Below are 143787 nucleotides of genomic sequence, written 5' to 3'. Positions count from 1 at the left end.
ATGGAACTTTGGGTATCATTGTTTCAGAGTCTGGGTGAGTAACTGAATGATTGAGGTTATTCTATTTAACACCCACTTCCTTTTATAAGGGACCGATCGTTTATTACGTCCCGGGGGGGGATACAATTTTTGAAAAGGGTTAATTTTGGGGGGTCAGTTTTGAAATGTACAAAGTGTGAGGGGGGTCGAAATTTTGAGACACAGGATTGACATTACATGTTGTAGTTGTTAAAACATATCATAATTGAAACGAAAAAAACACTTTTCCTTCATAACTAAACAAAAAAGTCGCGCTGATGACTCTTTGGAGACAGGCAAACCTTGATGAGGATCAAGCAATTTATTCCTAAAGGCTTGTTTATTTGAACAGGAAAATTCACTGAATGAAGAATATAGATTGTAGGCTTCTTCCAAATGTAAGGTATCCATATCCATGCATCAGATGTTCTTGCACTGCTCTCAGACCTCAAACTGTACAATTCGTCTGCGTCCCTTGCTTTGACCTCTGCCGAATAGACTCTAGCAATAACAAAATTTCATTATTATCAGGACACTGGAGTGAAGATCTAAAATACTTTCCCTTCGTTGACTTTTCTCGGACTTCACACCGTTTCTCATGCCAGCTGAGCCCCACCTGACGTGCATCTTTACTTGATTTGGTAGCAGCCATTTTGAATGCTATGTAACCAAGCTTGTCCCAGGACCCTATCAACTATTTTTACCTAACCAGACTACCAGAACCCCATCCAGCCTTAATATGAAGTCAAGTCCAAAGAAAGAGAGAAAATCGAGTCATCTTAAAACTTGGTCTAGGAAAGGTAGGAGTGAGGGGGGGGGGGGGGGGGGGGCACATTTTAAAAATTCTTGTTGCCAAGGGGGGGTACAATTTTCATATGAAATTATTTTAGGGGGGGTACAGTTTTCATACACCACCCTTTTCTGAAAACCCCTGCCCCCCCTGGGATGTAATAAACGATCGGTCCCTAAATGAGATTCTCTGAGGGGGGCTTCAAAAGTGAGTTCTGAGGGTGGTGGCCAGTGTGTGGGTTTGATCTTTGGAGATTCGCTGATCATGAGGGCTATGAGCAAAACTGGGCTATTTCTAAGGGGGGTACTGGGTCGATATATTTTATCCTTTTTTACTTTAGAGGCCATGTCAACTGTCAATTTACCTCATCCACAGAAGGGCGGGAGGGGGCGGGAGAGTGTGACTATTATTTAAGCAATAGAAAACGTTTTCCGTGTTTGCATAGCCTCATATAAACACGAGTGTGGTTGGGAGAATTCAAGACAGTTATGTAAACCGGAGACGAAGTTGAGGGTTTGCATATTAAACTGTTGAGAATTCTCCCAACCCCTCGAGTGTTTATATCAGGCTATGCAAACACAGGAAAAAAGTTTTCTATTGCTTTTATAAAATAACTTTGCAGAGAAAAAAACGTAAAACTCTTTATTATGGCACTAATTAAAAGAGAAATTCTCACCAGTCACAAAGTCTTGTACACGAAGTCTTGCACACGTAATCAGTTCTTGTTTTGCAAAAAGATGCTATTCAAAATACGGATTTTTCTCGCTGAAACTGTCAGCTTAAGCGAAAAAAAATTGACACACCTTCTTTGTAACGATTTTCCAAGTTGCAGCCGACAGAGGAATGGGTAAAACATTTTGACACCACAACCATGTTTACATACTCTCATGCAAACACTCCTCTCGGCCAATCAGAGCGCGCGTACTATCTTAGTTATTTTATAAAGAAGTTTATAGAATACCTGTTCACTTACATTTAACCTCAGAAAGCTGGCACAGCAGTCCCACAGTAGTCTATAATTTACATACGACTTTTATCAATTTGTTTTTGCCTATCATAATCTGCAAAAAGCGTACCCTGCTAACAGATTGCCTTTCCCTCTTGAATGGCTTTTAGCATTTTATGAAGGCATTTACATTGCTTGTCTCTCATGGGGGCATATACCACAAACCAACTGCATAACTGACAACCTACTCAAACGACTTTGAATATATGCCAAAGTTATGCAAGAGAAGAAACCTCTGCTTGCAGGCTACAAAAAGCCCTATAAGTTAGTGCTCATCTACAAATAATTTTGTTTCTCTTACACTGTATTTGACTTAGGAAAAAAACACGGTATACCTTGTCAGGCCTTAATAGATTTGATTGGGGAGTTACTACTTTCAATTGAGATCAAACATTTGGGGTAAGGGAGTGTTAAAATGAGAAAACCTTTGTCACAGATGACCACTGTATTGGGAACACTGCACTGCTTGATTTATGATCATATTTTCGATGATTTAAATACATGTTTCTCCTTATCCCATGTCCAACATGATAACATCATTGTGGATTTAAATTATGAAAATTAGCTTGCACTGGCCACCTGATCTAATCCACCAGAAGACAGATTTCATACCAAAACAAGTGATTCTTCCTTTACATGATATTGTTAACCATTTCAAGATTTTGTATTGGGATGAATTAATGTTACTCTAGCCACTGCAGCAATTACAGGGGTAACTTCTTTCTTGGCAGTTTAACTTATATTTATGTGTGACATGTTCTCATAGTATCTTGTTACACCTACGATGTTTTTATTGACATTTTTGTTTTGAGCATTTAATTTCTATTTTGTTGACAGTTTTTGTTGTGCTGCATATTAAGCATCTCAAGGACTAAAATATTTTCCCTTCTCCGCCTAAAATTGGTGCTATATCAAATCCCTGCAGCGTCCACTCATCTCTGTCTCTGTCCTTAAGGAAGCCCATTGTAGAGAGGGACAGATATGCTACGCTAGAGTTGTGACCTTTGTTACAATTACTTTTGTGAATCAGGGTCGACCAGGCGGGGTAGTGGAATACCAAAATACCTGAATTAAACCTTCCAATATACCAAAAATTATACTAAAACTAGTGTAATATAAAACTCTGGCCGACCCTGGTGAATCATCAACATAATAGTGATATTAAACTCAGCACTAAATGTGATTTATTATTCATTCAAAGTATTTCTCAGTTTCTGATTGGCTAAAAAGCACACGCATATTTCACCATAACCAGCTTAGTACTGTTGACCAAATTTGGAAGAATTTTGCGATTAATCAGCCGATAACGTCAAAAGTGCAGCACAGTTACAGGTTAATGCACTGTTAACTGAGAACACCTGGGGACGAGGTTGAGCTGTTGTGGTTGTGAAAAGAAAAATGGCCGAAAACAGTCGGCGGAACATTTTACTCATTTCACGATGAACTATATATTGTTTTATCGTTCGTATGTCTAAAAACATAGCAAGAAGACAACTCAACAGACAACATCAGTTTTGAATGAATAATAAAGCAATAATATAATGAATTTGGCTTTCGTAGGCTATAAAGAATTACACATATCTTGGAGGGTATTATCCAGCTCGGCCTTCATCCTCGGTGGATAATGCCCTCCTCAATCTGCATAATTCTTCATATCCTACTCAGCCTCATTCATTAATTGCTAAAAATACTTTGCATTAGTTGATGGTAAAAATAAACAGGATTTCAAACATTCTTTTGTTATCAGAATTTAAGTGTATTGCCAAAATTGATATTTTTTTAATAATTACAGGTTCAGCAAGGATGCTTATGGTGTTTTCAAGGGCTCTTTGTACCCAATTGCCTTTAGCATTTTAAAAGGCTTCAGTGATGACCTGCTACGATGGTATTCTGATGAACAGAGTGATGAAACATTCATTGGGGATAAAAGTCAAATTTCGACAAGGGGAGAATCCTTCCAACAAGTACAATATAAAAAAGCTGACATTCATTTGCCAGGAGAATCTGAATGTACTGATGATCTTAAAATAAATATTGTGGGAAAGCATGATGAAAAAGTGCTGTTGAGTGTAGATAGCTCACTTTCTGGGTGCAGTAAAAGAGTATTCAGTTGGAAACACACGCATACAAACTTGGACCAACAAGATACCTTGAACAATGACAGAAATTCTGTTGGAGGCAATGTGATTAATGTACATTCACATGCAAGTAATTTTGCTGACAACAGTGATGATTTTAAACAGCTGAGAAGTTCTAATATTTCTGAAATGGGAACAGGTGTATTCACCATGTTTGAGCTGAATCCGTCTGCTCAGAAACTCTTGCCACATGTTGTGGTGGGTTTGAAGTACAGAAGGCACAATTTCAATGCTCCTGAACTCTTTATTAAAGAAGAAGATTAAACTAAACTATTTTTACTAATTTATCAACTGCTTTCACTAGAACTGTGGGTTAACTATTTGGAAGTTAAATTAGTATTTTCTAGATTTCTTTTAGCATCCTGTCACGATAGAATTTGTTAATGCATTTTACAGTGCCGTAGCATGGTTAGATTTATTGGAGGGGGGGGGGGGGGGCAATCACGAGCACCGAAGGTGCAAGCTGCTAGGGGGGTCCGGGAGGTCTCTGAAATAGCATTTTCAGCCTTCCGAGAACATTAATTTCCCATTTAAGAAGTGTACTTTGTTTAATGCCTGCCTAATTTTTCTTTTGGGACTGGAAAAAAATAGTTTAAATTTGATATAATATCCCTCTGGGGTAACAGAACTGCAGTTTGGGGCAAAATTTATGGTCAGAATCCCCAGAGAGGGACAAAGGAAGTGTTCAAATGCAACACCTATCTATGCCCTATCTGGTTAAAGATTGATACCTGGTGCATCACTCATGATAGCATATTTTTGCACTTTCGTTCCAATGCCCTCAATGGGTAGTGACCTTCTCAACCATGTGCAAATATATAGTTAATTAGTAAATTCCAACTAGTGGTCTATTATCAATGCTGCATTCTCATTGGTTGAGCTACTACTAGGCTACATGTTATATAGCCCACTAGTAGTGAAAAGCACTGGCTTTGAAAACCAAAACAGTGGCGGCTGAATCTTGTTTTGCTAGTTAAATTTGTTTTGTCTCGATATTTTTGACCAACTAGTTGGATTTTACTAAAACATGGCCTTTCAGTCAATAGCCCGTTCAGCCGTAGGAATCATGGGCTATTGACTCAGAGCCCAACTGGGCTCGAGGAATAATTGTTAAACAGTTTCATAAACAGTTGGTAGCAAATACACCATTTCGACAATTTTGAAAGAAGTGAGCGGTTAAGCAATAATTGACCTGCTCAAGTTGTTGAACTATTGAGTGGAAGGTCACTAGTTCAAATAAAATGATCACCACCTGATATTGGCATTGCTTGGTGCACGTCTGGCAATACAGTAACTATATTTGCTTTTATGGAAAATTAAAGAATCTTCATTCTTCCAGATTAATGTGTAATTATTTGTTTACTGTCTCTGTTCATCCAAGGCCATTTATAGTTAAGCAGCTGGAGGTTAAATGACATGCTCATCTATTTCTGAGAGGGGTATTTTGGATTGTAACTTGATTTAAGCCTTGTTTTATTTTGGGAGTGCTTATCAGACTTATTTTGAAAATTCAATAAAACAAGGAAGTTAAATGATCCCCTAACAGGAATTTTAATGCTTAACTAATAATTATTGAAGGGGTCAACAGAAAATGCTATGAGCGCATATCCTTGACCAAAGATTTGTCTACGTGAAAGAAATAGATCTCTTTCATCCCATGGCATTCTTAGACCTTAAACAGTACCACACACAAGTTCAAAAAAAAAAAGAATTCAATGAATAGCTAGGGGGCGGGATTAAACTCGCTAGTCCTCTATGGACATATTTTAAGGGTTTTGGGTCTAAAAAGGGAAATACTGTGAAGAGAAATAAATAACAATCCTTCTAATAGGAACCACCCACACAGAGTGTGAAGCATATATTATTTTCGTATCAATAACATTTAAATTCCAAACAGCTCAAAACAGCATTTTCCTGAGAAAGAAACAATATTTGAATGTTTTAAAATCGACAAAAAAATGAACACAGTAGTGTCAGTGGTTCACTTGTTTAAATGGAAATCTGCCACACAGGACAGACATTTCTCTTGTTAATAATAACTGCATTCAAAATAGCTCAAAACCCTTTTGTAATTCATACATCCTCTTTTGATTTATATGAGTCAGTTTGATACCGAAATCATGAAGACTGATACAAATTTTCAACTGCTATAAGCTTACTGAAAGTTTATTTTTAACAACATAGCTTGTAGAAGTATCGAAAACGAAACGCATGTTCTACAGTTTTCAGGATGAAAAAATATTTTCGGAGATTTTCAAGAAAGTGATAAAATATGAGATTAAACTTGCTGGTTTCCGGTGTCTCCCCCGCCTCCCCCGCTAAATCTTTTGTTCTTGGACAGTTCCTGCGGTCAGCGGCTGTCATAAGCAAAAACAAAAAGATTACGTGGAACAAGACGGTGGTAAGCAGCTGTTGAGAGAGAAATTTACGCAAAAATACCGCTTCTTCTTTACCTTTGGGTCCCACAGCTTGTAAAAAAAACTAAGTTATCATTCAGGACTGGCGTGTTGTTGTTATGAGGCATTTTCATCGCCCCAGACGCGTCGAAACGTCATCCGTTTGAAAGCCGCTTGTACCAAGGTCTACGGGGTCATCTTGGCGACTATAAGAAGAGAAAATAGATTGATTTGACGATTGGCTTCGAATCGACTGTATACAGAACAGTGTTTTCTATGTTGTAATGTCGGCAGAGCTGAAGAAAATGCCCTCGCAAGAAGTAACAGAGGGAAGCAAAATCGAACTCAGAACGTCTTCTGGGACGGTCATTTGCCTAAACTTTTCAGAGAAGGACCAAGTCTTACCGAAAATTGTTCGCCTTGTCGACCCAGATACCGATCACTCTGTAGTTTTTCGCTCGGAAGACGGGGTCTACCAGGAGCTGGATTCAGACTGTGCTTCAAATTTACAAGAACTTCAACATTGGTACCATTGCCACCATTGTAACTGTGGTGATTCAGCGAATGAACATCCTCAACTCAACGGTTCCGACGTTCGCAAAGGAGATGAACGACTTGAAAAACAGCGCGAAAAACTTCAGAAGAAATTAAGGGAGAGAAAAGCAAGTAGTAAAGACGACGAAAACTGTAATGGCCATTGCCATCAGATCATCCAATTACCAATTCACGGGCTTAAACAGTATGTGCGGGTTAATTCAGCCAGTATGAATGGAGAAAACAAGACTGACTCTTCTAAAAGCGGTAATTTATTTTAATACGACGTTTGAATGTTGTTTCTTTAATAATTGTTGGATTAAGTGTACAGGAACATTCTTTTGGAACCGCTAATTGAAAGAAGTAAACCAAGTTTCATTTTTTACTTTATTTTTGTTTTGGTCGTGTAGTGATACTGCGGGAAAAAAGTAAGCTTCACTTGATGTCGTGAAAATCTAAAAAAAAATTCCTGTCATTTCAAGTTTAATATTATTCATTGTTCAATACGGGAAATTTCTCTTCTTTTTATATTCCTTGCTTTGTCTGCTTCCGATCGTCACCTTTTTATAGTTTGGTCACACTTTAATATTAATATTGAAACCCCCAAAACTAGGAGAAATAAAAAATGCTTGATAAATCAAAAATAAATTCTTTATTCCTCCTCAGACACGACGTTGGAGACGAAGCCTGCAACAAATGGTACGTATAATTTACTCCAGTAAAGTCTGTTTTTAGTTTCAAGTTTTAACAAGCAGTTTTTGTTGTTAAATTTTTGTTAAAAACAAACACGATCATAAGTTATAGATGAACATGGTTTTACTTGTACTAGCTAGTCTACATTAGTACCTGTCCTTTCTGTGAAAGAAAATAGACAAAGATTCTTTCGAAACAATTAAGTTAGTAAATGAATAATTTTTAATATTTTCTCAAAAGGAAATTATTCCTTTTTAAAATAGTATATTATTTCATTAATAGTATGTTGTTCATATTTTATAATACTCTTTTTTTTCTCACAGGAAACAAAAATGTTAAAAAATGTTAAGTGATGTTTCCTTTATTTAAATAACATCTGGAAGGAACTCGTAAGATGTGTTATCTTCTCGAAAGGGGTTAAAGTTATCCTACGGGCCTTTTATGCTTGTATATGTGTTGTAGGTAAATTTGTTTCTTAGGTCGATCTGTTTTTAACCTAGGTCAGTTTGTTTCAACCTAGGTCAGTTTGTTCCAGACCAGGTTAAAGAAAGGGAATTTGTTATGGAGATTTTCCTAAATTCCTCATACATTTGAGACTACTTAACATTTGTTCCTACATCAAAGTAAATTTTATAAGACAAAATTCCATTGCTCCCTATGTCAGACCTTCTGTTTTTGTGTTTTTACATCTAGCAAAAATGCAATAAGTATACTTGGTAATGTGACACTGTTTCATTATACAGGTGTTCTGAGTAAAACTACTCCAGCTATTAGAGCAACAAGAAATTGTGCATAATTTATTACTTTTACATACAGTGGCAATATGTAATTTATTAGTCTCAGACATGATATTGTATCATTATAAATATTGTTGTTGCAGTGAAATTTTTATTTTCCTTTAGTTTTGGGGATGCTTTTGTATGATAATAAAGATCGAACAAAAGGAAATAAATTTAAACCATGAGAAGTATCGGTGTATAAACCATCCTCCTGTTAAAACTGAATTTTCCCTCATGTCTCATATCAATAATACATGTAATATTGCCTGCACCATAGATGAAACTAAACTCTTGTTAAGTCCGTTTGCCAGACAGCGCCAAAATCCTTGTTCTGGTCCCTCAAGTGTGTACCAGGATTTGAGTACACACCATGATGGGCCTGTTAAAAAAGCCATTGTGGATTTGCCAATCCAGATGAAAGGAAATTCAAAACGCTCTTCTGGCAATAATTTATTGAGTCTGTTGAGGGCCCACAACAAGGTTATCAGCACTGCTTGGCAGACGTTTACCAAGCAAGGTTGAATTATGTCTGCAAGGCAGGCTATAATATTAGGGCTATTGAAAAAGGAAATTCTGAATCAAACTAGGTTATTCAACAAATTATTATTTCTCGAGCCTGAATGAGCTCTGAGTCAATAGCCCGGCCTTATGGGCTATTGACTCAGAGGCCATGAGGACAAGAGGAATAATTGTTTTAGTAAAATCCAACTAGTTGGTTAAAAATGTCGAGACAGAACAACTTTAGCTAGCAAAGCACGATTCAGCTGTCATTGTTTTGGTTTTCAAAGCTGGAGCTTTTCACTACGAGCGGGCTATATTTAAACATATAGCCTAGTAGTAGCTCAACCAATCAAAAGGCAGCATTGATAGAAGACCACTAGTTGGATTTTACTATATGGGGTTACCCAACCTCTGCTTTTTAGCCATGGTATGACTTTTTGCAAACATGATGAAAACAGATGGAAATTATGCATCCCTGTTTTGTATGCTTGATGAGAGACAAGATGGTCAAAAACACATGCAGTCACTTATTAACCAGTGCATTTTTGTGGACCCATAAGCAACGGAAACTCTTGCACGGTGATGTGTCATGTTGCGTACCATATCTTAGCCCTCGTATTACAACCTGTATCATGTGCGAATGTAATAATGGCCAGGTCCTGGTTGTTCAAATGACGGATTCCTCCAAATTTGGTCGACAGTAGCTGGTTATGATGAATTATGCGTGGATAGAGATTTATCTGATGGATAGCGTTATCCTCCTTTCGAACAACTGGGCCTTGGCCACGGTGCACCAATTGCTTGCATAGGGATATCATATCATTAACAATGAAACTTTTATTTGCATTGAAAACAGAAAAAATGTTGAAAGGAAATTTGAGGGGTTATACTCCATATTCAAAATTCACATCATTTAGAACAATAATAACAACAACCACAGGATGATGACTTTTGACCTTGTGCCTAATTATTATACCTTATAAACTTCACAGACAAAATACAAGCATCATTCATCTGCATGCATAGATGGATTTTTGTGCATTTTCAATTGAAATATTTCTCATTCTAGTTACAGTCAGTAAAACAAACATCCAAAGAAACTTTGAACTTGGTGTGTAATTTTATCATAACTTGTATAGAATGGTGTTGTTTTTGAAAATGATACTGGTATAACTGCCTTACAAGCCTGAACACTCTGGGTATTAATAATAATAATAATATTGGGATCTTCAGAGGCTGATATACATAGCGGGCTAAAATTAAGTCTTGAAGCAGCTGTAGCAAAAGAAGATTCACACGTAACATCTCACAAACATTTATAGTGCCACCTTTAGAGTTTTCCACTCAGATCACCTGTGACATCAAGTATGCTCAGCCATAACAGGTTTTACAGGTTACAGCCCTTAATGACAGCTCTGCATACTGTTTAATTATGCAAATGTTTGTTTTGTATTAACAGTCATACAACAGTAAAATCAGGCAAGGTTCCTTGATTCCCATGTAATTATAATTACTTTTGTTTCCTTGGCTTTATTATAGGTAAAGATATGTCTGAAGAGTTAAAAATACACAAGGCTCCCGAGGTAACATATGAACATCAGTGGCCTTTTATTTCCTCAGTTACAGCTGTATCTTGTAGTTAAGAATACTGATTAGACCCAGTGATGTGAAACCTCTGTGAATTGGTTCATTATGCTTCTCTGATGTATGTTCAGAAATTATATGTATGTCAAAATTATATTTATTTGAAAATTTTAAACTAGCTGAGCACCAAGATTCACGCAAAGTCACAATATTTGGGGTCAGGCAGTTTCTTACAATTCTTTATACTAACAATACAAGCAATATCAATCACTTCATCTAGACTAGAAGGATAGAGACTTAAACCCAAGGTAATGGAAAATAGTGGAAGGTGTAGGGGAGGGTTAGATGTTGAGTAAAAGAATGAGTGTTGAGTAAAATAGAGTGTTAGATGTGAGTATATACAATTCTATTGGCTGTATTTAGTCTTATGACTTATGTGTTCTTAGCTATAGATACATAACCTGTGATTTCTGCCCGATCCCGAACAGTACCCCTAGCTAGCTAGAATCCCTTCTTGCCTAGATTCATATTAAGAAGGATTAATTGCCAACCTAAGCACCAAGATTCAATTGGCCTCTTGGATTTTTTACAGATTGATGTGTTAAACTGTACCACAGTGAAAGTGTCATGGAGTGGACAAGTTAATAACAACAGTCATCTCACAGGATGCAACTTTGATCTGCAAATGTTCTCCAAAACATCACCTTATCATTCAATTTATAGGTTGGTGTATGTTGGTGTATGTATCTTTGTTGACTGAGGGTTTTCTTAACTCTCCCTCTCTCTCTATGTCTCTGTCTCTAGCCTACCCAAAGGCAAAGTGACTCTCGGTCTCGTGCCAAATTCTGTTCTTGTTCCGTAATGTTTTATGGAGAATTATGGCTGCCGTTGATCAGAGATCTCTTAAGGCTTTTTCCCTTAATGACCCTTAAAAGAAAAAGTTTAATCCAATAAAAAGCACAGACTTAATTTTTCTCAATGCATTGGCAGTTCAACATACATAAACTTCAATGAACATGTAGCTTTAGTATGTAAAAAAGTCAACAATCAACTTACACTGTAATGTCATGATAAGATTTCATAACCTTAATAATTTGTATTGCCACCAAGGTAAAGTTGTATAATGCTTTCATTTTGCCCCAATTTCAATACTGCTCTACGGTCTGGCATTTTTTTAGTACTAGAAACTGTGATAAATTAGAATCTCTTACTAAGCGCACCCTACGAATTACTTATGCTACTACATAAATCATTAGGAACTACTCCATGCAACCAAAGGATACAAAATATATTAATCACTATCTACAAATGTTTGAGCTATGAAAGTTTTCCAAAATATCTTAAAGACATGCTCACTTTGCATCAGCCTGAATACTCTTTTAGAAGTACTAATACTTTAGCACTTTGTAAAACCTGTTACTACTACTTATGGCCTCAACTCTTTTCTTTACCCTGGATCTAAGTCCTGGAACTCCCTACCTGATAGTGTAAGATCTGAGCCTACTTTAACTCGTTTTAGAAGACTCCTAAAATTAATCTCTTTATGTTATTTTTAACATTTTTCATGTATGTAACAAATCAAATGTAATGAGATTTTCCTTTTCAATTATTTAAGTTTTTTTTTCTTTTTTGTGCCATTTATGTTCTCAAAGATATTAGCCTTTCAGGCTCCTCTGAAATTCGTGTTTAACTATTTAAAGTTAATGTATGTATCTATGTGCATATGCTTGTGCTGCTAACTTCAAGCATTCTGTCAAAATCCCTTGCTAATGAAAGAGCTTGATTTTAAATCCTTCAATTCAGTTTCATACTCAATCCATTGCATCTGTGTTCCATATCAACTTTTTGAAATGTGATGATTGATTCATTGGACTGAATAGGCCAATTGTCAAGTTCGTAAAACCCTCACTTTCAAAATTAGGCTAAGTACCAAATGGTGAAAATGAGTTTTATTTGCATGAGAATAAAAAATCATTTTCATGTCGATGGCTTTGCACTTAGCCTCGCTTTGAAACAGAGGCTTGATAACCTATTTGGTGATTATGTTCTCTACAGAAGGTGTCAATCAAGTTACAGCACTCACTCAGCTATTTTGCAATTTTCAACAACCATGACATTTTCATTAATTTTGTTTTGTCTGTTTTAGTGGCACAGATAAAGAGTTTACCATTAAAGACCTCAAACCAGGGACACAGTATAAGTTTAGGTAAGGTAGTTCTATATCTGTTTTATAAAATAACTAATATACCTTAAAATTCCGAAAATAAGCCCCTCCATGTATAAGCCACTCCAAATAATATTATAAGTCCCCCCAAACTTGTAACGCAAAAAACCCTTCCTTAAGTCCCCTCTCCAAATATAAGGCCCCTCCCGAGGGCTTGTACTTAGAAATTGCCCTCAAATACAAAGTAAAACAAAGCAAAAATGGTAAATTTTCTTCCAACTGTAAGGCCAGCCCAATCGATTTTGAAACGCAAATTTCCCTCCGTAGATAAGCCCCTCCAAAAATAAGCCCCTCAAAAAGGGCCTTTGATAAATATAAGCCCAGGGGCTTATTTTCAGAATTTTAAGGTAGTATAAAAAATGCACGTTCTGATCAGTTAAAAGCGACAAGAATCATGTAGCACATAATGAGATTCTCATCACGCAGGAAACGAGATGCAACTGGTACATGTAACTTTCTTTTGAGCAGTTCTGTATAAAAGAAGGAAAACCAAAGATTCCACAGAAAAGCTTTTTAATCATTGGTTGTTCGCACCTCTGGACTTCATTTACAGACTCATACTTCAGAGCCACTGTGATTAACATTCACCATGTACAGCAACAGAGATAGCAGGAAACTGCCAGTCCTGTGACCACAAGACAACATCTGAATGATGACTCTTTTATGAGTGATTTCCAAGCATTATGTAATTTTACATTATTTTTTAAAGAGTCCAAGCTGAGAAAGATGATGAAAAAGGGGAGTTTTCACCGGAGGTCACTTGTGATATGCCCTGCTCTGTGCCATCAACACCTGCACAGCCTTACCTTGGGAATAAAACAAAAACCAGTTTCACTATTAAGTGGACAGTAAGTTATCATTTTTTCTGTTAGAGTTACACTTGCTGTACCTTTAATTTTTTCTCCCAAGAAAACACGATGCCTCTGCCACAACCACTGAAGAAGCGAAGGGCTTATATTATTGAGTCAGACGACGAGGATTAAACTTTGAAGAAGGCTATTAATTTTTTACAGTAACAAGATTTTAGAACTCATGCTTGAACGTTTTGCATGAATGAAGTTGACTCTGGTTTACTTTGCACTCCAATGAGTTTTTGTAAAGTGACATCTGTCATTCTGTTTTGTTCACATGTACATGTAAACGTGTTTCTGGTTCAGCTTTTTACAAACCAGCCTTGTGGACCAATACAGATTCAAAAAAATGAGTGATTTCAAAATGGATGTAATAAAGTGGTAATTGAACTTCGTCTAGTGCAATTTTGGTCTGAAATCATACTTGTGATTTTGAAATCACACGTATGATTTCAGACCAAATTGCACTCCTCCTCTCAGTTTAATTACCACTATTAATATTATAGCATAAAAGGTTACAATATATGGATTGTTCAAAATCCACAAGGACTCTATTACAAAAATTGTAATGGTCTCTAACAGTGGCTGATTGTTCTTCATCAGACCCCATCAGATAATGGATCACCAATCACACTCTACAGGCTGGAGTGGAACAAAGGTGAAAAGGGAGGTGCTTACACAGAAGTGTATTGTGGACCCCAGCGACAGTTTAAACTTTCTCACAAGCTTCCCCCGGCAACACCATGCTCATTCAGATTACAAGCTGTGAATGGCATTGGAGCAAGGTTTGTACTTATAACAATAACTTTTAACAGTGTTTGCTATTACAGCTTTTTGACTCCTCTTTTGTTGTAATTTCTGCCTTAAACAAGTAAATACAGTAAAAATGTAAGTGATCTGGCAAGGATGTCACAACTATCATGGTGGCTTCTTTCAATGCTTCACAACACAGCAGCAACTCAAGATGTACGTTTCAATAACTTCCTTAAAAAAAGCAATCAGGTCAGGTTAACGTTATTCCTTCTCAGACCCTTTCAAACAACCAATTACAAAAATGCTGAGCAACGGAAAAAAATAAAACTATTCTAAGGAGAGGAAGCTTGCTAGTGGAGACTTGTCTTGTAGAACATACATAGCATTCAATGACACATTATTGCAAGCAGTTAACAAATTCTGTGATACACAAATAAACCATGATGACTAATAATAATGTTATATTGATTTCAAAACGAATCATTCTTTTTATGCACGTTTTCATGGCTGTTGATGAGACTGTAGACCAAACATTTTGAAACTTTTGCTTGTTGTTTCAAAGATTATTACCTTGCTAGATGTTTTGGGAGTGAAATGTTTTATATGTAACTTAGATGTATTTTTGTTTCTCAGTAAGTTCAGCAAGGAGTTAAAGTGTGTATCCAGTGCAGGGGTGCCATCGGCACCTGAGCCTCCTAAGATGGACAAAGCAGGTGTTAACTCCATTAACTTGTCATGGAGTAAGCCAGAATCAAAAGGAGGTTAGAATTATACAATATCCTGTTGAAATTGATTCAGTATAACTACATGCATTGTAGTTGTGTCATTCAAATTTTGTATGATTTGTGACAAGTGTGTAAAATTTCCTCTTTATCCTAATTGTCTTTGTAGTTCTCAAATTAATAAATATTATAATAAAATTCATTATTTTCAAAGCATATTTATAACTTTAATTATTTTTATTTAATGTAGCTGAGATAACTGAGTATTTGGTGGAAATGGAAGATGACTCTACGGTAAGTGCACGATGCTGATACCTGCAACCTTATTTGAACTGAAATAAAATCTTTACTTTTTAGAAGTCTACAAATGTACTACTGTAAGATCGCAATTATAGTCAAACCTTCACTAACGGCCACCCACTCTCCATAACGGCCACCTCTCTACAACAGTTACTTATCTTTGTCCCGGTGGACAGTCCATAAATTGCTTCTTGTTTAAACCAATCTCTATAACCGCCACTTCTCTACAACGGCAGCGACCACTAAAGCGTGTCCCCAACTGCCAAAATAACCTCTCTAGAACAGACAGTTTTATCAGCAACTGATGAAAAAGTCAAGAATGTCAATGAAATTTGATCCGTATGGCGTTTTGATGATTAATTGCAGCAATCATTATTGATCACTCCATTTATACTGCTGCATTAAGCATAAATAATTGTATACAATACTTATTACGAATCCTGCGAACCTTGCTTGCTTTAATTTGTATGTATGATTCAAAACATTGCTAAGTTTTTTGTTTATTTTCTCCACAAATAATTATTACATATGACTGGATTGCCATTATGAGATACAGTGAACACAAAATAAGCACCAATAAACATATTGTACTCCCTAGGAAAAACTTCTCATGCATTACGCCCCCTACCTCCTCATAACGTCCACCTCTCCATAATGGCCACTTTCTTCTGTCCCCAAGGTGACCGTTTTGGAGAGGTTCCATGGTGACTGTATTATATTGATTACTTGCTAGGTGTATATGTTGATAACATATTGATATAATTTTTTTATATCAGGGTTATGGTTTCCGTGTAGTATATCGAGGAATAGAAAATTACTGTGTCATAGAAAAGCTGCAGAGAAATACTTTTTACAAATTTAGGGTAAGTGCAGTTAAATAATAATAAATCACTGTCGATGTTAAAAGTTCCACTACATGTACTTGTCAATATAAAGAGCCAAAGTGGCTTATGCCTGCTAATGAACAGTCAAATCTGGCAGGCTTTAAAATTTGGCAACTTTTTTGTTGCCTAACATGTGCCTGACTCATTAACATGTAGCTGTTTTATTACCTGCTTTAAATTGTGATTAAATAATGTATTTAACACAATAAAAAGCTATGTTGTTTTGTTATCTGTCTGAGGAGGACAGGCTGCCATATTGATACTACTGTTACCCAACCCTGTAGCATGATTAACATCCTTTCCTAGTGGAATAAAGAAAACACATCAGTTCTTTGTTGTTACTTTGGGACACTGCTAACCCATTCCTCTGATTTATTTGTAATACCAGTAAAGTAATAATGTAGTTCAACACTAGGGATATTGTAAGTATTAAAGGCTTGTAGGTAAATTAAGCTTTATAGTGTTAATGTAATTTAATAGACTTAACCTTTTTTGATTTGTTGTACTACAGCTTCTGGCTTCTAACTCGCAAGGAAAAAGCAAGTGGAGTGATACTGCTATATTTGGTACACATCCTGAAAAGCCAGGTACTGCTTGGGTAATGCGAACTCTGACTTCCTTGTACCTTGTGGTTTGACATTAAGAACAAAATAAAGCCATGGTTAATATCATTCCAAGCAATGTGGATACCATGTCCCTTATTGGAAGTAATTTTTAGACTATTTACATGTGTACACAAATGTAAGCAGAATAAACAGATCCATTCAGTGAATATATTTATTAATGCTTATAATTTCACTTCTTCCCTTCAGGTCCACCATCTGATCTTGTTCTTGTAGGCAAAGTCCGAACGTCAGGGTTCACTGTCTCATGGGGTAAGTGGCGCAGTCATGTGTCATATGGTTATAATAACTATTAAATGTACAATGTATAATGCAACATTTAATATTATGCCCATGTTTTGTCTAAACAATCATGCAATATTACTACTGACAACAATTGAAATTATTTAACTTATCCCTAGACCCGCCATCAGACACAGGAGGTTCTGATATCACCACTCATGTGTTACAAGCAGATGTTGGAAAAGGTAGTAATACACTTAGTTCTTTTTAAGTGTGCAGTAACAAAAGTAGCTGTTGTTGGTAATGATCCCACCAATGGAATTAGATTTTCTTACATGTACTTTGTTAATGTGAAAAAAAGCTATAGCAGAACTATGTGCCAGTAATATCTTGAACAGTGTCTTGTCCAAAAATTAGGACTCGAGTAATTGTCTTGTTTTTACTTGCAGGAGGAGAGTTTAAAGAGGTGTACAGAGGGCTAGAATGTGAACATACCTTTAGTGGATTGTCCCCTGGACACCTGTATAGGATTCGTGCTGCAGCAGTTAGTGATGGGGGCACAAGTGAGGTTAGGGCATGCAAGAAATATAAATATTTTTAAACACAGCAATTCATAATTGAAAGCTACAGTCTGTGTGAAAAGTTGAAATACATGTAATCAGTTGATCTGTTTTTGCTGAAATATTATTGGCAGTGGAGTGGAAATAAGAATAGAAAGCTTTTATCCCAATAATTATTTAGGAGATCATTAGTTGCATTTCTATACAATTTCAGTGGTGTAAGGTTATGAAAGTGAGAACATTACCAGTGATTCCTGGACAAGCAAACCCACCAGTGCTCTCCAAAGCTCACAAGCCTCAACCTAACACTCTGGATCTCCGCTGGGGTAAGTTTACTGAATAAGGCACCTTAATAAAAGTAAATAGTTGCTGTGGTTCTATGCTATTCCAACTCAATCTATAATGGTAGAAAAAGAACCGCATTGTATGTGCTACTGGTAATGCTACATTGTATGTGGCAAGGTTAGCTCAAAAGGTAGAGCACTTTACTGCAGTGCAGGAGTTGGCGGCTTTGATACCAGGAGTTGAACCAATACCAAGGGCCTTAAGATAACTGAGAACTGGAGGTACTGCCTTTGCCCTGCAAACGACTAGACCTTCATGTGGCTCGGATGACCAAATAAAATGGCGGTCCCATCGTTATGAGGAGACATTGAACTCATCGCCAATAGATGAGCTTGGGAACTGGTGCCTTCAAGGTTGGACAGGAGCCTGAGCACCTCAGGCATAGCAATGAGGTATCCATGGCAACCCTGCGAGCAGGAACCACCCGTGCATGCAACCACCAACTGGCATTGTCACACTGAAGGAATTCACCCGACCCCATATTTACTCATTGCACAACCCCAAAAAGGGAGGGAAGGGCTTGGAGCCAGAATCTGCAAAGATTCTCTTTAACACCAGATCCACAAAGATCAGCTCAAAATGCTAGCATGAAATGCATTGCAAGTCACAAAGCAAGCAAAGGCCCCTGCGGTCACCCCATGGATCTCATACACTTGAGGGGGAGAATGCAGACTACATTAGTTTGCAATTTAAAGTTGCTGAAATTACATTTAGCCACATTTAAACTCATCGCCAATAGATGAGCTTGGGAAGTGGTTCCTTAAAGGTTAGACAGGATCAAGCACCTACCTATGCCATGCCACAAGTACGCCCGCTAAGCACTGAAGGAAATTTTGCTGCTGTGCAGGTAACCAATGATCCACTAACATTGAATTCTTCCACGCTGAGAGGGCGACGTACCAGTTAAGTCAGTTTCTCAGAAAGGGATGCCAGGGCCCCAGCCAGCTTCCTTATATATAACTGATAGGCATTACTTGACTGCCGCCCTAGCACTTGAATTTAATAGGTGGTCTGCCTGGAACACCATTACGACTGGCAAATTCGTGCTAAATACATTGAAACTTAAATGAAGTGCCTTTTTTTTCTTTTCACCGAATAATTCACGGTGTTAAAATCTCTCGTGGCAGATCCACCTGACTATGATGGAGGTGCTGCAATATCTGGCTATGTCCTTGAAATGGAGAATCCAGGAACAAAAGGTAAAAGAACTTACAGATGTCTTCATTTACACTCATCTGTAAGATACATGTAACTGCAACCAACAATTTTCAATCATGATAAATTTTATTCTCGCTGTTATGGAGGTAAGAAAACGCATTCAGTGATAAGGAAAGTTGTGGATAACAGGGATGTAGGGTTCCTTTTTCTTTTTTATACTGCCAAGTGAACAACTTTTTTATTTAATCCAATGCATTTACTTTAGAAGCCAGACTTGTACAGTGTCAGTGTAAGATCTCTGGTTATTCTGTTAAAATTTTAGTGACTTAAAACAACTACATGTATTGTTTGTTTGTTTGTTTTTTTGCATATACAGAGTTTAGAGAAATTCACCATCTTATGGACAATGTTTGTACAGTGCGTGGTCTTCTTCCTGGCAAAACATACTCATTTAGAGTAAAAGCATTAAATGACGCTGGGGTAAGAGTTAATACAAGACTTAGTAAATCATTCTGTATCATTCTGATGTAGTTTTACCTTTAGGTCACGTACTCATTTAGTCCTATCAGCTATCTATTTTCTGGCTAGTGCAATGTAGTTTTACCTAAGTCGAGTCCAGAAGCAGGGTTCATTCAAAGTCTTGGATTCTTGAAAAAGTCTTGAAATTCACCCAGCAATTTTGCAGACCTGGAAAAAGTCTTGAAAATAGAGATAAAGTGTGGAGTTTTTTTTGTCAAAGCTACAACAAGTTAAGTGATTAATGAGTGAAAAATATGTTTTTCCCCGTGGTCAAATCCCATTTAGTCTCGCCGGTAGCCAAGACATTTAATCACAGAATGAGAAGTTTCTCTCATGTCTGTGTTGTGGTTCAACTTTATCCTTGGTTTAAATTTTATTTTCTTTTGTTTCAAAGTCATTATCATACATTACCATACCCAAAAACAAAAGAAAATAAAATTTAAGCCAAGGATAAAATTGAACCACAACATCTGCATTGCACCGTGGTTACGGTATGCTTGCAGTTCACCATGAAAAAATCTTGGTTCCTGCATTTTTCTAGGTCTCTATTGATCACCTATTTGTTAACCTTGAGTCCGGAAAAATATAGTATTGTTTTGGAAAGGTCTGGAAAAAGTCTTGAATTTTGGATCCAAAAATCTGTACGAACCCTGTAAAGGAGTACATCGTAGTGATTTGACGTGATTTGTACTATTAAGGTATCATTACAGCAGAGAAACCTTAGTACTGATATTCTTATGTGGATTTGTTATCAGGTGGGCAAAGTATCAGTTGTGTCCCACATCACTACTGCCCCAGGCCCCCCTGATTCACCAAGAGAGCCTGATACAGTCTGCCGCTCAGCTGCTGCAATCAATGTTTCTTGGGAGGTGAGTGAGGTGCTTTGTTTCCAACTATTGAACTTACAGTCATGTAAAATGAGACAGATTCTTTGTGTCAAGAAATTGTCGCAGACATTGCAATCTGCAGCAATGACTTTTTTGTCCTTTCTTCTTAAGTCTGCAAGTATTTTTCATCTTATTTACTTAATTACATGTATTTTTGACAGTTTTTGTCTTAATGTTTACAATGTAGGTATAGGTTAAATAGGTGTAGGGAATTATCCAATAATACTGTAAATAGGAACCATTCATCTTGAAATCAGCTTTAGTAAGGGCTTCTTTCCTTAGCCATCTGTAGCTTTCTGAACATCTGATTATTATTTTTCTTATTAACTTTCTCTTTGCTATTCACAGTCCCCAGCAGAAAATGGCACGCCTGTAACAGGCTATAGTTTAGAGTGGATGGAGGATGAAACCTTTGTTGAGGTACTATATACTTCACTAGTGTTTTTTCTGGGCTCTGATGTTGTGGTACGTTACAGAGATCAGTTGAACAGAGCAGCTTACAGTGAGTTTACTGTCCTGCATTTCTTTTGTAGCTCTATAGCGGACCAGACAAAAGCTGTGAAGTTCGTAAAGGAGTTAGCCCAGCCAGCTTTTATTACTTCAGAGTTAAGGTTTGTATTGATATTACTAAGTAACTGCAAAGATGTGTATCAAGAATTGCAGTGACATGAATGTTTCTCCTGTAAGGTGTTTAATGCGTCTTGCTTGTGATTCTTCCCAGGCCCTCAGTGCAGCTGGCCCTAGTCCCTGGAGTGCAGTCAGTACTTGTCAAACACCACCTGCCTCTCCTTCTGTTGTAACATCTATCAAAATTGTAAGTACTTATCTATTTTCATAAGAGCGACAGCAAAGTATCTGCATGATGGCAGCATACCTTTGGTATTATTTTTGCTTTGTCATATTATGCCATTGCAAAGCATAGCTTAGCATGGTGTAGTTAATGTAGTATATAAACAAATCACCATAAAATAGACTTTGAAGTTCTGTATGTTGATAAAGTCGCTAAAATCAGATTTTCATATTGCAGGTACAACAGTCTTCCTCTCATGTGCGCCTGTGCTGGAGACATCCTGGGAACAATGGTGCTGTTATTACGTCATACAATATAGAGGTGGCAGGTTGTAAGAATATCAGCTTTGATGTGGTGGCAGGTTCAGAAGAAGAGACTCCTGCTGTTCAGGAGTATGACATCACTGATCTTCAGCCCAACACTTTGTACAGGTATGAGTATACGGCTGTGTAAGAAGGTGTGCACACAATAGTGTGGAGATTATTTTTCTGGTTCTCTTTATCAATCATGCAACGCTAGGTCATTGACAGAGAGGATGTAGGGACATTATTGCCGCTTCAGCTATAGAAAGTCCCATCTGTTGAGACTGGTCCAAATGAGGTTTTGAGGAGCCTCCTTTTTTTATTGATAAACTTTATTGTTTTCTGTTTCTTTTTCCAGAATTCGTGTCCAAGCAGTAAACAAAATTGGCTGTGGTCCATTCAGGTGAGTCCCCTCTTCCATGGCTTGTAGCTGAAGAACAACGTGAATGCGCCTGCCTTATCCATTTATTTATTTATTTACTCAGATTAAGCAATTGATCATTTGGTATAGTGGTATGCGCCAAGAACAAACGTCACGGTGGTTTCCAAATGAAGCGCGAAGCACAACTGGGAAAGCCTACTCACTTGTATATTTTTTGTGATTACTGGGTTAACTGAAGCAACCTCTGAGGTTTGCTCTTCTATTTTCTCAGCTCTACCGTGTTTGCTTCAACTGGTGACCTCCCTCCACCAGCTCCGCTGTTAGAACTCGCCACTGCTTCTTATCAGAGTCTGAAATTGAGGTGGACGTCACGCAATACGGGCAGCAAGACGGGTGTAGCTGGCGTGACATACACTCTGCAGATGTTGGACAAAAATGGCAGGTCAGAATTGTAATAAAGTTTTAGCTCCTTTTTTGGGGATGAAACCTAGTCATATATTTTACATCGATTGGATTCAAAATGAATGCAGTTGCCTGGTTGGTGTGGTTTACCTTTGATGTATTGTTGTTTCAGGGGTTGTGTTTTGAAAAATGCCCACATTAAGTGGTGAATAAGGTTTTTGGTATTCTTGCAAAATGAAGTGTGGTAATGCTGACTTTGTGATTAGCTACCGTTCGGTTCAGGGATAAGGAATGAAATATCAGTTCCCGTGGAAATTGGAGATGATTGCTTCTCAAAGTCGTTAATGATTTATAAATAAAATACAAAGGAAATAAACGTCAACTGAGTGCGTGTTTTCGTTGTTTTTTTCATTTTGATGGAAAAGTAATATCAAACTCTCGACACAGTGTTTAATCACAAGATCAAACACCTTGTTGCACGTCAAAAATACTCCGCTGTAAGTCATCCCTTCAACTCTCTTCTCAGCGGTCGGATCAGTGTTTGATCTTGTGATAAAACAGTGTCTCTCCTGTTAAATTTAGTAATTGATTGACACCTTAATTTGTTCATTCCACAAATTGAGATCGCGTGTTCATTCTCTCTTTAACAAACTAACAAGTTCCTGTTATGTTTTGACAGTTTCTCTACTGTGTTTAACGGTGCAACGACGTCACACAAAGTTGGAAAACTACAGGAGAGGACTGAGTACCAGTTCCGTATCCAAGCGAGTAACGAGGCGGGACCTGGGTCCTTTTCTGATACCGTGTCCTTTGTAACTACTGCGCAGCCTCCAAATACTGTGAAAAGTGAGTAATGAAAGAGGAATATTGAAACAGCATTCTGAGTGAGCGAAGAAGTGGCCCTTATTGCTATTGATGATGACGTTAATGCTGGTAGTTTGATCTCTTGACGTTTCTATGTTGTTGTGTGTCTCATAATGTAGATCGCTTCGTTTCGACTGCTGCTGGTTGTTTTTTAGCGATTTCGTTGAATGGTTGGTCGATTTTGATTCTCGCTGTTGTTGTGAGACGTAGGAGTTGTTTCTTTTGGGGATCTGCTAATGCAGCATTTCTACTCGTGATTATCCACGCCTCCTTGCTGATGTTATGGGTGAAGCGTCATTGACCCAGAAGGCCGCATTACCAGTGCGAGTCTCGATTCATGAACCGAACCTCGTCCGAAAGCGGATCTGTTATGGCCGATCTGTTCGGCGTGTTCAGATTACTGTAGTAAAAATCTAGCTTTGGTGTTCATAGAAGAAAGTCATAGTTATTGATAAATGTTTGTTAGTGTATATTGTATTAAACGCAAGGAATTTAATTGTAAACGTTATCTTACAGCGCTTGTGGCAGATGCTTCGACACCTTCCTCGATTTCGCTTCGCTGGGATCCTGTACAAGTTGTCAAAAGAGGAGAAAGCGTTGAATATTTATTACAAAGTCAGTGCGGTGGAAAAGATCAAGATTTTGTTCAGGTTAGGAAAACTCTCGTTTTTATTCGCATTGTCAATCAGGTGAAGAACATATTCTTGTAGTTGGCTATTCGTAAAGTGTCCCAAGTCTCATGGCTGTTGATTTATCCAAATATAGTCCACCATTTGGTAAAGATCACCGTATTCCTGTAGCAGTGATGTTAACCGTTTTCTCTTCTTTTTTAGATTTATCAAGGACCGAACACAAAATTCGAGTACAACTCGATCCCAGCCTCCTCTGAAGTTCGCTTCCGAGTTTGCGCAGTACGAATGATGAATGGTGGAGACCAATCCCCTATCCCCGTCAAGGGTGTCTTCTCATCTGTGACGTCAGCAAGGAGCTTTACTGTCCGAAAAAAGAAAATTTCGGAGAGCAGCGCAGCCGACAGTGACCAAGAACCGGAAGTAAAGGAGACCATCAGAATATCCTTAACAGACAAACAGTGGGCAGTAATCTTCTTTAGTGGTTTCTCTCTGTTGGCAATCGCTGTAGTCCTGTTACTACCTTCTTTGTTTGGAGTCTCAGACTAGTCAGTCATATCACACTCACTGTAGAATACATTTCGTTAGTATTAGGTATAATTATGGTAAGAGCTCTTAATACAAACGCTTAATGGAGCTGTGTCACGAGAACTGGGAACTGCCACAAAAATAACCGCCGCTCAAAACGTTAATATATAAATAACACCAAAATACGAATATTGGCAGGGGAAGACAGACTTGAAGAAGATTGAAACAGATTGCAATTATGGTTTTGAAAACCTGTTTTTCGGTCCTCATTTTTGTTGTTCATAACATTTGATATAATGCTTGGGAGACATATTTGTTTGTGATCGCGTTCCAAAGCGAGTAAAGACTCGTAATTGGCTGATTATAAACAAATTGAACAATGTAACCCAGCCGTGACATAGCCCCTTGAAGCAAAAACACGGCGGTGTCAGCTATATCGCATTCTCTTTTTGAGGCACTTTCTACGCAAGATCCCAATAAATGTCCGCGGGAAATATTCAACCAATCGCAATCCGGTATTTTTAGATAACACCAGTTTGTAATGTAAAGACGTCTCTAAAGAGACGCTTGGATTGCGATTACAAAAAGTAAGTGAATCTTTCTACAGATGTCCTGTTTTTATGTCTCTTTTAGTCAAATGTTTATTATAAGAGGTTTTAATTGTCCTTATTTTTGGGAAAAAGAAGTTTATTTGTGTCGAGAAAAGTGCCTCGAAAAATCGGTGTGCGATGCGCTAATGTGTCCTCTGGGTCAAAAGCACCAAGTGCCCCATTTGAACCTTGTTTATTTATTCTGCATGTCAAAGATGTGTGTGTTAACAGAGGAAGCTGCGCTGGAAAATCAAGATGTTTTTAAATTTGTTTGCATCTTATGACTACCAACTCAACAGCTTCCACCCCCCTCACCCCCACACCGACAAAAATGGTCAAAAGTTATGTACGAACATACATGGGTAGGACTTAATCCGACAGCTTCTTTCATGTTGCGCCTTTAAACTGAAATTGAGGCCATAGTATCTGTTATAATATTGTTACCGTAAAATTCCGAAAATAAGCCCCAGGACTTATATTTTTCAAAGGCCCTTTTTGAGGGGCCTATATTCGGAGGGGCTTATGTACGGAGGGACTTTTGCGTTTCAAAATCGATTGGGCTAGCCTTATAGTTGAAGGTGAATTTACCGTTTTTGCTTTGTTTTACTTTGTATTTGAGTCGCAATTTTCCAAGTACAAGCCCTCGGGGGCTTGTATTTGGAGGGGCGATTTAACGGAGGGTTTTTGCGTTACCAGTTTGGGGAGCTTATATTTGGAGGGGCCTATTTTCAGAATTTTACGGTATGTTAGGTTAGCAAACAAGTGGGTTTGTGTACTCTGCGGGAGTTAGGTTTAAAACCAGTTCAATTTATTCTTTAGATTGATAGATTAGTTATTATTAAGAAAATTCCGCTCTCCTCTGGAATTTATCTTTGAGATTTTAAAAAAGAAAGTATCCTATGATGGGTTAGACAGTGAACAAATATACGCGACCTTTCTCTTGGTCACAAATTTTCCTTTTCATGTAATAATTGAGTGACGCTGGGTTCATTCCTGTATATCTTTGAGATAGATAAGCGAAACAGTGGCTCGAATGGAGGCCGTATAAGCAAAGATCAAGATGTTAGCTTCAAGCTGTTCTTGGTCTTTCAACAGACGAGGGTTAAAGAATCCCTTTTGACTCGTTAAATTTCTCGCAAGTCTGCAGATAGATTGCTGAATTGAGTGGGAGCTTATTTTATCTTTCGACTTGTTGAGCTCTTTCTGCAATGTAAAAGGATGAACGGAGATCATTAATTATTGCATGGAAAGAACTTTGGATGCTTACTCAAAAGGCGGGCATCTTTGTAACATCCCCAACATTTCAGATTGCCATTCGGACCAACACTTTATCTTCCAATTCATAAGTAAAAGCATTGACTAAATCATCGTACAGAGTGACAACTCGACTAAAATGTGTAAAACTTGAGTTGGTTTAAAACATCGGCGAGCAAAGAATTGTAAATCAATGCTGGAATAGGGTTTGTATTGGTCGGCATCTGCCTTTTTCGTGCGTTTTAATTTGAAAAACATTAATACAGGAGGTACAGATGTAACATAGGAGATGAGCATAACATTTGGACGGCAGCTGTAGCAAGCTTATAGCTGAAACTATGATAGCAGTTTCTCTTGTAATCAAGAAACAAAAGTATTCGATATTCGACAGTGTTACCGGTTGACCTAATCCCTCGTGACACTTACAATATATAGACTTGTCCTTTTTTCACCTGATTATTATTTCTCTGAGTATAGCGTGTAAGATAAAGTCAGTTGAGTTCCTTCATCAGAGACTCTGAACAAATGACAACAGTATAGTTGGCCCTTTCATTTCCAGCTTTTCAAAATAAAGAAAAGCGCACAGTACTATTCTAGAATACTGATCAATGGCTGTTACTTTTGTGGAGGTCTTTTAGAGTTGTCCACAAACTAAAGTTATAACCACCACCTTCTGCGGGATAATGAACAGTGACAGAAGACGTTACTTCTCTGTGGTTTTTATTTAATCGGTGACTTCTTCTTAGGCCCTAAAAATCAGCTTCACCTTGTGCAGCATACTAAACATAACCACCAGAAAGCACTGCTACAGAGCTTTCATATGAATGAATGCTAATAAATTCCATCCACAGACTAAAACGTTAGCACCCGGCACTTGCGCAGTAACATGACTATTACAACAGAAAGGGATTGTTCAGTTCCTTTCATTGAAAAAAATGATCCACACTGGCAAAACCGTTAGCACCACCTTGTAAAGCCATGATCAGTATTTCATTCAGTCAGCTTCAGGCGCAAAAACCCTCACCACAAGGCAGTCTTGGAAATAAAAGGGTATCAGGGTATCTTTGTTGCAAAATTATAATAATGTAGAGGTAAACACGTTTCTTTTTAATTTCAACGTTTGTTAAACCTGACTTAAGATGGTTTAGTTTAGTTTTAAATTCACATAAAAATTGAGTTGATTTAATCATAACCTATCAAAAGTTAAAAAAGGGAGAGTGGAAAAGTCACCTTACATAGTGAGATATAAATCCATATCCTACAGAGTGATCGCAAGTAATAAAAGATGTTTGGGTTCAGGAATTGAAGAATGTGTAATTCGTAAAGCGTTGACGTTAATTGAAGATGTAAGAAGAGATATATTATTTATTTTTAGAGATTAAATCCCTGTAAAATAATCACAAGTTAAATTGTACAGAAAATATCAGGCCTATTTAACGATATATACCCTGCACTTTGATCTGTGAAACCCATCTCACAATAGTAGTAATAAAAAAGAAGTTATGTTCAAATGAATATTGTTGATTGTATCCCTGTTTGCTAACCGAGGTGGAAGAAGATGATGTGATTTTAGTGACCTTTAGATTGGACGAGTGTAGTTCGAGTTACAAAATTAATTCCAAAGTCAAACTCGCAATCGATTTCGTGCTCGTAGTCAAATCGAAGGGTCGCAGATCTCGGTGGGATCTTCAGCCAGTGTCTTGATCATGATTGATGGGAATAGAGGTTTAATTGGCTGCGTCGATGGCTGCAGTGCTTTAGGGTAGATTTCCACTGTCGCGTAATTTTTACGCACTTATTCACGGTACGCACATCTTTCTTTAGCTCCGTCATGATGATATCATAGCAGTTTAGGCCTTTTTTTCTATGATCGAATAGCATTAGTGTAAGGTCAATAAAATCCGGAGGAGTCTCGTTTAGAAGAAACTTTTCAACGTGCGTGGAATTACATAAGTGTAGTTGCAGCCATTAGTTTTAACCTTTCAACATTGGCTGCCGTTGTAAATTACAATTGTAGGGTCACAGCATATTTAGTTTATGAGGGTATACCTAGCCATGTGTGTTTTCACCATGACGTCATCCAATTCTGAAATCAAAATAGCGGGGTCCTCTGAATTCTTATGTACACCAGGTTGAAGTTGACCGAAGAATAAATATTTGTAGAAGCTTCAAGCCCGGTAGCGTCTTTCATTTTGAAAACGCAGCTTTTTGAATTTCCGAATTTTCACAGTGAGTGACACCACAGTGGTAGCCTAAGCAGAGATTTCTGGGTGCAGGAAAGCTCTCTCCTTATGATTTTCAGTGGTTCATAAATTTAAAGCGGTACGAAATGTGTTTATGCGCATGTTAATTATAGCTTAAAAGCAAAAAAGGAAGCATTTTAATTCCAAAAGTGAAAACCTGGTGTCTTCGTCGTTTTTCGGCCGCCATATTGGTGTCCCATGTCGGTACAGGTCAGCCTGCCGTCCCCACACAAAGCTCTATAGACTTGCGTGAAATTTTTCGGTAAATGAATGAAAAAAATGGTCTTCTGTAACATTTTCATTTCCTTGGGTTCTTTCGTTCAACGGTATGCGCATGTTAATTAGCGAAAACACGCTATATCTTCTCGTATTTTTAGCGAAGATACTGTGTCGTTTACAATGAGCAGTTAGAGATCTTCCGAGAAGATGAATAAAGTACAGTGAGTCAAAACAATTATTCTTGCTACGTAAGGTTTATAACATACGCTTTATTACGGTACATGCTTGCACTGAGGATTTCATAAGCTAAACTACAAGGTATGAACAAGAGAGCGCCACCAAGTTTATGCGTTTTTTTTCAGACGACACTCCGTAGTTCCTTCATAAGCTTCGACTTAAGGATTCTGGCGAGAATAAGAAAAAAACGCAAATTAGGCCTTTTGTTATTGAGTAAGTTACAAATATTTATCAATAACGTAGAATAGGAGCATGAGTACTTGATATTTGTCTTTCCTTCCGTCCTTACCTTCTCAGTTAGGAACGGACCCTCCCTACCAAATGAATAAAAGATATTTAGCTACAAGTTAGATGCCTTCTATTGCAATGTGTGTAGTATTCACCTTATTATCATCAACAAACGCGTAGACAAAATTAGCGGTTGAGCCGCCCACGCCTTTCCAGCAGTTCGGTGAGGTACCGTATTCACTGTAAGTCTTGTCTCCTTCATCTCCTGACCAACACTCGCCGTAGAACTGGATTCCGAATACCTAACAATATCAAGCAGTGACAGGTGAATAAAATTAAGCCCTTTTCCTACGTCAATTACCTTTAATAACGACCCCCAACAATTAGTCTTCACCGAGGCATAAGATTTTCTTTTTGTCCCAAGCGTAGTAAGCTGTGGTCACGATTACAGGGGCGGATCTAGGGGGAGAGGTGCAGGGGGTGGGCACCCCCTCCCCCCTGAGATGACCTGCGGCTTACTAATACAACTGGTATTCTGTATGAAAATTTGTTTTCGTCACCAGTCAGTTACGCTGTACCTTAGTGGTGCCCACACCCCCTCCTAAGAAAAATCCTGAATCCGCCCCCGGATTAACTGATGCTTAGGAGAATTACCAGTTTGAAACCTCCATCAGACGTTCCGACCTTAATAATTTGCAGTTAGTGGAGTATATTAATGTTCATGAAGTCACAAAGTCATGGACAAAGAGTGCACCAATAGGTATGTCACTGTTGATGTGCAGACACATTTCTCTTTTATTTACCTTAAAACTCCCCTTTTGTCTAAGGTCATCGACGATAGCTTATTGCATCGTGAGTATAGGAGATTTCATCGCAATAAGAGACGCAAAACATTACTATTTTATCAAAAGATATATTGCTTCAAAAGTAAGCCCAAAACGTTTCTAGATTAGTACGTCCAACCTTGTCTAAAAGGGGTCCAAAGTAACCCCTCCCTACTACTAATGTCTCATTTCAAACGAGCCTTAAATAACTCTAGTTATAAAAAAAATGATCATTATTTTAGCTCATTTCAATGATCATTTAGCGGTGATCTAGCAACTATACATAAAGAAAGAAAGAATAAAGTTCTTCGCCTTTTCCGCAAATCACCTTATCCGGGCCCCTTGGAACCGATCCTCAGTTTAGGAAACCAACTAGGTAATTCACCTTGTATGTAGAGTTCTTTAGCACCACTTTGTGTGCGCAGTCCTCAACAGTTTTTTCCATTTTCCTCCAGTCTATTTTCTTACGTAAATTTGCCACCAACTCGGGCAAGGCACGGAAGTGTGAACTGTCCCTGTAGCAGCCCAGGGCGACGAAATGTTTCCCATCGGAGCCTACTATCGAGTCTATAAGATAAATTAGGTTTATTAGAATTGTCTTGTCCAGTTTCCATAGCTATTTCTGGCTGCCTTCCTACTCCTGGGTTGAATAGATCATTAGGAAAACTGAAAAACTTACAGACCCACACGGCAACAATTTAAGGGATCAATGCTTCGATTAAGAAAAAGGGGAGGGTAGCAGAATTTTTTACTAAATATGTTCCATTGTTTTCAATTACGACGTCAGATGCCATCGATTGTGTAGTGTAGATATTGTGTTGGGCGCAAGTAGGAGACCTAATGCCTCCTTAAGCAATTGAACGAGAAGTAACGAGACTCGATGGCTTTATTCTTCCTGTTTACTCTTCTTTACTGTGGCTTCTTCTACTTCTTCTGTCTTTTAAGTTCTAACTAACAAGCCAATCACCAGCGAATGAAATAGTCAAATTGAAGACATGTTTGGGTCAGCTGACCGTGAGAATTTTCCATTGTATATACTGTGCCAATTGTAGCTGAACTTGCAGGGGATAGCTTCACTGTTGTCAGTAACAAGTACCAAAGAGGTGTTATCAGTTAAATAGAGACTTCCTCATCAAGGCAACAGTACGCCTTTATACCTTTTTTACCTTAAATCGGTGCAATGTAAAACCGGAAATGAAATCTGTTGTGAACACTTACGGGGACAGAGAACGTCTGTATTGCATTCCTCAATTGTGTTTGGCTTGACTGCGTGCTCACATTGGATATCGGACACAGATACCAGCATTCCATTGGCATTTAGCTTCATACATTTCAAACTGCGAGTCCTGGTACCTCCTTCACATGACCGAGAGCACTGAGATCAAGGTAAAACGCAGAATAAAAATGAAAGCAAGTGTACCATACATATAACTACACAGAAAGCACAAGGAGGGCTGAGTCTTGTAGCTCAAAAAGTCGATTCTTCGATCTTTGGGCGGCTATCGCGGGGCAGTTAACAGTTGATCTTGCTCTACATTGGGTTGACCCTTATCCAGGCAAAGGATTGTTGATGTGAAAGACATCTCATAAAATATCAAGTTCCAATTAATCTCACGCGCGCAGCTGGGCAATTTTGTTCAGACTGGCAAATTGCCGTACACCTACCTCACTCCAAGACATATGTTTCCACTCAGCCGGGCAAGGCACTTTATTGCATTCTTGTTGTAGAATTCCTGTTGGTTTTTCCTCAACGCACAATGAATCTTTGACCGTTTCATGGAGATTCTGAGTAACCTTTCGCCTACAAACAATCTTTCTCAGCTGAATTCCTCTACCACATGTCTTTGAACAGGGTCTCCAGCCAGATTTGTACCACCTTCGTGGTTTTGATATAATCAACACAAAAAACAAACAGTTACTATGGTGGTTACTATGGAAAACCGAGATAATAATGATATGGAATAACTATGTTCGTTGTACTCTTTGTATTGCTGTATACTGACAATGCAATAGACCATTTCTGAGTGACCTTAAGCCTCTGTTTCAAAGCGAGGCTAAGTGATATGAAATGATTATTAATTCTCAGGCAAATGAAACTCTTTGACAGGAAACACTTTGCACTTTGCCTCGTTTTGAAAGGGAGGGTTTTTGGAACTCGGAAATGGCCAATTAAAGGCAACAAAATAGGTAGTAAGAATGTTTTGAGGACAAAATTAACTCAAGTGTTGATAGTAAATAACACTTGATTGTGTTGTCAGGGTTTGGAAAAAAATGCGTCACTGATGCGACCAACACAGCCGCAAGTGTGGCTTGAACATTCCGCTGCGATGCCTCCCCAAAACTGACTTTTAACTATTGCATCCAGAAATAACCCTGTTGGACCAGTGTGAGTACTATATACCAGCCGAAACATTACTAGAAATGGTACACGTGCACTTTGTATACAGTAAGTGGCCAGGACCGGGCACACATCATGTCCAATAAGTTATACATTTTTTTCTTGTGGGTGACGCGTACGTTCACATGATTTTCAAAAAACGTTTTCAAACATAAATAATTCAAGATTGAGAATCAGTCATGAGGAAAGTTTGAGAACGGGCCACATCCTCAGTCCGCAAGAGTGACTCACGAAGGATGAGTTAAAGAGGTTCCTAGAATAGACTGAGGCTTTAGTGGCCACGACCGCTAACAGTTTTGATTTGCTAATTAAGGAAATGCCCATACTTACTCAGCTGCACAAGGTTGTGTATTGCAGGCTCTTGTCTTCAGCGGTTTAGTTTTTGTCTTCAGGCACATTTTGTCGTTTACGTAACTTTCGTCGTCTTTGCGCACACACTCCACCAGTCTCTGCTGGTAACCTGCAACATGTCGCCGAAGAAGGCCATTATTAAAATCACTTTTAAGGTGGCTTGAACCTATTTACATGCGTGTTGGTTATGTTTTTGAATCGCGTTTTTCAGCAGGAATGATCTAACGATATCTATGATTTTTGGCATCCTTAACAAAAATGGTGGAACTTTAAGGAAATATTGTTAATTTTCTTTTAGGTATAAAAACGTTTGAGATATTGGCATAAATTTAAAACCGCATTTTTAGGAAAAAATGTAAATAACTTCAAAATCCTACGACAGATTTTCCCTTACTTCAGCAGATAGGCCTCAGAGCTCTCTAGTTTTATATCTACAAGTTCGAAGTCAATCGTGACCATACAACTCGCTCCACAATATCTTGGTCAATTTAACCTTAAAATGCTACGCTAACACATTTGTGAAAGTTGACGCACAAATAGAGAAAAGATTACCGACGGACTACCTCCAGCTAACTGAAAGGATATTCCTACCCAAAGTTTAATTGCAAGAAACTGAGTATTCAAAAACCTACGGCGCATACACTTAGCACTACAAGAAGAACAACTTTATGCTGAATACGGGCTGAGATTAAAGAACTTCTGTTCATCAAACTTACTTTGTTTGTCCCTATTTTAAATCGTTTAAATCGTTCCTTCTTGAAAACGCGATTCAAAAACTTAACTAATACGCATATAAATAGGTTCGGACCACGTTCCTCGCTTTATAAATCGACTTTTGGCAATTTTTTTTCTAGCAGTAAGTTATGATAATTTGGCATTTCCTTGCTTCCCTCAGCATGAACATGTGATAATTCTCCAGGGAAGTACAACTATTTTATTATCGTACCTCCAGCGCAGTCTTCAGAACAGTCTCCCCAGTCTTCCACCTTCCATTTGACCTGGTCAGGAGATACTATACTTTTCTGCGGTGACATGAAGTGAAAGTCTACTCCAGGGTTACTGCCACCGATATGAACAAACTACATTAGAAAGGAGCAAAAAAAAGGTTCCCTGTAAGGTCGTAACACGCATAATGTTTTTGTAGCTCTTTTAAGACCAAATAACACTTTAAAGTGTTATTTGACAGAAACCACGCTTAATGAATATTAATATCAATAACCTGAAAAAATGTGTCTTGAAAGAACGAAGTGAGCGCATTGGATACAGTAATCTACCTGTCAAAAGCATGTTTTCACAGGCTTCCGAGCACTTGCGATATGTGACCATTAAAACGTAGCCTCTAATACAATCCAGAGTCTCCTTTAACTAAAGGAAAGACAAGGCTTGCACTCACCATGAGTTTTAGAACTTTTTTGGTGGGTCCAGGAATTTCCACCTTATCTTTCCACACGTAGTACTCGTGATCGTAAGCCACTTGTGTTCCCGCGGCTTTCACTGTAGTACTCCATGTATATCCCACCTTGTATACCCATCGATCGCTGTAGTCTTCAACTCCTAGAAAAATGCAATACATCTATAAACTTCAATAAAGTGATGAGGTTTTGTAAAGATTTCAAGATGTCGAGCAATCGTTTTGTTTGAAAATGTTTACCTCCCTTTTCGCGAGAATTCTTTTGCTTGGTCTCCGCCGATTAGTGGGCGAACAAACTCTTTTGCTGGCCCAGAGCGAACAGCGTCGCCACAAGAGGCGAAGCCGACAGCAGTGAACACGTCGCTTACCTGTGACTCGTTCCTTATATTTTTTTTGTGTCTAAAGATAGATTTTTTCAACAGTAGTTTACAGCTGAACAAAAGTAAAAACAAGAGTGGAAAACATCGTTCATGAAGTTGTTTCGATTTGTGTTGATATTGCTTCAAACATCTTTGTTAAAAAAAGTTCCATTTTACATGAACCTTACACTAAAGCATTCGGTTGAATTGATATTTGGATAGCGAGTCTTCGTCATGATAGTTTTTAATAGCGATAACAGTGTTTTAGATAATTTTGTTATTTCATATTTTTTATTTCGCTGTAAAGTAGGTTAGTCTAAGGTTAATGGACAAGTGAAGAGTCGTCATGTACATATATTGTCCAAAAAACCGTTATTACACTCACTAGTCAGTCAGAATACTTACCTAACATGTTTCTAGTATTATGCCTCATCTGGGCAAAAACATTTGTTGAACCGATTGGGACGGTGACAATTTTATCTGGATCGTTTGGTCCTTAGAAATAAAAATCAGCCAAATGATCATTAATAATACAATTTACGGGGCACAGTGGAACCCCGTTAATACGACCACCGTTGGGCCATAAAATCCTGGTCGTAATATGTACTTTCTTTTGAAAACTTTCTGTTTTGCATTCCGCCCAATTAATTATCAACTTAACTCCCCCGAGAACATTTTTTAAGTGTATAAGCGACTGCGCGGCATTGAAGAAAAATTAACAACCATCAAGATAGAGCGGAATAAGTTACCATTTTTTTTTTACTCTGTCGCAGTCTCGGAGTCCACAGTGTTTAAAAGTATACAGAGAGCAGTTTACAGTGTACGGAATAAACCTGTATGTGAGTTCAAAAACTGGTGCGTGACTACTCTTCTAAAAGGATACGTCATATACAATTCAGTCAAAAAAAACCTGTCAGTGGGTTCAAAAACTTCTGCGTAAGTACTCTCTTATCAGAAAATGTCATATAATAATTATTATCCAATTCACTTTTAAAGATAAAATACTTCCCTTTCGGCCTCCGTTTTCAACGTGGTAAGGTACCTTAGTTACTTCCTCTCCTCTCGGGTGCACATCAGAAAGGTTTGAATGATCTCAGCCCTATTCAGGCAGACTAATGAAAAGTGTTGCAATTCTATTCGGCATGTGACAGTTATAACAAGACGTTTTGCATAGTAACATTTTATAGCGTCTCATTCCAGAGAGAAGATAAAACAAACCGTATATTTTCTCAGTAACCAGGTAACTAATGCTCTACCAATTCTTACCCCATCTGAACCAGTTCTTAGTGTAGTTAGAGCTGACATAGGTACAAGTAGAACTGTCTCCTCCACAAACTGCACAACGGTCATATTTGACTCCTGAATCTAGCTTATGATCACAGCCAACAGGCTAAATTGAAAGAAAATTATGTAAAGTATTCATAATGCTTGTAGAAATAAATCTGGAATCGATTTATAAAGTGACCATGGTTTGGTTTTGAGAAAGTATTTTCGATTCGACACGCGACTTTGGTTGCCTCAATAAATAAATAAAAATAAATAAGGAAGAAAGAGACCCCCATTTGCGACGAGTGCTCGCTTACGGAAGGTTCAACTTAACTTAGTCCTCTCTAATACGCTTAACATATCTGGAATGAAGTGTACACATCTTACATTATAAGACACGTATATTTAACATTTCCTTACTAACAACATAACCAATAATATTAGAATAAACTAATAAATGAATTGAAAATATTCTGAGAAAGCTTTTAGAAAATACACTTAATTGACTGCCCTTTAAAATACTAGTTTTGTTCACTACCAATTCCTGGTTTTCAGTTCTCTTGTTTTAATTCTGCAGGTACAATATGACATCATAGTGAAAAGAATATTTCCGATGAGTTTGATATATAACTTGCTTCCTAAAAAAGCGGAGGTTTCTGCCAAAGTGTACTATCGATTTGTAATGACCTGACTAAAGGATGAATACTAACCTTGCAAATCCCTTCGATGCAGACATCGTGGACTTTTGAGTTGCTGCCACAAGCTGTACCGTCCTTAACTCTGCCCCATATTCTGACTTTACTTCCACGTCGACACGACAATATGCATGGATCTAAGGAGGAAAATTTACACCGAATTCTCTAAATTTAAAGGCTCCCTTCACAGCTTGTCACTGCTTTATTACTAATAACAAAACCTCATACTCGCACCAAAGCCGCGCGTACAGTGATACAAACCTAGAGTTAGCACAAATTAAAGTAGTATAGTAAGGACGTTTTAGGCCTTTAGGATGTGTTTTATTCGGATATTTTCATAGTCTTATGAGCCTATCTCATGAATAAAATGCGGAAGAATCTCATACTATACTGCAAAAAGCATATATATTATGTGTGTGAATAAGTCGACACGACAAAAACATAATCTATTTTTTCAGTACTCCACGTTTTACTCTTTGTAACTCAATCTCAGAGTTTATTTGACTACTTTGCCGTTTTGGGGTCGGGATATCCTTAGCCTCATCTTTTGTCATTAGTTTAATGGATAGACCGTACACAACTTTCCCTACATTATCCTACTGCACAATGTACAGTCGACTCTCGCCTTGCGGAAACCTCGCTATTACGGACACCCCGCTAATGCGGACAAGAGCCAGCCCCCCTCCCCGGCGAAACGCATAAAGAAATGACTGAAACAAACTCCCACTATTACGGAAATGTGGACACTTTCCTGCCCCCCCAAGCGCGATATTTCACTTGTTTTTTCTCTCGCTATAGCGGACACTTATGAGTACTTCGTCAAAAACCCTGACTCGCATAATATAAAGAATAAAGCGATATTACAATAAAGGAAAAATGACACTAAGTACTATCGAGCGCTTCTTTGTAAAAAGGTAAAAAAATGACTGCTGAACAGTATTTTAGGGAGAAAAGAGATTGCCATTAGAGCTTACAAACATTTTGCGTTACTTTAACACTCTACTGCAAAAGTCGTTAGACAGGTTTCTGTTATGAGTATACTGTGCAGCATTTCTGCGATAAAAGAGCTGCCAAGAACAATAAAAACATGATTATATTTGGCAGCAAGTTAACATTTTAGCCATTCACGTTACTGGAGGTGTTTTCGTTTAGTTTTTTAAGCCCTTTCTTATGTATCCCTTGTCATTGCAGGAGCTTGGAAGTGATTATACAGCATATTTAGATCTTTTTACAATCTTATTATCTTTAATCTTTTATGGTCCATAGTTAAAAGAGGTAAAGAATTGTCGAAACTACAAAGGAATGCTCGTTGTCTCGCTATTAAGGGTGTCCGCAATAACGGGAGTCGACTGTATAATAGAACGACACCAATAATTTTGTTTCGTGTTAGAGGTGGAAAAATAAGTTAAAAATAACCGCAACGCAGTTGTTATTCTCAAAGAATGAGAAAAAGCCCGTGTACTTTACCAGCCCCCCACTGCACGGCAGTCGTCGGTTGAAGAGCTCGGCATTGAAGAAGGCGATAGTCGGTGGATCCTGGAGGGCACGGCTGGGAAAAACATGAGATTTGTTTCACTAACCACAGGAAGAATGTTAAACAGGAAGTAAATCAATGAATAGAAGGTACTTGTGGTTGAAGTAAATTGTAAGTTTTCAGATTTATTCTACGACTCATCAAATTAATCACTTGTATCTTTCGGCTCTTTCCTGTTAATTCAGGGTGAGCTGGGATCCACGTTAATTGGAGGAGAGGGCCGAGGGCGAATCCATCGGTACCATGATGAATAAACTCATTTTCAGTTATCATCATCGCTAAGGTCCCACGTACAACCCGTATCAAAGTGTATGAAGAAACACTTGAATTATGTCGTGTTGCTTTTAATCAAACATAATAATTTTACCTGAGTATTGCACATTGTCCACATTCCCTTGGCTGATCCTTCGCATTTTTCCCCTCCATTCTGTGGGCTGTGTGACAAGATCAAGCACAGCAGTAATGTTAACTATTAAAATAAACATTGGAATGCTGCAAATGGTTTATGTTTCTGATGATCAGAATGACCATCGTTTATGCTCTCTGGCGTAAAACTCAGAAATATATTAAATGAGATTTCCAAGATGTTTTTGTCGCCATTTGGTTAAGTCGTTTTTACTGGAGGAATTGTGCTCTTGCGCTTTTTGAGGGTCCGTACCCCTATAACAAAAATAAAAATCGGAAAATGTTCCTTACACTGGGTTGGAACACGTTCTTGTTTTCCATCGTACACCACCGCCACATGACCGTGTGCACGAGTGAGTATCCTGCCAATCACTCCATCCTCCATCAATCATCGGAGACCCATCATCCACACATTCGCCTTTGATGCACCACTAAAATTACTCAACGTTGTCAGTAAAACCTGCGCTCAGACAGAAAGTGGATGGGTTGATTTTGAAAGAAATACTATTTCGTTATTCTAAAATTGCCGAATTTTGGAAAGGTCACTAATCTCCAAAAAAGAACTACTGAATGGGTAAGGGTTGTGTTAAGGGATAATGGCCAAATCTTTGGGTAAGGAATACAAAGGCAATCTTCTACACAGTTTAAACAGCGAGGTTTACAGGTCAACAGAAAGTGAACGTAAAGCGCTTAAAGTCGAGCTGACAAATTTAATTGAAAGCACGACATGATTTTAACAGACTTGATGAATTTTCCACAAATTAAGTAAATTCTCTAGATTCATTAACCCATGTCACTAAAAAGGCGTGATTTTTTGAGACAAATTCAGAGCTTTTGAAAGCACACGTTTATTGTGCGCCTTTTATTGCTTTCTTTCTGCGGTCATTTTACCTTCTCCCAGTTATTTTAACTTACAAAGAGGTCTCACTCTACCTACCCTGGCAAAAACATGGCGGCTGAATTCTTATCATACTATACCACACTACTTTCATTGTGTCAAAAAGTGGCTTTATTGGCGTTCATGAATATGTCACTCACATGTCGATCTCCACAGCGTGTACCGTCAACAGGAGGTGCTTGGAAACTTACACATGTGTAGCCGTCTTTGGTGCAGTATAAGGCTCCACAGTCTGCCTAAGAAACGAATATAACCCAGCGATAAACTCGTATAGTTGGTTATAAACGTATTGACTGAGCCGGAATGAGGTGTGGATGTGGGGGTGGTAACTCCCTCAAAATCCCAACTATATTGCATAGCCTTACGTGTCGACACGTTTTGCTCCACCTGTGTTCACACTATATTGCATAGCTTTTCATGCCGACACGTTTTGCTCCACTTGTGTTCACACTATATTGCATAGCTTTTCAAGCCGACACGTTTTGCTCCACCTGTGTTCACACTATATTGCATAGCTTTTCATGCCGACACGTTTTGCTCCACTTGTGTTCACACTATATTGCATAGCTTTTCATGCCGACAAGTTTTGTTCCACCTGTGTTCACACTATATTGCATAGCTTTTCATGCCGACAAGTTTTGTTCCACCTGTGTTCACACTATATTGCATAGCTTTTCATGCCGACACGTTTTGCTCCACTTGTGTTCACACTATATTGCATAGCTTTTCATGCCGACACGTTTTGCTCCACTTGTGTTCACACTATATTGCATAGTTTTTCAAGCCGACACGTTTTGCTCCACCTGTGTTCACACTATATTGCATAGCTTTTCATGCCGACACGTTTTGCTCCACTTGTGTTCACACTATATTGCATAAACGTGAATAGGATCTCTATCCGTTTAGGTTTTCGTGTCGGCACAAGAGCTATCTCGCGGGATCCAGCGGCATAGTATGAACATAGCCTAAATACTTTCTTTGAAGTTGGATTGGTTTTAGTAGATTGGAACAAGCAATGATACAATGCAATTGGTACGGTCTTACTACACTCAAATATATCGTTTGTAATTTCCACTTGTACTGTATACATAAGATAAAAGAACTAAGTATGGCCATACTATTCTCTGTGGACACTGGTAGTGATCTGCACCATATTGTAGCTGGCATTGCAGACTTCCATTCATTATCTGCCCTGGTAATTTGTTATGAAATATGCTTGGCTCGTGCATGAAGTCACTTGGGTTATCATCCAAACACGACGACCCAGATCCCCTGGAAAAATAACATTGGACAAAATTTGACATTTTAAATATATATATTTTCTTTTAGTGAATACCCTGTGTAACTGGGTGGAAAGCAAAATTCTCCTTTGGTGCGACATTTGCAAAACAGGAATAATGATTTTGGAATAATGTTGAAGCCCGGCTCGTTTTGACTAACAACGGAGTTTTCCTAGGTTTTGAAGACATTAGAAGTACGTATTCAGACTTTGCAAAGACTTTTCACGGTTGTTCACGTTTCAGCCATAACAAATTTTCGTTCATATAGCAGAGTAATTTATACTAAATTGAATCGAGAAAATTCTGCGCTCTCCCCTTCTTCGCCTCTCAATCTTCCTAACATCTTCCTACGCCCCACTCCACATTAAGGGAGCTTTCCTAGTGAGAAAGGTGAAGTCCTTTCTGAATTTTATTCACCCGCACTTCCTCCTCTTTCTTCTCTATTCCATCAACATCCTCAAAGCTTACTTGTCTTGCCGCACCTAAATGAGATTCTTCCGCTGATAGGACCTAAAACTTCCCTACTATACTACTCAGAGTAACGACAATACTAACGTGAGAAATTCCTGAATACGGTCACGGCTGCATGTTGACCATTTGAAAGCGTTTTCTCCGTCACTAACAGCACTAGCCATGATATACTCTCCATTATTACACTGACCACCATCATGTCCAACTCCAAACCTACATACAGAAGTTACACAATATTAGTCACCCAAATCACTTTTTACTACCAAGTAGCAGAGTTCACACTCATGACTACAACCTCAGGATAAGGACGACTAGTAGTACCAAGGCATGTAACAACAGGGACATGTGCCGTGCGAAGCGTTCTGGCTCATTTATTGGCTTCAATCAAGCGTACAGTATGTAAGTGCTAGTGTGTAGAGGTATATGATGTATAGTATTGTTAAATAGCGTAAATTTTTGAAGCTTGTATTTTATCCCTGTAATTCAATATTTTTAACTGCAATGGTGATTAATAAACTGTTTATTATTATTATTATTATTCGATTTTTGATAGATTTTAGATTTTTGATAGTTTTTTTTTCTTACTAATGCTTAATTTTCTTTTTCCCACTTTTAAATTATTCACAATTGTAAATAGTTTTTCTATCGTGGACATATTTAGTTTTTAATTTGTAAACAATATTATTATTTTTATTATTATTAATATTATTATTTTTATTAATGTTATTATTATTATTATATTAACCTACATTTGAGAAAAGTTTATTATTTTGTCCACATCAGAACACAGCAACAATAAAAATTATAATGTTTTCCGCTGTACTCCTGACTCCTGTTCAAGCATGCGGTAGCGGAGGTTTATTTTTACCTCAATGAAATACTGGAATGCTGCCATTGAATCTCTAAAAGCTTCAAAACAGCGCCGTCATTTGATATTGATTTTTTTAAGGCAATGAAAGTGTTTTCAAAATAAGTTTGCCATGTTAACTCACGTGTGTGCTACTTCGTGTGCTATGATGATTGCAGACGCGAGTCCTATGTCATTGTTAACAGTCCTGCCGAACTGTGTTGCACATGTAGAACCCAATGCTGCCAAACCTGAAGAAAAAATTGACTAGTTTTTAACCAAATTGAAATTTTTTTCTTCATTATTTATCCAAGGTGGGTCCGATTTTCAGGACTTGCAGGTACTGCACAAACTATTGGACTAACAAAAACAGTATCCCGGGAGGGCCAACTTAACAACGCTTGTAGTGGAGAGAGGAGGTGGGGGGCGCTTCGCCCTCGAGTAGCCTTTGATAGATTGTGCTAGCATCCATCTTGCCATGATTCTATATAACGAGCATAATTCTAATTTTCATCTATTTTCTGAGAAAAGCACTGCTATTTGCTCTTTTGGCTAGTTTTGCTGATTGAGTATTTGCTGATTATGGAACCATTTTTTGGGCCCAATCAATGTTATGGGCAAATTTGAATAACAAAACATTTTTTTGTTCTGCCTATTGTTACATTCATGGGGCTTTGATCCTACCGGAACAGACCCAAACCTCTTTCCACAGGAGTCAAGCATGTGCATAAGTAACTCGGAAACCCAAGACGGCGTTTTCGTTCTTCGTTTTCACTCTTAAAGTTTCTAGATGTAAATCGGGTAAATGTGTTTACCGTGTACTTTTTTTTTGCATAGTTATTGAGGTGTTTTTACCAAATTTAATGTAATTTAATTTAGCATAATTTCTGAATTTTTTGCGAAAATGAGTATAAACTTGCACAATCAATGTCATAATTATAGAAATATACGAGCACTACTAGTAGCATATTATGCTACTTTTGTGAGTACAATCTATTAAAGCGGCCTACCCCGAGTTCCCCTTACCCTTTTTTATTATATGGAGGAGAGTGTTTTACTGGGAACTAAACCACTCGTAGATTTCATACGCCACTTCATCCGGGACCCGAGTGGCGTATTTTCCGTATGTCACCTTTGTGAGTGTCGTATCGTTCAATGACGTCACGATTCCCGCCTTTTGCTTTTGTTGAATTGGTTTCTCCATATAATAAAAAGAACATTACACGTTGGCTCGAAGATATGAATTTTATGTTCTCGTGGCAAAAACAATATCTCACTCGTTCGCTTCGCTCACTCGTGAGATATTGTTCTTGCCACTCGAACATAAAATTCATATCTTCTCGCCACCGTGTAATATCCTCTATATACACCACTTTTTCAATAAAAGGCCGTGCCTCTTTTCTTACTCTCCATTGAAAAAAAAATATTCTCCCCACATACCTAATAACAGTAAGACTTCTTCTCATTGTAAGTAGCGTCAATCATTATAATAACCAGAGCAAATCAAAAATAAATTCGGCTCACGAATTAGCCGAGCGTAACCCGGGACCGACTACCGAAACAAAAAAAAAGTGTACCCGCTGTCTGCCAGGGAATTTCATCATTACTGCGCTTTTCACAGACATACGAACTCTAAAGTTCAAAGTCACCTTCACAATTGCGTTTTTCGCTGCCGTCAATCATAATTACGTTATACGATCACAAGTAACGAACCTTGAAACACAGAAACACAATCACAAATCACAAACCATGACCTTTGAACCCGTTAAAGTAAAGTTTTGTTTCCTAAGAGGTCCGTTAAGATGATTGACGGCAGCGAAAAACGCAATCGTCAGTTGGCTTTTGAACTTCAGAGTTCGCATGTTTATGAAAAGCGCAGTAAATGTCTCTTTAGGCCCCATTGAAAATATTTCACCAAGCGGGTTCAATAAACGTTTAAACATATAAGAAAGTAGACTGCTGGATATTTACTACTCACGAAATTTTCCTAAAAAAACGTAAATAGTGAATTTCGCGTTTCGTGACCAAAGTGTACTATGTCAAGTGGTTCTAAATACCGGGTATGTCTCTTAAAGGACATGTGAGAAAGACACAAATAATCATAATATCTGTTCATTTTATTTCATTCATTTTCTTGAATCGGGAATTCGATAAAAGGTTTTAATCCCGTAAATAAGATAGAGTTATATACGCACGCACGTAAAAATTACGCGACAGTGGAAATCCACCCTAAATCACACACCTCTCCAATGTAATCTGCCTGTCCGGTATCCCATTTAGCTTACTACACACGTGCATTTTTATACCTACTTGCAATAACATTGTTTTAAAAAATGAAATTACTAGAAGAAAACTTTTAAAAACGGGAAAATTCACAGGAAGCTAATAAACCATTATTAGAGTGCTTTTATTTACAGTATAAAATGCAACTTTCATGCAAAAAAATTAACTACAAGTAAGTTAAACCAATTTTTTTTTACCATAATTGTTCTTGTTCGCAGAGTTGCTCTTCAAATCTGTTTACATTAAAGCATCTTATTGTGAATTTTCATTTTGTCAAAGTTTTAAGCGTCCACTGTGGATTAAATGCCGGACCTGCATTTTGGTCTTGAGAGATAGCGAAAATTGTTTCGTTTGCAGGAGTGGACCTGAACGAGAGGCACCGTCAGACGATCTCATTGTGCGACAATTAATACCAGAAATTAACCCGGAGGATAACGAAACAAGGATTCAAGATGCAAATACAACACTGAGTAGACTCTGTGCTTCTTTTACTTCCAAAATTTCGCTTCTCTTGTCCAACTGTAAAGCAGGGTATTTGCGTTGTACCTTTGCTATTCATGTTGGCCGATATAGAACAATTGACGGATATATATCACTTGAGGAAACTTCGCCCGACTTTCCAACAGCTCGCTTAACGCAACACCGTGAATTCCAGGAGGTGTTTTTACAATGTATCCAGCGAATGCTCAAGAACTGGTCTGGTCTACCGCTGAATCCGCGTGAATTCGGGGAAAATTCTATAACGTATTTTCCCTTAATAAAATAACTGAAGTTGTTGCTCTCGTTTTCCACCTTACGCATTCATACTTGTAGTTTCGTCTACAGCTTGGTCGCTATCTCGTCAGAATAGCACATCTCGGTAATGCAATAATGTATTCTAAGACAGTAAATATGAGCAAATTGTTTACAACATCTCGTTAGTAGAAGTTTGTTGCGAGTAGATTCTGGATCCATACAAATAACGCATAAGTCTTTTGACCAGGCCAACTCTGAAATTTCCTCGTCAATTAAAACTAAATCGGGAACTGGCACGGTTTTTCGATGCTCATTGCATGATACACATTTAGATTGTAAGTATTCTGGCCTCACACAATTATGATGAAATGATGTCCCACAACAATCTCTTTTATACGCACGGCGTCCTTCGAGACTTGCAAGGAAAGGTAGGTCTAAGCATGCATAACAGCGTTCTTGTTCCATTGCACTCAGTGACTTTCAATAGACACAGAACTGAATGTTGTTAGAGGTTGTTTTTTTATACTTATACGCCTCTCACTGTGTCGTCAGTGATGTCAAGTGCTTTTACAACTACGCTCCTAAGTGTTCCTTGTTGCCTTAAGACGCTTAGTAATCATGCAAACTTATTCTTTTGTTTTTTTTTCATTAAGCTTAAGTCCTTAAAACCGAGGCAAATTTAATCTTTTGTCTGCAACTAACAAAAGTCTTGCCTGTGCAATATCCACAAGACAGCTGCGTGCGAAATAGCACAACACTCTTTCAGTGTGCGTAAAACAGCTGCACTGTTTACTCAGTGATGATTTTCAGTCAGTGACGATCAACTTCAATAAAGCAAATCTAAGTGTCTTTTTATACAGCTATATCTCGGTTTTTTAGTAACAAAACCGGGTTTATTCAAGTTACCTTTTATCGACTAGTTATCAGTTGCGATTCATTTCGTTGACCACGTAAGCCATTTAACTTTTGTCATCCTCTGCTGTTGTAATCTAGTGTGCTTAGCGAGTCCAATACTCAAATTGCACGCCGCTAAGTGTGCTAAACCGAACGCTCGCTTACCGTGTAACATATAGCACACTGCAGGAAACAAAGCTTTGGTGTGCTAAGCTTACCTAGTAAACAAATTAAACTTGTCGAATGCAAAAAAGTTGGCCTGATTTATTTTCCAAGAATTTGTTTTGCGGGCCTAATCTACTGTGATCAAGAGTATTATGGCTCAATTGAATGTGATCGAAGGTGATTAATATTTTTTGGATGTACACTAGTGATATAAGGCTATCACTCGATGTAAGATGTTTCACTCTAAAAACACTTTTAATAGCCTTTCCCTCAAAAGTCACATGAATGTACCCTTAACTCTTTAAACCCTAACATCAAAATTAAAATTCTCATTTGTTATCCCTATACGTTTTCAATAGAAGTAGTGAGGAGAATTTGTTGAAGTATCAATTAGATTCATCTTGTGTGATCACGTCCGTAATTCTCATGACCGCTCTGTTTTATAAAGTAGTGATATTACAAGGAGAAATTTGACACTGATCACTCTTAGGGCTTAAAGGGTTAAGTTAACTGATTTGTGGATTACAAGTTCATTGTTTGATTTAAATTATAAATTTGGTAGTGGGAGCTTCGCTTTTAGCCCTGGCTAAATCTATATATTAAACCAAAGAAATAAAATTACTTTACCTCCAAGGCTATTCCTGTGAGAAAAGGAAAGGGAAATCAAAATTAGTAGTAGTTTTGGAGGTTATTTACGCCATCTTTGCACGAGCAATATTAACAAACTAATAATTTGACAGGAATGTGGAGAAAAGTATAACAAAAATTCAGCATTTTTGTTATAATTATTTGTTTGTTAATATTCAGTCACACCTTTCTGGCTAACTCTCTATATCAAGTTCAGCGCTTTTCCATCTTGCATTTCACGTTTGATAATGGTCTTGAAATAAGAATCGAAATATTAGGTTTGTTTATTTTTTGCCAATTCTTGCTTGTACTTATATTTTAAGTTTAGCATGATGTTTTTCGCAGTTGTTTTGTATAAAACTTCTATTAAGTCACAAAAAGTTTATACTCAAACTCTACCTGTTCTATTAGGATTGAAAATAGCCAAACAAAACCTCTTCATTACACTAGAGGTTTCATTACACTAGAGGTGTGCGTCAAGGCTGCATTTTAAGTCCTATTCTCTTTCATTTATACGTTAATGATCTGGCTTTTTCATTCAACAATATTTTATCTGATCCGTTTGTGCTACCAAAGGCCACCAAACTCAATTCTCTTCTTTATGCTGACCACCTTATTACATTATCACGATCGAAATTAGGATTGCAAAATTGCCTTAACAAATTATCTTCATATTGCAACTCCTGGATGCTTAAAATCAACCACAAGAAAACCAAGATAATGGTTTTCCAAAAAGTCAAAAACAAGAGTCATGATGTTTTTCACATAGCCTTGAATGAAATGATAGACATTATACAAGACTATACTTAAGTAGGGACTCGCATCTCATCTTCCAGAAATTTTACACTTTCACTTGAACATCCTCGACAAAAAGCCCTTCATCCCTCTTTTTAGTCTAAGACGGAACAATGCACTGAAACCTTCCCTTGCAAGTAAAATTTTTGACACAATCATCTCACTGATTTTAATCTACAATAGTGAAGTTTTGGGTGCCTTTGTGAAATCAGATTTTAAGTCATGGGATAGCTCCGGAATCGAAAAAACTCATTTACACTTTTGTAAACGATATTTAGAAGTCCATAACAAGTCATCCAATGTTGCATGCAGGTCTGAACTTGGCAGATTCCCTTTTATCATTGATATAAATAAAAATATACTTTTAAAATTGCCTAAACTATCTCCAGGAAGAAGATGAAAATTGTATAGTTAAACAATCTTTAAAAATATCTGTTGACCTTCATCATAATGGTCAAAATAGTTTTTACTCCAGTCTTAAGAAGATGACTGACTACTATGATTCTAAGGCTTTAATTGTTACTTACTAAATGAATGTAAAATTAAGCAATATTAGATCTTATGCATAAGAAATATATCTCTTACTACAATCATACCCTTCAACATTCCCAAAAACGAAACTTTTATTACAAAATCAAAACGATTTAGCCCCCCTGCCTACCTAGATCTAACAATGAAGAAAGAACCCTTCTAGGAAAACATTAGTGAAACCGAGAATAAGCAGTCACAAACTTAGGATTGAGGCAGGTAGATACGATATTACATCACGTGATGAAAAGTTATGAAGTCTCTGCAACTGTAACAGAATTGAAGGTGAAACTCACTTTGTATTAGATTGTCCAAGTTTCTCTTCGATAAGAAGTAATACTTTGTTATAGTAATGAGGCAAATAAAGCTTATTGTTGATGTAGTTATGGAAAAAGTGCAATTCGAGTTTCGACAAGATTACGTCTCTATTGTTTGCTATTAGGACATCCACGGTCGCTATTGCATCCTAAAAAAGTAACAACGATCACTAGCTTTAAGATGAACAGCAGGGTGAAAAGTTATTCATTTTCTTTTGTCTAGAATAAACAAATTCAAACGCGATTTCTTGCATCGGCAAAATTTTTCACTTGTTTGCCCCCTTACAACCACGTGACATTAATATTATCCCATCAGTCCTTCAGCGCGTGCAAAGATGGCGGGCAAGGAGAATAAGGTTTGTTGTGATAGAAAATCGATCGTATTTGAAGTCCCCTCGTTCTCGGATAACTGAGACAGCTACTGAGTGTCCTGATATTACCTAGGCTTTATCTTCTAATTTTTACCACAGTTCTATGCAGGGACTAGCCTTTTTGTGTATACAGAAGTGGCTGGCACGAAATACGTTGGATAAATTCTTGAACTTTCTTCACGACTCTAGAGATTTGGTATTTATTTCTTGAATTAGGTGCAGATTCGGTCACTACTTACCCGGTTAATAGAACGACAAGATCAGCATGAGCAGGACCTTTCTCTGATAGTGACATGTTCAAGCCCCAATCCGTAAGCTTATCTAGCCGATCTCGATTTTTAGCAGACGAATCATAACCAAGCTAAAGAGGAAAAAATGAATGAGTCAATCAGTTAACCACAGGGGCGGATCTAGGGGGAGGGTACAGGGGGTGCGCACCCTCCCCTGAGATGACCTACGGTTTTCTAATACAACTGGTATTCTGCAGAAAAAAAAAACTATGTGGTTTATTAGTGTTGAAGTAGAGCAAGAGACGAGTGCACCCCCTCCTAAAAAAAATCCTGGATCCGCCCCTGAACCAAAGACCCGCTATAATAGCTATAACAAAAATTCACTTTTAATATTGTCAATTTTATACACTCACCCCATCCTTCTTGATATAAATTTTCACTACGACAAATGCTAGCTTCTTTTCCCCAATACTTTCGTCATGAAACATGTTGTTGACCTAAAAGCAAAAAAATGATGATTTACGTTCATTGAATACTTTTTTATGCTTAAGAAAACATCAAATTCCAAAATTAAGAACAGAACGAACTTTATCAGCGATTTAATTTATACGAGATTCGAACTTTGCCTTCCTTAAATCTTTTGCTCTGAGTTTAGATTTTATTGTTTCTCTTAGGTCTTCGCAACAGCAAAAGAGCAATCTTTCGGTAACCGTGTTGCGATATCTTTATGCCTGTTACAAACGTTCTCTAATAGTCCTCAATTTTTTCCACAGTGAATGACAGTAACTTGTTCAGCAATGACTGGACATTTATTTGGCATTCTTAGCATAGTAAAAACTGATTAAGAGTGTTAAGAACCAAAAACGAAAGAGAGATGTTTGAAACAGGATGAGTCTGTTGGGAACCACCAAAAAATGGAACATCAATTTAAAAGGGATAATATTCTCTATACTACTACTACTACTCATAATAATAATAATAATAATAATAATAATAATAATACTAATAATAATAATAATAACAAAAATAATAAAAATGGAAACTTTATTTGGGTTTTTGAATGTACAATTGTAAATCTCGCTACGTATAGGCAAATGCTGCTTGAGATTGGATTATTCAAAAAAAACAAAACTAAACAAAAGCAAAAAAAAGAAAAGAAAAGAAAAGATATCAAAATTGCATTAAGTCTGGGCTATCCCAATTCCTATTTCTCCAACAAAAGATGTAATATGTTGCTCTAATGGCTATATTTATCATTTTCTTGATTATATAATAATAATAATAATAATAATAATAACAATAATAATAATGATAATAATTATAATAATAATAATCTTTAAACAGGGTGCGTTCTCACAAAAGTGGTTTTCAGAACGGCCCTTTACAAAATGAATAAATAAAAGGAAAATAAATAAACAGATATTTTGAAAAAATTGTAAGATAAAAGGATAAAAATTGCTACATTACTATATTAAGGATTGTTATGTAAAAAGGTAAAAAAAATTCTCTGTTTTATATTCATTTTTAATCAATAAATAACAATTCTTTGGCTTTCCCTACCAAGTGAGCTAACATAAGTATATGCATGTCCAGATCTTTCTCTCCATGGTTCTTAACAAGCAAGTCATCTGCCACCATAGCAACTTCCAAATGTTTGTGTGATGTCGAGCGTTTGTTACGTGATTGTTTACTTCTGATAGATTTAGAACTTCTTTTGATCCTCTTCTCAAGGTCTAAAAGAAAAATAATCACAACGAAAACAAATTAAAATGCGATAACAAAGAAAAGTTTGCAATCCCGTTTATTTTTACCATTAACCAATGCAAAGTATCTTAAACGTAATGCTATTATGTTGATGATTTACGAAAGTGATTCTAAAGAGTTTAAGTCCTTTCTATGGGAAAAAACGCTGGAACAAGGTTGGAGCTAGAGAAGCTGACGTTTGGAATGCTGGTGCTCACTCTAAAAAAGGGCTATTGCTAGAAACGCCGCCTTCTCGATTTTACTGCCGGACCAACACAAAACAACCGTTTTTTTAGAAAGGGGACGGATGTGTGGTGTCTTAAGAATGTTTCCCCTAAGAGGGAATGACCATATTGCATTACTTCTGAGAATAAAGTAAGCCTGTTGCTTTACACGACATCAGATTATTTACCTTTGACATCACATTGCTGTCCAATGATATCTTGTAGTGATCTTTTATAAATCAGATGAGGTTGGGCTCCACTGGCTCTATCAAAATCTTTTGCCATGTGACTGGGTAATGGATGGATAAAAAACGCCTGATTCATGATATTAATCATACCACTCTGAAGAGAGAAATTACAACACTAGTGTCAAGTGATTTGTAAGCCAAAAAAGGGACAGAGGATAAGACACTAAAAAAGAAAACCTTCTCAAGCTCAGTTTATTACATTATAAACAGCAAAATGAAAAATAAATGAATGAATAAGTAAGTAAACGGAACGAAATTATTTAAGAATGATTTATAAGTGATTAATGGAAGCAGGTTGTGTATGAATTTACTATTAAACATCAGGATATTAGGTAAGAGGGAGCCGACTTAGACAAGAATGCATCTGTGTACTGCTGCATAACCCTTGGTGTAACGGTGTTTCATGATGATCTGTTTGCTCAGTGGGTTGGGTATTGTGTAGTTTCATTATGTAAATCCACGTGTATTCACTTTTAGCAATAATAAAGAGTGAAGAATTAAGTTGTGTGCTGCGTTTTTTACAAAGGGAATTGAAAGGAAGGCCCTTATTAATGTAGTTGCAACCAAATTAACTTATTTCGCTGTTTTATACTCGAGAATATTTGCGATATTCATACCAATCCATTTAAGTTGTTAATGGCAACCGCAGAACCCGGATGTGACACCACGTGACCCCTGTAAAACGTAGTCTTTGGTGGAGTTGAGTATGATATACTGCCGTTTTCATGAGTGGTCTCCACAATGGATCCTGGTGACAGAATGTTCTTTGCTTTGGTGACGTTTAAATGAAGTGACGAACCGAATGCATTCACGCTGTAAAACCAGAACTGTTGTTGGCCTGTGGATCGTTTTCTACGACTTCGTCTGTGAAGCGCATGCGTGATAAATTGACCTGCCTCATCAGCTTGGAAAGGTGAAATGACTTCGTACTCCGGCACTGAAATTATACGATAACAATAACAACACAGAGGAACAAACTGAACAAACAAATAGTACTTTTACAAAAAAAGAGATAGGTATTTGCAGGAGCCTGGTATTTGCTCTTACCAGTGCTGCTATTTTTTGTTGGTTTCCGTGTTATTACTAAAGTAAAAGGACAACAGCTGTGAATTTTGAAACCTACAGGAAACTGCTAAACGATAGAAAACAATATCTGGTGCAGTCCCCTAACATAAAGGACCAGTATTCGCTTTGTTTGCTTCATTCTAAGATTACAGTCTTGTTTGTTGTATTTTGCTATTCCCAAGCAAGATAAGAGCCAACCACCACTAATAAGGAGTAGAATGCGGCCATGTTCTGCACAAACTGTGCAACACCTTTACAATAAAATACATTTCTTATCAGAAAAAAAGCCGCAACTTAAACCCTATCTTTAGTTTAATTTTGCACATTGGGGCTTGAGAGATGGACCAGGAATACCGCTGACCTTCATCGTGCGAGTTTACTCCAAAATATTTTCTTATTTCCCGCTTGGTCATCCGATGATGTAGAGCAGTCTCCTAAGCAAGAACAAAGACACCTAGGGTCAATTGTTTCATCTTATATCGCCGCGCACATCATCCCTTTTTAGTATTTCTTTGACTGAAAATTGGATCCTCTCAAAAGAGTATGAAAACTCACCTTCTTGATTGTGCCATCGGAAAGCGCAAGTAGCCCTAATAAGGCAGAACAAACAAAGCTCCCTTTTTAATGATACTAACTTCATTGCGGCAGTTTAAGCAAGCTTCGTTCTACCCAAAATTACCCACCTGCTGTTACGAAGCTAAGGACAAGACCAAACAGACACAGTGAAGTGGAGGGAAACATACTTTCATTCTAGAAGCTGAAATCAAAGGATAACAAATTGAGGTTAAAACTCCTATGTTTTCCTTAATACCAAGAAATTTGGTGAAATCTCTCCATATATTCAAGGAAGTGTTCCTCGCGCTTCAATTATTCGAAGAATGTTCCTAAACATCAAACTTTAGTGGTACATGCAAAAGCACTATCGACTTCATTCGGACGGATACTAAGACGTTGGACAGAAACTAACAAAAACAGGTACAATTGACTTTTTTTGATAAAGTGATTATCATTCAGATTTGAAAGCAACTACTAGAAATCGACATAAAAACACTTCTAATTGTTGGGTTGTTAAGGCGCCAAAGCGTTGCTAATGGCTCTACAGTATGCTCGATTTTACACTTGCTTCCATCACTGACAGGTGATAGTTGGTAAAGGATGATTCCGTGAAGACCAAAAATTTGCATTCATATTTTCCCTCTAAACTTTGCATACAGAGTAACCAAATTTTCCGTTATTACTTGTCCCACAACTTGCTGTCCTAACATAGGAATTTTCAAATGTTACCTTAGTAAATGTAGCAAATATGCACGTTAACCAATGGACAATGACGGTTCAGTACAATCAGCGCAGTAAAACCTTTCTACATTTTGTTTAGAGTGGCCAGGTAGATATTATTTATGTTTGACAACCGGAAAAGGGTATCAGACAGGTCTAACAGGACGTGAGGCTTTTTTGTACACAGACGTGAAATATTTGTCAATTTTCAAGTACTAAATCAATCTTCGTCAATGCAAAGAAAATACTGAAACTAAAATCCTTTCCGTTTTACCTTACTTCTCACACTGGGCCTTCAGATGCCTCTTCCAACGGAATAAGCTTTTATATGACCGATCCTGTTTTTTATGATTTTTCGATTTCTGCCCTTATCGTTGTTTGGGTTTAGACTGAATTTCACACAGCACATGTCAGTTATTTGTTGACAATAACTAACCCAATAAATCGAAACAATATTTTATTTGAAGTATATCTACTGGAAGACATTTTTTTTTTCACAGAAATTACAAAGCCCACCCAACTTAATTTGGCGACCTTTACTGACTATATTTGTCTGTCAAGATGAGCAAAATATTTCGATTACTTTATTCAACTTATTTTCACATGGGTGTAATATATATAAAAAAATAGAAGAGAAAAATAGACGTGGACTGAAGGTTAAAAGGGTTTAATCTTTTTCTGGGATTTAAAAATTACAGACATTATCGCATTCAGTATTGATCTGGGTTGGCCAAACTCTAGACATATAGATTCGTTCTTTGCGACAGTTGATGATCGAACAATTTCTTTATTAGCTAAACTCGGGTAATCGTAACAGAAAAAGAGTCAATAAGTACGGCAAGACGTTTGTTTGATCTTGACGCTTTAAAGGTGTTTCATCTTTCAGCGGAAGCTTCGGTGTGGATATATTGTACACTTTACGTGTAAAAGATCTTTTCTACAAACATATCATTTTTAGCTCCTTTCGTACTCTGAGAAGTTACTTCTGCCGGTCAAACTTATCATGTTTTTATTTTATGGACGGACCCTTTGGGATATTAAGCAACTAAGAACCAGTTCATGAATTTCTATATTGTCTACGCAAGAACGAAACACAACAGAAAAGTAACAGGAAAAAAAAGTTAAAAAATAACTCATTTCTCCTTTTTGAACTGATTCATTGTGTGGAAAGTTTGTAGACGTTGTGAACTTGATAACATAAGACTATGTAATACACTTAGATTTCAGATAAGGGAACATTGAACTTTGAATAGATATGAAAAGCAAGCTATTTTTATGTGATAATGACAATCGCTAGTCTTATCAAAGCTTTTTCTTGGAAAAAGGGCACTTTAGTACTAAGTAGAAATTACGTTTTGTTGCATAAATTTGTTTATAGTGTTATTAAATCCTTTACTTACCTCGGTGCATACATAGAATTAAAACAGAAATAAAGAGCAGATGGAGACAGACAACGGGTTAACATGCAGTATTTGTATTTTTGCAGAATATTATTTGGGTATCTTGATTGACGGTAAATCTACGGTATTTACAAGCCGGGGCAGCTGTTAATATACAATGACTTGACAAGAATTATAAGGGGATTCACAAACCAGGATATGACTAGTAAAACAACCCAAAACCTTGAAGCTTTCTTAGGAAAAATGTGATAGCAGTTCAAAGTACTCAGCCTTTTTTTAGTATCTATCAAACAAATCAGCTACGAGGGGGAACATAAATGTCCGTTCCAACCAAACTGAAATAGCAGTTTTCGCGTCTTGGATATTTTTTAACAATGCAGTTCGGGCCATGACCATGATTTTGGAATCAAGGGATTATGCCATGCCTACATAATTATCGCTTGGAATCTGACACGAGTGCCAGGTAACTTGGCAAATAGGGACTCGCGAGTCATTCGAGTGTAGTTGATATGAAAACATTTTACATTTCCATCCCTAGCACCTTAAAAGCCTACGATGCAGCTTATTTATTTCTGTGAAAGGTTTGAACCCAGGAGTCATTTCAAAAGTAGGTTGAGTTTGATCGTCCGGGGGAACGTAGTCCTGAATCATGCTGTAGTTGTTGACAGTGACTGACGTTTCGACAACCTGTGCGGTAGTCTTCTTCAGAGTCAAAGTGAGTTGTAGCAAGTCAGTTGATGGTAGTTTACTCTGGTTATCGACCTGATTGGCCAATTACGTCGCGATGTTATTGGTGTCGTCTGTCAGTGCAGACGACCAATTAGGTCAATAACCAGAGTATAATACCATCAGCTGACGTGAAACAACTCACTTTGAGTCTGAAGATGACTACCGAACAGGTTGTCGAAACGTCAGTCACTGTTAGGTAAAAACCTGTATATCATTACAATTGCAGTTGGAGTAATAAGGCAGCTCTGTCTCCAAAGTGGATTTGGATGTTGACCTATCTTATTTGCCCAAGTGTACATATTTTTTTATAAGATTTTAGAAAATAAGTACCTGTTTCAAATTTTAGGCTAAGCAAGTTCTTGTATAGAGGGGGCTGAACGGGAAAATTTTAGCCTAACAGGTTCTTAAAAACCACGACGTTCTTGCTCGCGGGTTTTTACTGTATAGCCAATTTTTTAGTCTGTTCGATAGCCAATCAGAGCAGGGTTTTCCCTCATCTTTCCAGCTCGAGAAGCCAGTAACCTGACAGAATTTTTTGTTAGTGTGAACCCGCCAAACAAACAGCACCTGCATCATACTGGGCCCAGTTATTCGAAGGTCGATTAGCGCTTAACCCGGGTTTCTTTTTCTTGTGTTCAAAAGCATTTTCTCGGATGATTTTCTCTGTAGACATAAAGAATTCAAACTGAAATGCTTTTTAGCTTTCAAATCTGAATTCAAATCTCGCACTAACCCTAAGTTATTTCAACCCAGCTTTGAACAATTCGGCCCAGGGAAATAAGTCAGGCACTAGCTTATAAGTGATAGTAACACCAGGAATCAAACAACCTCTGTTGGATTAGAAATTTTTATTTTCCTCTTTGCTCAAGTTTCTACATTTTGACCGGAGCTACTGATCAACCTAGTATTGATCGATAATTTTCACTTGTTTTACATTCTTGTGTTAGTGAAAGTGCACTGTTTCATTCCATGCTGATTGCTAACTAAATCCTTTTATGAGTAACAGGTAACTTATGTTCCATTGACTGAGCATGTTCCTTCAGCGGTCCAACAGCGTTCCTGATGATTACACGAAGTCAGTTTATTATTCAATACAAAAGAATATGGCTACGAAGTAAAAAAAAAAAATAACAACAACAATTGATGGCATCTGTTTTGATTATGGTACTGTAAACAAAATTTTGTTTTTTGTAAACAAAATTTTTATTCAGGGGCACCCAAAGACTGTTTTCTGTAAAATAGCTGTTCGGAGAAGCAAATTTTGTGTAGAATTTTCTTTACTTGAGGACGGCTAAAAATGTCTAGATGACTGTTCCATACGTGTACAATTTTCGAAGCTCATGTAATAAATTCCCTACGATCTTCTGAACTTTAATTTTTCACGTTTTGCTCCTAAGGTTAGGCTTTTTTTCGAAGAAAAAAAGAAACCTAAAATTTTCGGATTCAAAAATGTGATGGAAAGAGGAATCAGAAAAATTATCTCCATCGTAAAATTGGTTGCATCTAAAATTTTAGGGAACAGTAAAACAGTAAAAGAGTTTGCTTAATACCAATTGCATTTAGGAGAAAACCGTCTTTGCGTGTCCCTGTTTACTGAAATTCTTCTCGACATATTGGTTCAATTTTAAGCAGCGCAGAGACGTAATTCGAGGTTCAGAATTTTTCTTAGCCCTAACGTGGAAGTAGAAGGAATACACAGTGGCACAGTTGATTATATACATTGCTTTCAGTTTCAAATTATCGGTATTTAAAAAGTACTACAGTCTAAAACGTTATTAAGTTCAGTATATAACTTACCCAGGGGTGTTATGATAAGTAAGCTTACTAACCATTCTAATTTGTAAACTTGTATACAAAGTTGATTCCTGGACCTCCAACGCCTGCCCAACAGTATTGAGTTATCTTGTCGCTATACGGGAGCGCACCATGTTTGTCATAAGTTTTCAGACCATCATAACCAGAGAAACACTCCCCGTAGAACTGTAGCGAAAACACTTGAAATTTGAGGTTACGTGCGGTTGTTAGGTCTGCGCACTTGTCTATAGTCAAGGACATGTCTGTCCAGTTAATAGCTTTCCTTAAATTATTGATTAGGATTGGAAGTGTTCGGTCATCTGTTTTGTCCCTGTAACATCCCAGAGGTACATACTTTCGATCACCTGTCAGAAAAGACGTTCTCAAACTCGTCAATAATTCAAAAGAGAAACAAGGGAAGCCACAACCATAATGAAGGTAAAGTTGCACTGTCCTAGAGCCCGAGTGGCCCTTGTGCACAGAGATTAGAACCCAGGAGTAAGACTACTCCACCCTGAATAACATCGCAGGGATTCACCCGAATAAACGCCGAACTCAATTACACACGGGAGCATAAAATACTGATATCTGCCGCACTTAAATAAACACCGTACTGATGCAGTAGGATACGATGTTTATTCGAGGATTATACGAAAAAATGAACAAGTACAGTGCAACTTGGTAACCTATTGTTAACTAGCCAGTCACTTGTGATTTTATATCAGCAAAAAAGCGAGACATGGAGCTTTAAACATGTTTTGTTTTTACGTAATATATATTTAACGTAAATGGTGTCAGTAATTTAAGAAATGTGATTGTTCAACAGACGCCACCTTCAAATAAACGCCACATCGAAAAACACTGAAAGTCAGTCTAAAGAGGGAGTGGTGCGGCCGGTTCACGGGTAGTGCTGTAATGAGGCCTGGTAACGAATTAAGGCCTTTTGGCTGTAATCTTTCTTAAACTCCATCAAAGGGAGAATAATTTTCATTCGCCAATAGCTCAAATGAAGTAGGGAATATTTCTTAAAAGAGTTAGCGATTTTTTTTATAACCCTTGTTAATTAAAATTATTATTCATTCAAAATATTTCTCCGATTCTGATTGGCTAAAAGCACCCCCATAACTCACCATAACCAGTTACTGATGACCAAATTTGGAAGAATTTTGTGTTTCACGAGGAAATGACGTCTAAAATGCAGCGTTCTTGCAGATTAATGCACCGTTAACCGAGAACACCTGGGGACGAGGTTGAGTTGTTTTGATTGTGAAAACAAAAAATGGCGGACATTTCACTCGTTTCAAGAGTAAGAACTGGGCGAAGTTATAGCTAAAAACATGGCAAGAACAGCAAGAACACAACTCGAAGGGCGACAACTGCTATTTGGAACTGAACAACCCTAAACGTGCACTATCGAAGGTGAACTTAACATCGATGGAGGTAAGCATGTTTTAGCTTTGTTTTTAAACTAGGAATTATTTTGAATGAATAATAAAACAATTATTGAATTCGGCTTTCGTATCATGTGAAGAATTATGGAGATCTCGGAGGGTGTTATCCGCCTCGGCCATAACACCCTCCCCAATCTCCATGGTTCTTCATAAGAGTACTCAGCCTTATTCATTAATTGTTAATTATTGTGTTTCCAAAAATTGAGAAAACGCGAGGCACATGTTTCTTAAAGAGGTCTTGATCATGAATTTAATTGTTTATTATTATTATTGTGGTATATGATTTATGAAATACCTGGACATGGTACGTCTTGATTGCAGTCTTCCTGAAGGACTGGCGTAATAGCAGCAGAACACATGACTTCCGGTACAGATTCATACGCACCATTTTCTTTCAGTCTCCTGCATGAAGTTGAACGCGTTTTTACCCCGGCTCGACACGAAGTGGAACACTAAGAAGAAACAGAGAGATCGCTAGAAACTGAATCCATTCAGGGATGTATTTAGGATTTTTTCAGGGTACTCACCAGAATGTCATGTCAACATATATTCTGTATTTTACTAAAAGTGGCGCTTTTACGGTTGAGAAGAGCGCGTGAGAGAAGGGACCCCCCCCCTATAAACGTAGCTGCATCAACGGACGTACCATGAAGTACCAAGTATGTTGCCCATCAATATATCTGATTTCCTTTTTTCGCGCAGAAGTTTTTCTCTTCCTTTTCTAAATATCTTTAGAGGTCTTCTTACCGATGACCACTCTCCCGGGAATTTTTCCGCTGGACAGTCAATTTTGTTACAGTCCCGTGTCTTGGGGCCCTCTGGTTTTGCAGCAGCACAGTTTGAATCGGGTAATGTGTTATATTGCCCTCTGGATACTTGCTGTCGACACAAAATCTTGCGTGTTTGAACTCCTTTACCGCATGTTCTAGAACAGGGTCGCCAACCTGATACGTACCAGCTGAAACAAGCGAGTAAATGTTATCATTGGGTTATCAGATCCAGATGAAAGAATGATAATCACACAATTTTTCAGTTAACGCTAAACTACTTTGTAGTAAGAAACGTTGAAGTATCGGGAGAGTAAATGGAGACATGTTTGCGAAATCTCAAAGTTCAAGCTCCAGCTTGGAATTATTCTATTTTCCGGAGTCCGCTGGTACTAATTTACTTCCCCATGTTGCTTAAAATGGACCAACGCAAAGTTTTCTGACAGTAAATGCAATTTACTTACAACGGGTTGCATTTTTGGGTATTACATTGATGTTCCGTAGCTGGCTTTCGGGAGTCTCGAGTACAAACAGCGTCACTCAGGTACGACTTATCTTCCTTTACAACACATTCCACACTTCGCGTCTGAACACCTTGAGAAAAATAACGTAGAGAAACAACAGAAATGAGAATTCACTGCTCAGATAAATTTTTAAGCAATGACGAGATGTGCTAAGATACCTAGGGCGTGGTTTAGTGGGGCGTGCGTGTCGGCGTCTCTTTCCTCTTCATGATCATCTGAAATAAGCTAAAAAACAGCTGTCTGATTCCTTCTTACCTCCTGCGCATGAGTGAGAGCACGTGCTCCATTCAGAGACCTCCCATATGGCTTCTATCACTGGCGGAGCTTCATTAGCACTGACAGGCTCTGTAATAGCGAAGTCAACTGGTGCTCTTTGGACAAATTGCCAGTACTGCAGGTTTAATTTATAGAAACAACAAAGATTAACCGATGACAATCAAAAACAAACGACGTTTCGACAATCCAACGATCAATTTCATATAAAAATAACAGAACCCAAGCACCATAACGGAGCGTTCGGATAAGTGGCCTTTATATCATTACCTAGGCTACAAGAATCATGTTCAGCATTGATGCACAGTTTAAAACTGGTTAAACTTACGTAGACGTACAGATGGGCGTTGGTCGGTCCAGGGATGTAAATTTTATCAGCATCCTCATTCTTTTCATGAGTGTAATAAACTTTAGTTCCGGCAGCCTCTGCAGTTGTACTCCAAGTATATCCCACATTATACACATTCTGATTTGCCTCATTCTTCACCCCTTAAATAATGTATACATAGGAAAGAAAAATGGGTGTTCTTCACAGTTGGTAAGAAGAATCAGAGAAGAAAAAAATAACTTATAGTATTGCACCAAATTAAACAACTCGCAATATGTATATATCTTTTCAATTCCAGTAACTCAAAACGATCGATACATCTCACTGACATACAATCAACTTGTTAACACTCTGCTGTGGGGGGCAAACTCAAAAGTGAACTCGTGATTCTAAGTTTTATTTGTTACTTGTTTATAAAGCGCTAACGGACGGACCATCAGGAAGTTATGGGGGTGGGAAATTTTCGAGCCGCATGAATTTTTTTCGTCAACATTTCCCTTGTATGATTTTCTTAGGCCAATGCATGAATAATTTGTAGAGTTCCTTGGTGTGTATGATTTTTGCAATTTAATTTTTCCTTGCGCGAGTATTTTTTTTTTGGACTTCGCCCCCCTCCCCCACCCCCGCCATAAGTTTTCTGATGGTCCATCTCTCCAGGCTAATATCTATATACATATTCACTGGGTATTCATAACGTAATGTGCTAAAAATTATAGCCAACTATTGCAGCGAGGAAGTTAAATTAACAAATGCACAATCAACACTGCCAGGTTTAACATTAAATCTCACCGAGGAAATTCCAGTCTTCCACTTCCTCGCTAACTCGAACTTCTGTTGATCCAGGTGGAACGTCAAGAACTGTGCAAGTTCCTGGGTAATCAATCAATCAATCAATCAGACAATTTAGCCCTCTTTATCACTGGATAGGAAAATGTTTTTTTTCTGAAAGGCAAATACATGGCTGTATTCTTGTCTAGTCCCTGTATGGCCTTTTGTCAGTTCCTCTCGGTCAATTCACTTCGGTAGGTAGGCAACGTGTATTCCATTTTGTCAAAAGAATTTCCTACTCTATTGATCTCAGCATTTTTATAATGAAGCCAATTCATGCCTGCTGAATTTTGGTTCGTACAAACAAAACGGCCATAAATGGTACGGACGGTTTCTCTGTGAAACTACGAGGGTGTAATCAGTTATAATTTTGACAGATTTTGCTTCATTCTAATTTATACTTTGCATAGGCGCAAATTTAAAGTAAAATACTCCTGGTTTTGCTTTCAGACCTTGGCAGGGGTTTGTGACTTTCCCGCCTATAGTTTTGCAAGATGTTGCGTCTCCGTCACACACTCTACAGCGGTCTTCTTTAACACCGGATTCCAGTATATTATCACAACCAACAGCCTAAATAAAGAGATACAAGCCATAGACATGTCAATCAATTTGACAGAAACGGTTTATTTATTGACCACCAAATACCAGGGTTTAAAGTAATGAATTATCTTTCCAATAGCATCGTAGGGAATTTATTAGATAAGCTTCGAAAATTGTACATTAATGGAACGGTCATTCAGAAATTTTTAGCCTTCCTCAAGCGATGGAAAATTCTAGCCAGTTTTTGCTTCCCCGAACAGATATTTTACAGAAAACTGTCGTTGGGTGCCCCCGTTTTTCTAAAAGGCATATTAGATAGAAAACCATGCGGTTCACGACATTGTAACACTAGTGCTGACACCTAAAGTCCGCACTGATATAGGTGTACGCATTTCACATCCATTTTTTGTTCATTTCAGAATTATTCAAAAGTACTGTTATCCTTAAAGTTACTAGCAAACGAAGCCCACAAGATAAAGATATTGTTGCGCCTTTCGATGATTTTCGTCATTAAGGTTTTACTAACATTGTTAATGCTTTATTAATTTTCCCATTTCCCCGACCACACCTCCGAAAAATGATTTAACAGGTTTGATTAGTTTTTCTACTATCACTCCCTGTTAGATAGACTGAAGGACTTGATGAATCTGCCCATCCATTAACACGGTAGCATTCATTACAGCTCAAAGTGCTGATAGTTTGATTATTGGAAGTTTGAAATAGGTTGCCTGTAATTATAGTTTTCGTTTTTAACGAGAAAGGTTTTGCGATGTTGAACAAACATTAACACCACAAAGATTATTAGAGGTCATGTATTGGATTTTTTTTAATTTCTTGATGCTTGCAGTTAATTAATGGTGTTACTTAGGTCTTTGGACATGACCTATCTTTGTGTATCAAATAATAAATACTTTTTAAATCCAGTCAAAGTGTGACCCCAAATTTTATGTCATTAGAGCATCAAGAAGAATGCAAACGAGTAAAGATTATTAGTAACGCTTTTAGTAATTAATGTCGTGCATTTCGTTCGATCCGTAATCCTGGGATACCATTCCATTCTAAAAATTAATTGGAGACCATTTCGGGAGTTGTACAGATCAATCACTTTTTTAGTAAATGAGCTGTGTTAGAAAAAAAAAAAGATGAAAACAGAAAATGAGTTTATGCGGTAAAAAAACATAAATGGCGGACTAAGAAACACAATGTAAAAACGTATTGAGCATATTTTTATAAATCTGAAATGTAATTGTCTTTATTCCTCGAAAACAGAAATAAGCGGACATAAGCCTACTATACGATTTATGGACAGTTTCTCAACACCTTTTAGTTAAGAAAGAAATTACAAATTGTTGTGATATCCAGGATTTGGCTCAGTTTGAAAGCTGGGAGAGGAAGCCTTCAAAGGACCGGTGTGCGCATGGGTGAGGACTGTTCCGGTCAACCTCGTCCCCAGGGCTTTTCCCTTAAAAAATGGGTGGGGCGGGAAAAGGCCCTGGCATCGGCTGGTCACGTGTCCCCTCGTACACCCTAAAATCCTGGGTGTAATAAATTAGCGCTATGTGAAAAGCTGAAATTATGCGTAACCTCACAGCGCGCGATCTTGGGCGGCCTTTTATATCTCTTGACGAGTAACGAAAAGTTTTACAAGATTTCTTTCTTGTCACAGATACTGGCTATGGTAAATTTTTGCTTTCCTCCGATTTCTATGAAGGAGACAGCGAGCGGTAACATTTGTAAAACGTCCTTCATAGAGCGATATAAATGACAAACAAGCTATCGTACATGCATAAAGTTTGTTCTGGCATGGAAAAGTCCGGTTTTGCGACTCCTTTGATATTTTATTTATTTCTTGCGAAGTGGACCGCCGTACACAACCTAGTTCTATTCACCTTGACTCTCAGCCATAACATAGCGACACGCGTTGGTTTAGACTTAGCCTGTATGACCTGTATTTTTAAAAAATTCATTGACCTCTGCGAGACTTGACCGAAACCGGAAACCGCGCATGAAAAGTTTCTGGTACCCAGGGTATCAAACGACTGGTAACAAAGGAAGACTTGGGTCCATTTAAAATTGACAGAGCTGTGGTTGATGCCAATCGATCGGTCAATCTTCCCTTTGATATAAGGAAAATCCTTTGTACTTATCCTCAGAAGAGAAAAGATATAAGAGATCTTAAAGTGTTTGATATCGAAGACCTGTCATCATTCCTGGCTGGAGGACCGACTTGCATCCGGCGCGGACATTTGTTTGTTTCATGGTCGGGTTGTAGGGAAGACCAGACTCCATAAAGCATTTTGATGAACAATCTATTTCAATTAAGTTCAATTTGTTTAAATTCACTGTAGATCCTAGAGGCAAAGGCCCGCATTTTTGATTGACATTGAACAAAATCACTTTCTGCTTGATCGTACAGTAATTCCACAGTCACGATGAATTTCAGTCGAAGCACGCCTCGATAACAACTTGTCTCAACTCTAAAGCATTTGACATATTTTGTACGTGACAACGTAGAGCCGGTACACCCTTTCATAAACTTGTAGCATTTGAATAATACGCATGCAATTAAATGGATCTTAAGCTTTTGAATCGCACAGACGCGAAAATATTGACATACAGTTCGCGATATTATCCATTGTTGCTCCGTTCGACTTCTGTCAGCGCAAAACCAGCGGGTTGCATATAAATTAGCTTCTCAGGAATATTTAGGCTGTGCACGTGACCAGCCGATGCCAGGGCCTTTTCCCGCCCCACTCATTTTTTAAGGGAAAAGCCCTGGGGACGAGGTTGTGTTCCGGTCTATTTCAAGCGTTTGAGCCGTACGCGAAAAAAAAACATAGGCCCCATCTGAAATTACACCAGTGTCTTTCCTTCATAAGCCTTAGGCAGGGAAAGGAGCTCGCATAGGGCCAATGAGTCCACTCCTATCCCTTCCCATTCCAGCACATCGGATATGCGCGAGCAGCAGTGGTAGAACTAAACCTCACTAGAACTTTACTTACTCTGCACTTTCCTTTGATGCAGACGTCTTTGTTTTTCGGGTCCAGTCTACACCGAGTTCCATCCTCCACTTTTCCCTTTGGATACACCACGCTTCCTTTTTTACAGTATAAGTCGCATGGATTTTTATCTACAAACGAAGGAGAGTGATTGTACTTCTTATTTCAGAGAATGCGCAACCTCAGTTGCCTTATCTTGTTTAAAAATGAACATACATTTAGTTATTTTAATTGTATCTAAACAAACGGATGGTATGCCTTAGAAGTCCACAATTTATGTTCAAGATATATGGCACATTCCTTTGGCCAAACCATTTTATGTTAGTTCCTACCCATCCCTGACCAAAGTCCTGGAATCCTTGTTCGAAAAGTAGACAGACCAATGTTTCATTAACTTTGAGAAAATTTCAATACAATGTTACCATATTGCCTTTCAGTGACAACGCACATTAAAACGAGGTTGACGATTGCGTTGGCAGTTTCATACAAAAAAGGCACTGTAGGTTGTAAACACAAGCCTTGCGCAAGTTCACTGTTTCTTTTACAGGCGTAGATCCATAGCGACGTTTTCCCTGTATATCTCGAGAGACACCAAGGACAATACCGAAACGAAAAAAATTCTAACAAAAAGGGCTTTTTTTTGTCAGAAATTCAAACCGATGAACAAGATCACCTTGCAAATTTCCGTGACATGGCCCTTGCAAAGGCAACCCGAAAAATCACATTAAGGGATACTCATTGTTGTACCTGCCATCATATACGGTACTGATCCTACAACCTTGGATTCGCATTGTTCCTGCCTATGAGTTCGAGTTCCTTCAGAACATGCCTGTAAACATAGATCCAAAGAAAACTGCAAAATTGCTAACCTCAAGAGTAGAGAAAAAACAAATTTGTACGTAAAATTTTTTAAATTTAAATTTACCTGTGAGTTGCATATTTTCCAGTGACCAATGCTCTCTCCTTCACAATCCATACCTCCATTTTGTGGTCTAGAATGGACAATGATGGTAAACTCACGGGTAAGATCAATTGCTCGTAGATTTGTACATACCTATTTGTTTTTAATACATAGTTCGTCTTAAAAGATATGTCAAAATAAATGAAATAACGAAAACAAAGTTGAACTTACCGGGGGTTTGTGCACGTCCTTGATCTGTACTGCACTCCACCCCCACACGGGTATGAACAAGTTGAATAGTCTGACCACTCACTCCAACCCCCGTCAGTCATTGATGATCCATCATCGACGCATTCCCCTTTAATGCACCACTAAATTGAAAGAAGGCTGTGATTTAATGATATCGTCGTAATAAAGAGGCCAAGATGTGTCGTTCTTATTCATCCTTTTTAACGATCTGTCAGTTTTATAAGGGAATATCATGCGCGATTCAAATCGTTGATAGAAAGACAACTCACAGCTAGCATCTACATTGATACTTTGCTTCATGTTACACGATCTTAGGTAGATTGGCTTTAAATAGGCTTTACGTTCCTGATAAAAGGACAAGTCTTGCTTTAGTAGAATGTCAATGTTCAGTTAGGGTACAAGAATTTGACCAATTGAATACTTACTCTTCGTTCTCCACACTTTGTTCCATCCGCAGGAGGAGCGAATTTGCTAACGCAGGACGAGCCATCTTTGGTACAGTACAAAGAACCACAGTTTGACTAGGAAAATTAAAAGCATTAATGATCAGGGAAAGTGCTTATCTTTTGTTAATGCTTTCTAATAAAATAGAATAATAGTTTCACATATACAGAGGAAATGGCTAGAATGTTATGGTTGACTTTCTAGAGTGATCTAGCTCCTGTCTAGTTCTGATTTTATATCCAAAAACCACGCTAGCTGGTGAGAGTTTTTGTTTTTATTTTTGTCTTTATTTTGCCATAAAATACTGTCCTGAGGTAATTCTTCTATTGTCTGGTATGCTTCATAATAACTGTTTGGGAAAAGGGTATAGTTTTATCGCTCATGAATATAGCAAGATTATCAATGTTCGAAACCCTTTTTTCCCTAACATCGCTACGAAAGGAAGCCTACAACCAGATAGCAATAGACCTCCTTTTGTCCAGTTTAGTGCTTCCTAACATTAAATATGGTCTTTTTGATGTATGGTGCTTTTAAAGCCGAGATACTGCGGGAGAGTACGTTTTCTAAGAGACGTCATAAGCGCACATTATAATATATGTGTTTACCATGTAAATGGATTCATTTCCAACATAAACGTATAACCGTCGTATTTGCCTCTTCAGGATTTTTTATTGTTTCTGACTAAGCTTAAAACCAAAAACTTTTAACGGGACAAATGTGACGGCTTTACGTTTATGCCACGTTTATGCTACGTATCCACCATGTCCGTTGATAGACATGAACGTTTAGAAAAACTGCACAGAAAAAGTTTCAATGAGGTACCACAGATAGTTTTGCACATCTCTCCCCCCACCCCACCCCCTAGGAAATTAGTCCCTAAGGGGAAGGACAATCGTGCGTAATGTTTCCTTCAACACTATTATAATATTACCTGCATTTGGCTGCAGAACTTATAACCAGCTCCATATTGAAGAACACATTGAGCGTCACCATCGATCAGTTGACCTGGAAGTTTGTGGTGGTAATTGCTTGAGAGAGCTTGGACATTATTAGGCGTGTCGTCAAGACACAAGGAGGTTGGTCCACTAAAGACAAAACAAAGTAAGGTCTTCTATAATCTATTGCAACTAAATTACCTTCATTAACCCCTCCCCCGACAAAATGCCTTCAATCGCATGTAGCATATCTCCGCTTTTAAGTTATGCGTTATAAATCAATTTTCAGCTAGGGTTGATTTTCTTTCGCGTAGTTAGACGGGGTCTAAATCTTAACCTTGGCGTTAAAACCAGATATTTGACCATTCAAATGACACTTGTTGTGCAATTCCTTCTTGTAGAATTTGCAGAGAAAACTCAGACTATCGAGCAATCTTTAATGTGCTTTACATTGCAAATGTCAAAACTGAACCTTTGATGGACTTGGAACGTGGCCGCCCTTGCATCCTGACTGAGATACCGCCAGTCATGCCCAATAACCAACAAGCACAGTGGCTTTTAATGCCCAAAGAATAGTTTTACCTCAAGATTGTCTGTAGTTGCTGGCGGCTGCAGGGAGACCATTTGCCGGCATTATTTCCTCCAATTGTAGTTGTAGTCATGATGAATTTTCCATTAGGACATTCTGCTAAATTGCTTTCGATATCATGGCGAACACCAAGCCTGTCAGCAAGAACAATTAAAAAGAGTTAGAACTAGAGACTCCAGTAAAACAAAGCCGCTCTTCACTCTTGTCAATTAATATTTGATTCCACGAAAATGCTTATCGCTCAACTGAAGCAAATAGGCCTTGGCACCCGAGCTTGTTAACTAAAACGTAAAAACATTGTATTTAGCCAACAGTCTTTTAGCTATTGTTATTTCGTATCATAAATTAGAGTTGGCTCTCTCTTTCCTTTTCCCATTTCCATCGATAACATCAAAAATCATTTATAAGCACTCACTGTGGCGAGTTCACTAATGCTAAGTTTTTCTAATGTTTTTCGGTGGAAGACATATTTTACTTACGAGTGTGCAGTTTCATGAGCTATCTGAAATGCTGTGCCCAGCCCCATGTCTCCGTTGCTTATACTCGGTCCATACGTTGATGAACAAGTAGACGATGCTTGTGCCAGGCCTAGGAAATGTACAGTTAGGGTTAGTTAGGGTTAGGAGGCAGAATGTATTTGCATCCAGAAAATTACAAACAATTTTTCGTGCTTTTGCTATCATGGCAGCTGTACGCGTGGACTAGCGTACTTGTAAAAAACAGTTACCGCTAAGATAATGATAAGATAAGACAATCATGAGACAGAAATTATGGCAATAATATTTGAAAAGGAGTGCGTACTATTTCTTTTGCAAAAGATAAGTCAAATGTATTGTAATAAAAGGAGCTGAAAGTTAGCGATGTTAAATCAATGTATGTCGTTCATGGAGAACACACTAACCTCCAAATCCAGCCCTAAACAGGGAGAGAAAGAAAAAAAGCACCATGTAATATATTTGGTATTTATTTAATGCAAAGTGAAGACAAAGTTGCTGCCAAGCGCCAAACGAAAGAAAAGCTAAAGTTATGAATTTACTTTTGAACAAAATGTCCCGTGACATCAAGTTAACACAAGACCTTAGAATTAATAACATTCCATAGTTACATACCCTGTGACAAGTATTACTTGGTCAGCATGTTTTGGATCTGCATCTGACATAGGCATATTGTCACCGTTTACCCACACCTCCAGAGCATTCAGTCTTGCCATGTTGCCGTCACTGCTTGAATAGCTAAACTAAAGGCGAACAAGTTTATTAACCCTAATTGGCTGGGCTAACTGTTGAGTTAGTCAAAACTTCACCCATGCTGTTGTTTGACTACCGTGAGAACAGTGTTATTATTTATTTCGCAGACAGGCCAAAACGCCTTCTTTTGATTTTTGTTGTGGTTATCGGTCACTTTATAATGCCTTTGCATGATTACAGAGCTAAAAAATAATCCAACATCTCCATAACAGCTACCTTAAACAAGGGACAGTGTCTCAGTATTTTTTGTAGGGAGGTTACAACTAGAGTTTATACACCCTTCGGGAAGAACAAAACTGGCTGCCTGTCATGGAGAAGACGCTGTTGGTATAGTCGAGTTACACTGGTACTCTGTGTATTATGGGTTGATAGGTGTATTTGAATGCATTCATTTAATCAGCACTTACGTCTTTATGAATGACCAGCCTCACAACGGAAAGGGTGAGCTTAATAGCTCCAACACTATTATCGTGGTACATCGCGTTCACCTAAACAGCGCCAGTTAAAAGACATTTGTTATAAGAAGAAAGAGACCTTATAGCAAAGGGTAAACACAATGTTAGTGAGTAAGGACAATTACAATTTAAAAAATAAAAATATCTCTTCTTCGTCTAACCATGTGAGCCAGCAATAAGAGTATTCCAGCTGCTTCGTCTTCGCTGCCAAATCTCTGTAGGAATAAGTGATCACCAACCATCATCACCTCCAAGTGTTTGTTTGACACAGATCTTGTTTCACGATAATTGTTTTGGCTTGTCTCCTTAGCTACGCTTACGCTTCGTTTTGACCGCCGTTTTTCTGTCAAAAAATAAGTGAGTTCAAAGTATTTTGGATTATGGGTGGCGATGAGAAATACTTCATCTTTTTTTATAACAAGTGAATATTTGTGTTCTTATCAGGAGTTAAACATTTAGCCAGTCTCGAAATACTTTAAATTTGAAATACAAGCGCCCGCACGACTGTTGCCTGACCAAGATACAGTATGGACGCTAATATTGCGCGCTAATAGGCTATGAGTGGTAACCGTTTTACATTATCCAAAACCTAAAATACATGACTTGATTTGCGGTTTTAGCTGTGGGTAAATGTTTAAATTCACTGAGACATCTAAGTTAAAAGCGATTTAAAATTTCTGCTGCGGTATACACAAACATTATGGAGCTTTAGCATCGACGACGGCAACGGCAGTGAAAACGTCACTTTTAAAATGAATTCCCGTTTTTCAAACACTGCCGCGTTTATTCCAGTTTGCTGAAAATGGCAAATGTAGGCGAATTTCCCTGGAGTTGATTTATTGAGGAGCGCACTCAACTTTAGAGAGGGAAAAAGAAATTCGTCGTCGCTCGTTTACGTCCTCCATAAAACTTGCAATTAGGCATTTTCACGTCGTAGTCATGCAAGGACAGTAAAGAAATGTACAAAAAAGAGTGATGTACGTGCAAACTTGTTGTTTTGCGTAATAAACCTATTGCTTTTTTGACGTCCTCGTTGCCGTCGCGGCCGTCGTTGCTAAAGCTCCCTTTTTATACAGGTAGCCGCTGTCCAGATTTTACTTACACCGTCTTGGCCAGGTCGTGGGTTGGTGCATGTGTGCCCCTTGAATTAATTCACCCCTTTCCTAAATTGAGCATGAAGGGATGTGCAGAAAACGTCTTACCTTTTACTTGACAGTATTCTTTGTAAGGACTAACAGAACGGCGGTAAATAAGGTGAGGTCGTGAACCACCATGTAGTCCAGAATGCTTTGCGAGATGATCAGGTAGCGGATGAACGAAAAAAGCGCTCTCCATGAAGTTTATTATTCCTTTCTAAAAAGTAACATTAGATATGATGGGGAAAAATAATATATCTCATCGATTCAAAAAGTCAAATACAAGCTGTACGTAAAATAATTATATTATGATCCCATCACGGTCAGTTACAGAAATGAACATTTCAGTTTTGAATTGTTCGAGTATTTCTTGTTGATTTAGCCCAGGTGTTTTCACTAAAATGCTCCAGTGAAAAATGCTGAGGAGGCCTTATGTGTTAAGAGAACTGTTGGTCGACCGTTCAGGTACGGTCGCCAGCTCCCGCGGCACCAAATCAACTCAATGCATCTAATTCTCTATCTCTATAATTTTGTTCACCGTGATGTGCGATAGTCTCTTAATATGTCGATATTTGGTATTATCATAATAATTATTATATGTTACTTTTTTACGTTATTATTACTTTGACTTTTTATTATCACTATTATTACCATTATTAATTTTTGCTTTTTAGCCCGCCTCAATTAGCTAGTGCTCTGCGTTCTAAGCTCTCTTTATAATCATGCCTCACGTAAACAAAATTTTCGTTGTTGTTGACCCTTTTTTTTTCTGTGGTCTTCTTACGATTATTGCGCACAAATTTTTTGCGCATTCCACAACTTAATTAAACCTCCCGCAACTGGAATCCACCTATGTAAATGTCTTTATGAAGAGAACAGCAACATAAACAAGCTTTATTTTGAGGACCATACGAGTACATACAGTATTACAAAAGCTATTTACAATTATTAAATTAAACTACTTTGCTAATAATTCGTCGCGAAAGTCAAAGCAAGCTGAAATATATTTCATGATTGTAAATTAATATAGTAATTAGATGTGCTCATCAGTCCATTGATCAAAACGTTCACAGGTAACTGGGTAATATTTGGAATCATAATCTAAACTTTATTGTAAAAATTATTCCTAATCAAAGAGTATTTAGAACAATTAAAAAGAAAGTGAATTTGATTGGATCCACAAAAAGGCAATTCCTATTATGACTGATTTCGATTGTATCTACCAAGTTCTATCATTAGTTTGTGGTTACTTATTCGTAGTTTTACTAATTTATTTCTCCAAGCTGGTCCTCTCGTTAAGTCTCGGTAATTAAAAGTGGTATGATCGCTTTTTAAAGATCTAAAAAATCATGGTTTTTGAGAGTGGTGAAAGATGTTTTGCCAAGATGATATATGTTCTTGTTTCATTAAACCTACGAAAGTTTTTTACTATAGCGGTATCTAACAGATCAGTGTTGAAGTCAGGTAGGTTGAAATATTCTGACATCTCCATCAAGTGAGAGTGAAAGCTACTCTTGCCATTGCAGTATAAATCAAATGACATTAAAAAGGATTGCTTAACGAAAGATTCTTCATCTTTAGACTTAATATATGAAATGGATGTTTAAGGTAATCGACCAAGTCTTCAGCTCCACAGGCAACATTAGAAGCCTTGTTGTTTACTTCTAAAAAACGTTTGCAACATTGGAGGTGTGTCTTTTGGATCTACAGTGAGAATAACGACGTAAACAGACTCACCAATCCATTATGGTTGCTGATAGCAACAATTGAATTGGGATCAGACTTCACGTGTCCTTCGTAAAAGGCCGTGTGAGGCGTCTCACTGTACTCTTTACTTCCATTTTTGTGTATCTTCTCCACCACCAGACCAGGCCTAAATAGGTTGGGAGATTTGCTGAGGCTTAAATGAAGTGACATTCCAAACGCCTCCATTTTGTAATACCAGACTTTCGGTTCCTCAGTGCCTCTTTTGAACCGCGCATGCTCATGTAGTTTGTAGCTGAGAAATTCACCTGATTCATCCGCTTGGAATGGAATTGTGACGTGATATTCTGGAACTGAATTCAAAAACTTTGTTAATGCGAAATATACCGGTTATGGAGGATTTTGACTCCACTTATCTTATTACTAAATTATTTCTCCTAAAGAGCAAATGCTCTAATACGTTCTGAACAATTAACTCTCAACTCTCTAGTGGGGCACTCTTGGGGAATGTTAACATGCAGCCCTTCCTCAATATTGGCTCCTAAAGGCTTAATTGAATGCAAAAAAGAGTTTTTGTACAGCGAAGTGTATCCTAGATCTGAGATCTCAAAAAACCCAAGGAGGAGAAGGAAGGGGAGGAGGAGGAGCTGTATCTTGATGTCAACAAGTTCTTTATTACTGATTGAGTGTAGCTTGGTTTTTAAAGAGAGCTCAAAGGATAACTTGAATGTATGACAAATGTACACACTGAGCGGAGAAAGTTTATTGTTTGTTACCTTCATCGTGGGTTTCAACACCAAAGAACTGTTTTACTTCCCTTTTCGTCATGAGATGGTGTAATTTTATGGCCTGGGGCGAAGAAAAAATTCACTCTTTTTAGGGATTCGTCTTACAGTCTTAAATTTGGACCTTATATCACATCATGTAATTTACAACAAAAAAGACAAGAAATATTAAAAACACTTAAGGAGGGGGGCGTAAGGGGGGTACGAATACCGCAATACCGCACATGGTAGCGCGAGAATCCCGCAATACCGCATAAAAATGTAGCCAAATACCGAATCCGCAATTACAAATGGGAAAAAGTTGACGTTGTCAATACTACAAATCCCTCTTTCAAATAGAAATAATACTTTTATGTCAGTGTTTCCAAATCAAGGTGCGTCGAAGTCAAGCTTGCGATAAACATAAGATCATCGCACTCGTTTAATTTTGTTCATAACATGTATACGTTTACATAAATGATACAACGGGGGTACTTGGGTTAATTTTTGCTGGGTATGTGCCGCTGGCTTCTCAGAGCCCCTAACCCATTATAATCTATTCAGTGGTCAATTGTAGACCCCATCTTAGTCACTTTTGGGCAAATATTTAATTTTCGCAATCCCAGTTTAGTCGCTTTCTATTTTTATGAATTGACCATTTTTTAGATTGAATGAAGAACACTTAACTTTTTATCTACAGTACGAACATTCTGGTACGTTTGCTAACCGTAAATATGAAGAACTGTCTTACCCCTTAAAAATCAGAAAATGCTCGACCCCATTCTAGTAACTCTCTGGAAAATGCGACCCCATTATAGTCACTTCACTAGTGAAAATGCGGCGCCATCCAGCGGCACATCCCCATTAGCCTCTTATAAGGAAGTAGCCCCCCGCCTCCTGGGTTGCCATGCTACGTAGGCTAAGCACACACGAATACTTGTACATTCTATATTCCTGCATGCACAACGAGAAGGACGAGTAGTAATCTTTAGACCACAGCATCTTCATAGATTATCTTTCGACACTACGAAATTTATAACGACCTCACTGACCTCACTATTTGCTGGAATATCTGACTGATCACTTAGTTGACCCTCTGGATCGCTCGCCATTGTTTCGCGACTGACACGAAAGAGGCGGTAAGATTGGTAAGGAGGTTAACCAAGCTGACTATTCCCACAAGTTCCATCAGGTTATAAATAATGCGACATGTTTACGTATCATTAGATAATAAAGTTAATGACGTTAATCATATCAAGTATTAACTGAAATTACAAGCCATACGATTTGTCTGGACTGTTTGCGCAATACACGATCCCCGACTGTGTAGCTATTAGTCTCCTTCGCAGCCGTTATTAGGGTCGTCACTCGTCACGCAACGCTCCTCCCCACTAGCGGGGAGGAGTGTTGCGTGACGAGTGACGACCCTAATAACGGCTGCGAAGGAGACTATGCAGCTATAGGAAGACACGCGGGTCACGCAGGCTAGCTAGGGAGACCTTTTAGGATTTGTATCCTCTTGTCATGAAAAAGAAGCAGATCACCGTGACATAACGATTTTTTCACCGACTACCGCGACATAAAATTTAAACTCACCGCACACCGCTTGGGCTCTGAAAACCGCAATACCGTACTTTGAAATAAAAATTACCGCAACACCGCACCAAAAAAAACCCAATACCGCAATACCGCAAACCCTTACGCCCCCCTCCTTAAGTTGGTAGCCGTAAGCTTGGTGTCATATCTCTGCGTGAGTTTCGCAATCGACTTTTAACACCGTAGCAATACACCAAGTCAAATAACCGTGTTTATTTTTAAAGCACCTTCACAGTCACAGACGACTGATAGCACAAACGCTATTTATTAATGAATAACCAGAACAGTATTTATCTTAATAATAATAATAATAATAATAATTCATTTATATAGCGCCTTTTTTACAAGATTCAAAGGCGCTGTTTACAAAAAATTAGATAGAACTAAAAAGTAAAAATAATCACAAGAAATTGACATTAAAACTAGACGCTAACTACAAAATAGATAAATGTACACAATAGATAAAAAATCAGATAACAAATAAAAACATCACGATTCATAAGCTCGCATAAAAAGAAATGTTTTAAGTTTGCGTTTAAAATCATCAATTGAGTTTGCAGATTTAATATCCTCAGGTAAGTTATTGCAAAGTTCCGGAGCAGCAACAGAAAAAGCTCGTTTACCATACGAATTGAGATTAAAATAGGGTTTAACTAATAAATTTCTATTAGAGGATCTAAGATTGCGGCTGGGTGTATACAATTGAAGGAGTTCCTGTATATAGGTTGGAGCTCGATCATGTAGTACTTTGTAAGTAATTAACATAATTTTAAACTGGTTGACAAGGCGAGCGGCAGAATTTTGAACATGTTGAAGCTTCCGAATAAGATAGAATGGTAGGCCGTACAATAAAGAATTACAATAATCAAGTTTAGAAACTACGAAGGCATGAATAATAATTTTTGCAGCATCATAAGTAAGATATTTGCGTATGAAACCAATGTAACGAAGATGGAAAAAGGACGATTGACAGACTGTATTGACATGAGGTACCATACAAAGGGACTGATCAAAGATGACTCCAATATTGCGTGCACTGGGGGAGTAGGATACAGTCTCATTACATATATCAACAGAAGATAGTAGTGGCCGAGGTCGATAGGAGGAGGATATTACGAGAACTTCGGACTTGTCTTTATTCAATTGCGCTAGATCTTGCGCTAGATACATTTCAACATTCCAAAAAATATGCTGTATTCTAAACTGAAAATCAGCACGATTAGGTTAGTTCAATGACGCTAATTATTGCAGTTTTTAAATGTTAAAAAAATACTGTTTCAAAACTGTACTCATTGTGTGATAAAATGCCATGTAAACACATGGCCGTTTTCCGTAGACAGACGTCCTATCTAAGGTTTGTTATTTAACTGTAAATGTCTTTGAAGCTAGAATGACTACATTTTTTGAATGACGATCTTAGCTTAGCTTACCTCATTTTCTTTTGATGGTGCTAATCTAAATGCATCTGAAAGAAAATGAAATAAAGTTATCGTTAGCGGCAATCTTTAGAATAGAAATGTCAATAAGCCAGCCTCAAGGTCTACAATGATCATTCGTGTGTAACTGACCGGTTTAGTTAAATTTTACTGGTGTTATACAAGGAATACTCAAGCTTTGAGATCTATTTCGGTAAAACGTCGGATACACCTATACTTGTTAATTCTGTATCTTAAAGTTAGTGCACACAATATATTTACCACTATAAACAGTCCAAGTTGTCAACGCGATCAACAGTTTGAATGTAGAGCACTCTGTATGCATCTTGGCAAACGTATTGCGTTTAGAAAAACTGTGCCTTTTTCTTAGAGCATTTTGTGCGTGTTTGGTGACAAATGTTGAGCGTCAGTCATAGTCGGATGTTGAGATTAGGCCATGACCTTAAAATTATCATTCTCCTCTTGCAGGGACAGAAAATGACATCTCAAAACAAAAACAAAATACTACTTCCAAATATCAAAAGTATAAAACTGCTGCTGAGTTTCCGCTCGCTTAGTATTTAACAGTGTATATTTAAACTGCTAAATAAGACATGGATTTTGAATCAGCAAATGGACACTCAAACTCCTCGTATAAAGGTGTGGCTCTAGGTTAATTTAAACTTAAATGACCAAAAGGTTATTGTTTCTTTGAACATGATAATTTTATTACATTATTTAAATTCAATGACTCTAGTCATTAATAACAGTTTTTATTAGAACTTTCGTTACGTACTATTGCAAGGTTTTGTTTTATAACACTTCAGCGGCGTAAAAGAAACCAAGGCAACACTTTTGACCTGTTAATGATGTTTTTCGAAGCTGGCCTTGAAATAGCATTTCAGGTTATATACATTTGAAGGTGTTTCGATATAGTTTTTCAGAGGCCATACCGATATTTTTCAATCGCTTTAAAAGTGATTTTATCCTTGTCTGATCGCTATAAAATTTTCACCAATGATTGACTATAGATTGAAATTTGTCAAATGTAGGTTTTAATAAAATCGATATTACTATGACAACAATCAACAAAAAACTTTGAAACTGATAAATGCTTAATTTTGCACGATCTAGACCAGCTACTGAAAATCCAACAGTAGAAACTTAAAGTTTGGTGTTTAGCATATAACCTCCGTAAGAAGTAAAAAATTCTGTAAGTTTGAATTCGACTAAAACGAAAATATATTTCAAACCTTAAATTTAAATGACTCTAATTATTCTTAAGTAGCGTCAGAATGCTGCTTAGTACCATATTTTGATGCTAGGAAATTTTGGTGTATTTCCGTTCTTGCGATCTTGAAAACTAACCCGTTTTCTCACCACCTGTCCAAGTGCAACTTCATTCAAAATTTGGACTTTTTTGTATATCTCTGAAACGACTCGAACGAATTTTTTTAAAAATCTTTTCTCATAATCTTCATAATGTATATAATAATGTCTGAAACTTTCATTGAGATTTATTCAAAACGAACACCTTGAAATTTCTAGACAAACCTATCCTACGAACCGGTCAAAAATCCGCGCTATAACATTCACTGTTTTGACGTTATGCTAATTTTTCCAAATTAATGCGGACAATACATATATCCATGACTAGTACATTTCAGTGTGACTATTGTCAATGTTTTAAATTCAAAAGATGCGATAAATGTACTAGTCATGGAGGTATGTATAGTGCGCATTATTTTGGAAAAAGTAGCATAACGTCAAAATAGTGAATGTTGTAACGCAGATTTTTCATCGTTTAGTAGGATAGGTTTGTCTTGAAATTTCAAGGTGTTGCAGTGAATCAATCTTAATGAAAGTTTCAGACATTATTGTATAAATTATGAAGATTATGTGAAGAGATTTTTTAAAAATTCGTTCGAGTCGTTTCAGAGATATACAAAAAAGCGCTAAAAGACCAAATTTTGAATTAAGTTGCACTTATACAGGTGGTGGGAAAACGGGTTAGTTTTCAAGATCGCAAGAACGAAAATACCCCAAAATTTCCTAGCATCAAAATATGATACTAAGCAGCATTCTGACGCTACTTAAGAATAATTTGAGTGATTTATAACGTTTTTATTCAATAATCTATCACGGCTATTGAAAATTTAAGGTTTGAAATATATTTTAGCTTCAGTCGAATTCAAACATACAGAATTTTTTAACTTCTTACGGAGATTGTTTGCTAAACACCAAACTTTAACTTCCTTGTGTTGGATTTTTAGTAACTGGTCTAGATCACACAAAATTCGGCTTTTATCAATTTCATTTTTTTCGTTTATTCTTGTCATAGTAATGCCAATTTTACTTAAAACTACGTTTTCACAAATTTCAATCCATAGCCAATTACTGGTGAAAATTTTATAGCAATCGGACAGGGAAAAAACCATTTTTAAGGCGATTGAAAAATATCGGTATGGCCTCTGAAAAACTGTATCGAAACACCTTAAATCAGAAATATATAGAGCCTTTGCTATTTCATGTCTTTTCATCTCAGACATACCATGTCGAAGGCATTCTATAATTGCGAGCCAGCTCCTTTGGATGTCTTCCCACAAGTCAATCTTTCGCCTACACATTTTTTTCTCTAAAGGCCTGGTAAAAATGAGGTGAGCCCAGGCTGGCCCGACTAACTGGCTAACTGGATACATTCCTTTTCCTTCATCTTAGCTTTGAAAATTGAAACATTGTCACAGTAAAACCAAAAAAAATGTCACAATAAGCTGTTGGCAAGCCTACTTCATTTTAGATCATCCTGTTATAACGTCACATTGATGCGTCACTTATCCCGCTCCCGTATTTCCGTTTTAAGTGGTGGTTAGCCAGCCAAGAGAAGCAGTGCGTCAGCCATCAACGATTCAGTGTTCTTTACCAGCGATTTAATCCATGGAATAGCGGAATAAATTTGTTAAACCACATGTTACGTCGCTACATGAGCTAAGAGGTTCAAAGTAAATGACGCTGACAGCAAAGAATTGTCCTCTGATAACAGCTGCTTTATTTTGTGTTGCGGAGCAGAGGAGTTTCGATTATCAATTCTTTTCCTTATTTTCTAATCAAGCCTATTTTATCCAGTCACGTTGCACCCAGATAAAAGAATGGATAACGAAATGTAAATAGCATATGAGGGAACTAAGTTATAGGTTTTTGTTGCTACAGTTTTTTCCCAGTACTTCGCAGATTAATCTTTCAGTTAAAGATTGTGTTTTGAACAGTTTAGGGACACCAAAAGTGTAATTGTTTAGAAATTTGTAAAAAATTAAGACTAGAAGCTAATACAAAGACTTTGCATATTTTTTTACTGATAACAATTATCTCAATATAACATTATTCTCTCAACAAAAATGAGTCCCGATCCTTTATTGTCATAAATATATGCTAATTATCCGTCCGAGAAAATGAAGGATTTTTTTTTTACAATTTCTCTGTTGAGTGTCCTAACTTCATCTGAATTTGAAACTTGTGAAATAAAGTGAACGGCAGCGAACACGTATTTAACACGTATTTAACGTATTTAATACTTATCCAGCTAAGTACTCTGACGACTCTGAAAAAAACTACAAAAATAAACCCTTTGTTTCACTAATTGTAATATTCATAATTTTGGCGGTGGGTCGTAATAAGAACTACTGCTGTAATAAGATAATTATCACCGAAGTAAAAGAAAAACAAAACAGTCAGGAGGTTGATAATTCTCTGCTGCTGCTGTTGTTGTTCATAGTTTTGTTGAAGTTTTTTCAAATCCCTCTTTAGTTGTCATGCACACTATTCATATTGATCAGTATACTTTTCCCTCGTATTTATGAAAGTTCGTTACAAACGTACGGTTAGTTAAGTGAAAAAAGCGAGCATATCACATAATCCAAGAAAGATTAGGAATCGAAACGACTTACCTGTAATATCAAGACTCAGAAGGCAAAACCAGGTTATTTGTTTCGTAAGAATCCAAAATATGGACATTTCAGCAACTGCAAAAAATGAAAATACTGTAAAGGTAATACAGTGCTGTAACTGTTGTTGCTTTCACATCCCAACTAACACTCCCAGAAATATTGTTTCCCTTGCAGAAAATTTCCCTGACAACCATTTAAAAGCTATTGAGGGGTTATCATGTAGTGCTTGTAACGGTTCTGACAGTGTCTTATCTAGTGATTGACGGACGAAACACAAGGCATTTGGAGTTGCAAACAGCATTCTCAGTACAGCGACATTGCTATCATTAAGGCAAATCGATGACCGTACAAGCATATTTCCTAACTACCATTGACAAAATTTTAGTAAGGTTTTAAGCTTACCTTTAATTTATACTTAAGACTGCTGTTGGTCGAGACTTTGCAGCCTAACTGGTGCAATAAAGAGGAGTGGTTTGACTGTGTTTTCAGCTTCTATTTTAATACTTATTGTCAATTGAGGAAAAAAGAACAAAAGGGAATTGAACAAAAAAGGCATTTTATAGCTTTAAAGAAAAATTTCACCGTTTGGTAATGCCAAAAATGGCGGGAAGATTTTTGGGTCCTTATAGAAAAATCTATATTAAATTTTTATTGAACAAGACGCCAAAATGTTACGGGAAAACTACTTGTTGTGCTCAATAACGCGTCCCAGATTGAAATGAGCATGAAGACTCAAAACACGGACGAGTAAAGACTGATAATAAACAGTCCCCAATTCTTTGCTTAAATTTATACATTTAATTTGCTCAGAACCGTCAAACAGTTGCGACTACCTCATTCAACCTTTATCAATAATAAAGAAGATACAATAACAAACTCTTCAATTAAGCTTAGTTAACTATCTTCACAAAATGTATTTAACACTGCAAAGCCGTCCATACAGCGAGAGCTCTACAGGTGGGAACTCGGCCTTTTTTTTTTTAATGTTCTTTCAACTTCTTGGCAAACTTCTTCATAATACACGAACTGTACCCTAATGTTTTTGTTATCTCAGATAAACTTAGTTTTTTCTGCCAGCCTCCTTGTCGTTTTATATCATGATTACCATGTTAACGAAATGCGGATAAGAATGGAATAGTGTGACTGAATTCCACTCTACGTGGCTAAGGCAACGAACTTCTTCCAGCTCAATAAATCAACTAGAGCTATGAACTAGGTTCACTGACTTTCCTTCCTGTTTAATTCCCTCTTGAGAGGAAAAAACAACAATAATGAAAGGCCAGGCAGGCAGCACACGTTTCAAATGTTCTTACGCCACCTGGATCCACTATTAGTAAACGTTACCAGGGGTCATTTGTTACAAGTATAGATAAAGTTTAAAGGGCCTTTTTTTTTTAAAAAAATTACAACAAAACATGAACAACCTTATGACACGAACATTGAAATTCAAAAGAAAATCTTTTCTCAGCCGTCTGTGTTTGTTTAACATCAAAACTCAAGGGTTCGACCGTTAAATGATACGTTAACCGGGGTAAATTTATAAATAGAGGGCTATTTATAAGATTGAGCTTCATGAGGCTCGCAAAAATTAGATTGACTTTGATAAATAACTAACTTACTATCAGACACACAGACGAAGATGGAAGGACATACATGGCAGTCAATTTCCTTTGTTTTGATTTCAGAATCGCATCAAAATAAAATAACAAACTACTGGTTATTTTTTCCCTTTGTGGAGAGCCCTACAAATACTGTAGCGCCTTTTAAAACACCCTCTTGACGGAGGAATACTTTCTTGGTCAGTAGCACACTTTGAAATTCCGCCCCAAGACTTCCGACAAAGTTTAAGGTCCTAATAAACTTTAAGTACAGACGTTGACATAGTGGTCGTGCATCAGTTCATGCCTTGGAGACAATGTAGCTTTTTTGTGCCGAGCTTATACGTCAGATATAAAGAGTCATGGACAAAAATGAGGGGACAAAAATTTATGGCTTACCTTCAGCGGAGAAACGTTTCGTGTTCAAAAAAGCAAAGATGACGAGCGTCTTTCGTTTGTGACTGAGTTTAGAGTGGCTGTTTTATCTGAAAATACTGTCTTTTGTGTCATTGTAGCACATGGTGTCATTACGTATTGAATGAAAATGAGAAACGGATGTTTGACTTGTTAAGCCTTAAAATACCAGCTTTTAGAAAGTGAATTTCTGGTGAAAGATCCAACCATTTAGCTTCGATAAAACCAAAGGGATTAAACTCTTGATCTCAACTTAGAAACAAAGAGCGTCAACGTTAATTCATCTCCAAAATCCTTTTTTATTAACTTAAAATGTTCAAGATTATTGCAGCAATATATTTCAATAGAAGTGCTAATGAGTTTTTAAGAGATGAATTGTTTACGTTATTCACCCAGTTTTTCCGCTATTTCTTTCAATTCTATATTAAAAGTAACACTCTCTCTCGTCTAACATAAATGTTATGGCCGAAGTTGGTTTGTGTCCACGAAATTTTAGTAAAGAAAATCAAGTGGTCCTCATTGATATCAAATATGCCTGAGAATTTTTAGAGCGCATTATTTTGGTTTGAGTATTTATGGTTGTTAATATAAGTTTCCCGGTTTCCGTCATTGCACAAACCATCTTTATTTTTAATATTTTATCTTTACTTTAGCGTAACTTCCATTTAATACATTTGATCAAAAGATGGTAATTGCGCTTTAGAATCAGTGAGTCTTTTTTTCAAGCAACATTTCGAGCCCTCAGGAACCTCTGTTCAGGGTTTTTTATTGCCCGTTCGATTCGAGTTCGCCGGTTTTATTTTGTCTTGGTTTTTGTTTTATCATCAGGTCCTTAATTTGTCAGATATCTTATTTTTTAAAACAAACTTTGAGGCTTGAAATAGGGCGCTTTTTGGTTCTGACATATTTAACGGCTTATCTTAGCTATGTGTTTGATAAGGCAAGGTTGTAAAGAAAGAAAAGAGTACACAAGAAAATGCGACACCAAGCACGATATTTTTATGTTACATTCATCGCGAAAAAAGACCTCTAATGGAAACTTAAATTAAGAAAGTTAACATAGATTTCCGAATTTTAGATTTTGAATTAGGCAAACATTTCAAGCAGTTTGACAGAAGTGAATGGCAAGCAAGTAGTCACTTGTAATGATATCGGTTGATTGAAGTACATGTAACAACCAAACTCGTGGGTGCGAGTCGCATTGTAATAGCAGAACTTTTAAACAAAACAACAGAAAGATAATCAGACAAGTTTTTTGACCCATAATTTAATTTTGTTTAATGAAGTATTTTCTATAGAATGCTTAACTCTTTTAGTCTAAAAGATTTTACATTATTCGTACATTAAATTACGTGGCTCGAAAGTAGAATTTGACTATTCGAAAAACTGCCCGATGAATTCTGAGCAGGAACGGAAGATTTCCTTGCGGGTGAAACTCCTTTAAGCTTATTCCTGCAAAAAAGAACAGAAGACCAGGTAAAATATTAGCCTGGAGAGTTCTGGGTATCTCGCCTGGAGAGTTCTGGGTATCTCTTGCATCTCCATAGAAGCGTGAGCAAAACATAAGCCGAAAACGGATGCGATAACTTATCGAACGATTTGACTCGAACATTCTCCCTATTACAAGTGTTTCTACTTTACAGTATACTTACTCAAGAAAAGCGGTAAACGTAGTTAGTCATGGGTCCTCCAACGTTGGCCCAACAATATTTAGAGTTGTTTCGTTTACCATATTTGTCATAGTACTTGGAAGCCTCCCAGGAAGACCAGCATTCTCCGTAAAATTGAATAGCGAAGTACTTGTAACCTATGTCACGTGCTACCAACGCACATCGACGTATGGTAGCGTCCATGTTGTGCCAGTCTTTCAACGGTCGGAAATTTGCGTACATAGTATCAAGAGCGCGGTTGCGCTTGTCTTTATAACAACCAACTGCTTCAAATTTAGGTAGTGGATCTGCAACAGAAGAATTTATACTGAAAAATAAACCAAGGGAACATATAGAGTATACTCATCTCCACAGGCCAGGAAAGAAAGTAGAACAGTTCCAAAATAGCAATCGTTAATTTATGCAAATGCAAAAGCATCAGTTACTTCGTGAGACTTGGCGATACCACCGGGGTCTAGCTAGGTCCCCTACTCTTTTCGAACAGTAATGTGGCTTCTTTTACGTTCAAAAAGAGCAAAATAAATGAAAGTACTTTGAGGTGGGACTTAGCGTTTTTAGTCCTCATCCGAGAAGACTAGAAAGTCTAACGGTTTGCAGATGTCATTACAAGGGCAGCACTTTCTTCTCGGTTAATTAAGACCCTGAGTGTTGGTCCGGCCGAGGTTTGAGCCCGCGACCTACCCTTCAGCACTGACGTGCGCTCTCCCAACTGAGCAAACTTAAGAAAAAGGAAACTTTCGTAAATAGCTGCTCTGTAACAATTTTCTTAAAGATAATAACAGTAAGAGGGTCAGCTTGAGGTACAAATGGCGGGCTCATTCAGGCTGCAATTATGCCCTAATAAACTCGGCCATGCCATTTGCACTGACGTGGTCTCCAGTCATTGCAACTACAACAAATTTGTTATGCTAGAAGAACCTCGTTCATTAAAATAACCAAAAAAAATTAATGGCAATATCGGTGGCAGGTTTAGAATATAATAGTGTCATTGGCGGTTACCGTTAACGTTGTGTTTGCACTTTGCATTTTTTTCAGGTCCCTTTTTCTATAAGCTAAAAACAATCGCAAACAAAAAATCCTTATAGTCCTTATAGTCAATACCAAATGTGTAAACAACACTGTGATATCCAATTCCAATTCCATTTGAACACTTGTTTTTGCTCGAAGCCGGCCTGTGCTTGTAGTAGTTGTCCTGTGCATTGGGTCCTGACATGCACAGGCCACCATGTCCAAGAGCAAACACATTGTAACCCTTTTCTTTTGTAACCTCCTTGCACTTCATCAAAGTCTCGCTGGTGTTAGATGCATCGGTGAAATCACCAAGTGTCTCTGAGAACAGACCTTGAGGTGTGTTAAAACACCCGATCTCATACTCTGTTGAGGTAAAATAGAGAGGTACGTAACTTTAATTTGTGTTTTAGATTCAGTACTGAAAGAGTATGGAAAGAGAAATGGGTTGGCTTTGTGCACTCACTAAGGCAACTGGACAGCAGGCCAGGCAATATGAGATCATTAGCTTGATTAATTCAATGGATAGACCGTTGCGTCTGGTCATCGCAAAGGTCGCTGAAAGGTCAGAGTTCGATTTCCTGCCTGAATTTTTTCAGGTCTTTTTTTAACCGTTTAGGTTGATTATTCAACTGGAGGAGCATGTTTATTCTCATTTTTTTAAATTATTGCTAAAAGAATTTTCTTTAAAGTTAGCGATAGGATTTTCAGCCAACGAGCTTTTCATGTGCGACCATAAGAAGAGAAAACAGAAGGCGTCCATAGTTCCAAAAAAGATAAAATAACTAATTTTAGTAAAATCCAACTGGTGGTCTATTATCAATGCTGCGTTCTGATTGGTTGAGCTACTACTAGGCTATATGTTATAGCCCACTAGTAGCGAAAAGCGCCGGCTTTTTGGCGGCAAAAAAGGATTAAAGTCTAGCTTTAACCAGCTAAATTTTTTTTTATTCTCGATATTTTTTACCAACTAGTTGGATTTTACTTAAACAATTATTCCTCTCGCCCTTATGGCCTCCGAGTCAATAGCCCATTCGGCCTTCGGTCTCTTGGGCTATTGACTCAGAGCCCATTCGGGCTCGAGGAATAATTGTTAAAAATTAAATAAGAGTAACTCACGTCTGCAAGGATGATCCTCATTGCAGTTAGCTTTTGAAAAAGGTTTATCCAGGTACCGACAAAATACATCAGATATGACATTCAAATTCCCAGCTTCATCGACTCGAGAGCAAGACACACTTCTCTGTATCGTCGCAACTCTGCATTTCAGAGGACACTGCAAATAGGAACAACTTGAGCAGCGAACACCATGTATTACATTGTATATAAACTTTAACTGGACTCGAAAAATAGACCTGTTTTTTTCTATGTACTTTTCTTTTGTCTAGCGTGCATCTCTTGGATATCTACGTACAGTCAAGCGCTGTCTATGTCCAGGTCGGACCTGGTCCAACCCATTTAATGGAGTTCCACCCTGGTGGCATTAATCTTTATTCACAAAACAGCCCAAAATTCTAGTATTTAGGGGTAAACACGGGGACATTTTAATCATTAATCGTAAAAACCCTAACCGTCCAAAAATGTTTCATGCCGTAATTTGCTATGTAGACGCTGCCAAAGTCGCGTGGCTGATGACCCTATTTCAGTTTTTTTTTTACTACCGGAAAGTCGTTAGATGCTTAAGACGATGGAGAATTTTGAACTTTTTTAAAACATTTGCTTTTTCTTCTTAGTTAAAAATGTCTGTTAACCGTGACGGAGAGAAATTAATCGTTAGCCATAGAAAAGCCAAAATATTAACCGCAAACAACTCCACCCCATTGAAGCTATCAACGAACAAATTTAGAATCAGAATGAACGCAACGACAGGAACTGCACAGAGTTAATAGCCGATTAGTGGAACTCCTTATTGGAGTTTCTAGGCGTTTAAATGAAAAAAACAACCAAAAGTTTACCTTTGACCAGTTTCCCACAATCCATTGCGGAGGGCATGGGTATTCATTGCAGAACCGAACAAGGACGGAGGGTGGGTTGGGTTTAGGATCTTTACATGTGTCACTCTCTCTGAATGAAGTGTCGTTAACTCGTTGAAGGCACTTTGTGCTATGCACTTGCTTGCCTTTGCCACAGGTTTTTGAACACGGTGTCCACTTCATCACCCACCTACCAAATACGAAAATGATTAATAGACGAATGTGTAACGTATTAAAATTTGTCACGTGATATATCCCATGACTTTGTGAAAAAACTTACTTTGCTTCACATGGTTGAGTATTGCATGGTTCCGTTTCTTCAGGGGGTCCCCCACATGCGGACGCATCAACGGGACTTCGGTCATCTTTAACAACGCACCATCGGGTTCGTGTTCTGATTCCTAGAAAAAAAAACTTCAATATGGTAAATGTGGCAATATGATATAGTATAGCCTGAGTCCTGTCATGGCGCTTACTCAAATCCTGGTACACAAGTGGGGACCTAGAACAAGGATTTGGGCGATGTTTCGTAGACGGAATTAACCAGAAGTTAATTTTCGTTTGTGGCGCAGGCCAGGTACAGGACTATATAAAAGTACAGTATGGTTAACATAAAAGTTGGGTTAATTTGGATAATTACCTGATGCACAAGATTTGGAGCAGCCTGACCAATTCTCATTAATCCAATCAAACTCAACAGGCAACCCAGGTATACCAACTGCATGCTGAGTGGGTATGATAAGGGTGAATTTCACTCTTGGATTAATGGACTGATCACCTTTTCTTATGTACTGAAAAAAAATCACATAGTTTATTGCTTAAATTTAAATTGAACATTGAAAATCGCTCAAAAACTTTTCAACACACTTTAGGTTACTTTTGTTCTCTGAAAAAGTAACTTATATTTTACTCCGTTATTCTCCCCGATGGAAAAATAATCCCGCCTGTTATTTCTTCCTTCAAGTTTAAAAGCAGCGGTGTCTATGTGAAGATAGGTGCTAACTTTTAGATTAAGCACAAATCATACTAGAGACACATCAGCTTAAGAAAGAACGTCGGTAATCATGCTAATGCCTGAAAAATGTGGAACAGTTAAAACGAAAATTTCCTTTATACTTTGTGTGTAGTTAGGTCTTCAGATGAAACTACTCACTGTGACATTTACTTGACATGTAAAAAATACCTGCATTTTTAAATTCTTGGTTGCAGTTATTCTTGTCTTACTTACCATTACCCTTAAAGTGGCGTTTGTTGGTTCCTTTATTAGAATGATGTCTTTGCCTCTCGTTTGGTGGGAGTAGTGTATCAGTGAGCCAGCGGCCTCTTTGACCTGATTATTGCCTAAATGACCGCCAACCAAATGATTTCCAAAAGCATCCTGTACGCCTGGAAACAGCAACAACGACAACTATAAGTAACTTTCGGATCCGTAATTATAGGTTATCGAAAAATGTAGGTTCCTTAGATCCACGCTGTCATTGCAGAACGTTGCAGGGAGACATATAAAGTTTTCTCAACTCAAGCAAACAGTTTAGGCTGCGTGCAAACGGACGCAACATTGTTGACCAACAACTCCCAACATTATTAGATGTTACTTGTTGCTTCCGTTTGCACACCCTGTTGCATGTTGTTAGATGTGGTTGCGTGTTGTTGCGCAAAGTTTGAAACCGGTCAAACTTTTCAGCCAGCAACTCCCAACATTTCGTTTGTTCCGTGATCGCCGAAGAGTAGCCCAACAATGTTGGATCCGTTTGCACAGCTCTTCCAACATTGTTGGGGCCACGCACGCTCATTATGCATGGTTTACAAAGACTTAAGGGTTGTATCCTTCCCACGATGCACTACAGGTCCCAAAATTGTTGGGAGTTGTTGCATCCGTTTGCAGACCACTGCCAACACGCACGCAACAACTCCCAACATCGTTGGCGCAACAATGTTGGGAGTTGTTGTGTCCGTTTGCACGCAGCCTTGCTTCTACAGTTCCCCTTTTAACGACTTATAATACCTAAAAGCTCACTAAACTTAACAAGAGAATCTGTCCAACTTGCTGCATGAACCATGAAAAAGTAGAACATACAGAGTTTTACGGAGTCATCGAAGTTGAAGGAAACTTTACCTCAAGCTAATGAAATTCCACCACAGCAAAAATAGTAATAATAATAATAATAATAATAATAATAATAATAATGAAAATGTTAATAGTTTATAATTTCTTCTTTTAATAATAACAAAGCTAACTATACTGAATCCTATTACTATTAATTTCACTTAAAAAAAACTATTCAGTCAAAGCACTATTTACAATTCCTTTCGATTACAAAAAAGCTCTTAGTTTCGAGTAAAAAAAAATTCTTTCCAATTAAAAACATTGTTCTTATTAAAAACATTTCATTTAAGATTTTTTTGAAAAAACATTTCGATTTAAAAATAACTTTTTTGGTAAACGTAAACGTATTCTAGCTAAAAAAAAAGGGAAATAAAATATCGCCTAAATCTGTGTCCGACAGTTCTAAATGGACTCTTCTGAACACTCGCGAGCCTCTTAAACAAAGCAAAGCTGATGTTGGCAAGGCAAATGACAGTTAAGCCCGGGTCCATGACGTGGTAGTCGCATAGCTTTGGCTTTTCTTTGAGCAACTAGCTCGACGAGTCCAATAATTATAATCCTAAGATAAATTTACAGATAATTAATATGTAAATACGTGTACCAGAGATAAAAATTACAAGTTTCTTTAAAAAGATAATTCTGAGAGGCAAGTTATTCCATTTAGCCTTGGCGCAGTAGTGCTAAACTCCCGGTCTCCATGAGTCTTAAGTTTAGCAAGTGGTACTGTGAGCAGTTCAGGGTCACTGGAACGTAGTCACCGAGAGAACTTTCGATGACTTAGGAGACTAGAAATATAAGAAGGTGCTTTGCCGTTAAGTGCTTTATAGACTATTATAAAATAACTGAGATAGTACGCGTGATCTGATTGGTCAAAAACCTATGGTTTATTATACCGGTAAACCCATAGAAAAAGGCATCCGGACCACGAGCCATAAACAAAACCGGCTATTGATCTGCAAACAATGATTTTAGAAAGGCTAAAAAAAAGAACAAGTTACTTACCCAGCCCTTCTTAATATCAAAAGCGTTGGTTTCACATTTTATTACTGCCATAGCTTTAGAAGTAATAAAGTACAAAGCTGGAAAGCAGTTTACATTTCATGACGATGCCAAATCGCTGAGAAAGACAACAACTGTGTGAATTTCTGGTGTAGAAAGTCTCTAGGAAAACTTGACCATGTGCTAACCAGCAACAAAACGCATAGTTTTAGCAGTCTTGATTTATTTTATGTCAAAATTAAATTCCTTAATGAAAGAACTTGTTCAAAAAAGACATCCCTGATCAAGATATGGTACAAAATCGGCCGCTGTAGGTTGTAAACAAGCTGCCACGGATGATGAAAGATGTCAGAGTTTCGGGCTGGTTTTTTCCATCATTTGCACAAATTTTGCGGTGATATCGATGCCATAACCTACCTCATGAACCACCTGACTTCACGAATCGACAAATATTAACGTCAATATGTGGCTACGGCAAAGAAACCTTTCTCTACCACTGACATATTTCCATCGGTCGCTGTACGTGCATACAAAGTTACATGCGACAACTTCGCAAATGCAGCCACGTCGTTACCGCAGCATTTCTTGATCATAATAAAGTCCAGAAAACAGATCTTAAACCACTGCTTTTTACTTTGTAAAAAGTGAATGAAGTCCTCCGTTACAATAGCTGTCAGTTCCATCTGTAATAACGAAATTCTTACGGATCGACTCAACAAAATACGGCTGCGTACAGTCTGATGTTCAATTAATTTCTACTTCTGTAGTAAACAAACCATGAACGTATTCTTTCATTGTACGTTCGCATTAATATGTGTTGACTTTTCCTGTAAAACAGCTTTCATAAGTTATCGTGTAATGAGTGCAAAAACTCGTTTTTTTGAAGTGCTGCTGTTTGTTGTTTGACTGAACTGAGTTTTGAGAAAGTTCAACGCTGTTAAATCGTGAGTCATGATTGGCTTACGATGACTTTAGAGAGAAGACGTGACTTGATCACGGTACTAAGACCATATTTTTTACCTAAAAGACTCCATTCTACTAAAAGTTATTTTATAAAAGCAATAGACCACACTTTCTATGAGTTTACCGGCGTGATAACCCACTTGGGATGTTGGGAGAACACTCGAAAAGCTTGTAAATCACTCGCCTTCGGCTCGTGATTTACAAGCTTTTCTCGTGTTCTCCCAACATCCCGCGTGGGTTATCACGCCGGTAAACCCATAGAAAGTGTGGTCTATTGCTTAAATAACAATAGCTTAAAAATAATACTGGATTGTACAGGTAGCCATTGTAGCTTGAACTATATTGGGGTAATTGAATCATATTTCCTTGTTAACGTGACAAAAAAGGGATAATTCGGTCCCTACTTTACTACTTACTTACAAATAAACTGCAATGCACTTACCAAGATAATTAGTGGTATCTTCTTTCATTTCAAATTTAGCAAATCGAGTTCCTGGGGGTAGTGTAACAATCAGTGAAGCGTTACCGGGACCTAACGTCAACGAGTTAAAAAAGAGTATCTTCAATTGATGCTGATATTTTCCTCTTTTATTGTTTGCCAGCTAAGGACGAACCAGATTTCCCGAGCGGGTCTTGGAACAATTTATTGCAAATAGATTGCATAATGTATCAAATTTAATCATTCAATATAGCCTTTGATTTAAACCTGTTGGCATTTTCTTCCAGTTTTAGATGTCAGCTAAACTGCAATGGTTTTTACTAAAGGCAAGGTAAAGGCACACCCGAGCCAAAGGCCTAAACGGACGGAGGCATGCCTAGGAATATTGCTACTCCCCCTCTGGACGGGATGCTTGTTCATCGCAGGGTTACCCCCCAGCAGTATGTCGGCGGTACCCCTCTATACACCTGGGCTGAAGACAAAGTGGGGTAAAGAATCTTGTCTAATGAAATCTGGACCTCCAGATTCGGAGTTTGAGGCGTTAACCGGTCCGCCACACACGCCTTCACATAGACAAATGAAACCTTATGATCAACATACTCAGGCATTTGTACTAACGTCTTCCCATCCCTCCCTAGATCCTCCCCCCTGGAGGGAGTATGTATAGCAGCTCCATTAACAATCTTTTATAATTCTACAAATTCTAGGGTTTAATGCTGCTTTGTTTACTTTTAAATGTAGTACAGAAGTTAAGCAGGTTATTTAACGCTTTTTTTCCTTTCTTTGACCAGAAATCTGGAGAGCTTGAAAGACAGGGTTTGGAAGAGGACGACTACTCTGTGACCAGCTTCTTATACTGTCGCTTGAAATATCATACTGCAAGTCATACAACGACCGAATTATATACTTACCGCTTATTGCCGGGTTATCAACGTATTCGGTGGATACCTTTTTGCAGGTGCTCGCAACACCTCCACATACACCGCAACGATCAAAACGTCTTTTACTTTCCACTTGGTTATCACAACCAACAATCTGCAGATGGTCGAAGGTCGGTTAATAAATCGCGTGTGTATACGCATAGTATAACAATGCCGAAGACTTTGCCCTTCTTCAGTTCCTTTCAGCAGTCCGGAATATCCCGAAATTTAAGGACAGGGCTGACTGGTCACGCGACACTTTTCAACCAATGAGAAGGCGCGCTTGTTTTTATCAAAACACAAATCAAAACATCGCCCCAGTGATCAAAAATTTTCACAACAGTAGACGTAGTCGGACGGAATTAAAGATGAGCTTACAGTACTCGTCTAGGTTTCAGATTTAATATTTCAAAGAAAACATTTCATGTAAGAGAATAAGAGCACTATTCATTGCAAGGAACATTGGGGTGTTCGAACTGATTCCGGACCGATCGCAGAGGTCGTGGCTTCACTGGCATGCCTTGCAAGATTTTTGATAGAAGCAAACTGGTCCCGTGTAAAAATAGCCTTAGAGAGAGTGTAAAAATTTGTTGAGATCCTTCAAAACAGGATTGGATCTACCTATTAACTTCTACAGGACAAGAATCAAAGAACCAGTCATCATAACAAGGATAAAAAGTAGTTAATTTATTAATTTTTCTTTTTTTGTGTGTGTGTGTTGTTTCGTGTTAACTTCACGCATCTGGTGCTTTCTGTGCTTGCTGTAGTAACTGCTATGTTTTAATTTTATCCCAGATAATCAGTGCATGTTCAATGAGTAGCGAAATACATCATTTACAGTTGAAATTTGCCTTCTTTCTCTGATTGTTTTTTTTTTTAACTGTGGAGGAACATTTGGAGAATCCAACAACAATAAATCTTTCCAGATTTGGTGAATTTCAGAAATAAAGCGGTTAGTATCTACCTTGCGCTTATGATCTTCAATTTCATCCCCGCAAATTCGGCAAAGTGAGGCGATATGTTAGACGTGAATATCCATAAGACTAATAAAGTTGTTTTAGCCTTGAAAAGAAAAAAGGCAAAGGCTCGTACTAATGAGACAAAACGTAATAATACGGCTCTGTGAGAAACCCGGGAGTGGAAAACGTACGTGTTTTGGACCTCGGAATTCAAAAATTGTCTACCAAAATTCTAGGTTGTCTACCATCCCCACATTCAACATGATGAAAGTTAATCGACATGACAATCGAGGAAAAATACCTAGAACTTTGTAAAAAATCTGTGAATCGAAAAAATAATAGATACTTGTTCACCTACCTTGAAAACCGACCAAAATCTATACATCGCGTTGTTTCAAAGAGGAAATAAGCCACAAAATGTGCTGAATATTTCACGAGACACTTCCAAAATGGCTTCCGATACGCTGTCCACTAAAACAAATTGTGTATGTCTCATGAAAAGTCTTAAAAATATGCCTGAGAGCCTCGAAACGATGACTGATTTTGTCCGACTCCGTCCGCTGTTGTGAAAATCTTTGATTACTGAGGTGATGTTTTGATTTGTGTTTTGATAAACACATTTAGCGCGCCTTGTCATTGGTTGAAAAGTGTCGCGTGACCAGTTGGCCCTGTCCTTAAATTTAGGGATATTCCGGGCTGTTCAATTTGTTTTTTAATTTCCCTTTGACTCATCGATAAATGTTCAGTTACGCTGGATGCATTTGAATTATAAAGGAAGGAAAAGTTACTGTTTTAAATTAAAAAGAACTCTAAAAATAAATAATCGAATATTTCTTCGTTCTTGAGGAAAGTCACTTACATCAGGTGACAAATCCAATCTGACACGGAAAAGGCGGGTTAAAAATGCAGAGCTCACTTTTTCCTTTACGACTTAATTAAGTCTATTTTATAATAATAATAATAATAATTAAAACTGTTTATTAATTACCATTGCAGTTAAAAAAACGGGGATAAAATACAAGCTTAAAAAAATTTACACCATTTAAAAATGCTTGTCTTACTACTGATATTCATTTATTTCCTGTAATTTGTTGATTCTTAGCAAAATTTTAAATTTACGTTACCTGGTTTTCTTGGTACGTTATGCCTGGCAGAAAAATTGCTATTATATCATCAATAATTCTAAATAATGTACAACTTGATTTTAAACTGTCTATGAATTGTAACTACGTTCACAGCGACATCACTATAAAAAATTGCAAGTGAAGATAGTCGAAATTAATCGAAACGTGGGTTGTGGCGAAGCAAAAGTTGCTGTTAATTTACTTTGCTTGTTTTGTATTAATTATTGTTTTGCTGAAATAAGACTGTGGGAAACCCAATAATATTGCATATAAATGGCGATTGAAGGGAAAAAAATAATGATCAGAACTCACTCTGCAAGATCCTTGTACACAGATAGCGGAATAAGTCTCAGTTTGTCGACAAATGGTTCCATCTGGCATTTGACCAATCCACTTAGCAAGAGACCAACCCTTTCGGCACCACATTTGGCAAGCTAAAAAAGAAGATAATGCAAACAGAAGTGAGTATCGGGACTTTCTGTTTATAACGGAGATACAATTTTAGGCGCGTGAAACTTACAAAGACATACAATGGAGGAATCAAGTAAAAAATCATTCACGTATACAAAAAATGTGAATCTGTTTACAAGTATACTAGTTACAAGTTAGTTACAAGTTAGAATCTAAATAGTAATTACGTTAGTAGATTATTATACACCTGAGTTAGACGGCTTAAAGCCTGCAAGCTGGAACACGAATGCTTGTTATTTTAAAATACCCACTACAGATTGTGAATGTTTCAAACTTTAGTTTTGAAAAATATTGAAAGAAGACAAAATGGTTTGCAAAAAAACTTGACTGTCTGATACAAATGTAGTTCTGAAAATGACTATTTATGTTAAACATCATACACTTACGGCTACGCAGGTAGTAATTGTCAAAACCATCTGTTCGTTTGCTACAAGCATTCTGCCTAAACTTGTGGACTGTAACATAACCTGGACATACCTACAAACCATTAAAAAAAAATCTTTTCAATTTGCAGACTGATAATTGACTGCAGCAAATAAGTGTTTGTTAACGAACTAGCCTCATTTTTACTATCTCGCTGCCCTTATAGCTTCAATCCTTTTTCCCGCTGCTTCACCCTAGAATGTGAAATACAAATTATCTACGACAGGACTGAATATCTACTAAGTAGGGTTTGCATTTCATGCAAAACAACTGCATTCTCTTGGAGGGGAAATCTAACACCGTAGATCAACTGCTATCAAATAAACAAGTCGAATATGCTCTTTCCATTTGCTCATGCAGTACTCTCCCTTGTTTAATGACTACATCTTTTATACGAAGACCTGTCGCCGTCTTCCCCATTCCGAGAGACACTTCATATCTTATCACCTGCAGTGTCACAGTTCACCAACAAACGGTTCCCACTTTAAAATAAACAAAACCAAACTTCCAAAAATCTTTTTAACGGTGGCAGCTGCTAAATCACTGGACAGAGGGGCGAATGATCGTGTGTGTAATTCCTGCTATAAATACACATACAGGGCTAGCCGTAATCATAAATATCTACTATTTGGGCAACTAAAAAAAAAAACACAACCCAGTACAGTAGTAGTAGTATGGTGCAGGTATCATCGTAAAAACCTTCATTTGACAGGTTCTGTATTCCTTGCTTGGTCCTTCACACCTGGCCTCAGCCACCGGTCTGCAACAACAACAACAACAACTTTTATTTAAATCTAATCTTCTAATTATAGAAGACAATTCTTTATGCCCGTAATTAGCTCCTGATCTCGTCAAAACGGGTACAAGAGAAGATCAAAATGTTACAAAAATGCAGTTAATAAAAGAATAGAAAACTGGATGCAAACACACACACTCAACCGATAGCTAACTGTAAGTCCGGCACTATGCAGTAGTTTTAGTTTCTTCGCCCGTCGCTAGTACCACATTTCACATCATTGTCTTTTTTAGCGTTGTGCTCAAATCGGCACATATTCTGCTCTTAGGAGTAGCATTAAGGGTAGTTCCTATTTATAGTGTCCATTAAGAACCCAGTGAGACAGAGATCGTAAAAAGTCGACTCCCGGTAACTCGATCGAACCCTCTATAACTCGAACCTCCCGCTAACTCGAAGCAATTTTCATTTCCCTTCAGATCATTTTCTATATAGTTTTACCCTCGATATCTCGAACTCCCAAGAACTCGAACTTTTCTCTATTTCCCTTGAAGGTTCGAATTAACGGGAGTCGGCTGTATTTAAGTTCAAAATGTTTAATCAGACAACTTATATTAAACAAATTTTGTAGCTAAAAGTACCGGACTGAACACATAAATAGAATAGAGCAATATTCCATGCTCCACAGTGAATAAAGATTTCATATGTTGTTATTACCCCAAAAAAATTTGTTTGAAAAAGAAGATACATACATATTTCAGCGCCGTTTGTGATGATTGTATTTTGAAATGTTGAATCAAAAAGATTTGTAAAGTTAAAGAAGCTAAAGAATAAATAGTCTTACTTGATGCACTGTCTGCTTCTATGCTGAACCTGTTGAAATCCATTCCCGCACACACCACCACAATCAGAATAGTTTCCCCAGTTGGACCATTTACCAGGTCCCTTCGGGGGCATTGTTGGAAAACCTATTCCATGGTCGCCACATCTTCCTTTTATACACCACTGCCAAAAGATATTTCCGGAAGAAAGAATGGGAATGCCATTTAACTTGATTTATTCTGTGGTTACTCAAAAAAGTAAATAATGCGAGTGCTAAGACACATAAGAACTATTTATTTACTTTTTAAAAAGGACCGTAAGTAATTCAACGTAAATAATTTGTTAAAAAAACAATAGGACATTTGCACGATGACGTTTTTTCACTACTAGGACCAGAATCCTTCAGGGTTATGATTTCTTGTGCAAATAATCAAATGATAGTAATAAATAACGATTTGGAGGCAGTACATCCACTTTTGTTTCTTAAACCTCGCTGGGATTACAAAAATTAAATATAAAGGAAAAACGAAAGGGATTCTGGTTCCGTCAAGTAAAATGATGTCATTGTACCAGTGGCCTATTACGGTACTTAACGTTTGAGTGTGGAAATAAAAGTGACTGAATAACGTACGAAAATTGGATACAGAATGCAAATGAAAACTATTTAAAACATGGGTCGGCCTACCTCGTTAGGTCCACATTTCGTCCCATCAGCGACTACGACTAATTTGCTTAGTATGGTAGAACCTTTGATGCATTTTAAATGCGCGCACTGATGCTGTAACATATAAATAAAAGAACATAAAATTAACATACTTGCCATCTGTGGAGACAGAGATAATATTACATTAATGCATGATTAACAAGTCTTACAAAATAAGGCTGCCAAAGTTATCCTTGATTTGCCCAACTATGCTTCATCTACCGACGCTCTCAAAACACTCGGATGGCCTACCTAATCTTAAGAGCGCCATTTAAATAGATACATTACCACTTTTAAGTACATCCACGGACTTGCGCATCACAATTTTAATATTTTGAGATTCCTCTCGTTTAAAGGAAATACGGAAAGCAGAGACATTTTTATCAATGCGCTAAGGAATGGAACTTTTTAGACGCATACTTTTAAAAAAATTAACTCTCTTCTCAGTTTTAATCAGAGCATAAAAAAACGCTGTATATTTAAGATATATTATATAGCTTTTAATATTTTAATCTATACAACATTTTAACATTTTTAACCCGTAGCTTACATTAGTTAAGTTTTTAGTTCTTAACGTTTTACTTATTATTACTAATACATATTCATTTATCCAAGATCATTTATTTTTCTATTGTTTTACAGCGCCTCACTGAATATAGCTCCTTGTGAAGTGAGCTCCCTGTATAGAGATTGTTATTATTATTATATTATTATTACAGCGCCTCACTGAATATAGCTCCTTGTGAAGTGAGCTCCCTGTATAGAGATTGTTATTATTATTATTATTATTATGTTTGTGTAATATTTCTTCCAACGAGGACAGCCGCATCAAAACCGAGTAAAATTCGTCACACAACGCTCACCCTAGTCAGAATTAAATTACATTGAACTATTGTGCTGAATTCCAAAAAGTTTGGGGAATTAGGATTATCCAAGGAAGCAGGAAAGGAGATGTGGCAAGAGAAGAGATTTTCTTCTACTCTCTCCTCCCTGTGATCGTCAGCTAGGAAGGTGGTGATTGTCAGCTTGGGAGGTGGTGATTGTCAACTAGGGAGGCAGTGATCGTCAGCTAGGGAGGCGGTGTTTGTCAGCTAGGGTGACTGTGATCGTCAGGTAGGGAGAGTGTGATCGTCAGCTAGGGGGGCAGTGATTATCGGCTAGGGAGGCAATGATCGTCAGCTATAGAGGCAGTGATTTTCGGCGAGGGAGGCAGCGATCGTCAGCTAGGGAGGCAGTGATTGTCAGGGAGGCAGTTATTATCAGCTAGGAAGGCAGGGATCGTAAGCTAGGGAGGCAGTGATTTTCGGCTAATAAGGAAGGTGGTGATTGTCAGATAGGGGGATAGTGATCGTCAGCTTGGGAGGCAGTGATTAGCAGCGAGTGAAGCAGTGATTATAGCTACGGAGGCAGTGATCGTCAGCTAGGGAGACTGTGATCGTCAGCTGGAGAGGCAATGATTTTCAGCTGATAAGGAAGGTGGTGATTATCAACCGGGAAGGCAGTGATCGTAAGCTAGGGAGGCATTGATTATCAGAGAGGGAGGCAGTGATCGTCAGCTAGGGAAGAAACTTGGACACGCAGTTAAAGCCTATCCTTATCGTCTAGATAATGAATTTACGGATAATTCAACCGCATTTAGCCTATTAATAACGCCCTCTTCTTTCCCTCGATTCGATTTACCACAACCTCGTTCACAGGCCTTCCTTTCGTCCACTGTAGAAACTAGGGCTTAATTATGCGAAACTCTATATACAGCTGCCTTAATTGATATTACAAATTGATTTATTTTAAGTCTATGATGAGTGTACCGTTGTCAAATTGATGTAATACAGATTAATACAGCGAAATATTTCAAGATAGAATTCATGAGAACATGAGTTTCTGCATGATTGAAGACATGAAGAATCAAACCATAGTTAATTGAGTGGAATGGTTATGAAACCCGTCAGACTCCTTTGTTATATGTTTTTGTGGACCTGAAAGTGCACAACGTTCAAAAGAATTCCTATCATTTTGATTGTATTGACCAATAAAAACGTTGCATTAATTTATTCCGTAACAATTTGCCAACAGAAAACAAAGGATTGTGCACTTACAGGGTGCTTCCAACATAAACTGCAGCACTGTTGTTTTTATCATTGATGTTTGCCGCTTTTCATAACCAGTCTCCTCTAATAACTATGATCAAACTAGTCAGTTTTACCGTTGAAAATCTTTTCCAGCCTTTCCCATAATGTGCTTCACACTGTCTATCACCATCAACTATTTGACCAGGAAGTTTATCGCGAAACTCAAGAGGAAGGGACGGACCATCCACAGTGGGTCCATCATCGAGACAATGTGACCTTTTGCTGAGGAAATAATATGTAGTTTTCTTATGAATCAAAGGTAAAACAAAACAGAGTCGGGTAGCTTGGTTGACTTATAGAGAGAAAAATGAGCAAACTTTATAACGGATTGATAAGGGGAGGAGTTGCTAGGTTGAGTGATGGGCAGGTGATTAAATACTGGCTGCTTGGGTGTTGTAACTTGGTGCGCGAATGGATGTCTAGAAGATGGACGTGCTCTACCATATTGACATATATATTGATGTCCATTGAGGTATCAATGAAATATTCTACTGGAAAGTAAACGAGATAAGTTGCAGTTGCTAAACATACCTGTTAGAGAGGAATGGTTGAATAACCTTCCTAGAGCATTCGGACCACTCTGATGCGTGTTCTCCTCCAGGAATAACAGCGCTCATGATGTGTCCTCCACAGTAACCACCATCATGACCAAGCCCCAAGCTGATTTAAAAAATATGTCATTATTAACAATAATTTATCAAAGGTAGAGGTGTTCAATCTAGCAAATGGAAGTTTGAGTCGCTCTATATACACGACTCCACGAAAATATAACATGAAACAAAAGGTGGTTAATTACACAAAACGTAAAATAATGATGGGGAATTTTATATGATTAACATTTGAATCTCACGGCAGTTCTTTGTTACCCTGACCTAAACAGCCTACGAGTCAATGGGTAAATAATCAGTAAATGTGTGGACACCAGAAATTTCATAATTTAACCGCTTTTAACTTTAGGTTACGGTTATCTGATATAGAAAAAATGGATCTTATATAGACACGAGGTGACGCTAGATCACAGTTTCAGTAGGTTAAACTATCGGTAACTAACCATAATAATAATAATAATAAACTTTATTTATATTTTGGGAATATTATTTATATTATGGGAAAGTCTAGGGGCGCGGCTACTAAGGCCCCATTTATATGGAGAAGGTAGAGGAAGAAGTGGGTCACTCGCCTGCCCTAGCCACCCTGGGTAAACCAACTTTTATCTTTTTTTAACTCATATAAAAGCTCGCGTAAACTAACTCTGCTGGGAGGGTGACCCTTCTACTAGAGGAAAGATTTCTCCATAGCAACGGGGCCTAAATAACACAGATCAAAAGACTTATTTATATTCCCTTCTTCGCTCAACAGACTTCCACACAATCCAATAGATAGATAGATAAAAAGATAGTTTATTAATAATCACATTGCAACTGGAAGTTAAATTTGGTGACTATTTGCAAATGAATATAATTACTTAAAAAATATAACTATATAGAAATATGCAAGAACCTAATACTAGAAAGTCTAAAAAACGCTGTATGAATGCAAAAAGAATATTGCGATTTGTTAAAAAAATAGAAATATAGAAATGTAATAAAAAGTAATTCGAAAAATTGTAAAACAACACTAAGTAACCTAATTAAGCCTTGAGGGCATTGAAGGTAACAAAGCTACTACAACATCTAACAATATATCTTCCAGAAAGCTGCTACGTGCTTCTTACCTTCAAGAATCTTTAACCAATTAAACTCGTCAGTTGATGTTGCATGCATGCTCTAGCCTACAACGCATGAGAGATGGATACCTCTCCAAGCGATGGGTCTCAAATGGGCAGATTTACTTACTTGTGTCCTGTTTCATGGGCAATGTGGAGTGCCGTTTGAAGACCCTTGTCATGATTTAGATTTCCAGTAGGCCCTCTACAGATCCGATTAAAAACGGCGAGACCTAAATGGAAATAAATGGTCGGCAAAAACTGATCGCTTTAACAAGGTTCGGCTACCAGCTCGTATACAAAAACGTGTTGCGACTCTTTCCACTAAGACAGGTTTCTTCCGAGCATATAAACATCTATTATGGCAACCGTATCCGCATTTCCCAACCTCAATGTATTAATTTTTCCGCAAGATATTCACACTGCAGCCCTTTTCCAGCACTATAGGCGTTGAAAGAAGGCCCTGCTTTAGGTATAAACCAAGTGCTATTGAAATGAAGTTTGGACCTGACTTTTTAATATTGGAGAGTAGCGTTGCTGACTCTTACCATTCGGCTTTTGTCCACGTTAGTTATAGCGGGGCTCCCACGCGCGCAAAGCGCGCGTGGGACAGAGCCCTATACCGATAGATTATGGTCAACCTCTTTTCCTTTGGTTGTCACGTGATTGACCGAGCGTACGCGTATACAGATTGTACGGGTGGGGTAGGGGAGACTATCAAAAGGAAGGGAAGGGAGTCTCAGGCGTGTCTTGCCAAGTCCACATCTTTTACATTGGACATTCACAATATGGCCAATTGACAGCTGTCAAAACAGGATAGCCACTGACCATTATCCCATAACCATATCGCGGGCTCATGTGTCAACTCATTGAGGTGACATGATTTATTTGGATCTATTTATCTCCACCAATCATTTTCCGCCGGGCTCCTTCCGCTGTGGACAGAATTGTGCCACTTGTCCATACATTACTAGCTCGAAGACTCAGGATTTTTAGAGACACTTTAATACTTGTCTTCCTGAATGAAAATTGTCGTCTCTGTATATGTTTCACCGAATTATATTTCTTTTATTGATTGTTGGTACTCTCTCTTGTAATTTTAATCGTTGTGCCAATAGTTTTCAGTCGTTCAGTAAACAACGCTTCCCGGAGTACTCAAAATGCCGCGCGTTAAACCGTTTTTTTAAAAAAAACATAAACATAATAAATTCTTTATTATGTTGGAGCGTAACTCTGTTAATGTTCATTCAAACACTCGCCACTGCTAGCACTGTAAAAGTCAGAACCGGCTGGCCGTTTAGATGATTTTGAAATTTTTTTTAACGGTTTACGGCTAAAGCCCACGCGTGCTTCGATCGTCCTGAATAGCAATTTGTATCGCAATATTGTGAAATACTGCATTCTGTTGTCCGAGGTCTGTATGATAAAAACAGTGCCTCATAGTGCTGTTTCACCTCAGATGTGATGTATAAATGATTTACACGCACCGAGATTTGTTGGCAAGATTTTGTAAAATAAACTTGTCGAACGCAAAAAATTCGGCCGGAATTTTTTTCCAGGCCTAATTAATCTACGGTGATCAAGAGCCATTATGGCTCTTAATAAATTTGATCGAAGATGACTGCCAGTTTTTGGGTGTACTTGTGAGGCTATCAACTCGATGTGAGATTTGGTTCACTCTTGGGCTGTTTGCAAAATTATTTTTTGTAAAATCACTTAGCCTTTCCCTGAAACTCACACGAATGTGCTCTAAAGTTAACTGAATTGTGGAATACAAGTTTATGGTTTGATTTAAATTATAAATTTATTAAATGGGAGCCTCGCTTTTAGCCCTTGCTAAATCTATATATTACTTGATATTGGCCAGAGGCAAAGCAATGAAGAAGCATGGATGACTGTTTTCTATGTACGTCTAAAAGAGAATGTATCAAACATGCTGACCAGATCAAAAACTATAGTGTTGTATTGTAAAAACTGTCTTCCAAGCAATTTTTTTTATTTTTAAAGAAAATATTTTGCCTTAACATTAACTGAAACTGGCGTTACTTCAAGGGTATAGAGAATATAACATCACGAGAGAGTTTCGGTGACCCTCAGAAAACTAAAAAAATTTCTAGGACTTACCTATACCCTCCTTAATAGCACTGGAAGTAAAGAGACGTTGAAATGTAATTAGATATAAATGTTAACAATCCAAAACAAATAAACTTGCATAAATCAACAAACCGTCAGAATTCTTACTTTGACACGTAACTAAAGACATCGTAGGGTACTCTGGATGCTTTATTGTCTTCTAAAATTTTGTCGGCCATTCTCTTCAGCTTCCAATACGAAGAATCACTCAAGCTGAACTTATACTGCAATAAAGATTTTAAAATAATGGAGGTCGTTTAAAAGTGTGCATTGTTAACGGTATCTGGAGGCAGTTTATCTGAAAATGAAAAATTCAACAGCACCAGAATGTACCAAGTGTGGCCTTAATTTGGTCATCATCAAATTAACTTGAAATCACAAGTTGCAGTTTTGATATCTTGTTACCTTCAAACTGTTTGAATGAAACTACATGATAGTCAGTCTTATATCCCACGAACGCTCCCTTATTGTCCTAAGTTACTGACTTTTAAGTAAATTCCCCAAAATTTGTTATAAGTGGTTTACGTTTCAAAATGTATACATTGCTCAATATTGATTAATTTGTCAATTAAAAGTGCTAAAATTTAAGGGGAAACTTAGGGAAAAGCTAAGGTATCGCCCAAATCACATGCAATGTCGAGATATAATACACAGTACCGAAGTCACTCTAATATCTTGACTGACAAATGACTACACCTCCTCTGCCAGCTCAATTATATTCTTAGTACCTGCGCGGGATCTATCTCGGTAACGTTGGTGATCACATAGGTAATTTTTATCTTTCCAATCGAGGAGTCTTGAAACATGCCAGCCACCTAAAAACAATCATTGTTTTCACTGCAGTCATACTATAAAAAGTCTATTCTTAACAAAATAAAAAATAATCGAATACAGTTAAACCCGCAGGTAGGAAACTGCATTTTTCCAACTTACCATAAACAGCTTCTTACATAAATATATATGGTAATTAGCACAAACATAGGGTATTAGGTTCTGAAATAAGTTCTTATTTTGTGAAGAAAAAAAAAACTTTTTAGCCAAGAGTACTTAGGGGTATTCAGTTTATTTCTGAAATAAAATCTGCATATCAAATTTATTAATTTGCAAGAAGAACTGAAGCACTGACTGTAACTCTAAACCTAACATGGATTTTAACCCCTTATTATCAAAAAATAATGTTAAATTACACTTTATAATCTTATTTGCCCAAGTAAACAGAATTTTATGAAACAGTATTGTTTTAAGCTAATTTTAGGCTAGGCAGGTTCTTGAGGAATTGGGGGGAGTTTGGGCCTAACTGGCAAATTTTAGTTTAAGAGGTTCTGTTAAAACTAACTTCTTACTAGCGGGGTTTTATTGTATCAAACATAGGGTGGCATCATTTTTTAAATGTACCACGATGGTCATCTCCTCAGTCGTAATCTTTTCAGTCCTGTATCCAGGGAACTGATATTTGTAGTCTTTGCTTAATATCAGATTCAGGTATACGGCGCTTGTTTTTACACTGTAGCCGCACCTTTTCTCTGGAATTTTTGGCCAGAAGACTCTAAAAATGCTCTCACTTGTTTGCTCTTTCGAGAAAAATTCAAAACACTCTTATTTAAGGACTTTGAATTTAGTTTTAATATTTTCATTATTGTATTGTAAACAACAAACGAGCAGATATTACCAAGTTTAACTGCCGCATTTAGTTAGTCTCTCGAATTTGGTTCATCAATGTTAAGGAAAATGGGGCCGTAAAGAGCGGATGCAGTTGATTGATTTTGCAAAAAGCTACCAAAGGGCAAAGGAAAACAATACATACCATATTAGCAACAACCAACAGGTAGTTTTCAACACCTCCCAGGGAATTGTTTAAGGACCCAGAGTATTTCTCTCTTAGACGTGCAGGGTACAGTAACGCTGCTTTCAGAGTCTTGAATACCGGAGTACTTGCTGTCACAGTCGGATAGTCTTTAGTTTCCAAGGATCTCTTTGAACGGATATCTGCTTCATCTGTGAAATAAGGAACAAGACTGTTGGCTGTTTTAGCTACGATTAAACTGCACCCATCCATTAATAATAATAATAATAATAATAATAATAATAATAGTAATAATAATAATAATATTTATAGAGGGAGCCCAACTCGCCAAGGCGGTTTTCAGTGGGGCCCTTAATCTAACTAATTAATTAATAATTACGAAAAAAGTAAAATATGTTTACAAGTAAAACAAATTTAAAAATTTAAAATCTTAAAATCGATTATACAAAAAAATATCAAGGTTTAGAAATATGAATGGAAATAGAAATAAATGAATAGCAGCAATCTTATCTTTCGATTATCGCAAGTCATTAGCTAAGATAATGGACCTAAAAGTAGATGACTGCTAAAGCATTGTAACACAATTCTACGGTTAATAACCGATCTTTATCTGAAGGGCTTTTATTAACGAAACAACTCGTTTCGTTTCTATCTAAATATTGGCAATAAACTTATGCTATCATTTGGAGTCACTGTATTTTGTACTGAAAATGCGAACACAAACCAACATTAGCTGAAAAAATAAAAAATACAAACAAAAGGAGAAAAGACAAAAATAAAAAATAATCTCTTAAATTTACCTGTTGTTGTTTTACACGAGGCATCGCGGTCTTCAAAGAAAGATCTTCGATACACAAGATGGGGCGTGGCATCTTTACTGCTCGTCACGTGTTTAGCCAAATGTGCAGGAAGTGGATGCAGAAGAAATGTATCACGTGACGTTTTCACTAATCCAGTCTGACAATTTAAAATTTTGTTGAAATTGAACTGATATTTTTCGAACACTTACTTTTATTGTCTTGACAAAAGACTCTACTGGTCGTCTTTTATGATCCATACACGGCTGCGACATTCGTAATCAACGAACACGAGCAGAACCGCAGCAACTCCTCCTCACGTCGTGAAAATATTTTGCGCTCCATTGATTAATAACAAAGGCAAATAAAAGACAACTGGTTAAGAGTCAGACCTCTTAAGAGATGAAGAGTTTTTACTCACCAGACCCCCATGGTTGCTAAGTGCGACTGTAGAGCTTGGATCTGTAACAACATGTCCCAGATAAAAAGTGTTTGGCGGTGCTGGATGCGAAGTTGTCCTGCCGTCACCGTTTTGTCTCACGAGCTTCAGATCTGGAGCGAACAAGTGTTCGTTTCGTCTTAATCTCAAATGAAGTTTTGTGCCAAATGTATCCAACTTATAATAGGAATTCTCGGCATAACGATCAGCGTCTCGCTTTCTCCTGGCCGAGCTATGATGTAGGGAATAAGAAACGAAGTCTCCCTGATTATTGGACAGGTAAGGACTCGCGACATCATATTCAGGAACTTGTAAAAAAGGGAAAAAAGGAAAAAAAAGCAATTGTTAAAGAAATGAAAAATTGTGTGAACTGTAGCCTTTACTTCCAAACTAATACTGCACTTGAAGCTTAAAGGCGAAGGTATAACTATTAACTGCGGGATGATGTAATCTGCGATTATCGTGAATAAGCTAAGCATAAGTTATTATTTTGAAAGGCGCGTATCGGAGTTCTGGGAATGGGTGTAATTAGAGTGGTATATGTTGGGCATTGGAGTTGTATGTTTTGTTCTCGTTTAGTTTTTATGCCATCATGTGATAGTAACTTTTGCCTACATTTAGTTCCTTTTCTGCGGTAACCTGTTATTTTTTTCTTTTAAGTCCCCCTTTTTTTCTACTTGCTGGTTTTATAGGTTTTCGTATCTGGCTTTGGTGCATTTAGTTTTGGCAGTTGATATATGTATACATGTTTAACTAAGAAAGGATGGTTTAACTGAAGCAAATGGCACGATTACTTGGATGGCCCTGAACACGCCCAGATATCTGTGAGGTGATTGTACGCCAGTTAAGTGGTTAAAGTAAGTGATGACACTCTTGTGTCGAAATCTAGGAGAGGTAAATACCTCCTCGTGATCACTGCATGATAAGTAGAATAGCCGAACGTGTTATTTCATAAAAAAATATAAAAAAAACTCGCTAACTCAGCTAATCGTACTTTATGATTTGGCTCACCAAAAAAATGTGATTATTAAAGTGCTTAAAACAAACTAGTTCTCTTCAACCGACCACCATAATCACCTTTGTTGTGATCTTCTACACCGAAAAAATGTTGAATCTCATCTTTTGTCATATGGTGATGGAGATTCTATTGATAAACCAAAAACATAGAATGAGTATTTAAACACTTTATTGTTAATTATCCATGTTTGCATGAACGTACAGCAGTTTTCAAAAAAAAAAACATTGTCTATCAACTCGCATGCAAAAATCACAAACTAAAACTTAAAGCTACATGAGAAAAAGAGGAAACAATTTAACTAAACACTTTACACATGGTACCATTTGTCTGTACTTTATTCTCATTTCACATTTCACAAAATCGTAGGTGTAGTTGTCGGATCTGCTTCCGGTTATTTGTCATTTCAAACATCTTTGACGCTTTTTTACGGAACCGTTTAACAAGACCTAATAACTCATGACCGTTTTGTGCTATGTAATTACTGTGTAATAATAAATTTGATAAAAAGAAAAGTCACCTTAGGTGGAATTGCCTTAACAGCAACATCTGTTTACAAAACAGTAAACGGAAACGATAAATTTTTTGTGCAAGCATTTAACATTTGCTGCATAACAATAGCACGTGTAAAGACATGGAGAATGGACAATTAAGCATAATAAAGTAATTATGATCGGGACGGAATCGCATAAAGAATGAAATTAACTTTAACTTGAAAAATATCGGCCAGCAGCCCCACATTGCATGGGTGACTATTCACTCGGAAAACACTAGGAACTGATCTGCATAGCCTGCCATGTTTTACGAAAAATTTTAATAATAAGTATTAATTCATGACTTTAAAATAATTGCAGGAGTAGTTAAAAGTAGTTAAAAAGAAATTATTGTCCAGATAATAAAAACTTTATGTTCTCCCTCGGTTAATATTTAAAATAAAGCAAACTATTATAATGCTGGCCTGGGTATTTCTGTTGTGGTTGCATCACATTGAACATTCCAGGAACCCTGTAGGCGATCTATCTAGCCCTCGCGATTTTGGACGGACTCTACACATTACCGATCGACAAAAGAAAGTAATCAGCGCCTTCATTTCTTTACACATTTTCCCCCACCCTGGTCCTAGCCGTATACCTTTGACTAGTGTGCGAATTTTTGCCCCCAGCTTTGCTGGGTGGGACTCTTTTCATTGGTCTGTAATTGATATTGATTCAAAACGATTATTAAAGTCAAAGTTTATCCAAACGATTGGTTGATTTATTTGTTGAACACCATTCTCTGCAAAAAGAGCAAGCCCCAAACAACAGTGTTTCTTGTTAGGGTATATTTTTCGGAGGGGGGCAGGATAAAATCAGTTTTAATTACATTGCAATTCAAAATGCTACATTAAGTTTCAAAAAATGTTCTTAAAAAAGTATACTTCTCTGCAGAATATAAAACAACGTGGCAACGGTCCATAGCGAAAGAACAGCCATACTGAAAAATACCTGAAAAAGAATATAGCGAATATCATAATGAAACATTACTTCGAATTAGCTACAATAGCAATAGAGCCAGGTTTTTTAAATGTCGACGTGAATGTCATTATGTTGGCCGAGCTAAACCAACGTTTAATGTGTTTGAAAGTCTTTCTTGTAAGTTTTCAGGTAAAACTGCTAAAAAAGGGAGAATCTGCAAACTTCTATTTTTGTTAACATTTCTTGTCAAAGTTTTTGCTTGATTAAATAAATAAATTGAATTTTGACTTGATAAAGCCAACTGCATTTTGAAAAACAAAATACAGCTACGATATTTGGTCTGAACCACTAAAGCACAAATATTTGTATTACCTCACGGATAAGGACACACAAAAAGAAATCTGTAATACCTTTCCATTCAATCTTACACGCGGGCACACCATTGATACCTCATTGGTACTTAATTTCGCGGGTAGCTAATTCGCGGGGTTTTATTTTCGCGATTTCAACACGCAAATATGAGAAAAGAGCATTGATTTCGCGATTTTAAGCATTCTTAACTTCATTTTACTTTTTTAAAACAAGTTTGAAAGTTTTCAAATTTCTAGTTTAACTGGAAAAGCAACGTGTGAAAGCTTCACAAATTAACCTTACTAAAATGTGAAGATACAATACGGAGCTTACTAGTATATATATATGTTATTCACCGGCCTAGTTCGGTCCGTATTGGTAGAAACTGTGCCCAAGGTCCCAAGCACCGAGGGCACAGTTTCTCCAAATACGGACCGGTGAATAACATTTTTATTTTTTTCCAACTGAGATTTAAAAGTTTCAGGAAAATTTTTCTTCACTCTCCAACCTATGTGTGTTGAAGTAGGACGCGTCCGTGTTGATGAAGCGCGCGATAACCAAAACAAAACGTTACAACATGATTTTTGGCTCGGTAATTTATATTGTGTCTTGCTAGACAATCATTCATAATCTGAGTGTCAAACAAGGATAAAAGCATTGACGAGCTTGATATTAATAGCACCAGGAAAAAATATACAGCAAGGATTTTCTTCGGCTGACTAATTCAAAAATTGCTTTAAGATTAGTTCAATAGAGTGGGATGAAAACTGCACAAAGGCTTTGTAAAATAGCTAATTACAAATACCAGTTTTAAGGTTTTGAACTGAATTCGAATTAAAGAAGGCGATGTGAGTAACAAGTTATAAACAAAGAAATGAAAACGGCGATAACCGACTGCTAGAAAAGTGATTCGTGTTATTTATTTAAGATTGAAAGTTAAATGCAATCATTCAATTTTGCCTTGCTAGTTTTCCACTTATCAGAAAAGGTTGTTGTCGGACAACAACCTTTTCTGATAGGTAGTAAACTAGCGAGGAAAAATTCAATGAAAAACGGCAGCATCTAGATTCAAAAAGCAAAAAGAGAAAACAAAACTACAAGGGGAGCAAAAATGTCCAATAAACGGTGCGTACTGAAAAGCAAGATTGCAGTACTTACAGAGCGGTTATAAAGTTAGTGAAGCGACATCACGAGCCACGTGTTTTGCTTTACTTTAGCGGTTTTCCTCGCTGACTTGCTTGATTCTCCCTTCAGATTTTTTGTCTGAATAATACAATTCACTTTTCCCTAGCTAATACTAATAGCAACAAGTTTTAAGAGAAAAATGGTTTGAAAATGACGGTTTTTGCTTATTCACAAACAACCAACAAACTTGTGAATGAAGCTGCCAACGATTCCGCCCGGGTTAGCGGGCAAGATCGTAAAATACCGCCCGCTCCCGGAACCAATCAGATTGCAGGATTTGGAGGATTCCGCCCTCTCGCAAGCTTGGAAAAAAAAAAAACAGTTAACAAATTAAATTGTCGATATATATCCTGTACATGAGGTTGCTATTTCAAGCTAATTTTTTTTTCTGTGCTTTGAATTTTCTATAAGAGTGTTTAATTTGGCGTGCTTAAATTTCCCGAGGATTTATTTTCGCGGGTCTTTATTTTCGAGATTCTTTTGCAATCCCGAAAAACGCGAAATTAAACACCCACGAAATTAAGTACCAATATAAGGCAACATTTCGGAGTTCAAAAGGCTATGAATGCTTAGAACAACATTTACCGCACGGTAATGGAAAAGAACATCACAAAGTTTACGTGGAATGGTGAAAGGGTTTTTTTACTGGGATTATTTTTGTGCCAAAGAGGGACTCTCTTTATCGAGTCACTGTCATTCTCGAAGCCCTCTTTTCTTGACTTTTCTTAGCACTGACCGGATTAAGGCCGCGACCACGATAACAGTTCCAGCTAAAATTCCCAGAGATAAAGCCACATTCAAATTTCAAATTCAAATTTCTCGCCTTCTACAACTCGCCGATGGCGCAAAATCAAAATCCCGCAAATGATTAAGAGCCAAACAACGCGTAATGCCCCAAAAAGTGAGAAGCGCACAAGTTTGGACTCATCGTACAACTACTTTAAGTCGATTGTCGCAGAAACATTACCGCGGCAAAATATCCTATAACTTGTATCCGAAATGAAATATAATGCGGGCCTCAAAATAGAAATACAATATTATTCCTTGGCCATCATGCCAAGACTACTTACCTGCCGTTTTCACCTAAACCCGGTGGTGCTCTAATTAGTCTGAGAAGGATCAGGTTAATTCCTTCTGTAAATGAAAGGGAAAAGAAATTACTAAACTTTTAAGATGTCTGTTTCAGGAAATGTTTGTTCCTTGCTGTCTGTAAAGTCAACTAATACACACATGTATGTGTTTTACAATTCGAACGATAATTGTTTGCGAACAATACTAGACCGTTAATTGACTATGAATCTGGCGACCTTGGCAGCAGAAGTTGAGAGAAACTGTCTCTCGAAGTAACATAGCTGGGTAGCAAAAACGAAAAAAAGACAAACTTGCGATCAGACTATTGGCCAATAATGTTACCAAGTTTCCCAGGATGATTGTCTAGCTTTCTGCTTTTAATATAACAAAATTCCTCGCTGACAATTGAAGTTTGTTTTCAAATGTCAATATATTCAGTACAAAGTCATTGAATCCCCGCAGCCCATCTTCATTTTTTTTTTCTGCTTTAAAAAGGAAGAAATGTATTTGAACAAAAAGAGGCTATAGTTGAAGTATTTTTTGTGCCGAGTTGATTGTAAGTCAATTAAAACAAATATGGCTGAGTTTTGATTTTGGCTCGCTCTTTAAAGTTCTGAAAGCCGGGCAAACAGCTGAAACCCCGTTTGAAACCCATTCAATGAACCAACCGACAACAGAATTCGCTTTTAACCTGACAAGGGCGTCAAGGTGCTAACCGAGTATGCAGCCAAACTGTTGGTCGTTTTCATACTTTTAATCTCTACGATCCTAAACGTGATCAGGTTGAAATTGTTCTTCGTAACCGCGAGGAAGGCTTTTTGGGTGGGCTGGTTTGTATTCATTTCAATAACACAAAATGCAGTCTTAACGGGTTGGCATATGCCTGGCGGATCTAATTCACACGGTAATTAAATACCAAGATGACACGACATGACATATTTCCCACTCTATATCACTAATAGTTCATATATTCCCCGTTTCCTTTTTTTTCCGGTCTTTTTTCGTTATGCGCCCCTATCATTAAAGCCAGTCTCCTGCAAAAATGTCGAGCCGCAAGGATTTGTTGAATAACATGGTCAGGGACGGTGCGATCTGGTCAGCGGTTTCCTTCAGCAGGCGCACTGGAATTCCATCGGATCCAGTTGCTTTGTTTATATCAAGCTGTTTCAGAGATGTCAAAACCATTTCCACCGGGATCTCCAGCTCATTTAATGTGAAGTATGAGGGGGGGAAAGGTGCTGACAAAGTGCGGACCTCTGAGGGGGCAGTGAAGACCAACACAAAGTAAGAGTTAAACAGCGCGGCGCTCTGTTGAGGCGTTGATGCTTGAGGGCCCTGCTGATTGTCATCGCACGAGTTCATCGTTTCTGGGAAGGTCCGCGTTTTATTCTTGAGCTTAAAAAAGGACCAAAAGCGTTTAGGCTGCCGCGCGAGATCTTTTCCCAGTGAGCGGAAGTAAATCTCACTGCTCTCACGTATAAGAGTCTTGGCCTTTGCACGCAATTCGCGTTACTTCTGTTGATGGTCAGTGGGAGATTTCTTCCGCTTTGAGCGAGCAGCCTCCTTTTTCCGCAGAGCGTGTATGATTTCACTGGTGATCCAAGGCGGGGTGTTTTTTCCCTTGATCTTTTTGGTTGGGATAAAATCCGAGACTGCGCTCATAAATGCGTCCTTCCAGTAGGTCCAGTCCAAGTTGATGTCGTCGCTGTCTTGAATAAGATTGCATAAAATCAAGGCTTCAAGAGCTTCCCGAAGACCGACAAAGTCTCCATTACGATCATCATACACTGTTCTTTTTATTTTGTGAGTAGCTTTTGTAGAGGCGTGAAATTCAAAAGACACTTGCCATGGTCCGGGAACACATCCGATTCTTTTGGACAGAGCACCTCACTCACGCGAACACGGTCCGGCACATTCGTAATTACGAGGTCTAACACTCTATCACGACGAGTGGGGATAGAGTTTAATTGTGATAAAAAATGATCATTAAGAATGTCTAAGAACGCCACCTCTTTTGTGCCAGTAGTGTTTTCAAGTGGGTCCCAGGAGATTTTAGACAAGTTCAGATCGCCTCCTATTACGATATTGTCATAGGTTTCAGAAGCATGGTCAAGAAAAATCTTGAATTTCTCCAACCAGTAGCCTGTATCGTTAACGGTATCTGGCCAGTAAATCGAGAAGAACAACACTTGCTTATTGCAAAAAGTGGTCATCTCAGCGCACACAAGTTCTAAGTCCCCTAAGTTTTCTGAGTCCGGCACATATTCCCGCATCGATTTGAAGGTGCTAGCTTTAGCAGCAATAAGAACGCCTCCGCCATTGCGATCCTTATGGTCTTTCCTGTAGACAATAAAGTCAGAGAGCAGGAAAAGTTCTTGGTCGAGGATGTTACCATTCAGCCAGGTTTCACTGATTAATACGATGTCGATGATGTTCGGAACAGACTAGGTCTTGAACCCGATCTAAATTTTTTACTCTTGAAGTCCCAACTTTTATGTTCCGATTTCATGCTTCTGGTATTAATCACAAGGGCTTTTAACGGGACACTAGAACCTCCTTTTTGCGTTCTCTTTGTGATTGTAGGTCCAGGTTGGCTAATAATATCACCACAGCAACAAGCTGGTAATGAAGTCGCTAGAGCTGTTAAAATTTCGGTGGCGGGTCGGCACGAAGTGATGGTTTCCACTCGTGGCCGAAGGTTGAGAAATGGAAGGTTTTAAAAAATTTCCATGCCGCGAACTCAAATCCCTCTACTGGCCTCCTCGCATAAGCGATATCCTTCTCCATCGATTTGTGGATGACTAATTGCGAGTAAAAGACCAGAAACCATAGGGCAAAGGAGAAACCTGCGGAGCACACGTGTATGCGCACAGGTAACCCAGGCTCTGTGATAGTACCACAGTACGGGTCCAGTAAAATTACAGTGTTTGTATGGGGTAAAAATATCATCCTAAAATTTCTAGGAAATACTAAATAAAGATCAATGAAACTTACTCTGCAGTTAATTGTTGTTGTCCTTATTGCTCCAACGAAGTTTCGGGATAATTTGCAGTAATTTGTTCAAATTCACTCTATCTACAATAATAATATACAAGGTAGGAAACACGAGGTGCCATTTTCGCCGACATGCTCTCATTCAACACAACTTTTTCCACGAAATTCGAACTCCAACGGAAAATAGACATGCCAGGATCGTAGAAATAGGATAGCAGCAGATATAGAAACCAATGAAGCTTTCCCAGATAGAGAAACGAATCCCACAGACTTTGACAAACTCGAAGAATATAATCCAAACACACCGAGAATACGCTCGCCGAAGCAGCCGGGCCAGATCAACGCGCGGCCAAGAAAATGAAGCCTGGGCACTGTACAAAAAAAATTCCATCCCGGGGGTCCTGGGGTGACCTTTCTAGGGACCGATACATCATTTGCCCAAGGCCACCCTCCCCTGCTGGAAAAATACTTGATAGAAGGCAATTGTCCTTCCTAGCCAATCACCATTTGCCAGAGCAAACCCCGCACACGCGCCTGAATTTAAATGGCTAAAAAAAAGTAATATAATCAGGAGAGTCTGCGGAGTTACAAGGTGTCCCATTTCTTTTACTAAGGAATGCAAATAACAGTAATGAAACTAATGAAATAACAACGCGAAATGCTTACAAGGCGGGCTAAAAACAAGGTTGAACAAAAGGTAGATGATGACTGAGATACTGTTGCTGTGAACTCTCGAGCGAAACTATCGTAAATAAACGTTGAAGCTTACAAACTAATGTCAAAAATTATACAGAAAATTGCGACAGAATATGAATTGCGATAACTGAGACGAATGTGAAAGCCACGTGCACTAGTAAACAAAGAACTAGCACGATTAACATATTTAGCGATTAATGCGGCAGTAACACGCCGACTTCTTGTCAATACAAGTGAACGCTCTATCGGCATCGTGAGACACCTCTCTTTGAATTTGATCCTGTTGTACAAATGCCTCGGTAAGAGCCAAAATTCACTTATATCTTTTGCTCGTTTTAAGTTTTGTAAATCGTCCTTCGTTGTTCTTTTCTTTGCCCTTATAACCTTGCCCTATTGATGTTTGATAAACTTTCTGAGGACCAGCGCCAGGAACTGAATATAGTTCGAGAGGAAAATAATCTCTTTATAACAGGCCATAGTGATTGGCTAGGAAGAACAATTGCCTTCTATCAAGTATTTTTCCAGCAGGGGAGGGTGGCCTTGGGCAAATGATGTATCGGTCCCTAGAAAGGTCACCCCAGGACCCCCGGGATGGAATTTTTTTGTACAGTGCCCAGGCTTCATTTTCTTGGCCGCGCGTTGATCTGGCCCGGCTGCTTCGGCGAGCGTATTCTCGGTGTGTTTGGATTATATTCTTCGAGTTTGTCAAAGTCTGTGGGATTCGTTTCTCTATCTGGGAAAGCTTCATTGGTTTCTATATCTGCTGCTATCCTATTTCTACGATCCTGGCATGTCTATTTTCCGTTGGAGTTCGAATTTCGTGGAAAAAGTTGTGTTGAATGAGAGCATGTCGGCGAAAATGGTACCTCGTGTTTCCTACCTTGTATATTGTTATTGTAGATAGAGTGAATTTGAACAAATTACTGCAAATTATCCCGAAACTTCGTTGGAGCAATAAGGACAACAACAATTAACTGCAGAGTAAGTTTCATTGATCTTTATTTAGTATTTCCTAGAAATTTTAGGATGATATTTTTACCCCATACAAACACTGTAATTTTACTGGACCCGTACTGTGGTACTATCACAGAGCCTGGGCTACCTGTGGTATGCGTCCGGCCGCGATGATTGTTAATTAACTCTGGAAAGTTGGATTCAGTGCTGAAATCTTGCCAATGGAGAGAGAAATTGATTGACTGAATGCAAACTCTACAGTCTGTTTACTGTGTAGCACATAAGTTTGGCTGAAGATCGAATTTGGCTATAACGTAGTGGCAAATACTCCCCATTTATTCACATATCTATTTAGTAAGCCGTTGTATAAATTGTAAACTTATACCAACTTATTGAATTTGATTATTCTAATGATTATTCTAATAGATTCCTTTTAAATCACTGAGTATTTTACTCTTTTTGCCATTATTAAAGGGTCATAACGTTCATTTCTTGTGTCTTAAGAAACGTGTCTGGTTTTATCGCGGGCATTTATCAGTCGCGTGTTTTTATTAATTCATGTTTTTAAGGGCCTGTTTACATGGAGGTGGGGGACCCCAGGTAGGTGAGGGAACCCGCTTTGGTGGGTAACCCGACTGTCCACATAATCTCTCATTTTAATTTGATCACGTTTACATGATAGGTGGGGTGACCCGCCGCATGTTACCTCACCTATCTGGGGTCCCCCACCTCCATGTAAACAGGCCCTAAGTGTTTTATTGTTTTGTGTTTTTACAATAATACGTCAAGGTTCTCCCTCGAGGTTTTTACTGCAGAGCTGAGCCAATTTGTATGCAACGTTGGGCTTGTTAACTCGCACAATTAACTGACTAACGGCGCGTGAAACGCTGAGACTTGTTGTTTTAACTTTTCAAGACTGGAACCAGGCATTTCACAAACGTGTTCTTTCAGTAATTCTAGGACATTGATCATGAAATGTCCCAAATGCTTTTGGCACGATTACTACAAAATTTGTCCTGTGTGCGATTACCAGATCCCCGAGAAGAGAAGTTACATCAAAGAGGGCTTTCTTCGGTGTCACGATGGTGGAGCAATTACACACAAAAATGCGAAGACGTTGGGAACCAATTTTTATTCCCCTTCTAAAGAGGAGAACGAAGATGAGGATTAATTTTTCATTCCTTTCAAATCGCGGTGTATTTGTCTCTTTTTGTCACTGGTTTTCATTAAAACTGTATCTCGCGTCTGTTTTTTTGCTAGCGTTAATTAGTCGCATGTTTTAATCGATCCTTTTTAAGTTATTAATATGGTTTTGTTTTTTTATAATAATAAGTCAAGGTTCTCCCTTGGGATTTTTACTGTGGTGCCAATTTGTATGCAATGGTTGGCTTTTTAATTCGCATAATTAACTGGCTTTAACGGAGAGTGACAAACACACACTGACTCAAAATCAAGCCATAAACTCGCTTTATTACATTAACAAACGGAGCTTGTTTTCAATGTCATTAATTAATTTCAATTGGTTGCTCGTCTTTTCTCTTTACTTGTACAGAGCATTCTATTTCGATTCTGCTTGTTGGTCTCTAAGATCCTTGCTCTTGAGGCCATTAGGTCCGTCATGCATATTGCGCAAGACACGACTCTGAAGATTCAAAACCATCTACCTCACGAGAAGTACGAAATACGCTGGTCCAAGGCATCGTTGTAGCTCGCTGACGTACATTTCCTGGGCAGACATACCGTACCGAAACTCCAGAAAATCTTCGAATTTGCCTCTTCTGCCACTTTAAATGAAGTTGAACACGAATTACACTTTCTATTCAATTGTAATCTGTACGATAGCCTTTGATCTAAGGCTACTTGCAAATGGACGCGACAACTCCCAATTTTGTTGGCCCACAATGTTGGGATTTGTTGCGTCCGTTTGCACCTGGCGAAAGGTTTGAGCGATTTCAAACTTTGCGCAGCAACTCCCAACTACAAGCAACAGCATGCAACGGACGCAACATGTAGCATCCAACAAAGTTGGGAGTTGTTGGCCAAAAATGTTGCGTCCGTTTGCAAGGGGCTTGACTTTTACAGAAACATTAGTAATAGAGAGCCCCTTTTTGATAATTTTGACAACAATGAAAAAAACCCTCTTCATATCAACAATGTCTATCCTTGTATCTACAGACTTAAATTACAGCTGCTTACATACATTCATGTGTGGAATACAGACAAAAACTTGTTCTTTAATTAGCCTTTATTTTTATTTAAGATTTATATCATAAATAATGTAGGTAATACCATGTACTCACGTGGGAGTAGCATGACGCATGCTCAAGAAGGGATGCTATCGTATTTCCATCGTTTTAGCGTTTTCGTGTGGAAGGGTGAAAACAATTCGAATACGCTTCGTGTGAATGCGTATGTTTTAGAAGACAGAGGAAAAAAATCTCCGTTTTCAAAAATATCCGGGGCCTGTTATCGAGGGGTTTACGAGAATATACATAACTGGATAAAAGATGAGCGCATAATTTAAAGTGTTCACGTGCAGGTATGGCACGGGGAATTTATTCATACACAGGTTTCCCCCGCGGCCTTAATGGAAACTGCTTATCTCAGTTATTTATCAATAGAGCAGTGACCAGTACTTGTGATCTGTGACCTGTGATCTGTGTTTTTACCTGCCAATTTAGTTGTACATCCGCCGCAAAAAAGTAAAGTCTTTGCTTAAAAGGTCTCAAGAAAATGGCAGTTAAGTTCGTTTATATTGAGTCCTCGAACAATAATTTGTTGGTGAATGCCTTAACCACATTGAAGAATAAAACTTACGTCTATGCATAAACTGTACTCTTACCTCGTCAAATTGTCTAGCATCGCTGCCCATGTTTGTATGCTATTGGTGGAGACTGATATAAAAACCAGTCCTCTTCGTTCTTCTTTACAATAAATTTGCGCAACTTAATTGGTGTCATGGAAGTTCGCCGTGAAACTCAACAAAAAAATAAAAGCGATACAATGAGACAAGGGTTAAACGTTGAACGTTTTGCATGTGACAATCCTAATGCTGATGAACGTAATCTATTGTTTTCGCTCATTAGCATTAAGTTCGTCCCATGTGAAGTTCAACGTTTGACCCTGGCCTAGAATTGACCACTTCGGTCAAAACGTTCTATCACGATCATTAAAAAAACTCGAATATTGCATGTATTGTGTCTTGTTCCAAGTAAAGCTTTTCAGTTAGAGTTGAATTCATTTTTTCTTAATGACAGTCTATAGACAGACCTGGTTAGTTAAGGAATCAAGCTATGTTGGGTAAAAGTAACGTTAATTTAGCGCTGGGTTTTCCGTATTCTGCAAGCAAAGGATTAAAAGAAAACATCAAAAAATGCTGCTCATATTCATTTAATTTAATAGAAATCTCTCACTGCAATGAGTGGAAACAGCCCTTGGTCATGCTCTCCTGGATGTGGAAATTAAAACTTACAAACTTTCCATTACGATATCAAATGATCTTTTAACGCCGGTGATTACTAAGTAAGGAGTACGTTTGGCAAGTTTCCCCCATTATATTGTAGCATCCAGTTCGTTTGAATTACGTTGCTATATTCAAGTACAGTGAATAGAAGATATTAGAAATAATTACTGTAAGTTATTAAGTATTTTATTTGAAATCTTTAATTGCGTCTTAATTCAGTAGTCATTATTTTCCTCTTCAATATTTTTTTCATTGAAACAGTCCGATCGGTTCAGTCATCAGAAATAAGCCATCTGATAGGGTTCATCGTCTATCCTGATTAAAAAAAGTACGAGAGAGATTTGAATTAGTGACCTTCATTAGATTTCAATAAGTGATGCAAGGCTTGTCTCAACAAGTTCATTTAGAAAGAACTTTTATCAATGGCGAAAAATTGCGGACGTGATTTTTACAATCACATCTCTTTATAATGGTGATAGTCGCTGTTAAAAGCAGTAAAAAAATAAGCTTATATCGCAATTCATTTTAAGGATGAAACACGAACCAGTTTACGGAGGACTTAATTTACAGTTCTGCAGGTATGTAGGTGTGCAGGAGAAGTGTCTGATGACGTCATTATTGCGTCACAGCTTCATACGGAACGGTGAAAAATTACTGGCAAAAAGAATGATGACAGTTACGGCTAAACACAAACACAATTCTCAATAGCTCTCATGTTTTTTTTTTCTGATCACGACAAAAAGTTGGCAGTAGCGGTCATTTTAACAAACATTACTAGGATTTCACGAAATATTGACTTTTTCCAGCTGTCATCACTGCAACAGAAACTCTTAGCACAGACAACAGAAAGGTCCAAAGGATGACTTTTTTCATCGGACGGTTGTCTGCCTTCTCGTATCTGCAGATTCCTCAACCCCTTTCTGTTGCATGTGACAGCGGAAAACGGCGACATTCTCATTTCTCCCCCAGGAAATATAAATATATATAGACAGAAGCATGGATAAAACTTCAAAATAATTAGTCTTTGACACCAAACAAGCTACAACTCTAATAATGATCCTCTCAAAAAAAGAATAACTCTGCCAGTTATGCTTAGCATATCGTAAACGCTCATTTTGCCAATACTAATTTTTGTTACAGTTTTGGTCTGTAAGAAAATGTGTTGCAATAATGACATTATCGCACAATGAAACCTGCACAACCGAAAATTGTGTTCCGATAGGGACTTTTTGCAGAAAATTTGGATAGTTTGTGATGGAGATATCAAAGGTTGAAGATGGTAGGTTTTTGCGTGGAATATTTACACAACTTTTACATGTTTTATCTTCTGAAAACCACAGCAGCTGTAAGTCTCAGAGAATTTTGGTTAGAGATGCCTAAAAACGTTGATCAGAGAATGGAAACCAGATGCAGATTTTTGAACTTGTCTTCATTTGTTTCAGGATATCAGAAGGAAATAAAGCTAACTCTGGTGGAAAGATTCCAGGAGACGACATGTCGGCAATATCCTGCATCCTAGACGTCTTTTTATTAGACGTACGTAAAACCACAAAAAATATTTAATATTCTAATGTTGTTAGTTTTACTGCAAGGAAAAGTTTACTGGACCCCATAACTAGAACTTTTTGATGACCAGAGACTTTGAGCACTTTTAAACGATATTTTATCGCCACGCAACTTAAATCTTCCGTCTACTGTGCCTGCGTGTCCAACATTTCTTGCAACAAATCTTTGACAAGTGAGAGACAAAAAACCTGATAACCGTAGCTGAGCAATTACCTGTATTCTCTATCTTACACCGCAAAGCCTCGATATCCGTAGCCGCAGGCTGATGTTGTCTCATCCATATATCCCTGTCCTTGGGACGTGCCAGGTAAATATGAAATTATAACTTTTGACCGACGAAAACACCCAGCATTTAAGAAAGTTGACGACTCGACAAAATAGGAATTATTAAATAAAACATTTAACGAAACTAACAGGCAATAGGTACCGCCCTGCAAGCGCTATCTTTCGGTGATTACCAACTGCATATCAAACCACGTGCGTTTGGTAGAACGTGTTCAGAAGAAAGGAAATTTCTGATCCAGGAATTGCAGATATTTTTTACTCTAAATTTTAGAAGACAAGAAGTACCTTTACTTTACCTTTCAGCTTGTATACCATGTTCGCGCCGTTCAAACCAATTCCCTTCTCGCATTTTTCTGAAGAACCGAATTTGTTATAATTTTTCGCTGCTTTTTTCCGGTCTGACACACAAAATGTAATCTTCTTGTTTTTATTCATCATCAAGCCAAAGTAGGTAAAGCCCTTGGCGAATGCTACCCTGGCACACTGATTTATTGCTGATTTTCTGCCGCTATCTCCCGGCTGATTTGGAATTCTTAAGATCGTCAAACGGAGAGCTTTGTTTCTACCTCTATTGGCTTTGTAACATCTGAGTTGTTCATACAAGGGATCAGGATCTGAAGAACAAACGGCAATAATAATCCACGTTTTAACAAAAATTTCTATAAATTGAGTGTTTTGTTACATATTTTGCCACAATTTGCAACTAAAAAAGAACGCCGTAATAAATTGCTCTGAGCCCTACACTCCTATCAATATAATATAAATATAACTGACAAACTGGTCTAATTTTAAAAGCATATATTGAAAAAGTAAATTTATATGAAAATTTTATCCAATACTCTTGTATTGAAGTAGTATAGTAGGGATGAAATTAAACTTTTTGCACAGGAATCTCATTTACTTGCGCAGGAATACATGTTTTTTTAATCGTGTAGAGAAAGGGTATCAAGGACCTTAATTTGTAGTAATGCAACATCTAATGCGAAACACCCTGGGGAGTTCTGAAAAAAAATAGGAAGCCATTACTCCCTAACTTGTCCCTCTCCTTAAAGAAAAGTGTAACATTAGTAGAGGACGGCAAACTTCCGACGGACCGCAGTGAAGTGGTGGAGGTGTTCAACAACTACTTCGCGTCGGTTGCTGTACTTGAAACCCGCCGCGGCAGCGTGGAGAATTTTAGTGATCACCCGAGCGTTCTCGGGATTGCGTCAAGACAGGTGTTGAAACACCCATTCACCTTTGAACCAGTAAGCTCCAGTTATGTGAAAGAGATTCTAGATAATTTAAATCCACGAAAGGAGGTTGGCGCTGACGGCATTTCACCGCGTCTTTTGAGGCTCACAGCACCAATCATGGCCGAGGAGATTACACACTTGATTAACTTTTTCACTGCCAATCGGTCTTGGCCAAGTTGGCCAGACTAATGGGAGTACGGCAATTTGACACCTGTGTTCAAAAAGGATGAGGGCGCGTGAAACTATCGCCCTGTGTCGGTCCTTACAGCGTCGTATGTCCCTCTCCCCAGCACCAATTATCTTAAAAATGATTTTCGTTATAGCGGGGCGGTCGTATAGAACGGTTTGCCTTCGACTCTTCGGCAAGCAGAAGCCATACACATTTTTAAACCTGGCTGCAAGGAATTATTCAAATAATATATACTCGGCATCCATGGAAAGCAGGCTGACTTAGTTTATACTATTTATTATTTATTTAATATTATATGTACATCTGTTTTATATTCTGTTTATTCTCATATCATTATGTAGGTTAGATCATAGGTTATATATATATTATAAGAATAGCTTAGAATTTTATATTAGTTATATACCTGATGTTTTTACCTAGTTTAAATAAAGTTACTTGCCCTGACTTGACGAAAAGACACGTTATCAGTTATTCTAAAGAGGCGCAGTTTAAGGTCCAATTCACAAATTATCAATACGAACTTACTAAACGTCTAAACGAAAAAGCCTCTCTTGTTTCCTTTCTTGCAATATAATATGGAACCATATTTAAAGTACCGGCGACCAGCATATGGGCCGGAGTAACATCTTCCACGGTGTTCCACAGCAAAAAAATGATAATTTTTGTCTTGGGCAAGCTTAGCACACTTTAAAACAGCGGTCTCATTGCTCTGACTTTCTGACCCTTGTGGTTTTAATTCATTTATAACCTTGTTCTTGTAAGCAAAGCATCCAATCTCATAAAAACGGGATACTGTTGAAGAAAAAACAAGAGAAAAGAGAAGGGAAAAGCAACTTAGAAGATTTTACCCGATATAAGGATTACACAGAGATTTCAGTTTAAAATAACGCAGTTTTTTCTTTTAAGTCAGGACAAAAGGACTAGATATAGTGTCCATAGAGTCAAACAAGGTAGAACAGTCTTACTGAGAGGAAAATAAGATTTAACTCACCCCGTTCATTACAGGAAGTCTACCGGTATCTTGGAATACCCCAACCATAATGTTGTCCAAAATTTTCGCTGTCTACGGAAAGACTGCGTTGGACCACCTATCCTCTAATATTGTCCTAGACTTCCTTTTTCGTGAATTGAAGTCCAAAATATTATTATTTATTTATTTATTTATTTATTTATTTACTACAGATTCACTCCACTACATTACAAGCAAGTAATGAAGTGAAATAAGCTAACACTACTATAAGTTGTGGAGAAGGAGACAACCAAAAGCGCCAATGCGCCATACTAGGGATGCCCCCACTAATTAAAATATGAGAAAAATATATACAAATAGAAATATAAATGTTCTAGCTATCCTTAATAAAGCTTAAAACAATTTTTTTTTAAAGTTGCAATACTATTTGATTGTCTAATATGATTGGGTAAACCATTCCATTCATTTACAATACGGTTAAAAAAGAACTATATTTAAAACCATCAGTTCTACTAAAATTTGGAACAAGGTCCTGTGTGCCATTTTCCCTCAAGTTATAACCTGTATTTCTGTCCTTACAAAATATGAGCTTATTTGAAATGTCAATATCCTAATGTCCATTAATTACATTAAAAAAAATATAACATCTCTAGTGAACCTCCTATTAGATAATGACACCAATTTTAGCTTAGATAGTACAGAATCATAATCATCATCAGACCTAGTGATCCATCTGGTAGCTCTTCGCTGAACAGCCTCCAATTTATCAATGTTACGTTTAGTACGAGGGTTCCAAGTTTCGCATGAATATTCTAATAAAGGTCTCACAAGACTACAATAAAGTGTGTTCATGGTATCAATATCCTTTAAGTCCCTACAAGTCCTCTTAACCAACCCTAAAACCCTATTAGCCTTAGCAATTATTTTATCTACGTGTTGGTTCCATGAAAGATTACTAGCAGTAAATAATCCTAAATCTTTATACAGTAACACATTAACACTTTCCAAAGGTTGACCTTCAATATTATAATCCCCAACTAAGGGTGACTTTTTCCTGGTTATTGGCATGATCTTACATTTCTTGGTATTAATTCTCATCTTATTCATCTTACACCAATCTGAAATTTTATCTATGTCACTTTGAAAAGTAGACAGATCTTCTTGAGTACTAATAACCCTATACATTTTACTGTCATCAGCATGCAAAGCAATTGAACTGTCCTTCCTAATTACCGCCGGTAATCCGTTGATGTAGACTATGAAGAATAATGGTCCCAACAAAGAACCTTGTGGGAACCCAGAGGTTACGGTTAACCAGTCGGAAGCCTCTCCTTTCACTATAACACGCTGTTGACGTTCTGTTAAATAATCTCTACACCAATTTAGCAAGTCTCCATGGACACCATATTTGTAAAGTTTGGTTAATAGAATATTATGACAGACAAAGTCAAAAGCCTTTGAAAAGTCTATACATGACCTTTCTTGTCCAAGACTTTGAACCAATCATGATGTACTAAGAGTAGTTGAGTAGTGCAGGAACGACCAGTAAGGAACCCGTGATGAGCATAATGTATGAATCTAATAACTTGATCATAAATAGCATTGTGCCCAATTCTCTCCTGGCATTTCCCAGAGATAGTTAAGAGTGAAATGCCTCTATAATTTTCTACTGGCTCTCGATCATCATCCTTATAAATGGGTGTAATATTAGCTGATTTCCATAATTTAGGTAGACGTCCCTGTTTGAACGATAAATTGAAGAGCATACTCAGAGGAACTGCAGATGTGTCAGCAGCCTCTTCAAGTAAACGAGCAGGTATCTTTATCAACTCCACAAGACTTATTAGCATTAAGACAGCTAAGTAGCTTTTGAACTTCCCTAGTGTCACATGTCACATGATTGGTAACTACCTCAAAACTTGGATCTTGTAAGTCAGTTTGTATTGGAGCCGGTACCCCAGTACTCTGTTTACAAAAAACTGAATGAAAGTGAATATTAAATAAGGTAGCTTGCTCATGAGGTTTTATCGCAGATCTTCTGTTGTAGGTGTTTGCATCAGCAAGCTGTTTTGATTTCGACTTAATTGAGTGGTAGCTCCAAAATCGCTTTGGGTTTACCTTCAGTTAACTCGACAGATGCTCTAGATATCTTATACTCAGATCTTACTAACTGCTTGACGGATCTTCGTAACTCTTTAAACCTTCGGCTAAGGATTTCTGATGGATGAGCCTTTAGTTTTCTCCATAACCTTTTTTTCTTTTTGATCTTATTGAGAATTTCCTTTGTAATCCATCGAGGATTAGTTTTCTTTTTCACAATAAAGGTTGGAATGCACATATCAGCAGCAGCTAGTAATAAGTCATTGACTCTTTCAGTACAGATGTACACATCCTCTTCCAAGAAAGCTCAATTCCATGGAATATACTTCAATAATTCATTCAGTGCAGTGATAAAAGTCTGCCATTTTAAAGTTGTAATTTTTCCTTGAGACAGACTTACGAGGGCGACCAGATAAAAGCTTAATATTAAAACTAACCGGAAAATGATCAGAATTAAAATGATCAGTCAGTACTTCAACATATCGCTAACCAGGTCAGGAGTTTTGGTCAGGATTATTGACGGATCTCGTTGCGTAATCTTACTGAGGCCAAGTCTCTTTCTTTAATATGTTTCACATTGATCATACGACCAAAACAAAATTCTTTTTAGGAGTAATTTCAGTCCCTTATAATTTCATTTCTAATAGGAAATGTGTAGCAGAAATTGTGCTCGAGCAGAGGCAATTATATTTAAATTTTTGATGCCTGACTCACATATCACGTAAGTGATTTTTCAGCAACGTGTTCTAAAAAATAAGGCACTCATAACTGCTTGTAAGTAACAAAGGGTGTAATGCTGACACGAGTCCGCATAAGCTTGTAAGCTTGTACACTGAAGGGTCCCGTTCACAGACCAGCGCTGTAAACGTCTATTTGTCAGTATGGAAACATGCAGTTCATGGCTCACTATCCACATTCCTTTTTGACCAGATTTTGTTTGCAGGGCGTAAATACGATCGTGGGGACGGAACAGAGGATAGGGCTTTTGTTCACACATAAAAACGGTGATTCGGCGCGAAATTCTGTAACAAGGCGATGCAGCGCCTCGATAATCTATTACGTGTAGAGTCTTATTTAGGGACGGACCATTAGAAAAGTTATGAGGGGGAGGGGAATTTTCGAGCCGCAGGAATTTTTCTTCGTTATCAAATTCCTTGTATGAATTTATTTTAGGCCATGGCATGAATATTTTTTAGGATTAATTGGCGTGCAAGAATTTTTTTTCATTTAATTTTCCCTTGCACGAATATTTTTTTTGTACTTGCCCTCCCCTTCCCCATAAGTTTTCTAATGGTCCGTCCCTTAGAGACATACTTTAGCCCATTAACATTATTATATTTAAATGTAACATAAGATATGTAATTTTATCTTTTGAACAATAAAGACACTTTATTTTATTTATTTACACTACACTGGATCGAGCTTTTCGTCAGTTTCAGCACAGAAAGTTATCCAGTATAATGTGCACATACATAGGCTAAGGCTTAACAGTGAGCATTACAGCAGAAGAACTCGGAGAGCGCCCCTTAGTTTTATTACATCGCACAAGGTGAGGGAAAGGGAGTCAGTCCATTCTTTTACTGTTACTCCAAGCAAACTCTCAAATAACGTGCATGTTAAGTTTAGAACTTCTGGCTCAATCGATGTCATTTTTTTGAATAAAGATTCTACAGAAGTTTCGTTATTTTTAAGACAAGTACTTGTAGCATCCGTAAATCATGTGCTTTTTAGTCTTTTTATTCCTATTTATGTAGTTACTAGCCTCATGCACCTATACTTATCCAAGTTAATAGTTTTATTGTCTGTTTTATCTTATATTATTTAATAATTAATGTATATACTATATTACTTTAAGTATTACTCTATATACGTGATTAATTTTTTTTCGATTAGTTAGTCGAGGGCCAAAAGTTTATCAGTGGCTTTCCTTATTACATTTAATTCTCTTTAAATAAAGCTTGATTGCCATATTGTTTGATTGACTGATGCAATAAATTAATGACACTTAGTGGCTTTTAGCTGATTCTAAAATCGTGAAAGACTGAACTGTACTTTATTGACCGCGTTGAGATCAATTAACCTGGAAATGTGGTAAATAATGTTTTTCGCCTGCACCTTGTCTCATCACTTGAGTGTACATTCTAGTTGTTTATTTATCTGTTCAGTTATATTTTGTTAACATTTTTTTAATTTTTTACCTTGGCACTGTTTTCCTGAGTATCCATCTGTGCATCTGCAAGTGTATTTGTCATGCGCACCGTTATCAGTGCATTTGCCGCCATTTAAACATGGGTTTACCATACAAGCAGTCACTGCACCTAAAGTCAAGAAGAGGATAATATTTTTCAAGCATTTTACAGTAATCAGTAGCCTCTCGGTCTATTTTATTAGCTGGGAAACAATAAATTTACATTTCAGGATTATCACAAGCGTCAGGTGTTTTATATGACTGTAAAAACTAACTTTTAAAGTCCTTTTATTGGTATACAAGGCCCTTCATGGCCTTGCACCTTCTTATATTTCTGACCTTTTGAATTTTAAAACATACTCTAGGTCATTGCGTTCTTCATGTAAAGAATATTTAGTGGTTCCAAGAAGCAGATTGAAGACATATGGAGACAGAGCTTTCTCTATTGCAGGACCTAAATTGTGGAACGATTTACCTCTAGAGATTAGGAAATGTGCTTCAGTGGCAACTTTTAAGCAATCCCTTAAACCTTTTTATTTAAGTTAGCATATAGGTTATGAGATTCCTTTTGTTTTAAGATGTTTTTGATTTATATAGTAGATAACTTAGGCTATATTTGAATTATATTGTATATTGTAGATATTTTATAATTTATAATTTTTTTTTTTTTAATATTCTTTTTTGTAATTAGGTAGCGCTTTGGACAATTATTGGATTTTAGCGCTATATAAATAAAATTATTATTATTATTATTATTATTATTATGACTGTGCAAGCAAAGAATAGTTGACAGAAGTTTCGGACGTTGTGAGTATAACGCCTTTTAGTTGAAAAATGTTTAGACGACTTGTAAGTCCCAATCCACCCGATTGGTAATTACCTGGATGTCTGATCGCTTAATTGTTTAGCTACTCCAGGTTGTAAAACATTCATTGATGTTGATGTATAGTTAATAAAAGTGACACTTACTCTCGCAGTTTTTTCCCATAAAATGTTCTTTACACTTGCAAATGTAGTCGTAATGGTGAATAACACCTGGCGAACAGCTGCCTCCGTTCAAGCATGGATTACTTTCGCAAGGATTTAGTTTTACTACAAAACAGAACCAAAAAATCAAACAAACTCAAAATATGTTCATCTCTTTTTCTTAATGACTGAGACGTTATTTCGAATGAATGAATGAAGAGAATGAAGAGTCGTGGATGAGAGGACAATATACGTGCCCTCTTTACAACAGATCGTTTTCACTGTCACGCAACAAAAAATTGAATTGGAAACCGTCCAGTGGAAGAAGCCAAGAAAATGAAATGTTATAAACAATTAATATATAAACAACTTGTCCAAGTCTCAGGTCTTTGTGGCCCACAGTTTCTGAGTTTTTTGCCGAAACGTTTCACGCACCTTTGTAGAGCTTTGTATGGAGACGCCATATTGGTGCAACCGTTTTTGTGCACCAATATGCCGCCGGAAATCAACAAAAACATCTGGAGTTCACTTTTTCTATAAAAGCTCTTTCTTTTCTCTCGAGAACTAACATACGTACTCATAAACATATCCTCTAATACTTGAAGAGGTCATACTGCTGAAAATCAAGAGGGTAGACTTTTTTTCAACGAGACAGCATTCCTCTTTTGGTGTCACGCACTGTGAAAACTCGTTCAAATTGCTGTATTTTCGAAATAAAACATGCTACGGCAATGGAAACTTGTACAAAGATTTTCTGTTTGGTTATCTTCCACCTAGTGTACAGAAGAATTCGGAAAAACCTCGCTATTTTGACTTTGCAATTGGATGACGTCACAGTGAAAAGCATCTATACATTTTTAACATGTGAACAGTAAGCTCATGCCAATTTCCAATAGAAAGTTACTCGATTGTTCAAATGAAGCAATATGGCTTCATAACCCACGTAGATGACAATGGTAGAGCAGAAAATTCGACAAATTCATTTATTCCCCGTCTTGATTGGTTACTGAACTAGCTATTTGACGGCAGTTAATAAATTAATTTTTTCAATATCTATCTTTTTTTCCAGTTCATTTGATTGTTACGTCTTACAGTGTAAAGGTGATGTTACACGAGACTATTCGCAACGACGATTTCTAGCGCAACACAGCGTTGGAACATTGTTGCGACATTGTTTCGAATAGTTACAACACTGTTCTAACAGAGCAACGCTATGTTGCGCTAAAAATCGCTGTTGCGAATCGTCCCGTTTAACATCACCTTTAGTCTAGTCGGGCATTAGTTCCCCTAATCGTTGAGACTGATTAGACATCTATCGGTGTATTAAACCGTACCGACCTTACAGTTTTGATATTGATGCGGAAACAAAATATCTCTTAACTTTTTCAAATACTTTACCCTGCCTGCTCTTAACGTGGTTTATAATGTGTTACTCACTCTCGCATTCTACGCCAGTAAATCCTCTGTCACAAACACACTGATATCCTGCAGGATCTGGATGACATTGGCCTCCATTAGAACACAAATGGTTTTCTGGGCAAGTAGGCGGTCTTGCTACATGCGAAAAAGGCAAGTGAAAATGATAGATGTATAATAGATAATAGACAATTAACACTTCTAGCACATGTGCACTCAAGGACAATTTGTCAAACTACAAACATCAATTACATATGCAGAGGTAATTGATTCAATGTAATTGATACAAAATTACCGGTAAGGGTTCGGCCCGCGCGCATTCTAAACCTCCAGCGTCCTCAGACTGATTGGACTATTGCAAAGTCTTTACATAAACTAAACAGGGCTAAACTGTCAGTGACTCACGTCCGCAAGGATCATCCTCATTGCACTTGGCTTTTGAAACAGGTTTATCAAGGTACCGACAAAATACATCCGCTATGACAGTCCAATTCCCAGCTTCATCGACTCGAGAGCAAGAGACACTTCGCTGTATCGTCGCAACTCCGCACTTCAGAGGACACTGCAAAGGAACAACACAAGCAGTGAACACCATGCCAGTCATCATGCCATCATTTTTTGCTGCATATTTTCTTAAAATTGGACCTTTGTTTGTTTGTCCGTTTTTTTCACGAGGTTCCCTCGAATGTCTACTTATTACTGGCAACTTTTGTCATAGTTGTACTAATTACTCATCACAATTAGAGATATGTCCAGGATCGATCTTGTTAGCAAAAATTTGCTAGCAAATGTTTTTCGCAATTCTCGCAAAAGAAATAATTGAGAAAAAATTATGTCAGAAAATCGCTAACAAATATCGCAAAAATCGCAAGAATAACAAATCTAACAAGAATCAAGACTTAGAAAAAAAAGAAGCCAAGAAGGACCCCGAAATGTCCGCAAATATCGCAAAAATCGCAAATATAACAAGGATTTTTTTTGCTAGCTAAAAACACCTATGACAAATATCGCAAAAATCGCAAAAATAACAAATTTAACAAAATTCTAGACTTAGAAAAAGAAGAAGCCAAGAAGGACCCCGAAATGTCCGCAAATATCGCAAAAATCGCAAATATAACAAGGATTTTTCTTGCTAGCTAAAATCACCTATGACAAATATTGAAAAAATCGCAAACAAAACAAATGTAACAAAATTCTAGACTTAGAAAAAGAAGAATTCAAGAAGGGCCCCGAAATGTCCGCAAATATCGCAAAAATCGCAAATATAACAAGGATTTTTCTTGCTAGCTAAAAACACCTATGACAAATATCGAAAAAATCGCAAAAATAACAAATGTAACAAAATTCTAGACTTAGAAAAAGAAGAATTCAAGAAGGGCCCCGAAATGTCCGCAAATATCGCAAAAATCGCAAATATAACAAGGATTTTTCTTGCTAGCTAAAAACACCTATGACAAATATCGAAAAAATCGCAAAAATAACAAATGTAACAAAATTCTAGACTTAGAAAAAGAACAATTCAAGAAGGGCCCCGAAATGTCCGAAAATATCGCAAAAATCGCAAATATAACAAGGATTTTTCTTGCAAGCTAAAAACGCCTATGACAAATATCGAAAAAATCGCAAAAATAACAAATGTAACAAAATTCTAGACTTAGAAAAAGAAGAATTCAAGAAGGGCCCCGAAATGTCCGCAAAAGTCGCAAAAGTAACAAGGATTTTTCTAGCTAGCTTAAAATACCGGTGACAAATATCGCAAAAATCGCAAAAATAACAAATGTAACAAAATTCTAGACTTAGCAAAGGAAGAAATCAAGAAGGGCCCCAAAATGTCCGAAAATATCGCAAAAGTCGCAAAAGTAACAAGGACTTTTCTTGCTAGCTTGGGACACCCATGACAAATATCGCAAAAATCGCAAAAATAACAAATATAACAAAATTCCAGACTTAGAAAGGAAAGAAACCAAGAAGGGCCCCAAAATGTCGGCAAATATCGCAAAAAATCGCAAAAATAACAAATTTAACAAAATTCTAGACTTAGAAAGAAAAGAAGGCAAGAAGAACCCCGAAATGTCCGCAAATATCGCAAAAATCGCAAAAGTAACAAGGTTTTTCCTTGCGAGCTGAAAACACTCGTGACATATATCGCAAAAATCGCAAAAATAACAAATTTAACAAAATTCTAGACTTAGAAAGAAAAGAAGGCAAGAAGAACCCCGAAATGTCAGCAAATATCGCAAAAATCGCAAAAGTAACTAGGTTTTTCCTTGCGAGCTGAAAAAACTCGTGACATATATCGCAAAAATCGCAAAAATAACAAATTTAACAAAATTCTAGACTTAGAAAGAAAAGAGGCCAAGAAGGGCTCAAAAATGTCTGCAATTATCGAAAAAATCGCAAAAGTAACAAGATTTTTTCTTGCGTGCTGAAAAAACCCGTGACAAATATCGCAAAAATCGCAAAAATAACAAATTTAACAAAATTTCTGACTTAGAAAGAAAAGAAGCCAAGGAGGGCCCCGAAATGTCCGCAATTATCGCAGAAATCGCAAAAGTAACAAGGTTTTTTCTTGCGAGCTGAAAACACTCGTGACATGTAAAGCAAAAATAACAAATTTAACAAAATTCCTGACTTAGAAAGAAAAGAAGCCAAGAAGGGCCCCAAAATATTCGCAATTATCGCAAAAATCGCAAAAATCGCAAAAGTAACAAGGTTTTTTCTAGCTAGCTTAAAACGCCCGTAACAAATATCGCAAAAATCGCAAAAATAACAAATGTAACAAAATTGCTGACTTGGAAAGAAAAGAAACCAAGAAGGGCCCCAAAATGTCCGCAATTATCGCAAAAATCGCAAAAGTAACAAGGTTTTTTTCTAGCTAGCCTAAAACGCCCGTGACAAATATCGCAAAAATCGCAAAAATAACCGCAAAAATAGCAAATTTAACAAAATTCTAGACTTAGAAAGAAAAGAAGGCAAGAAGAACCCCGAAATGTCCGCAAATATCGCAAAAATCGCAAAAGTAACAAGGCTTTTCCTTGCGAGCTGAAAACACTCGTGACATATATCGCAAAAATCGCAAAAATAACAAATTTAACAAAATTCTAGACTTAGAAAGAAAAGAAGGCAAGAAGAACCCCGAAATGTCCGCAAATATCGCAAAAATCGCAAAAGTAACAAGGTTTTTTTCTAGCTAGCTTAAAACGCCCGTGACAAATATCGCAAAAATCGCAAAAATAACAAATGTAACAAAATTCCTGACTTAGAAAGCAAAAAAGCCAAGAAGGGCCCCGAAATGTCAGCAAATATCGCAAAAATCGCAAAAGTAACGAGGATTTTTCTAGCAAGCTTTAAACACCCGTGATAAATATCGCAGAAATCGCAAAAATAACAAATGTAACAAAATTCTAGACTTAGAAAGCAAAGAAGCCAAGAAGGGCCCCGAAATGTCCGCAATTATCGCAAAAATCGCAAAAGTAACAACGTTTTTTCTTGCGTGCTGAAAACACCCGTGACAAATATCGCAAAAATCGCAAGAATAACAAATTTAACAAAATTCCTGACTTAGAAAGCAAAGAGCCAAGAAGGGGTCCAAAATGTTCGCAAATATCGCAAAAATAACAAATTTAACAAAATTTTTGACTTAGAAAGAAAAGAAGCCAAGAAGGGCCACGAAATGTCCGCAAATATGGCAAAAATCGCAAAAGTAACAAGAATTTTTCTTGCGAGCTTAAAACACCCAAGACAAATATCGCAATTCTCGAAATACATCTGTCATGGGCATTTAGTGTTATGATCCTTTTCGATTGTTGGTCAAGTAGTATGAATCTTCTTTGTTATCCTAAAACGAGCTTACTGTTAGTCAAAATAAGTAACTGTTGAAATTAGGTGATCTGGTCTCGGAAGGTCTGACCATGCGGTCGTCTATTGGAAAGTCACTTTCAATTATTTGTCGTGGCAAGGCAAATTTCTAGAAATTTATGTCACTGCATGTGTTGTTGCATTCCTTACCTTTCCTACGTTTTCGGGTAAGAGACTCCAATCCAAATCTGCCACCCAGCATTTTTGAAGTTGTTCTCTAACATTCAAAATTCCGTTGACATATGCATTGCTGGTCGCCATCGTCAGAGCCAATTCCTTCCACCACGGTACGCAGCCAAAAGGTAAAATGCGCTGTCCCAATATGGTTGTATGCTTATATGCTTGTTTATACGCAGGTATTGTTTGAAATGAAATAGAGCGAGTTACCGCTAAGGTGTGATTTAAATGATTTTTTCTTTGTTTTATGTAAGCTACTGATTTATTAATAGGGCTGGCAGGCGTGGAGGAGAAGGGTTTATTGTCTCGGTCCCAAGGGTGTGTTTCGTGAATAGAGGAGGTTCTATTGTTATACAGATAATAAACTGAGTACTGAGAAAATGATCGTAAAAAAGAGTCATACAATATAATTAACCACCCCCTTTTTATTGCTTTTATTGCCCTTCTGTGAGCGACACTCCTTTCTATGCATTGCAGCTGTATGTTGATGGAAGAACGAAGCATACACAGATTAATATTATAGTATTTTGCTACTGTCAGTAATTATAAATAGTGTCACGTTTGTAACTGATGCTTTCATTTTCGCGAAAATGGAAAGCATTACAAAATTACTGGACAAGAACGTTGCGAAATTTGCGGACATCTCGAAGCCCTTCTTGACCTTTCCTCTTTCCAAGTGTAGAATTTTGTGAAATTTGTTATTCTTGCAATTTTTGCCATATTTGTTGCTCAGTCTTTTCACATAGTAAGAAAAATTCCTCTTACTTTTGCGAGTTTCGCGAAATTTGCGGACATCTCGAAACCCTTCTTGACCTTTTCTCTTTCTAAGTGAAATATTTCGTTAAATTTGTTATTCTTGCTATTTTTGCCATATTTCTTGCTCAATCTTTTCACATAGCAAGAAAAATCCTTGTTACTTTTGCAATTTCTGCGATATTTGGGGACATTTCGGGGCCCTTCTTAGCTTCCTTTTTCTAAGTCTGGAATTTTGTTACATTTGTTATTTTTGCGATATTTGCGATATTTGTCATGTGTGTTTTCAGCTAGCATGAAAAATCCATGTTACTTTTGCGATTTTTGCGGACATTTCGGGGCCCTTCTTGGCTTCTTTTCTTTGTAAGTCTCGAATTTTGTTACATTTGGTATTTTTGCGATATTTGCAATATTTGTCATGGGTGTTTTTAGCTAACACGAAAAATCCTTGTTACTTTTGCGATTTTTGCGATATTTGCGGACATTTCGGGGCCCTTCTTGGCTTCTTTTCTTTGTAAGTCTCGAATTTTGTTACATTTGGTATTTTTGCGATATTTGCGATATTTGTCATGGGTGTTTTAAGCTAACATGAAAAATCCTTTTGCGATTTTTGCGATATTTGCGGACATTTCGGGGCCCTTCTTGGCTTCTTTTCTTTGTAAGCCTGGAATTTTTTTACTTTTGGTTTTTGCGATTTTTGCGATATTTGTCATGGGTGTTTTCAGCTAGCATGAAAAATCCTTGTTACTTTTACGATTTTTTGCGGACATTTCGGGGCCCTTCTTGGCTTCTTTTCTTTGTAAGCCTGGAATTTTTTTACTTTTGGTTTTTGCGATTTTTGCGATATTTGTCATGGGCGTTTTTCGCTAACATGAAAAATCCTTGTTACTTTTGCGATTTTTGCGATATTTGCGGACATTTCGGGGCCCTTCTTGGCTTCTTTTCTTTTTAAGCCTGGAATTTTTTTACTTTTGGTTTTTGCGATTTTTTGCGATATTTGTCATGGGTGTTTTTCGCTAACATGAAAAATCCTTGTTACTTTTGCGATTTTTGCGATATTTGCGGACATTTCGGGGCCCTTCTTGTCTTCTTCTGTTTCCAAGTCTTGATTCCTTTTAGATTTGTTATTTGTGCGATTTTTGCGATGTTTGTCACCGGTGTTTTCAGCTAGCAAGAAAAATCCTTGTTACTTTTGCGATATTTGCGGACATTTCGGGGTCCTTCTTGGTTTCTTTTTTTTCTAAGCCTTGATTCTTGTTAGATTTGTTATTTTTGCGATTTTTGCGATATTTGTAAGTGATTTTCTTACATAATTTTTTCTCAATTATTTCTTTTGCGACAATTGCGAAAGCAATTTGCTAGCAAATTTTTGCTAACAAGATCGATCCTGGACATAAGTGCACAATTATTCCGCTTTCTATCATACGATCTGACTCCGTTCAATTCATTTAAATCGAGCACATTTGGAATCAGAGAAGCTGCTACACTGAAGATACTTATCTGTTAAACATACTTAGGAGAATAAAATTGTCATTAAAGCAAGAAGTTTACCTTTGACCAGTTTCCCACAATCCATTGCGGAGGGCATGGGTATTCATTGCAGAACCGAACAAGGACGGAGGGTGGGTTGGGTTTAGGATCTTTACATGTGTCACTCTCTCTGACTAAAGTTTCGTTAACTTTTTGAAGGCACTTTGTGCTGTGTACTTGCTTGCCTTTGCCACAGGTTTTTGAACACGGTGTCCACTTCATCACCCACCTAAAAAATACGAAAATGATTCATGAACGAATATGTAACTAGTATGGCGACCGATTAGGGTTAAGGATGTGGTTAAGAACATTTTTAAAATTTATTTTGTGATATATCCCATGGCTTTGGAAAAAACTTACTTTGCTGGACAGGGTTGAGTATTGCATGGTTCAGTTTCTTCAGGGGGTCCCCCACATGCGGATGCATTAACCGGACTTTGGTCATCTTTAACAACGCACCATCGGGTTCGTGTTCTGATTCCTAAAAAAAACTTGAATATGGTAAATGTGGCAATATATAGCTCCATACATGTTGGCAAGTATTGAGAAGAAGTGTTGAGAAGTAAAGAAGAAAAACAGTTCTGATGAAATAAAAATATTAAAAGATCCAAAACACTAATTTACAAGCTCACGCCGTTATTGACTTTCTAAAATTAGCGGACACACGCCTGGCTAGCTTTTAAGCGGCAGTCATCATATGACCAATTACATTCCGCTATCATTGAGTAAAATTTTGATGACATAAATGCAATTTCACATTTGGGGGACTACTCATCTGAATCAAACCTCGCACTGAATAAAGCTAAAGCAAAGTGGATGCTTGTTTCCACCCGCCAGATGTCTCGAGCTCACGCGTTACACAATCATTATCCAGCTGTGAGCTGCAATAGGAAGCTACTGGAGCGTGTCACCACAGCTAAGATACAGGGGGTGCACATGGACGAACATCTAACGTGGGCTGACCAAGTGACTGCACTTCTTTCATCCTGTTATGCAGCATTGGCTGTTCTCCGGAAACTGCGCAACCTCGCACCATACTATGTTCACAAGCAGTTAGTGGAGTCATTAGTGATGTCAAAACTGGACTACCGGCGTGTCGCCTTCTATCCCCTCCCAGAATACCAAATGAAACGACTGCAAAGAGTTCAAACAACATGCGTGGGCTACGTACTTGGACGGTATGCTGTTTTAGAGGACTTGCAAAAATTAAACTGGCTTCCAATTATTAAAAGGAGAGACCTGGCACTATTGAAAACCACCCATAAAGTCCTTTACGATGATGTTTGGCCTGATTACTCACGCCCTAAATTCCATACTGTCAGTGCCTACAACTTAAGATCTCTTGAAGCACCAAAGTTGGCTATTCTAACTGAAAGCGGCACTTTTCAGGACTCAACAGCGAGATTATTCTATACGTTACCTGATAAGTTAAGGCAAGAACATGACTATAGGACACTTAATTTCGTTTCAAAAAAATTAATTCCATTAAAAATATATCATATATTCGGAGAAAAAAATTGCATTAAAAAAAACGGTTCATTTCAACTAAACTAAATTAACGAGCTCAAGCCATTATCACACACGCTTGGGTGGCGTTTGAGCGGCAGTCATCAATGAAATCTCCTTGTGGAATTTTGTGGAAGGGTGTCCTAGAACCTCTTACGCATGTGTGTACGGACCTTCAAATCTCAAAAGAAAGCAATGTTCTTATCCAAATAATAGTAATATGATAACGTTCTTCATTCTTTTCTGAGAGCTTCTCGGCTAGGCGTTTGAGAAACCAGTTGCAGTCGGCTCCCATCCCTCCGTTGGTTCCAAAAATTAGGGAAGTGAAAGATCCCATTTCAACGTCCAGCACCCTCTTTTGGTACTTCCGCTTTTTCTCGTCCTCCTTCTCCTTAAAGATTGTGGATGTTTCTTTTCCCTGGTTGCACTTGGAGTTAACATGCGTTACTGTGACATCAAAAAATGTTGTAACTCCACGAGACCAAAAGCCCCCTGCCTTAAAGTCCAGTCTTGCCTCCGGGCCTGTTACCGCGGTTCTGAGGTTGAATCGCTCATTATCGAGAGGTTGTAGTTGTGGTTCGACTTCAACGTTGGTGCAAACCTTACCAATAAGTAAGATAAGTAGGTTGCGAACACCATCGTGTCTCTGCGCCACGAAACCTCCCTTTTTGCACGACAGGGCATGGTAGACGGTATACTTCTCTGCACAAACACACTTGCTTGGTAAGTCGGAAAGGGGCATATTATACCTTAAACGCAGAGAGTCTCTGAATTCCTGTTTAATCAACACTAAGCCTTGATCGACAAGAGGCACTGCGGTAAGCCATGAGCTCGCACCCTTGTCTCTCGAATGGTTAACTGACCGCAGCAGGGCCCGGTTGCATAAAACGTCCGTAACAACTACGGGTACACGTACGTGCACTCGTAACTTAAGTCAGTTGCATGAAATCACTTAAGTGGTCCACTTAGGGAATTCACTTAAGTGGTTGCACTTACGATTTTCGTAAGTGTTCACTTAAGTGTCGTTTATGCAACGGAAATTGCGGGTGTTGCATAAAACTTTTTTTACGGGGAAAATAGCACGTAAATTTACGGGACCTATATAGGTCCCGTATCGTCACTGTTTTTACTAAATTTAACGAGATCTTTTACTGAGAAGAGAAAAAAAGTATTTTTCTTCACGTAATTCGTTCTGATGCGCTTTGTTAACCTCTGATGTACACTTTTGTGAAAAAAGAAGAAGAACTCTCATTTTCAGTAGATATTGAAGAAAAATAACGTTTGCATGCAAATTTCATTTTTTGAGAGGCTTAAAAGTGTTGGAAACGAATTTTACTTTCTTTACACTCACCGATGGTTAGCTTAAAAACAAAAGAGTGAATCGTTAATAAAGTACTATATCAAGGTTACGTGTGCCCTTAAGCGAGCCCGTAAGTTACCACGTAAAACAGAAACTTACGAGAGTGCTAAGTGTGTTCCATGCAACACCCGTAAGTGTACCCATAGCGGATTCGTAAGTGACCTACTTAAGTGAGCACTTAAGTGCAGGTTTTATGCAACCGGGCCCAGATCCGAGGGTAGAGTGGAATCAATACTTTCCAATCTCGATTTCACCGACGCAGTTTTCAAGGCTTGATGTTGTCTTTTTAACTCCTCCGTGGAATTCTCGCCTGCCACCATGAACATGCTCTGTGTGGTAATAGAATCTACGTGCGGTAGCGTTATTAACGTGGAAGCAGCAAACTGCTGTGGAGCTTCAAACCACAAGTCGGGTACGCCTAGCCCTCCCTGAGCGGGTGTCAAAGAAGCGAGCTGACGCAGATCACTAGGGAGGGGCTCCGTTTGACCGAATAGTGTTGGGAGAAGTAAGGCGTCGATCGCCTCTTGGATAGGGTCAACGTAATCTTCAAACGACTCTACTGTGCGCATGAAATAGGTAAACTTGGATTTGTAACCCTTCGAGAAAACAGTGTAGGCTGCATGAGGCTGGCTCCTTGCTATCTCTGATAGTGCTTCGAGTTCCCTTTTCCATCTAACGATTTTTTCCGACACTATTGATCTTTGAACTCTTGATATCCGATGACGGCCCCTAAGTGGCGCAGACCTTCAGTTGTAGCACTGACCTCATCTCCAAACACCCTCTTTGCCTCATCTACAAGTACGTCCGACTTGACAATCAGCCAGCTCTTTGATCCATTCACCAGATAACCAAACTTCTTTCCTTCCTGACTCAAGTGATTGTACCAGTTACACAACGGCACAATTTGTGCACCCCCCGAAGAGTCCTGGGCTAGCCATACTTGTTTAACACCTGGTGTGCTTGTCCTTAAGCTCTGGATCATGATAGATGTATTGATCGAGTAACAGGGAATGGCCAAGGGATTATTATTATTATTATTATTATTATTATTATTATTATTATTATTAAGCCCCACTGGTAAAGGTAGGCCAGATATCATTGTGCTGTTGTCATTTACATGTTCCAGGGCCCGGTTGCATAAAACGCCCGTAACAACTACAGGTATACGTACGTGCACTGGTAACTTAAATGAGTTGCATTAAATCACTTAAGTGGTCCACTTAGGGAATTCACTTAAGTGTCGTTTATGCAACAGAAATTGCGGGTGTTGTATAAAACTTTTTTTACGGGAAGAATAGCACGTAAATTTACGAGACCTGTAGGTCCCGTATCCTTACCATTTTTACCAAAGCTAACGAGATCTTTTACTGAGAAGTGAACAAAAAAATGTTTTTTTCTTTACGTAATTCCGTTCTAATGCGCTTTGTTAACCTCTGATGGACAGTTTAAAGCCGTCGTTAAGAAAAAAGAAGGACGACAAACATTTCCAGTGGATATTGAAGTAAAATAACGATGTCATGTAAACTTTATTTGAATGAGAGGCTTAAAGATGTTCGAAACGACCTGATACTTTCTTTACACTCACCGATAGTTAACTTAATTTTAAAAAAATAGAGCTAGTCAAATTAATAATTAAAAGTACTATATCAAAGTTACGTGTGCCTTTAAGTGAGCCCGTAAGTTACAACGTAAAACAGAAACTTACGAGAGTGTTAAGTGTGTTCCATGCAACACACGGAAGTGTACCCATAACGGATTCGTAAGTGACCTACTTAAGTGGGCACTTAAGTGCAGGTTTTATGCAACCGGGACCCGAACCGTAAGGCAGTATAACAAGCAATAATTTGTGAATAAGTCAGTATAACAAGTTTTATCAAGAGGTTGTTCAGTCGCGGGGTATTTTGCTGGAATGTTCAGGTATCCGTTCAGGAGCTAAATTAAAGAACAAAAGTACAGGTTTTAGCCGAAAAACCTGTTCAGTTTGTTATGTTAACTGGCAGTTTATATTATCAGCTCACCATCTTGAATGTAAAAACAACTTTAGGAGCCCAGAAGTTAGTCGACCAGAACTTTCGAGAAGCTTTCTCCTGGGCAAATACCTTTATCCTACAATCTCGAGTAGCCGTGGTACAGTATAGCCTGAGCTGCGTCCTGGAGGTAATTTACCCCCGATTAGCAAAGTCTGCGAAGCAGCAGCGATATCCTTGTTCTGTGTACTCAACAGACTCTATTAATTGTCGGAAATGCGTTTCGAATTTCCCTTCAACCTGATTGGCAAATTGACAATGGCATTTTTAACAGTCCAATCATGGCGTGTACTCAAATCGTGGTACACAGGTGGGGACCAGAACAAGGATTTCGGCGCTGTTCCGTAGACGGAATTCACTAGAAGTTAACTGTCGTCTGTGGCGCAGGCTAGGTACAGGATATAGTTAACAAAAGAAGTTGGGGTTAATTGAACTGGATAATTACCTGATGCACAAGATTTGGAGCAGCCTGACCAATTCTCATTAATCCAATCAAACTCAACAGGCAACCCAGGCTGAGGCATTCCAGCCGCCAGCAGAGAGGGTATGATAAGGGTGTATTTCACTCCTGAATTAATTGACTGACCACCTTTTCTTATGTACTGAAAAAAATCACATAGTTTATTGTTTAAATTTACTTTGAGCATTGAAAATCGCTCAAAAGCTACTCTCTGTTCCCTGAAAATGTAACTTAAATATTATTCCGTTATTCTCTCCGTTGGAAAAATAATTTCGCCTGTCATTTATTTCTTCAGGTTTAAAAGCAGCGGTTTATTTGATAACACAGGTGCTAACTTTTACATTAACCACAAATCATACTAAAGAAACATCAGCTTAACAGCGAATGTAGCTAATCATGCCATGCTTGAAAAAAGTGGAACTGTGAAAACGAAACCTTCCTTCATACTTTGTGTGTAGTTAGTTCTTCAGATGAAACTACTCCCTTTGACAGACGTTTGACTTGTAACAAATACCTGCATTTTCAAATTCTTGTTTCAGTAATTCTTGTATTACTTACCATTACTCTTAACGTGGCGTTTGTTGGTCCCGTTATGTGAATGATATCCTTGCCCTTGCCCCTGCGTTTGTGGAAGTATCGTATCTTTGCGCCGGAGGCCTCTTTGACCTGATAATTGCCCAAATGCGCGGCGACCAAATATGTTCCAGAAGCATTCTGTACACCTGGAAACAACAACATCGACAACGGTAAGTAACTTTCGGATTCGTAATTATAGGTTATCGAAAAACAGGTTTCCACAGATTTGCTATGTACAAGTGCTACTTAGAACCGACGCTGTCGTTACAGAGCGCCTCAGGGAAGCATGCAAAGTTTTCTCAACTCAAGATGACAGCTTACTTCTACAGTTCCCCTTTTAAGCGACTTGTAAGCCAACATAAAAAGTTACAGATGGCCGCTTACAGAGCTTGCACCACTCACGTTAGACGTTGTATGTATAGCGAAAACAACACCACCCTATTAAATGATCCCTCTATGGTTAAATGTAAACGTACTCAGTACTACATTTTAGTGTTGTAATGTTTCCTATTTTACACTGTCCACTTTAGACCTTGTCCACAAGTTCCCGGAAAGTTTTGACAAGGTTTTTTTTTTGTTTCCGTATTCATAACAGTACGCATCCACACGCGGTGTATCCCACAAATTGTTTTTACCCATCCACACAAAAGCGCGTCAACTTTAACTTCAACTTTATTTACTAAAAACAGTAATTACAATACACTG

General features: G+C 37.7%; 8 protein-coding genes and 1 long non-coding RNA gene across 11 annotated transcripts in view; 2 read left to right on the top strand and 7 right to left on the bottom strand.

The window, feature by feature from the left end:
• The window catches only part of LOC140950376 (uncharacterized), a 4771-nt gene extending 424 nt beyond the window's left edge, over window positions 1–4347 (top strand). Inside the window, exons 1-2 of the mRNA XM_073399588.1 lie at window positions 1–34; window positions 3607–4347. The exon at window positions 1–34 is cut by the window's left edge and continues 424 nt beyond it. Of these exons, the coding sequence (XP_073255689.1) occupies window positions 1–34; window positions 3607–4216 (644 nt within the window). The 3' untranslated portion in view covers window positions 4217–4347. The remainder of the gene's footprint in view (window positions 35–3606) is intronic.
• Window positions 4348–6324: 1977 nt separating this feature from the next.
• On the top strand, window positions 6325–24554 carry LOC140949805 (fibronectin type-III domain-containing protein 3A-like). 2 transcript variants are annotated; one of them, XM_073398935.1, is made up of 27 exons: window positions 6325–7149; window positions 7549–7581; window positions 10395–10438; window positions 11032–11162; window positions 12586–12645; window positions 13373–13511; window positions 14118–14299; window positions 14901–15028; window positions 15240–15283; window positions 16066–16152; window positions 16685–16760; window positions 16986–17048; window positions 17198–17263; window positions 17468–17586; window positions 17793–17904; window positions 19051–19122; window positions 19458–19561; window positions 20356–20469; window positions 20836–20907; window positions 21021–21098; window positions 21209–21301; window positions 21515–21708; window positions 21938–21982; window positions 22233–22403; window positions 23043–23209; window positions 23744–23877; window positions 24061–24554. In XM_073398935.1, the coding sequence occupies exons 1-27, from the start codon at window positions 6633–6635 to the stop codon at window positions 24403–24405; spliced, it is 3390 nt and encodes a 1129-aa protein (XP_073255036.1). In that variant the 5' UTR covers window positions 6325–6632; the 3' UTR covers window positions 24406–24554. The 2 variants fall into 2 exon arrangements, with proteins under 2 accessions (XP_073255036.1, XP_073255037.1); XM_073398936.1 differs by lacking the exon at window positions 21938–21982.
• Window positions 24555–28925: 4371 nt separating this feature from the next.
• LOC140950517 (A disintegrin and metalloproteinase with thrombospondin motifs 6-like) lies at window positions 28926–54868 on the bottom strand. Of its 2 annotated transcripts, none has more exons than XM_073399757.1 (28): window positions 54795–54868; window positions 52803–52876; window positions 52675–52709; window positions 52481–52553; window positions 51672–51991; window positions 50995–51148; window positions 50400–50572; window positions 49253–49336; window positions 48849–48970; window positions 46599–46612; window positions 42040–42145; window positions 41132–41260; window positions 40415–40568; window positions 39437–39532; window positions 38690–38829; window positions 38361–38427; window positions 37927–38008; window positions 36475–36596; window positions 35765–35888; window positions 34904–34993; window positions 34122–34282; window positions 33675–33807; window positions 32708–32837; window positions 31645–31855; window positions 31198–31354; window positions 30365–30546; window positions 29311–29457; window positions 28926–29094 (listed from the first exon to the last, which is right to left on the bottom strand). In XM_073399757.1, exons 2-28 carry the CDS (start codon window positions 52858–52860, stop codon window positions 29086–29088), a joined length of 3273 nt encoding a protein of 1090 aa, XP_073255858.1. In that variant the 5' UTR covers window positions 52861–52876; window positions 54795–54868; the 3' UTR covers window positions 28926–29085. The 2 variants fall into 2 exon arrangements, with proteins under 2 accessions (XP_073255858.1, XP_073255857.1); XM_073399756.1 differs by lacking the exon at window positions 54795–54868 and adding an exon at window positions 53404–53491.
• A 1515-nt stretch (window positions 54869–56383) lies between these two features.
• Window positions 56384–73469, bottom strand: LOC140950825 (A disintegrin and metalloproteinase with thrombospondin motifs 16-like). The gene is made up of 25 exons (XM_073400047.1): window positions 73464–73469; window positions 72721–73053; window positions 71062–71200; window positions 70946–70954; window positions 70009–70190; window positions 69800–69880; window positions 69255–69382; window positions 69047–69060; window positions 68625–68733; window positions 68139–68279; window positions 67553–67706; window positions 66603–66698; window positions 66160–66299; window positions 65953–66019; window positions 65775–65856; window positions 65031–65158; window positions 61941–62058; window positions 61450–61530; window positions 60661–60821; window positions 60315–60450; window positions 60000–60129; window positions 59516–59726; window positions 59064–59220; window positions 57353–57682; window positions 56384–56582 (listed from the first exon to the last, which is right to left on the bottom strand). Exons 1-24 carry the CDS (start codon window positions 73467–73469, stop codon window positions 57357–57359), a joined length of 3129 nt encoding a protein of 1042 aa, XP_073256148.1. The 3' UTR covers window positions 56384–56582; window positions 57353–57356.
• A 26-nt stretch (window positions 73470–73495) lies between these two features.
• On the bottom strand, window positions 73496–80514 carry LOC140950520 (uncharacterized). The gene is made up of 3 exons (XR_012167193.1): window positions 80404–80514; window positions 76478–76512; window positions 73496–73536 (listed from the first exon to the last, which is right to left on the bottom strand). It is a non-coding gene; the product is annotated as an uncharacterized lncRNA (long non-coding RNA).
• A 3163-nt stretch (window positions 80515–83677) lies between these two features.
• Window positions 83678–91745, bottom strand: LOC140950519 (A disintegrin and metalloproteinase with thrombospondin motifs 16-like). The gene is made up of 9 exons (XM_073399760.1): window positions 91578–91745; window positions 88295–88452; window positions 87707–87857; window positions 87347–87467; window positions 87049–87256; window positions 86213–86369; window positions 85187–85459; window positions 84068–84372; window positions 83678–83867 (listed from the first exon to the last, which is right to left on the bottom strand). The coding sequence occupies exons 1-8, from the start codon at window positions 91603–91605 to the stop codon at window positions 84068–84070; spliced, it is 1401 nt and encodes a 466-aa protein (XP_073255861.1). The 5' UTR covers window positions 91606–91745; the 3' UTR covers window positions 83678–83867.
• Window positions 91746–92033: 288 nt separating this feature from the next.
• On the bottom strand, window positions 92034–112744 carry LOC140950824 (A disintegrin and metalloproteinase with thrombospondin motifs 18-like). Its single transcript, XM_073400046.1, has 20 exons — window positions 112729–112744; window positions 111812–111875; window positions 109226–109235; window positions 107784–107880; window positions 106719–107044; window positions 106301–106457; window positions 105501–105691; window positions 104425–104511; window positions 103805–103920; window positions 103688–103707; window positions 101694–101796; window positions 100390–100518; window positions 99933–100080; window positions 97712–97804; window positions 97049–97209; window positions 96171–96231; window positions 95435–95525; window positions 94890–95011; window positions 92486–92609; window positions 92034–92137 (listed from the first exon to the last, which is right to left on the bottom strand). The coding sequence occupies exons 1-20, from the start codon at window positions 112742–112744 to the stop codon at window positions 92034–92036; spliced, it is 2220 nt and encodes a 739-aa protein (XP_073256147.1).
• Window positions 112745–120087: 7343 nt separating this feature from the next.
• Window positions 120088–130031, bottom strand: LOC140950823 (uncharacterized). Its single transcript, XM_073400045.1, has 5 exons — window positions 129989–130031; window positions 129423–129545; window positions 128464–128583; window positions 122067–122384; window positions 120088–120234 (listed from the first exon to the last, which is right to left on the bottom strand). The coding sequence occupies exons 1-5, from the start codon at window positions 130029–130031 to the stop codon at window positions 120230–120232; spliced, it is 609 nt and encodes a 202-aa protein (XP_073256146.1). The 3' UTR covers window positions 120088–120229.
• An 817-nt stretch (window positions 130032–130848) lies between these two features.
• LOC140950821 (ADAMTS-like protein 1) lies at window positions 130849–137376 on the bottom strand. Its single transcript, XM_073400042.1, has 3 exons — window positions 137175–137376; window positions 131241–131397; window positions 130849–130973 (listed from the first exon to the last, which is right to left on the bottom strand). The coding sequence occupies exons 1-3, from the start codon at window positions 137373–137375 to the stop codon at window positions 130849–130851; spliced, it is 483 nt and encodes a 160-aa protein (XP_073256143.1). The 5' UTR covers window position 137376.
• Window positions 137377–143787: the final 6411 nt, after the last annotated feature.

This window comes from Porites lutea, chromosome 10 (genome assembly GCF_958299795.1).
Source record: "Porites lutea chromosome 10, jaPorLute2.1, whole genome shotgun sequence".
Taxonomy (NCBI): domain Eukaryota; kingdom Metazoa; phylum Cnidaria; class Anthozoa; order Scleractinia; family Poritidae; genus Porites; species Porites lutea.
Note: the sequence above shows the minus strand (reverse complement) of the source record. Positions and strands in the feature narration are given on the sequence as shown.

What these genes read in the sequence shown, in the direction of transcription:
- LOC140950824 (XM_073400046.1), bottom strand. An exon ending in TGCTATTAAGGAGGGTATAG is followed by an intron (nt 101,797 to 103,687) that starts GTAAGTCCTAGA and finishes ATTTCCATTTAG; the next exon opens with GTCTCGCCGTTTTTAATCGG. An exon ending in CAACCATTCCTCTCTAACAG is followed by an intron (nt 100,081 to 100,389) that starts GTATGTTTAGCA and finishes TTATTTCCTCAG; the next exon opens with CAAAAGGTCACATTGTCTCG.
- LOC140950519 (XM_073399760.1), bottom strand. Translation starts at nt 91,605, where the DNA reads ATGAAAGAAGATACCACTAATTATCTTG. An exon ending in CTCCAAATCTTGTGCATCAG is followed by an intron (nt 87,468 to 87,706) that starts GTAATTATCCAA and finishes TTTTTTTTCTAG; the next exon opens with GAATCAGAACACGAACCCGA. An exon ending in CAGTGTTGTTTACACATTTG is followed by an intron (nt 84,373 to 85,186) that starts GTATTGACTATA and finishes CTTCTGTTGCAG; the next exon opens with ATCCACTACCTAAATTTGAA.
- LOC140950821 (XM_073400042.1), bottom strand. Translation starts at nt 137,375, where the DNA reads ATGAAGTGGACACCGTGTTCAAAAACCTGTGGCAAAGGCAAGCAAGTA. An exon ending in TTGTGGGAAACTGGTCAAAG is followed by an intron (nt 131,398 to 137,174) that starts GTAAACTTCTTG and finishes GTTCCTTTGCAG; the next exon opens with TGTCCTCTGAAGTGCGGAGT. An exon ending in TGAGGATGATCCTTGCGGAC is followed by an intron (nt 130,974 to 131,240) that starts GTGAGTCACTGA and finishes TTTCGCATGTAG; the next exon opens with CAAGACCGCCTACTTGCCCA.
- LOC140950825 (XM_073400047.1), bottom strand. An exon ending in AGGACGTGCACAAACCCCCG is followed by an intron (nt 66,020 to 66,159) that starts GTAAGTTCAACT and finishes TGTCCATTCTAG; the next exon opens with ACCACAAAATGGAGGTATGG. An exon ending in AGTACCGTATATGATGGCAG is followed by an intron (nt 65,159 to 65,774) that starts GTACAACAATGA and finishes CTTCGTTTGTAG; the next exon opens with ATAAAAATCCATGCGACTTA.
- LOC140950517 (XM_073399757.1), bottom strand. Translation starts at nt 52,860, where the DNA reads ATGTTTCCCTCCACTTCACTGTGTCTGTTTGGTCTTGTCCTTAGCTTC. An exon ending in TTAACAACTTAAATGGATTG is followed by an intron (nt 51,149 to 51,671) that starts GTATGAATATCG and finishes TTCTCTCTTCAG; the next exon opens with AGTGGTATGATTAATATCAT. An exon ending in TAATACTAGAAACATGTTAG is followed by an intron (nt 34,283 to 34,903) that starts GTAAGTATTCTG and finishes GCATTTTTCTAG; the next exon opens with GAGTTGAAGACTACAGCGAT.
- LOC140950823 (XM_073400045.1), bottom strand. Translation starts at nt 130,031, where the DNA reads ATGACCTCTTCAAGTATTAGAGGATATGTTTATGAGTACGTAT. An exon ending in ATATGTTTATGAGTACGTAT is followed by an intron (nt 129,546 to 129,988) that starts GTTAGTTCTCGA and finishes TCTGTTTTGTAG; the next exon opens with TAAAACTAAATCCTTGCGAA. An exon ending in CTCAGGAAAACAGTGCCAAG is followed by an intron (nt 122,385 to 128,463) that starts GTAAAAAATTAA and finishes TTTGTTCTTCAG; the next exon opens with ATCCTGATCCCTTGTATGAA.
- LOC140949805 (XM_073398935.1), top strand. Translation starts at nt 6,633, where the DNA reads ATGTCGGCAGAGCTGAAGAAAATGCCCTCGCAAGAAGTAACAGAGGGA. An exon ending in ATACTTTTTACAAATTTAGG is followed by an intron (nt 16,153 to 16,684) that starts GTAAGTGCAGTT and finishes GTTGTACTACAG; the next exon opens with CTTCTGGCTTCTAACTCGCA. An exon ending in TACACATCCTGAAAAGCCAG is followed by an intron (nt 16,761 to 16,985) that starts GTACTGCTTGGG and finishes TCTTCCCTTCAG; the next exon opens with GTCCACCATCTGATCTTGTT.